This window comes from Trichosurus vulpecula, chromosome 7 (genome assembly GCF_011100635.1).
Source record: "Trichosurus vulpecula isolate mTriVul1 chromosome 7, mTriVul1.pri, whole genome shotgun sequence".
Lineage (NCBI taxonomy): Eukaryota > Metazoa > Chordata > Mammalia > Diprotodontia > Phalangeridae > Trichosurus > Trichosurus vulpecula.
This window is the reverse complement of record NC_050579.1, coordinates 81,265,858-81,404,881: the sequence shown is the minus strand read 5'-3', so window position 1 is coordinate 81,404,881 and position 139,024 is coordinate 81,265,858. Positions and strand designations below refer to the sequence as shown.

General features: G+C 45.4%; 10 protein-coding genes across 14 annotated transcripts; 2 read left to right on the top strand and 8 right to left on the bottom strand.

Annotated features, from left to right (window-relative positions):
• Positions 1-7,850: 7,850 nt before the first annotated feature.
• Positions 7,851-9,424, bottom strand: TSTD1 (thiosulfate sulfurtransferase like domain containing 1). The gene is made up of 4 exons (XM_036768506.1): positions 9,164-9,424; positions 8,953-9,081; positions 8,118-8,280; positions 7,851-8,014 (listed from the first exon to the last, which is right to left on the bottom strand). Exons 1-4 carry the CDS (start codon positions 9,258-9,260, stop codon positions 7,966-7,968), a joined length of 438 nt encoding a protein of 145 aa, XP_036624401.1. The 5' UTR covers positions 9,261-9,424; the 3' UTR covers positions 7,851-7,965.
• A 379-nt stretch (positions 9,425-9,803) lies between these two features.
• On the bottom strand, positions 9,804-16,995 carry USF1 (upstream transcription factor 1). Of its 2 annotated transcripts, none has more exons than XM_036769174.1 (11): positions 16,848-16,995; positions 14,069-14,161; positions 13,837-13,886; positions 13,607-13,719; positions 13,196-13,297; positions 12,752-12,947; positions 12,484-12,571; positions 12,272-12,330; positions 12,039-12,133; positions 11,652-11,780; positions 9,804-10,547 (listed from the first exon to the last, which is right to left on the bottom strand). In XM_036769174.1, the coding sequence occupies exons 2-11, from the start codon at positions 14,074-14,076 to the stop codon at positions 10,458-10,460; spliced, it is 930 nt and encodes a 309-aa protein (XP_036625069.1). In that variant the 5' UTR covers positions 14,077-14,161; positions 16,848-16,995; the 3' UTR covers positions 9,804-10,457. The 2 variants fall into 2 exon arrangements, with proteins under 2 accessions (XP_036625069.1, XP_036625070.1); XM_036769175.1 differs by having other exon boundaries at positions 13,638-13,719; positions 16,848-16,976.
• Positions 16,996-18,785: 1,790 nt separating this feature from the next.
• Positions 18,786-44,621, bottom strand: ARHGAP30 (Rho GTPase activating protein 30). Its single transcript, XM_036765736.1, has 12 exons — positions 44,349-44,621; positions 34,522-34,624; positions 33,871-34,015; positions 26,522-26,604; positions 26,243-26,350; positions 25,782-25,909; positions 24,779-24,950; positions 24,495-24,598; positions 24,338-24,415; positions 23,385-23,765; positions 21,563-21,837; positions 18,786-21,397 (listed from the first exon to the last, which is right to left on the bottom strand). Exons 1-12 carry the CDS (start codon positions 44,443-44,445, stop codon positions 19,646-19,648), a joined length of 3,426 nt encoding a protein of 1,141 aa, XP_036621631.1. The 5' UTR covers positions 44,446-44,621; the 3' UTR covers positions 18,786-19,645.
• Positions 44,622-47,034: 2,413 nt separating this feature from the next.
• NECTIN4 (nectin cell adhesion molecule 4) lies at positions 47,035-71,321 on the bottom strand. Its single transcript, XM_036768209.1, has 13 exons — positions 71,235-71,321; positions 66,027-66,237; positions 65,804-65,864; positions 63,787-63,796; positions 56,613-56,643; positions 53,809-54,168; positions 52,298-52,588; positions 51,718-51,838; positions 50,889-51,037; positions 50,103-50,259; positions 48,551-48,626; positions 47,715-47,789; positions 47,035-47,259 (listed from the first exon to the last, which is right to left on the bottom strand). The coding sequence occupies exons 1-13, from the start codon at positions 71,319-71,321 to the stop codon at positions 47,035-47,037; spliced, it is 1,854 nt and encodes a 617-aa protein (XP_036624104.1).
• A 23,892-nt stretch (positions 71,322-95,213) lies between these two features.
• LOC118858426 (40S ribosomal protein S21-like) lies at positions 95,214-95,526 on the bottom strand. The gene has a single exon (XM_036768931.1). The coding sequence runs from the start codon at positions 95,503-95,505 to the stop codon at positions 95,254-95,256; it is 252 nt and encodes an 83-aa protein (XP_036624826.1). The 5' UTR covers positions 95,506-95,526; the 3' UTR covers positions 95,214-95,253.
• Positions 95,527-102,751: 7,225 nt separating this feature from the next.
• LOC118857569 (zinc finger protein 420-like) lies at positions 102,752-103,744 on the bottom strand (the record flags this gene model as incomplete). The annotated part of the gene is made up of 2 exons (XM_036768208.1): positions 103,559-103,744; positions 102,752-103,378 (listed from the first exon to the last, which is right to left on the bottom strand). Coding segments are annotated over exons 1-2 (813 nt in total), but the record flags the coding sequence as incomplete, so codon positions are not given.
• Positions 103,745-105,685: 1,941 nt separating this feature from the next.
• Positions 105,686-107,472, top strand: KLHDC9 (kelch domain containing 9). Its single transcript, XM_036768647.1, has 4 exons — positions 105,686-106,194; positions 106,300-106,459; positions 106,796-106,994; positions 107,209-107,472. Exons 1-4 carry the CDS (start codon positions 105,686-105,688, stop codon positions 107,373-107,375), a joined length of 1,035 nt encoding a protein of 344 aa, XP_036624542.1. The 3' UTR covers positions 107,376-107,472.
• A 194-nt stretch (positions 107,473-107,666) lies between these two features.
• PFDN2 (prefoldin subunit 2) lies at positions 107,667-111,572 on the bottom strand. Its single transcript, XM_036768163.1, has 4 exons — positions 111,437-111,572; positions 108,508-108,596; positions 108,285-108,408; positions 107,667-107,964 (listed from the first exon to the last, which is right to left on the bottom strand). The coding sequence occupies exons 1-4, from the start codon at positions 111,518-111,520 to the stop codon at positions 107,788-107,790; spliced, it is 474 nt and encodes a 157-aa protein (XP_036624058.1). The 5' UTR covers positions 111,521-111,572; the 3' UTR covers positions 107,667-107,787.
• A 44-nt stretch (positions 111,573-111,616) lies between these two features.
• On the top strand, positions 111,617-114,548 carry NIT1 (nitrilase 1). Its single transcript, XM_036768162.1, has 7 exons — positions 111,617-111,764; positions 112,164-112,274; positions 112,653-112,907; positions 112,999-113,102; positions 113,429-113,562; positions 113,703-113,828; positions 114,014-114,548. Coding segments are annotated over exons 1-7 (999 nt in total). The 5' UTR covers positions 111,617-111,762; the 3' UTR covers positions 114,281-114,548.
• A 266-nt stretch (positions 114,549-114,814) lies between these two features.
• Positions 114,815-123,113, bottom strand: DEDD (death effector domain containing). 4 transcript variants are annotated; one of them, XM_036768920.1, is made up of 5 exons: positions 122,977-123,113; positions 117,351-117,739; positions 117,026-117,133; positions 116,519-116,665; positions 114,815-115,979 (listed from the first exon to the last, which is right to left on the bottom strand). In XM_036768920.1, the coding sequence occupies exons 2-5, from the start codon at positions 117,673-117,675 to the stop codon at positions 115,603-115,605; spliced, it is 957 nt and encodes a 318-aa protein (XP_036624815.1). In that variant the 5' UTR covers positions 117,676-117,739; positions 122,977-123,113; the 3' UTR covers positions 114,815-115,602. The 4 variants fall into 4 exon arrangements, with proteins under 4 accessions (XP_036624815.1, XP_036624817.1, XP_036624819.1 ...); XM_036768922.1 differs by lacking the exon at positions 122,977-123,113 and adding an exon at positions 122,661-122,741; XM_036768924.1 differs by lacking the exon at positions 122,977-123,113 and adding an exon at positions 122,552-122,570.
• Between the last annotated feature and the right edge of the window lie 15,911 nt (positions 123,114-139,024).

The following is a 139,024-nucleotide window of genomic DNA, read 5'->3' as shown; positions in this document are numbered from 1 at the left end:
CCTTGATCCTGTACTTCATTCCCCTCATAGCTGTGATTCTGAGTCTCTGGACTTCACTATGATTTAACTGCCTTCTTACCCTGGAACTTTTCTTAGTGCCTGGGGCCTTCTCATTCTGGAACTTCCTTCTGTCATGCAGACCTCTTTCTCTCTTTGATGAATTCCTTATAAGGACCTCCATTTGGGGTAGGGGCTCGAGCTGATTGTTCTTCAATCCCCTCCTGGCTGTGCTTTTTTGAACTTCACCAATTTAGCATCCCCAGATAATACCTTCTTCCCCCATCCCAACCCTGACTCTGGAGCTCTCTTAAGGGCAGGAACTGACTTTCTTTTTGTTAGTATTTGTGTCCCCAGCCCTTAGCACAAAGCCAGGCTCTTGGTAAATGCTTGTTGCCCCTAGGTACCTTCTTGATTCTCTCCTGTTTCTGACTACTGCTCTGTGTCCCTTTAATTAGCTCATTTTTCTAACACTCTAAATTTCATCCTAAATCCTCTTCTCTTCTATCTCTACTCTCTGCCTTGATATTATAGTCCATTCCCATAGATTGAGTTATTACCTCCAGGAAAATGATTCTTAGCTGTCTTCCCAAAGATGCCATACTGTCAACTTCCTACTAGATAATTCCACCTAACCTTTTCAGAAGCGCCTCAAATTCAACATGTCTAAAACTCAACCTACCTCTTTCCCGCAAATCTTCCCTTTCTTCGATTTCTGTTTTTGGCACCCTTGTTTTCCTATTCCCTACTCAAAAACTCATTTACCTTTTACTTTTCTCTCTCTTTTATCCCTACCATCTATTCAAGTGCTTTCAGTTCAACAATATATTTTGCATCTGGCTCTCTCTCTCTTACTTTTACTGCTCTGAGAATCGCAATAGCCTCTGCACTCTGTGCATCCATGAGCCTGATTCATTAGGGCCATTTTTATACTTTGACTCATTGGCCCCGCCTGGAAGTTGCTCCAGAAAAATCAGTTAGTAGTTAAACATTTATTAAATGCCTGCTATTGCCAGGCATTTAGTAAGTGCTGAGGATACACATACGCAAAGAAAGGGCAAAAAGACAGACCTCGCCTTCTAGGAGCTCACAATCTAATGAGGGAGACAATAAGCAAACAAGTAAATATGAACAAGCTATACATAGGATAAATAGGAAATAATTAAAGGAAGGAAGGCCCTGGAATTAAGAAGAGCTGGGAAGGGCTTTCTGTAGAAGGTGGAATTTTAGTTGGGACTTAAAGGGAAGGACTAACGACAACAACCACCACAAAACTTTCTCTGTTTGTTTTGCTATGATTTAGATAAAGGGGTTTCTTTGCTATTTTCTTTATGTTCATCCACCGGTGTAGGACTGGTATTAGGTGGGAAAGGGGCAAGCCTCGAACATAGACCTTTGTCAAATGACAGAGCGATCAAAAGATCGATGGAATCCAGCCATGTCCCCTAGATTAATAGTATTTAAGGTGGTTAAACTTGGTCCAAATTCCGCAGCTCAAGTCTGTACCTGTAGTACCCCTTAAACCACAGTTTGCCAAGATGCCTAGCACACTGGGTAGCAAGATCCATGTAGCCCCAGCAAACCCATGACCATGGCCAGGCAGGCTTGATGAAACACCTGCAGAGGGAGTCCAAGGGACTCGTGCCTCCCGTTCCTCCTGGAGGAATGGAGGTAGCCTTTCCTTTGATGCTGCTGTTGCATTGGCATGAGAGAGGCAGAGGACAGAGGCTCAAGTCATCAAGAGGACCCGGATCTGCATTGGGGGTGGGGATGGAAGCCTGCTTCCCAGTATCTCTCCTTCTACCCTACCCCCAGCCTCTTCTTCCCTGCCACCCACCCCCAGGTCGGGAAGGGGCTGGACCCCGGAGCCAACACAGTCTGCCACCTGCAGAGTCCCAGCCTCTTAACGCTGTCATTTCCCCACAACGAAAAACCTGTGCATCTGAGGCTCATGCTGGCCTTGAGGAGGGAGAAGGGCTCTGAGCAGGGCTGGAGCATTTGGGGTCAGCAGGCTCCCCCTTCTGTCCAGCTGTCTCCCTAGCAGTTCTCAGTGGAGAGATTCTCACTTCATGGGCTCTGACCCCTAGCTTCTGTTTTCAGACTGTAGAAAGCCACAACTTTGGATCATCTACAGCTTGGGAAACTCCTAGCATCAGGGTCCTGCCCCAGGGTCCAGGTCCATGAGCAGAGGGAAGCAAAGTCAGGACACAGACTGGTGGGCAGACACAACACTGAGATGGTTCTCATTGAAAAAAATGCATGGGAATTCAGTCCAATTTTCTGCGCTCCTTTGAAGCTGGAGATTCCTCTTCCTAGAGCCCACCATATCCCACTGGAGATATCCCCCATATACACTAGGTTGTCTTTAAGAGCTGCTCATCTGCATCCTGTTCTTGGTCTCTTGGGTATTCCCGGAAATTTGAGACTTAGTTGGGGAGGTAAATGTTCAAGAAACCCATTGAAGAATCAGCATCAGGTGGTCCTGTGCCCCTTCCATAAAGGAGTTAGTCATAGTTCCTTAACCCATAGCCACCCTCAACTTCCAGGGAGTTGGGGAAGTGGTGGCATCCTCTGCTGACCTCTCAGCTTTTCTGTCTTTGGAAAGACTGCCCTCCTTATAGCCCCATTATGGGGGGAAAACAGTGGAGGTATCCTGACCACAGGCCTATTGTTTCCTACCATGGTGAAAAAAGAAACAACAACATATAACCCAGTTTGGAGAGACTAGGTCTGTGGTTATAGAGGGTGAGTTGAAATAAAAGATGTATTTTTTCAAGGATGTAGAATGATTCCTCTTTACTCAAACTGCTGGGATGAGAGAAAGGTGATCTGGCCAGTTAGTCATTTTTGTATGCATTCTCACTTGGCTCAGCAGGCAATTAAAAGGCAGTAATCAGACTGCAGTCACAGAATACCTGTGCATGCTCTGAAGTAGAGATCCAGGGAATGCTCCACATCATGAGATACTACCAGAAGCAAGCTCAGTAAATATCCCCATGGGTCCCCTGTACAACATACTCTCAGGGTTGGGTCCTCAATGGCCACTGTCCCAATACATAAACATATACAGTTATTTACAGGTCTCTCTCATTTGAATGTGAGCATCTTGAAAGGAGGGACCATTTTTAAATTTTCTTTGAATCACTGTTGCGTAGCACAGTGCCTGGCATGTAGTAAGTATATAATAAATGCTTATTGACATATCTATGTACTGTTGTAACTCAGCTTTGGCACATACTCAGCTCACCAAAGACTGAAATGTCCATGTGGGAAATGGCAAGGATCTACTTCTAGGACAAAGACATCCTGCATTTCTCTACCATGTGGTTGGGAACAACCTCTTTCCCATTGGCTGTGTAGCCAGAAAAGATTATGTCTTTAAAACTATCTGACGGGGACAGTCTTGCTCTCTTTTTTCTGGCATTGTTTAAGGGGGGTGAAGGTGGGGTTCTCCTGAGATACCTTAGACACCATACACTGACCTGGGTGTTTGGAGAAGGGCTCTTTCCCACCTGTCTTTTCCTTTTAGACCCTGTTGGCCCTAAGAATTAAGCTTGAGATTTTGGTCTTTTTCATTAGTCTTTGAGTGTTAAGCACAAGTGGTGGAGTTCAGGTGACTTTGGAACCCAGGATTCTGAGTTGGATGTTGCTTTCAGCTGGAGAGATGAAATGTAACATACCTGGCCTTCAGAAAATGAGGACCATCGAAGTTACCATTACAATATCAATTAGTCACTCGGTAATCAATAAACAAGCATCTGTTAAGAGCCTACTTTGTACCAGGAACTGTGCTATGTGGGAAGGGGGCACTACACAAATGTGAGACAACCTCTACCCTCAGGGACCTTACATTCTATTGCTCACTACTTTTTGCGTACAGTCATTCAACCAGTTCTGAATCCACCTAACATCTAGTTTATGTCTCTATATATTGACCAAAAAGATGTCATATCTTTTCTTGCTTCCACCTTCCTCAACATTGTTTTTTCAAATTCTGAATTGGTTGATGAGGTCTCTGTCCATCCACATGCTCTTTAGATGGCTCCTTCTTTTCTACTTTCCTCCGATTGTTTGTTGAATTGGGATCTTACATGCCTTTTGGAGCCAGCTATAGAATCTTAGGGTGTGAGGTCCTGCTCTTTCCCTGAACTATGAAATCTGCTGTGCCTAAATCTAGGGTTCATGTTGGATTATGGTCCAGCTTTCCCTTCTTGTTCTAATATAAAATCAAGAACAGAATTGCAAAGAAAGCCAATGATACTGAAAAGTAGTTATCAAAATATTTTTAAAAAATACGTTAATTGACCGTAGGCTCCTCAGGGGCAGGGATTATATTTTTGTAACTGTATCACCAGTATTTAGCAAAGTGTTTTTCAGATAGTAAGGACAGGTAGGTAGCACAGTGGATAGAGTGCCAGGCCTGGAGTCAGGAAGACTCATCTTCATGGGTTCAAAACCTCTGACACTTACTAGCTGTGTGACCCCGGGCAAGTCACTTAACCCTCCTTGCCTCAGTTTCCTCATCTGTTAAAATAAGCCAGAGAAGGAAATGGCAAATTTCTCTAGTATCTTTGCCAAGAAAACTCCAAATGGAGTTATTGGACATGACTGAAAAACAACAAAGCATTTTAGTATATGCTGTTTTCATTCCTTTATTTATTCATACCTTATTATCAAATAAGATAATATTTGTAAAGCACTTAACACAGTACTGGCACATTGTAGACTTTAATCATTCCCTTCATACCTAGGTCAGACTGCTTCAATTGCATTAAGATCTTTAGGTCACCTACCATCCTTACTTAACGAATTTGTATGTACAGAGCTGAGATCAGGTGTTTTATTGCTGATATTTTTCTTGGATATATTAGCTCCTGTAAGTTATTTATCTTCTTCATTGATAGTCTTCTTCCTGGGTTGTACAATTATAACTCTGTGAAATTTAGCTTGGAGGAATTATGCAGGCAGTTTTATCCTACCCTCTCATTTTGAGTGTAAAGTCTTCTTGCTAAGATTCAAGATCCAGTTCACAATTATTTACTGAGCTACAAACATAATAGAGGATCTGGCGTGGTGGAGAGAAGGCTGGAGGTGTTCCAAGGAAGGGGAACAGTATGTGTGAAGGCACAATCGTAAAAGTGGGCATTGAATTGGGAAAGAAAGGAAATCTACGCCATTGGAACAGAGGGTTGATGTTGGGGAGTAGTGGGAGATGAGGTTGAATAAAGAAGTTGGAGCCAAATCATGAATTTGGCTTTATTCTGAATCATAGATTAAGGAATTTAGACTTGAGTGGTGTAATGCAAAGAGTACTGGACGTGGAGCCTGGGATCAAATCTGTGTCCACACACTTTCCACTAACTGTATGACCACATGCAAGTTGTTTACCTCCTATGAGCCTGAGTTTTCTCATCTGTAAAAAAAAAAAGGTTATTAATGCCTGTAGTATCTCCCTCACACCGTTATTGTGAAAGTCAGTTGGTATGTTTGCAAACATTAAAATGATGTATAAAATCAGCTATTATTTTAAACAGTAGACAATACAGAACTATACCTTTTTTCCCTGAGTAACAATAGTAGTTAACTCATAGGATTGTTCTTAGGATCAAATGAGATATTTATAAAAAGATTTTAGCACAGTGCCTGGTACGGGGTAGGCATTATATGCATGTTTATTCCCATCACCCCACTGTAGTGACAGGAAAGGGATGTTTCAGGAAAATTAGTGTGTCTGTGATCTCTGTGATGGACGAGAATGGGAAGATCTTGGAGACAGAAAAACCAGTTACAAAGCTGGTACAAAAAAAATCAGGTATAAATTGATATGGGCCTAATCTGGGAAGTATGAAGGAAGGAAATCTCAGGAAACTTTGGAACAAACAAGGATAGACAGAGAAGTGGAGAGCTGAAGTACATTATATTTGGAAAGCTCAGAGCTGATGTTTTTCATTCTTGTCCCAGGGGGGATGTTGTTTGTCCTTCGTTCTTGAAGGGGACCATGATATTAAGAAGGTGATACCATGACTTGCAGGTGAATTGGATGTAAGTGAGGGAGGGCTGTGCAAAGTCGCCAGCCTCACTTTCTCCTCCAGAGCCATCTGGATGCAGTGGCTAGGTATGGATCAGGACAACTGGAGATGGACATGACATAGAAAGGGGCCCAAACACTTACAGAACCGATTTAACATTTTCAACAGCCAAAGGGGTCTGTTTGCAAGACAGGGAAGAGTAACATTATCTTACAGTGGCAAGGATATAATTATAGCTAGGGAATATGAACATTTTGGCCCAATCACCTTGGTTCTGGGACGTTTTCCAACCATGCTCAAGATGCACAGGTAATTAAAAAGAAGGGGTTGCAAGTACTTGCAGGTCATGAATGAAGAAAGTAAGAAAACATGCTAGGATTTAAGCAAGAGACAGTATTAGGCATCAGGAAGAACATTACAGCAACGAAGAAATCAGAGAGAAACTCGTGGCATCTTCTCTGCAGGTATTTCAAGCCTAAAGAACCCTCTACTTAGGGCAGGCCAGGAGCTGTCTTACTTAAGGGTAGGGAGGAAGGTCTTAATGACCTCTAGATGAGCCAAACAATGATGTAGTATGTGGAAAGCGCGCTGGACACCGAGTTAGAAAACCTGGGTTCAAATTCTGGCTTAAGGTGGTGACTGTACAAGTCACTTACCCCAACCGTTTCCTCATCTGTAAAACGAGGGTGTGAGACCCGAAGGCCTCTGAGGTCCTTTTCAGTTCTCAATCTGGGCTCTTGTGATATGTAATTAGTCAGAGGCAAGAGAGTTATGTGACAAGCAAAATGACAACTCCACAGGGGTAGAATTTCCTTTTTCCTTAGTGTGAGAAAAATTCCAGAAGACAGTGAATTTAAAGGTGCACCAAGGTAAAAAGGAAGAGGTCCCAGAATAAAGGAGAGTCTGGTGTGGTGGAAGAAGCACCGGATTATATTATAGTCATGATACCTAGGTTCAGGTCCCAGACCCGCAGTTAATTACCTCTGTGACATTGGGCAAAGCACTCCTACTCTCCTGAGAAAGTCTGTTTCCTTACCCATAAAATGGGCATAAAAATACTTGCATATAACATCTTGTGTGTATAGATATATATATATATACACGTGTGCGCACGTATATTTTGTTGTTGTTCAGTTATTTCAGTTGTGCCCAACTATTTGTGATCCCATTTGGAGTTCTCTTGGCAAAGATACTGGAGTGGTTTGCCATTTCTTTCTCTACTTCATTTTACAGATGAGGAAACGGAGGCAAACAGGGTTAAGTGAGTTGCCCAGGGTCACACAGCTAATGTGATTAAGGCCAGATTTGAACTTGAAAAGAATCTTCCTGACTCCAGGCTCAGCACTCTATCCATTGTGCCACCTAGGTGCCATATATATATACACACACACACACACATCCATATATACATATGTATAAATATGTGGAGAGAATTGGGGGTGGGTGATACAGTGACTAGAGCACTGGGCTGGGAATCCCAAAATGGGATCATAAAAAGTCAGACACAACTGAAACAACAACTCTCTCTCTACACACACACACACACACACACGTATCCATACACAAACACATGTATTCTATCAATACTGCCATTGCTTCTTCAGCCAATGGAGAGGAATGTGAATTGGAGAGGCAGTGCCTAGGGAACAATCGTCATGCTTCTCAAGGAACTTTATGTGTATATATATGGTTTGGAGGGAATGAAGGAAGCAGGAAGAGGCAAACAGCCTCAGAACTGGACTGTGGAAAGAGTAATGTCTATTTTGTAATTAATACCAGGGATGGAACAAGGACCAAGGGTCAGTCTTAATAACAGACTAAACATTTGCAGGTTTTTCCATTAAATACTCTTTATTAGGTTACCTTGTGGGCACAGCACCGTACCCATATACAGAAAGGTTACTGAGGGAAGGAAGATATAGGTGTTCCTTCCTCTTAACTAACCCTCCTTTGCTTGCCATGCCCTATAGGCATCTTCATAATTAGCCCTGTGGAAAGAAAATGATATGAGAGGGGGAAGAGAGTGTGGAAACACACCAACTCAGCAGCAGCCCAATGCTCCTCACTTCTTCCCCTGTACCCTTTCCATACCCCAAATATTCAAGCTCCCTGGCAGTCTGCATGGCATGGCACTCATTGCTGCCAATCTGGCAGAAGAAGACTAGGTTCTCTTCTTCTGGTATTGGCTTCTCTGCAAAGTATGTAGCCTGGAAATCAGCTGGCTCCATCCGAAGGGCATTCTCCAGTTCTGACACTGGGAGAGAATGGAGAAGAAACAGCTGAGCAAGGAGGGGCTGGGTTCATTCCCCTGATGGCACTCCCTGGCCTCCAAAAAAAATTCCTGTTCTCGTTCTCTCCACACACACACCGATAGGCATCTATGTATATGCATACATGCATATACATATACATCCAGCCAGCCATCTATCATGAAAAGCAGGCTCCCACTCCAGACAGGCACAGCAAGCTGCCTTGCCACCCTGAGTTCCAAGATCACTGGCTCCTCAGGGAAAAGCAAACAGCGATGCATCTTTGCAGGCCCTTTCCCTTTTTTATTTACCCTGTGAACATGATTCTCCCACCCCAACCGGCCGAGAGGGCAGATTCCCCCTTTCCCCACCTCTGCTATGCTATTGTCCCTCAACTTCATTTCCCCTCCCCCCCCCCCAATCCGCAAGGCTGTTGCTGGCAGAGTCTCTCCCACCCGCAGCCACCCCCGCATTGCGCGGCTGTTGCGGATAGCATCCTGTACCCAGCCCTGCATCCCCGGCCGCTGCAGGCGCAGTCCCCCACCCTCCCCCGCATTGCACCGCTTCTGTGGGCACCATCGTCGGCCCCCTGCATCGCATCTCATCCCACTGCTGTTGCGGGAGCCGTTCCCTGCCCCGCCCCGCATGGCACAGCTCGGGTGTGGCCGCCTCTGTACCCGGGATGTTGAGCGCCCCGGGGATGGTCCCCATCGCGGACTCCTCCCGAGAGCGCACATCGATGAGCCGGACCCGGTCCCGGTCGGTGGCCAGGATGGAGCGGAGCTCCGGGAGCGACATGGCCGGGGCTGGAGCGAGGGAAGAAGGAAAGAGTGTCAGGAACAACCTCCTCGCCCCCGGCCATCCCCGGGCCCCCTCCCCTCACCTTACCTCGGCTCATGTTGCGGACCTCCATCGCGTAGTGGCCCCCCTCCGGGAGGGCGAAGGGCCCGGCCTCGATGCCCACACCATTACCGTTCGGCAGCATCTTCGCTTCGGACTGCTGCCGATGGAACCGGAAGAGCCCCCAGGATTCGCACTGCCCCGCTAAGCTCCGCCCCCGTCCCCATGGAAACAGGAGGCAAGGCGCTGCAGCCTTCTCACTGGGCAAGCTCCCAGCCCAGGGCGGGGATCATTGGCGCAGAGGAGTTACCCTGGGAGAGAGCCCCGGGGGCCTCTCCGCTGCCCCTCCCATTTTACACAGGACGGCACTGAGGCTGGGGTTAAGTGACCGGCTCAAGGCCTCACTGGAACGACAAGCAGGGTCCTTTGGCACCAGAGCAGGTCTTCTCCATCACCCCACCCTGCTGGCCCCCCCATGACACGTCTCCCAGTTCTCAAGTGCTTGGCCCAAGCAGCAAGCTTAACAGCTCCAGGAGGCACCTGCACTCATTCCCCATCAGGTGAAGGGTCCATAAGATGACCCCCCAATCCCATCAACCTCCTCCCCACTCTTTACCCTCTCTCTCCCACCCCATCACCCCACAGAACACAGAGACAACTGTAGCTCTGAACAATTTTATCTTTCTCTAAAAAAAAAAAAAAAAAAAAAACCAACAAGAAAAAAGGAGGGGAACCCCAAGAAGGGGGAGAGCCAAGAACAGCACCTCTGCCTGTTCCTGCCCCCATCCCAGAGATTTCTGAGCCCTAAATCTCTGCCCTAATTCCTTTTCCAGCTCTAACATTCAGTACCTCAGCTCCCCCACCCTTGCTAAAGCCCATCCCCTTAGGGGACTCAATTTCCAGAACCTTAGAGCTTCCAATTGTGCCTCCCCTATAGGTCAGAGAAGGGAGGCTCCAGTTCTCAAATGCAACCCAGAGAGAGTTACCACCTGTCCATCTCTCTAGCTACATGCTCAGTAGAGTCACATAACAGGCCATGAGTGTGTGGTATCCAGAGTAGAAATAGCACATGCATGTGCAAGACAAGCACAAGGGCCCGGGGAAAAGGGGGAGGAAAGGAAGGCTGTTTGCAGGGATGTGCCTGTCCTTTTGTGCCACACTCAAAGCTGAAGGCCAAGGGTATCACGGGGCCAGTTCCTTCAGGTGCTTCAGCAACTGTCACTGCCCCACTCCTCATGAAGGCAGTGGGAGGAGATACAGGTTAAGTCCGGTGCTCCTGGGCTGCCTGCAGTCCTAGGGAAGGGGCTCTGGCACCCAAGCCTGATGTAAAATTCCCCAGGGTTTAATTGGCATCGCTCTTGATGACAACCTCAACTCCATGATGTCGCAACTGAGCTCGTAGCAAGAGATTTTTATTCTTCAGATCCTCCACCTAGCCAGGAGAGAGAGAGGTTAAAGGGGAACTCCAGGTAGAATCAGGAAGCACTTTGCCTGTTCTTGGGAAAGAGGACCAGGCCTTCTGATTGGCAGACCAAACTGAAGGTGGGGAAAACCAAGTCCCCTCAAGCCCAACACAAGAGTGTCCTAAACACTCCAGTATCTGCCTCTGGGAATCCAGGTCAGATGATGTAAGGGCAAGCAAAGTGGGACTTTTTGTCGTTTTTTCTTTTGGAGAGCTTCTCAGCCCTAAGGCAATCAAGTGCCTTTGACTGAGTCTTGCCTTTGTTTGAATCAAGTCTTTGATGACCTGCTTAAGTCACAAGAAAGCCTAAGTCACATGAGTTTGAGTCACATGGCTGTGACACCCTCTGACCCTGAAGAAGTGTATATATACTCTGAGGTTAGCATTTTGCTGTGGAGGTATAAGACCAATAACAGCAGCACACAGGAGGGCAGCTAATACAGGTTCTTTGATTTGCTTTTCTAAGGAAAGCAACTTTAAGGGGTTTACAATCTCACTTTAATTAATCATTCACTTAGTTCAGGGGGAAAAGTCAGCACCCTAAACTTCAGATAAAACACAAAGAGAAATTATAAGCAGAAATTATGTAAACAGAGCAAATAACAAAAATCAGCAGACAGGGCTTCTGTCTGTCAATAGCAAAACATACATAGTTACCAGGGAGAAAGAGCACCACCAACATATGGGTTTTCAAAAGGGCGTGGGGGGGAGGGTCCTTAAGGGCTACCTAGCGTCTCTCTGGCCAAATCACATGAACACTCTTCCAATGAGCGAGCCCCCAAGCAAAACACTAAGCTCAGAGTATATACACACTTCTTCAGGGTCAGAAGGCAACACAACCATGTGACTCAAACTCACGTGACTTAGGCTTTCTTGTGACTCAAGCAGGTCATCAAAGACTCTTGATTCCAGCAAAGGCAAGACTTAATCAAAAACACTTAATTGCCTTAGGGCTGAGAAGCTCTCCAAAAGAAAAAACGGCAAAAAGTCCCACTTTGCTTGCCGTTATAGATGGGGACAAAGGAGAGGAAGAGGATATTATTCAGAGAGGACCTGTCACTGGGCATGTCTGACCTGCTGTCTAAGGACTTTGTTGTCCAGCTGCAGCTGATCCAGCCCCTGCAATTCCTCTGACAAACGATGGTTGCTCTGTCGAAGTTCCTGGATGTAATCACAGGCTTTGGACAGGATGCCACCTTTACTCTGCAGTAAACAAAGGATGGGTTTTACTATGCCTGGTTTCAAGGTGACTTAGTGCTGTCCTGTATGGTGAGAGCCACTCCCTACCTTGGAGTACAAGGGGGAGCACCTATACTAGATGCAAGAAAACAAGCTCCCCTCCTAACCCCATGCTTCAGGAGGAAAAGAGAGACACCTGTCAAAGTGGCCCTGGAACCCTACCACCTCTGTTACCACCACCAGGAGAAAGGCCCAGAACACCCGGCAGGGCCTTCCCCTAACCTGGCCAGACTTGGTGTTCTCCATGGAACAGTCTGGAATGATCTTTGACAGCTGCACAATCCAGTTATTGATTTTGTCTCTGCGGCGGCGCTCCACTGAAATTTGGAGAAGGCAGGATTATTTTAGGGAGCATCTGCAAGGTAAGGTTATCTACCCCCCTTCCCAACTCCCCCAGAACTGTAACCAACAGCCAAGTCCTAGCCTCACCCATCAGAGTCACCCACTCCAAGTACCTTCATTGTGCTGAGCTCTTCGTTTCTCATCTCGAGTTGTCCGAGGAGCTTCTGATTTCCTGAAAATAAATTGTGGGGTGACCACAGCAAGAGGAGAACAGTAACACACAGGATGGGAAAGACATTTTGGGGTGAGGGATTTACACATGGAAACTGGAGGGATGGGGATCAGGGTAACTCACAGAAAATGAAGAGAGGCAAGGGTCACTCACGGGGAGTAGGGGTGCGTCCTGGGAGCGATGGAGCGCTGGGTTCCCCCCTGTAGCACTTCCTGGGGTGACATCATCACAAAGAACTGACCTGGAAAAGAAACACAGAAAGGGGGTTATATAAGGTCAAGGGACACAAAGCCCTAGCAAGTTCTCTACCTACTAAGCAGGGATACCCAGCTGTGGCACCTCTCCTGTCTCCCACACCTTATAGCTCATGCTGGCACCCTCTCTTACTCACCCACCATTAGAATGATATTTCATTTCTCACCAGTTCCAGGAGGAGTAGCTTGTCCCAGTAGTGCCTCAGAGCCTTGAGTGGTGACAACAGTAGCTGTGCTCCCAGCACCAGCCCCCCCAGCCCCTTCCCCAACTGCTGTACTGGGGAAGTAGGTGTAGTGTGTTTCTGTGGCTGCCCCCTCTGTCTCCACTGCATCTTCGCTGGTGAAAGCCCCCTGGATGACTGCCTAGGAAGGGTTCAAAGAGCAGATTTCAATCATATCTCTCTCTGCCACAAAATTCTTACGGTTCCAACACCTCAGAGTTGTACACTCTAGGGAGGGGGTACCCTTGTTACCTAAGGACTAGCCCCGCCTCCCTGCTCCTCTTTGAATCTAAGGCCCCTTCCCCCAACTCCTATCCCACCTTACTGGTCAATCCCCATCTCACCTTTCTCAGAGCCAAGCCTGCTCCCCAAGCTCATATTCCTTCATACCTGGGTCATAGACTGGGCGGCAGGGTAGCCGCTGATGGCACCAGTGCCTTCAGTCTGGCCATCCAGCTGCCCCTCAGCCACCTGGATCACTCTGTACATCACCTGGGAGGAGGGGAAAAATGGAAAAAAAAGCCTAACTATTGTGAACCTCAGGGAGTCCCTGAAAGAGGCCAAGAGAGCGAGAGTCCTCAGAGAAACAAATGAGGAAGCTCCATCTCCTTTACCCCTTCTACACAAACTTGTCACAATGTCCCAGCTCAGGAAGTTTGGTTTTTCTCAAAGCAGAATTTCTTTTCAGTTCAGCACAGCAGCACTGTTTACCCACATAAGGTTTCCCCAACCCATATTTAACTGCCACCCTCAACCCAGACCCCATGGCATTTCTGTGGCTCCGTTGGGGCCCCCCCTTACCTGGCCCCCATTCTCAGTTCGGAAGACGTACTTGACGGGGTCAGGGAAGGTGGCAGCTGACTGGATGCTGGCGATGGCCACACTGGTTGGATCTTCACCAGTTGCCACTGCACCTGAGATATTGGAGTAGCAGGAGAAGGCTTCATAAACTCTCTGAGCCTTTCCTGCTACTCACGTCACACAAAGAATGATGACTGTTCCCATTTCTGATCCACTGACCCACCGCTTACCTTCCTGGATCTGCACAGTCCCCTCCTCTGTCTCAGCTGCTTTTTGCTGCCTATTGTGAGGGGAGCAAGATGGAAAAACATAGGGGAGAAGCAGTGAGCAGGAAGTTCAGGCCCTGGTACCTCCTGGCACTCACATTCAATGGCATTTTCAGCACAGCTGGGATTAAGATTCAGTGTAGACTCCAGGTTAGGCCTTACAGGGAGCTCCCCTCCTATCCCACCCTTAACTCACCCCTTCATCTCTCTGCCAGGGGGCACATCCGAAGGCTTGTTCTTTTGCTTAAAGTATTTGTACCTCCTGCCTCACAATGCTGCGTTGTAAATCCTGGGAGGGAAAGGGGAAAGGGAAAGGAGAGAACAAGACAACTTACCATGAAGTTATAGACCTGAGTAGGCCCTCTTTTGCGGGGGCCCAATGTCTACAAATAATCATGCGTTAAAAACCAAGCTATTCATCTGGCAGATATCATTTTCAATAAACCTCCCTTTCCTAACTCCAAGAGCTGAGGTAATAGGTGGGAAGGCCATTTTGTGCACAAAGTCATCCTCCTTCTGGCGGTAACACAAGTGGGTAGGCTTATCTGGAGAGATGGACACGAAAGTTTGTAAACAACTGTTTTCCTGGATTTATTCATATTATTTTGCTTTGCTAAGATAGAAGTTTCATGGGGCTCGATTACAGACAGGCACGGCCAGGCTGGCAAACCATCGCCATCAACATAAAGAAGTAATGACTTACTCTATTTGGTGCTGTTGTCTGAGGGTCTTTTAGAGGTCTGCGCTGATTTAGACTTTGGCTCTGCTTGGGAACCATAGCCTGCTTAGAGAAATCTTTTTCTCTAGGGTAGGGAAATTGAGTTGCAGCCGCAGAAAACAAAGACCAGGCGGAGTTTTCTTTCAGTTCTAACCCCTTTAGGCTAGAGTTTCCAGGATCAAACTATTTGAGAAAAAATCTCATGCCTGAGAATCAGCATGCTGAAATTTCCCTCTCCCCTTATTCACCAAGTCTTCTTCCTTGCCTGATGGGTTTGGCAATTATGATGTTGCTATAGTAATACCATAAAAAACGTTTTATTCAGAGAAGAATGAATTTCAGGACACCTTAGGGCTCAGGGTTCTGCTCTGCTCTTTAACAGAAAGGGACTGGGGTAAAAATATACCTATAGGCTATGCCAGGACCCTCAAATCCTTCTGGTTCCTAGCTTGGAAAGAGAAATAAAGGTCTAGCCAGAGACAGATGGCACCACCAAATCCAGGCATCTAACAGCCACTACTAGGAAGATTATGATTTATAAACTCAACCCCTTTCAACAAAACAAGGCCCCTACCCCAAAGAAGAGATATAAAAACACACCTCCCTCCCTTCTTGGCACAGGTAGGGGGCTGTGGGTGTGGAATACTATAGATAACATCATACTTTTTCTCCAATGTGTTGTCTAGTTTTGATGAATTGTTCCCCCCCTCCTTTTCATACTGTTTATAAGCGATAGCTTTCTGGGAGGAACAGAGGGGAGGGATCCACTGGGAAATGTAGGCCAGAGGACAGGTTCCAGAGCTGAGAAAGTGGTTAAAAAGGGGAACTAAGAAGTGAAAGTGAAACCTGAAAAGGAAGTAAGGGGAAAAGGGGAAGGGGGCTGGGGGGGAAGGAGGGAAGGGGAAGAAGGAAATAATGGGAAGGCAGGGAGCTCTTCCAACCAGAGGGAGAAAGTTTTCCCAAAGGCTTTCAAGTTCTCTCTCCAAAGCACACTGTCCTAACTTCTGGGGGGAAACACTAAGGGAAGGAAGAGCAGTGGAACATAGCAACAGCTCACCAAGTCTCCGCCACCCACACATACCAGGGCAACTGAGGGCACCGAGGAAGGTCAGGGCCCAGTTGGAAAGACATTAATTACTCCAGAGAAATAGTAATGGCTCGACACCAGGAAGGCTCTCTGACTGCATGTGGCACAGGTTGGGGGGGCTCCAGGGAGCTGTGGAATGTCCAGAAGGGAACTGGACTTGTCAACCTGTTCAGGCTTCATAAGAAAACCAGGAGTCCAGGAAAGGAAAGCAGACCACTAGGGTTACAACAGAATCGGGAGGCAACACTCCAGCCTGAAAATCTGACCCCTCTCTCTCCCTCCCTCCATTTCTCTCTCTCCCTCCCCGACCAACCACTAGTGTGAATGGCGTCCTCACTGCACGTCTACTCTCCACTGTGACTCTTCTTGACCAATCCCCTATTCACTCCCGTTCCCTCAACAATTTCGAAAGAGGCTGAGAGGCAGGAGAGGGTCAGAAGAGTGAGAAAGAAAGAGTGGAAGGGGAGGAAGGGGGCAAAGAGGAGAGGGAGGGGCAGAAAGAAGAAAGTGGGGCGAGGAAGAGAGGGGAGTAAAGGGAGACAGAGGAGCCCTTGGGATAAAAGGAGAGGAATAAGGAGAAGAGGGGGCTGCGCCGGCCACCCCCCCCCCCACACCAATAACGCCTGCCACCCCGACCAGAGGCTCCAGGCTGTCCTGCAGCCCCGGGGTACGCGTCCGAGGGGCGGCGCTGCCTAGGGAGACCTGGGGTCCCGAGTCCTCAGGTTTTGCAGGAGTTGGGAGGGGGCTGAGAGGTTGAGGGAGGAGGCAGCCCCAAACAGATGCTGCCCCCTGTTAGCCTGGGAAGGGTACGGGGGCGGGGAGGAGGAGTCGGGGGAGGGTTGGGGGGGGAAGGAATCTAGAAGGGGGCAAAAGAGGGAGGGGGGAGGGAGTGCTAGGAGGAGGGATCCGGGAGAAGGGGGTCTGGGAGCGAGGGAAGGAAGGGTTGGGGTAGGACCCAGCCGAAGCTGGGGGGTGGGCGAGGACCGGGAAGGGGCAGGATAAGACCAGGACGCGGCCCCTCCCCCACCTCCCAAAAAAACAAAGGCTCGCTCGCACCCTCTCCCTTCCGCAAACCTCCCCCGAGCGAAAGGAAACGAACGACCCAAAGCAGCTCCCCTGCCTCTGCTTCGTCGCCTGGCCCCCTGGTCCGTCCCCTCGCCCCGCACTCACCAGCCCGGGGCGCCCCGGTAGCCGCCGACTTCACTCGACCGAGTTCTCCCCCTTCGGCCCCAGGTCTCTCCATGGGCAGCTGCTCATGCGCATTCATCAGCCTTCTCCATGTCGGTGCGGGGCGGAAGTGTCCTTCCCAGATCCGCCCACTTCTCCAGGAGCGGCGGGGGGCATCGCCCACTTCCGGTTACCGCCATCTTGGTGAGGGGCGCCCTTCTTCCTAGGGGAGGCACAGAAGCGAAATCGAGCTGGCAGGACCCCTCTCGATTGGGGATGGGCTCGTTGCCGTCTGGCATCGAGGGGAGGCGACTGGCTCATAGTGTCATCTTGATTCCGGACAGCTGACCGCCTTGGCCGTCCACAATGGGTCGAAAGCTTGATAGAGACCATCTTAAGTCTGGGAGGGATGCTCGACTTGGCCTCCATCTTTGACGAGGGGCTCCGGGCGCCATCTTGGGTCTGGGCAGTCTTGTGAGAAGAATTTCCCGGAACGTGTCCCAGCGCTCGCCCATCACCTGTCAGGAGCCGGCTTTTGAGGCGCTGCCGAGAAGCAGTGACCTCAGCTTCTGGGGAGATTTGGATCTCCGGGCCCCGGGTCTCCCGAAAACCTATTCCTGGTTCCCCATGACCACACCCATCCGTGTTGGTGGTCCCCAAGGCCATAGCCCCAAGCGACCTAGGTGATGCTTGGCGCTCTGTGCCCCAAAACGGCTTTCATCGGTCCCCGCCCTACACCGGTGATTTTTTATTTTAAAATTACAACAGACCAGTGAGTCCATTACTGTAGGGCGGGGCTCCTGGTGCAGAAACCCCTTCCAGGTCAAGCCAGTGCCTGCCCTTCCACTCAGTCTTGGTCAGACTTGGTCTTAAGCTCAAGGGACTTCGATCTGGGTGACCCAACAGGCTAAGGAGGCCTTGAACCCGAGCATCCTTCTTCCTAGACCACGTAGCATTTCCCATAGCCCCTCCCCCACCAGCCCTTCAAGATGTCCTAGCATATGGTGCTGCTAGGTGGTACAGTGGATAGGGTGCTGTTCTTGAAGTCGGGGATACTCACCTCCTCCAGGTTCAAATATGGTCTGAGACACTCACTAGCTGTGTGACCCTGGGCAAGTCACTTTACCCTGTTTGCCTCAGTTTTCTCATCTGTAAAATGAGCTACAAATGGCTAGCTTCCCTTTTCTTTGCCAAGGAAACCCTGAAAAGTGGGATAGGACTGAAGACCAACAACAGTGTATGGTGGAGTATGATGGGCTCTCGGAAGAAGCTTTTCCAGCTTCAAAGGAATACAGTAATTTGGATTGAGTTCCCATCCTTTTTTAAATTTTTTAATTAAAACCATCTTAATGTCTATTTACCAAATACTCCTACAAGGGTTAATCATAAGAGTAAAAATCTGGTAACTACCATGATGCCCTGTCATTGGGAATTTGTGGTGTGTGAAAGCAATAGAATATCACTGCCCTGAAAAATGATAAATGTATGATATATAAAGAAATAGAGGAATATTTCTATGAAAGAGAATTGCTTTTGGGAGTCAGAAGACCTGGGTTGGATCCTGGCTCAGTTACTTATTTGTGTGACTTTGGGCAAGGTGCTGAAGTTTTCTGGGCATAAAGCTTCCTTATTTATAAAATGATGCTAGTCAAAATGACATGTGAGCCTAAGGGATATTGGGTGGAAAAAAAGGGAGCAAAAGAGCAAAATGAATATTGACCATAGTTACATGAATAATCGCAACAAAACTGAGATAAATATTCAGAAAATATTGTTCTGATGTGGACGGAGAGACGACTTGTTACTATTTTGTTAAAGTTAGGTATACATTCTTTTCCCAACAAACTAAATGGGAAGTTTAGTCTTCTGTACAATCATTTACATTACTTAAAAAAATTTTTTTGTGTATTTGAGCATTTATGTTTATTGCTGAATGTTACCTTTCACCCAAGGTCCTTAAAACAGGAATCATTCCAGTCCTACATCCATGAAAAAATACATCTTTTATTTCAAATCACCCCCTACAACCACAGACCTAGTCTCTCCAAGCTGGGTCATATGTTTTGTTTTTTTTTCTCCATGGTAGGAAACAATAGGCCTGTGGTCAGGATATCTCCACTCTTTTTCCCCTATAATGGGACTATAAGGAGGGTACTCTTTCCAAAGACAGAAAAGTTGAGAGGTCAGCAGAGGATGCCATCACTTCCCCAACTCCCTGGAAGTTGAGGGTGGCTATGGGTTAAGGAACTATGACTAACTCCTTTGTGGAAGGGGCACAGGACCACCTGATGCTGATTCTTCAATGGGTTTCTTGAACATTTACCTCCCCAACTAAGTCTCAAATTTCAGGGAATACCCAAGAGACCAAGAACAGGATGGAGATGAGCAGCTCTTAAAGACATCCTAGTGTATATGGGGGATATCTCTAGTGGGATATGGTGGGCTCTAGGAAGGGGAATCTCCAGCTTCAAAGGAGCACAGGAAATTGAACTGAATTCCCATGCATTTTTTTCAATGAGAACCATCTCAGTGTTGTATCTGCCCACCAGTCTGTGTCCTGACTTTGCTTCCGTCTGCTCATGGACCTGGACCCTGGGGCAGGACCCTGATGCTAGGAGTATCCCAAGGGCTAGTTGTGTCCTAAGCTTCAGATGATCCAAAGTTGTGGCTTTCTACAGTCTGAAAACAGAAGCTAGGGGTCAGAGCCCATGAAATGGGAATCTCTCCACTGAATAGAGAACTGCTAGGGAGACAGCTGGACAGAAGGGGGAGCCTGCTGACCCCAAATGCTCCAGCCCTACTCAGAACCCTTCCCCCTCCTCAAGGCCAGCATGAGCCTCAAATGCATAGGTTCTGCGTTGTGGGGAAATGACAGCGTTAAGAGGCTGGGATTCTGCAGGTGGCAGACTGTGTCGGCTCCGGGGTCCAGCCCCTTCCCGACCTGGGAGTGGAGGCCCCAGGCAACTGAGAGGCCGGGAAGGAGAGGCTGGGGGTAGGGAAGAAGGAGAGATACTGGGAAGGAGGCTTCCATCCCCACCCCCAATGCAGGTCTGGGTCCTTCTGATGACTTGAACCTCTGTCCTCTGCCTCTCTCGTGCTAATGCAACAGCAGCATCAAAGGAAAGGCTACCTCCATTCCTCCAGGAGGAACGGGAGGCACGGGTCCCTTGGACTCCCTCTGCAGGTGTTCCATCAAGCCTGCCTGGCCGTGGGCACGGGTTTGCCGGGGCTACATGGATCTTGCTACCCAGTGTGCTAGGCATCTTGGCAAACTGTGGTTTGGGGGGTACTACAGGTACAGATTTGACCTGCTGAACTTGGACCGAGGTGGAGGCCAGGCGCATACTCACACTGCCTGCTAGTTCAGGGTGCAGCACAGAGGAAGATGGGACACATGGGTAGAGGACACAGTTCTCCAGAGTAGTCTGCCCTTCAGGTTCCCTGTCTTCTGACTTAGGGGATTGTGGGACTACTCCTCCCCCAGGAGGGATGGCATCATGACCTTTGACATTACTTATTCTCCCAGGCACTACTTCTGGGTCCAGATCCTCTGACAGACTGTCCACTCCAACTTCCTGATCTGCCTCCCCATCCCCACATTCCCTGTTGCCACTGATACCTTCAGCATCCCACTCAATGCTTCCTCCATCTTCCCTACCCTCCTTCCTTTCTCCAGGTTCTTTGTTCCTGCATCCACTTTCCTCTCCAGCCTTAATCTCTCTGCTTTCATCAAGTTTATGGTTGTCTAGAGTTCTCCAGTTCCCTTCGGTGCCCTGGTGGCTCTGGCTCTTGTCTTCCCCCCTCCCTGTATCGTTTTCAACGTCCTTCTGGTCCTCCTCTCCCCCAGCCTCCTCTTTCCTGCCAGCTTCCTCTTGTCCCTCAGCATTCTCTCCATCAGCCTTCTGCTCTTCCCCTATCTTCTCATCCTCAACTTGTGTCTCTCCTCCAGTCTTGTCTTGGTCCTTTGTCTTCTCTCCTTTCCCTATATCTTCCTCATGCTCAACTTCTACCATTCCCCCAGGTTTCTCCTCACCCTCAGTCTTCTCTCCTTTAAACTCCCTTAAACTCTCCTCTCCCTTAAACTCCTCCTCACCCTCCACTTCCTCCCTGCTTTCAGCTTCCTTTTGCTCTTTGATCTTCACTTCTTCAGCCTCCTCTTTTTCATTTCTCTTAGCATCCCTTCCCTTTCCTCTATCTACTCTAGCCACAGGTTTTTGACTTCCTTCAGCCTCTTCATTAGTCTCGAAGACTCTCTCAGATTCCTTCACCTTATTCTCTCCAGCTTCCTTGTAAGTTCTTTCCCCTCCATGCTCTGAAAAGGTTTGACCTCCATCAACTTCATCTTCCTTTCTCCCTAGATCCTCCCCTCCTTGGGGTCCAGGAACCAATAGTGGGCTCAGGTCATCATAGGCACTGAGGAAGACATCCTCTCCAAAGTCTTCTTCCTGCTCAGGGGTCCCAGTGTCTGGGGAGCAACAGCTAGGAGCCAAGACAAACAGTGCCTCATCCAAGGACAAGTCATCCAGGGGTGGTTCCACAGAGAATTCTTCCACCTGTGAGCAAGAGTAGCCACTGCTCAGGGAAGTCTCTGCAATCAAGCCCCTAACGGCTTCCTCAGTGAATCTAATCCCCTGCCCCACCCCCACCCCAACGATCTGACCTTGTATCCTTTACCACCTCCCAGTTGTATCTCTCTTCTTCCATTGTCTCCTCCTTACCTGAGGTCCAGCACCCAGGAGCTCCTCCAGGTAACCAATATTAGGGTCATCCTCCCCAGGAGAGCAGGTTCCTTCTGCCAGGACTGCCTCCCTGGTTTCCCCACTGGCCCACTCTGGTTCTGAGCTACTTCCAGAATCTTCCAGGAAGGAGAAAGAGTCCTGCACCTCTTGGGACAGAGAGTCCTCCTGGGCTGGGGGCAAAGAGGGGCCTGGCTTAGGTGATTCAGGGTTGGGGACCAGAGGAGCTGGGGCTGGGCTTGTCTCCATCTTCTCATCTGTGGGGGAAGAAGCATTCACTTGTCACCGGAGGTACTGATACTCCTTCATCCTTACTTGTACTCTCTGTGCACTCTGGCATTCCCAATGCCAATTCTTAGCATTAATAATAACAGCTTACATTTATAGAATGGCTTATGATCTACAAAGCATTTTACAAATAATATCTGATTTTATCCTCTCAACAAGCCTTGGAAGTAGGTGCCATTATTATTCTAGTTTTATAGATGAGGAAACTGAGGCAGACAAAGGTTAAGTGACTTGCCCGGGATCATACAGCTAGTGTCTGTGTAAGAGTCAGAGGCAGAATTTGAACTCACATCTTCCTGACTCCAGATCCAGCTCTCTGTCTACTGTACCATGTAGCTAGCTCCCTTACTCCTGTCACTGATACATCCTCTACCAGTGATAATCCCTATCCATCACAAATACTTCTGACCCCAATGTGCCCCATCACAGATATACCTGACACTCTAGCCATCAACCCTCATGTCACTGATATGCCCATCATCAATAATTCCACCATCGCAACGCCGATGCTTCTGTCAACTCTACTTCCTATATCTGCCAGTCACAAACCCTCTTTCTTACTCTGGAATTTCCCAGAACTCTCTGCTCATCCTCTCTTCTTATTTGCAGTTCCAGGATTGTGGCAAATGGGGAAGAGAGGAGAGACAGAAAGGAGGGAAGGAGGGGAAGTGATTAACAGAAAGGGTTTTTTTGTGGTGGCAAAGAATTGGAAATCAAGGAGATGCCCATCAATTGAGAAATAGCTAAGCAAATTGTGATATATGAATGTAATGGAATACTATTGTGCTATAAGAGATGAGGAGCAGATGGACTTCATAGGAACCTGGAGAGTCTTATATGATCTGAAGATGAGTGAAGGGAGCAGAACCAGGAGAACATTGCACACAACCACAGAGACATTGCTTCTGTGATGACTAACTTTGATAGACTTGGCTCTTCTCAACAAGGCAAGATTCTATGAAAATTCCAAAAGACTCATGATGGAAAAGACTAGCCACATCTAGAGAAAGAATTATGGAATCTGAATGCAGATTGAAGTAAACTATTAGCTCTCTCTTTTATTTTATTTTTTGGTTTTGTTACATCTTTCTCATGGTTCATTTCACTGGTTATAATTCTTCTTTACAATTTGATTATTGGGAAAAGAAGTTTAATGTGAAGGTATATGTAGAACCTATATCAGATTATATGTGGTCTTGGAGCAGGGGGGGAGAAAAGGGAGGAGGAGAAACTTTGGAACTCAAAAACTTGTGGAACTGAGTATTGTAAACTAGAAAAAAATTGATTAATAAAAAATATTTTTTTAAAAAAGGAGATATTGAGGGGTCTCTCCTCCATAGATGTCAAAGGGGAATCAATGAGGCCTTTGGCTTGCCCTATTCCTACTTCTTTCCCATCCCTAAACTTGGAGAAATGACTTCTAAACTTTGCCAGCTTGAATCTAGTGTCTAATCTCTCAGCCCCTCCAACTCCAGTCCTCTCGACCTTTCCTTCTCCCAATCCTGGGGTTGCTCACCTCGGGGTCCAGAGCCAAGGCTAGGGCCAGAGATGGGCCGGGCTTGCAAGGCAGGACACTCAAGTCCTCGTGTGAGTCGCGCTACTGCCGTATTAGAGATGATGTTGGGGGGTACGCTGAGGATGGATGTGATGTGCAGAGGCAGATTGACGTTGTAGGGGTCAGAGATATGGACTCCGGCACAGCGCTCTGCCCGACTACAGCCTGCTGCCCGAGCTCCTGCTCGGCCTGTTCTAGGGGTGCCTGGCTCAGAGCTTGTCCCACTCTGTGGTTCCCCCTCTGCTTCCTTTTCTCCATCTGCTGCCATAGAGACATCTTCAAGACTCTCCAACTGAAGAGGGCTTGGCCGAGAACTACTGGGTTTCCCTAGTCCCTCTGGCTCTGTGGAAAAAGAAAAGAATGGTGTGGATAGACATGTCCTCGAGTTTCCCCCTCAGCACTGCCCTATCCAGTGGTACTTTCCTCCTTCCCTCCCCCAACCACACAAAGGAATTAATGCCATGAATATAGGGCACTGAAAGGTGTCACTGAAAGGTACTTTCTACATCCTGGGAGATTTGGGTCCAAGATGCTGTGCTAAAGCTACCTGAGCAGCAGCCTCGCCATTCTTCTCCCATTACCATGAGAAGGCGTGTGCGTGTGTGTGTGCATGTTTGCGCACGCACACCCACACACACAGAGTAACTAATCGCTCACCACACTGGTACCCAATCACAGATGCCCATGCATATTGTCTCTGACCTCTTCTTACCTTTAGCTTGACAACATACATTCTCCCTACCCTGCCCTCAAGTCAACGCACATATACATATATGCTCGCTGGCCTCTTCATATACTATGGCTATACACACACACACACATTCCCATAGACATATACCCATGCAGATGTACCTACAGGTGCTCTCCCACTGCACTCAAAGCACACATATGTAAACACAGTCACCCATACCCACCATCGTTAGCTCCTGCTGCAGCACTCAATGAATCCATGCTCTTGGCTGGCCGCAGTGACACTTTGTCAGATTTTTCCTCTGTAAAACAGGGCTGTGAGAAGGGACGCCGGCTCAGGAGGTAACCATAGAGTGCATCTCCCATCAAACAGATACTTACCCCTGTCCTCACCCACCCTGGGTGGCTTGCGCTTGGTGTCATGGCCAGAACGACCCAGATTGAAGATGGATTTCCATTTCCTGACCTTAAGAGACCCCTTCCTCCTTTGTGAAGAGGAGAGTAGAGGAAAAGGAAGAAAAAACAAAAGTCAAAAGCCAGAACTGGAAAAAAGAGTAGGGTTCTGGGATAAAGAGTTAAAGGCATGAAATCTTAGGAAATAAGGTCAAAACTAATTGGAAAAAAGAAAAACAGAAGGGGTAGCAGAGGTAGATGTGAAAGATTACTTGTGATCTCCAATCTCAATGATGGTATGATAGGGCCGGATCTGTGGGGGGCCATCCCCAGCTTGCAGAACACTGGGAAGGTGATAGGACAAGTGTCTGGACGTGGGCTCCTCAGGGCTGACCATTCCCCGTGATGTCGGCAGTATACGCCAGCCAGTCTCTGCCTCGCCACCTAAGGAAGAACAGAGATCAGCTTGAACAATATCTGTCCTTGAGAGCCACACATCTGCACCTCTCAGTCTGCTCAGGGTTGTGGGGGGGCACATACCCAGGGACCATTGGGTTCAAGATCCCAGGGCATTAGCCAGTGAGAATGAGAAGACAATGGGCCTAGGAGAACCTGATTCAAATTAGAAGCTGTATGATTATCAACAGGGAGGGGTGTGGGAGGTAGTATCACTGGGAGGTAAGGAGCAATGAATTGGAAGTCAGGAGATCCGGGTTTTAATTCTGACTCTGATACCAACTACGGGTATAACATTAGAAATGATATTTCCCACCAACCCTGACATACTGCGCTTTTCTCAGCAACCTAAGGGACAAGGACAACTCCAGGGGACTCACGATGGAGAATGCTATCTTCATCGAGACAAAGAACTGCGAAGTTTGAATACAGACTGAGGCACACTACATGCTCGCCTTTTCTGCTTCTCTTTTGTTTTTGTTTTTGGCTTTTTTTTTTTTGTTTTGTTTTATGGTTCTGTTTCTTCTTTCTCATGATTCATTCCATTGGTCAAAATTCTTCTCCACGACTTAACTAGTGCATAAATTAATTTAATGCGAAGTTATACATGACAGTTATATAAGACTTCATGCCGTCTTGGGGAGGGAGGGGGAAGGGAGGGGAGAAAAACTGGAACTCAAAACTATGTAGAACCGTGTGTGGTAAACTAAAAATAAATAAAGAAATTTATTTAAAAAAAAATGATATTTCCCTTATCTATTGAGACTGATGTACTGTCATCTCTAAGATTCATTCTTGTTCTATACTAGAGGAACTTACCTGCAAGAGCGGCACCCCCAAAGAGCTGGTCAACGTGCGTGAGGATGAACTCGACTACAATGGACTGTACTCTCACCTCCATGAAGGCAGCTGTCCCATTGAATCCAGAGGCTTCTATGTCCTTAGACCTGGAGGGAAGAAAGACAGGAGAGAGTCTGTACCCACTCCTCTTCACTCTTTCACTTACTAAATGCTTCTTTCCTTTCCCCACTTTCTCTCCTGTAGAAGTTGGCCCCGCCCCAAGAGAAGATAGCTACAATTTTTTGGTTGGCTGAGTCCTGTCACCCATATCTAAACCTGTATCTCCCAAACCTTCCTTCTCATCTCTACTACCTGATTTTACAAGTCTGCTTCCCACTCAACCCTGCCAACACACACACACATACCTTATTTTCTGGAAAGACTACACTGGTGTATAATCTAGCATCTACAGCTCCCAAACCTTCCTCACCCCAACTTACCTTAGAAGATTGGGGGCCCACACAATGGCCAGGTTTCTAGCATGCATATTGGTCTGAGCACTGAATGAGGCCATATGCACCAGGTGACGCATGAGGTATTCCAAGGTCCTGGAAACCAAAGAGTGAAATAAAGGAGCAGGAAGGGAATAGGGAATGCATCATGGAAATCCAGGTAGGCCCAGGATTTGTGAGTATGTCTTTTGTGTGGCATGCAGGATTGGGAGAGAGGTTCAGATTTCAGATCCCCCTCTAGGTTGTAGGAGGTGGGAGAACATATACCTATAGTGTGGGCCAGGCAGCTCCCCCAGGACGTCTCGGATCTTGATCAGGCGCTGAGGCTCTAACTGCACAGCTACCGCCTCCTGAGGAGGTTAAGAGAGGAGGGTGGCATCAAAGCCTGCAAGGAAACTCTATTCTTCTGCCCCCTCTGCCCCCTCTGCCCTCCCCCAGACTGAGTTTTTCAGGAACAGCCACCCTTGACCCCTGACCAACAATGCCAGCACTCTGCATATAGTAGCTCTATACTGAAATTTAAAAAACAATTCAACAGACATTTATCATGTGGCTATTATGAAATCCTAAAATGCAGCTTCTAGTCCCAGCTAGTATTACTGGTTGTGTAATCTTGGGTAACCTCTCTGGGTGACAGTTTCAACATCTAAACGATAGTTTTAACTCAATGACTTCATGGACTTTCTGTCCAGCTCTGAGATCTCATGAATGTGGGTACTTCTTCCAGTAACAGAGATTGCAGCCCCTCTAGTCTACATCCTGTGAGTCTTCCACAAGAAATCCCTCTAATATGGCGAAGGCCTTCTTCTAATCCTCTTCACGTTGCATGGATAGCAAGGGAAGATGTGGGCTGTCTACTGTTCATCCCTTCACTCTCACCGCAACACCAGCCCATTCTCTTTTCCATCTCTCTGACATCCTTTGGGAGCAGCGAGGTGGTGCAATGGATAGACTGCTGGGCCCAGAGACAGGAAAACTCCTCTTCCTGAGTTCAAATCCAAACCGAGACGCTTACTAGCTGTGTGACCCTGAGCAAGTCACTTCACCCTGTTTGCCTCAGTTTCTTCATCTGTAAAATGAGCTGGAGAAGAAAATGGCAAACCACTCCAGTATCTTTGCCAAGAAAACCCCAAAAGGGGTCATGAAGAATTAGACACAACTGAAAAACAACCAAACAACAATAACGTCATCCTTCATGCAGCATTGATTGCACAATTTTTGGTGCTGAGTTGCATTCTATTCATGCCCACCATATGCTTCTCTGTTGCCATTTGGATGACCTACAACTTTAATTTGTTTGTAGATGAAGCATTTTATAACTTATAATTATATAGTATCATTGGAATATGCACCTTTATTTCAGAGACAAGCTTAGAGTCATTAAAAGAACTCGGTAGATTACCTGGAAAGACTTATATGATCTGGTGCTGAGTGAGGGGGGCAAAACCAGGAGAACATTATACACGATTACAGACATAAGGTATCTCTGATGACTAACTTTGATAGACTTGGCTCTTCTCAGCAATGCAAGGTTCTAAGACAGCTCCAAAAGACTCATGATGGGAAAAGCTATGCACATCCAGAGAAAGAATTACGGAGTCTGAATGCAGATTGAGGCGAACTATTTGCTCTCTCTTTTTTCTTTTGGTTTGTTTTTGTTTCTGTTTTGTTTCTTCTTTCTCGTGGTTCAGTCCATTGGTTATAGTTCTTCTTTACAACTTGACTATTGTGAAAATATGTTTAGTGTGAAGGTATATGTAGAACCTATTGCATGCTGTCTTGGGTAGGGAAGGGGAAGGGAAAGGAGGGGGAGAAAACTTGAAAGTCAAAAATTTGGAGAACTGAACGTTGTAAACTAAAACTAAAAATAAATAAATTAATTAATTTTTAAAAAGAACTCTGTAGTTTCCCAGTCTACTTAGTCATTCTTCTCCATTCCAGATCTGGTCCCAACTCATTGTCGTATCTGTCTAAAATATGTGCACTGTTGGACCAACTCTTTAAGCTGTCCATCCGATTGTATATCATAGTCTGGACAATAGACATTCTCTATTCACTTGATTTTTCTAGTGTGTATAGTTAGGCTAACCTCTTTTGAGGGATTCTGAGTCTTACTTGGGAAGCTCTGCAACATTCCAGGGCTTTGTTTGATCAACAAAATGGCATCTGAAAATTTTATACTCAGCAGATGATCACAGCAGGATCTTGTTTTCTGTATATCTTCTAGTCAACTGTGTAACTGTAAAAATATAGTCTGCTGTGGATTATCATTTGAAAAAGCCTGTACTCAATGTAGGTATGGATTATTCCATAGAATAATAGAATTCTACTCCATAGAATGTTGCATTTAGAGTCTAGAAGGCCTCAGTCCAAATCCTGACTCAGACACTTCAAAGCTGTGCCATGCTGGCCAAATCATTTAAAGCTCTCTCAGCTTCAATTTCTTCATCTGTAAAATGGGATGATAACAGCACATACCTCCCAGGGTTGTTGTGAGGATCCAAATGAAATAACAGATGAAAAGTGCTTCGCAAATCTTAAAGCACTATATAAACACTAACTATTATTACTCTCATAATAAAAATTTTATAGAGATGGAAAAGTAGCCATACAGGTCAGTAATTGTTCATATTCTCCTAGTCACCTTATCTTGAAAACAATAAGTTATTGTCAGAATTTTTCCCTAGTGTTTAGAATCATCTCCTCCTCAAGGTATCTACCTTGAGAATTAAACCCCCAGCACCCACAAAATTGTATCCCCTCCAGCATAAACCTCCTCTTTCTGTTTTCTTTGGTGCCATTTTTACTTCCTCATAGAACATATTCTGGACTATGATGCTTGACTCCAAATGTTATGGCTCCATTGTAATTAATGGTGAAAAGAGTTTGTTACAAAAACATTTACAGAGCTTTTCCATTTTTTTATCTATTTGTTGTCTTTCTGCCAGTTTCATCCTTAAATGCTCTCAGGATGACTTTGTTTAGTTCAGTCTCTCACCAAACTTTTTTTAAACTAATTTTTTACCTCCACTTCTCTTCAATATTTTATGATGCAATATTACTCATAATGTCCCACTATTCTCCATAAGATCTTACAAATGAGTTCATCCTCTCAGGCAGCGTTTTCAGACAGGATCTCCATTTGATAAAGAGATGGAACATTTGCTGGCTCAGGCAATTTCTAGTTTCTTTTGGTCTCTTTCTAGTGATGACTGATTTACATCAGTTAACTTCCTTAGGAAATGATGACAGTCTGTCACAGTCTATTCTTTTATCAGTTTCCCAGCTTATTTAATTTCAACAGGTTGGGTTGGAGCTGCCACATTTGTCATATCTTCAGTTCATTTTTTTTCTTTCCTTTTGATATTGTTTCAATCTTTGCTGTAGCAAGTTGGTGACCTGACTATATGCCACATCAATAGCCAATTTTATCTTAGAATATAATCAGTTTCATTTTTGTGATATTATTTGAATTTTACCATGTTTAGTGCCTTCAAATTCTCTTCTCCAAATAAGTATTAACATCATAAAAATGTGATGCTTTTGTATAGCTTATAACTTTTGACCTCTCTTGTTTTTTACTCCTGAACTATGTTTTACAACATGGCTTTAGCTTTTATCCTCTATGGCCACTTTTGTACTGGTCATCAAATATTAGAGTACATGTTGATTTAATTTGAAGAGTTTTAAACAGTTTTTGTTGAATTTCTTTAATTCCTCACTCTCTCCAACAGATGATGACTAATAAGCTGCAATTATTTGCTTTGTGATCTTTTTAAAAATAAATAAATAAAATAAAACCAACAATGCATACTATAATGAGAGATAACTTAATATTCCATATAATAATGTTTCCTATTGACCTTTGATGTATAGCTAGAGTGAACTAGAGGACCTGATAAAACTAACTCTACCAGTTCCTTCAATTTTTCTCTTCAAGGGGAATCTGGAAGCCATTCTCCCATTTCTGTATAATTAAGAGCATTATGATCATGGATCACAGATTTAGAGTTGAGAGGTACCCTAGAGATTATCTAGTCCAACTTTCTCATTTTACAAACAAGGAACTGAGGCCCAGAGAGATGAAATAATTTGACCAAGACCATGCAGCTAGTAAGGGGTAGGAGTCAAGAATTGAGCTCAGGTTGTCTGATTCCATAGTCAGCATTCTTTTCCATTATACTAGGCTACCATGTATGATTCAGCTCCCCTTCAATCGTTGATATACTTCTGATCCATTCTTATTACATGTCCATTCATTGGTCAATGGAAAATGATCACATACTTGTAATACAAGCAATTAAATAAACATTTGTAAACAGTCTAGAAACTGTGTTAGTCTTAGCACCCTCTGTCCCCTTTTCTGCCAGCTACTTTGCCAATAGAGAAGTAGAAGGAGGCTATGCAAGGCTAAGGTCATTTGGTATTTTTCTCTGTTTCATGGATTCCCATAGCCAACTTGGTGATCACCAGTAGTCACCAGTAGTCAGCCTCTTCATGTTTGGCTTGACTAGTCCTCTGTAAATATTTATAAAGAGAACTGTGAAGTTTTTAACTTGGCAATAATACTGAAGATCGGTGATTTTATTGCTGGCAGATAAGCACACAACAGAATGGAATTCAAAACATTCTCCCTTAGGCTTCATCTAGCTTTTTGGATCCTAGCCCAGGATTCATTCAAGTGCCAACCAGGAACATTAAGGAGGAACGTCATCCCCAAGTCTCAGTCAGTCAGTCAACTAGCATTAATTAAGCACCTACTATGTACCAGGCACTGTACTAAGCAGTAGGAATATATATATATATACACACACACACACACATATATATATATATAGACACACATACACACATATAGAGAGAGACATACATACATATATACATACATACATATACGAAAGGAGAAAAAAAAAACAGCCTTTGCTCTCAAAGAGCTCACAGTCATTATACTGTAATGGGGAAGACAACATACAAACAACTATGTACAAGCAAGATACATACAGGATAAACTGAGGTTAGTCTCAGAAGGAAGACACTAACATTAAAGATTACTGGTATGGAAAGACATCTTGCAGAAGGCAGGACTTATGTTGAGACTTCAAGGAAGCCAAGGATGCTGGCAGGTGGAGATGAGGAAGGAGAGCTTTCCAGGCATGAGGAACAGTCAGAGAAAATGCCAGCACTCAGGAGACTGAGTGTCCTGTTTGAGGAACAGCAAGGAGGCCAGTGTCATTGAATCACAGAGTAGGTGGAGGTGAAAGAAGACTAGGAAGGTAGGAAGGGGTCCAGCTATGAAAGACTTTAAAGTCAAACAGATTGGATCCTGGAGGTGTGATAGGGAACCATTGGAGTTTATTGAATAGGATATAGTAGACTTGCATTTTAGGACAATCGCTTTGGGTGGAGTGGGGAGAGAGTTAAGGCGGGAGACCAATCAACAGGCTATTGCAATAGTTCAGGTGTAAGGTGGCGAGGGCTTGCACTAATGTGATTATAGTGTCAGAAGAGATGTTGGGAACTGACTGGACATGGGGTGGGATGAGAGTGAGGAGTCAAGGAAAACATCTTTCCCCAATTTCTTTTAATTCTAGTGCCTTTCCTTGATTGACTATTTCCTATTTATCCTTTATTTAGTTTCTACATAGTTGTTTGCACTGGACTGTGAGCTCCCAGAGGTCAGGGAATGTCTTTTGCCTTTCTTTGTATCCCTAGGGCTTTGCACGTTGCCTTGCACATACATAGCTTATTGATTGACTGACACCTAGTTTATGAGCCTGAGTAACTTGGAGTAGTTTTGAATAGTAGATCCAAGTAGACTTGGATGGTACCTTCAGTAATAATCACAAAGGTAAGCGGGAAGGTTTGGTAAGAAAGATAATGAGTTCCATTTCCGTTCTGATTATGTTAAAATTAACATGTCCATGAAAATCTAATCCAAGATGTGTGAAAGGAGGTTGGAGATTCCAGATTGGAGGGCAGCAGAGAGATTAGGGCAGGATAAGTAGATTTGAGAATCACCAGTGTAAAGATGGTAAGTAAATCCATGGGAGCTGATGAGATCATCAAATGAAATAGTTTATAAGGAGGAGAGCAGAGGGCCAAAAACAGAACCTTAGGGGACCCCAATGGTTAGCAGGTGAATTATAGACAAAGATCCAGCAAAGGAGACAGAAAAGAAATGGTTTGACAGGTAAAAGGAGAATCAGGAGAGAGAAGTGTCATGAAAACCTAGATAGAAAAGTGTATTAAAGAGAATAGAGTTAAAGTGTTAAAGACTGCAAAGGGATAAGGACTGAGAAAAGGCCATTGCATTACAATTAAGAGATCATTAGCAACTTTGGAGAGAGTAGTTTCAGTTGAATGATGAAATTGGAAGCCACACAAAATTCTGTTGGCTTTGTTAGGTTGCAATGGGTTGAGGAGACTCAGATTGACAATTAAGGATTCATCTGGAGGAAAAAAGCTTTTTCTAATCCCAAATTAGATAGCTGAGTGGGACCAGAGATCTATGGTGAAAAGAGCAGAGAAGCTGCCAGAAGGATAGACTTCGCATCTCCTTGAAAACTTCCACAGGTTTTTGCTGGCTGCCTGGCTGAGGGCTGCTATCACGCCCTGAGGCTAAAGAGGCCATCAGTGCTTTACCCCTATTAACTGGAGCACCCCAGAAATTGGTAGCAGAGTGAAACTAAGCAAAAGTTATAGCCAGAGACCAGTGGAAACAGTGGAGAGCAGAAATGCAATGCCCACAGACTTTAGCTGCCATCATCAGAAAACAATGGAGGCACTGCAGAGTCTGCCCAGCTAAGCACCTTTGCGTCCATATGTGTCACCATGCGTGTGTCCTCTATGCATGTCTCCTGGTCATATATATTATTTGTGTATGTGTACGCCCCCAAACGCGTGGGAGAGTGTATCTCTGTGGGAACGAGGGTATCTTTTCTTGTCACTTAATTTGCTATGCCATTTGATTAAATGTCTTTGCTTGGACCTAATGTGTCTTTTCTGGTTAACTTTATGAAGTAAATAAATGGGTGAGGGCTGTTATAAATTATGGTTTTGAGTGCATGCTGACTCATGCATACCCACTGTGTGCTTCAAACCTGGGGTAATGTTCTGGGACAGGCCTATAAAGTGTGTATGCCCTGGGTTCCATAAATATTTGTAGTCTGTTGCCGTGACCACTCTTACATACACACTCCCCCAAACCTACCTTCTCAGGATCATGCAAAGAAGGGAAGGGAGCATATGTGGAAAAGGAAAATATCAGAGGGAGTAGGGGAAGAGGGAGTGAAGGGAAAGTGTGTTTGGGGACAAGCAGAAAGAGGTGTACAACCTAGTCGTGTGTCTGGTGTTTGTTTTCCTTACGATACTCTTATGGGAAGGTATTACTCTAGGTTAATTCTGGAAATCTATCCATGGACTCCTCGTACTGCTCATTAAAAATCCCTCCTCCAGGGTCTCCAGGGCTCGGGCTGAGGGGAACCCTCTATCCCTGGTGTTGGATTTTGGAGGGAGACTCCTCGCAGGGAGGTGGCTTTAGAAAGCAGAGATGCTGACCCTAAGCCCTCAAAGCTCATCCTCCTGCTTCACCCCGGCCCCTCCCAGCCGCCACTCACAGCAAACTTGTCGTAGAGGCGGTAGGTAAGCAGGGGGTCCGGCAATTCTCGAAAGTAGGCTTTGCAGAGAGAGGAGACACAGTGAATGTCCTGCAGGTAGATGTCTTTCCGCAGATCCGGCCGACGCTCTGCTTCGAACTCCTGCCTGGAGACATGCGGGTGGTAAACAAGCAGAGTGGACAGAGATCCAGAGAGATCAGGGAATGCTGATGGGGGTGATCTGGGAGTTGACCGGATAATGAGAAAGGATGCAGGGGAGACAGTGTAGGTGTATGTCACAAACAAGTTGTCCCAAGTCCTGAACTGCAATTCTAACTCTGACACTCCGCTGTCAGACAGACCTTGACCAAATTACTTAAACTCTCTGAGTCTCACTGGATTATTTTGAAGATCTAATGAAACTGTACATGTGAAAATGCTTTATTATCAGGTGTAAGGAAGTAGTAGTAGTAGTAGTAGTAGCAGCAGCAGCAGCGGCAGCAGCAGCAATAGGTATTTTTTAGATTCTGTGTACTTGGCCTTAACATTTTCTGGGAAATTTCAGACCCTTTTCTTTGAGCCAATACCTTGATGTGCCCAGTACCTTGCTATGTCACTCCTCTCCCCAACCTTCTCTAACCTATAGTCCCGACCCCCTTCTGTTTGACTCACCGAAGCTTCTGAATGTTGGAAGAGACCCCTGAGAGGCGATAGATCCCATCCACCACTCCGTGCTCCTCCACAAATTCTGCACAGCTCCGTAGAACTTGGGGCACTGGAAACACAGGGAGGGTTAGAGCAATTGAGGTAAGTGGAACTGCAGGAGGGAAAAATGAGTCAGAGAAACAGGACTCAGGCAGATGAATAGAAGATATAGAAGGGATAACAGAGGTGGGGGTCCTGAAGATGGTCAGAGAAAAAGGATGTCAGAGAGAGTGGGAGGTTCAGAGGATGGGGATCCGGACATAGAGCTTCAGAGAAATGAGGGGTTAGGGAGAAAAGGGAGAATTGGAGGTATAGAAGTCAAAGTTATTATGGGATCAGAGAACTGGACACAGATCACAGGTTTAAGGAACAAAGAATAAGAAAGTTGGGACGTCAAGGAGACAGGCATCATAGATCTCGATCAAGGAGATGAGTCAGAGAAAACAGGGTTGGAGAGATGGGGTTCAGAGACAAAAGAGGCCAGAAAGGCAAGGATTAAGAGAGATGACACAATGTGGGGCTCAGAGGCTTTAGGAGAGTCAGGAAGAAGAGACAAGATAGAGGGGAGTCAGGGAGATGGGTTGTCAAGAGAGATGAGGGGTCAGGAAGACTGGAGAACCCCTATCAGAGAGATGTTAGATGAGGGATGCTGAAAGTTAGAAACAACAAACAAACAAACAATCAAATGTAAATTCCTTAGTGTTGAAAGTCTGCTCCAACATTCTACCCAGCGTGGCATACTCTTGAAACAGATAGCCAATAAATTGACATAAAGCTGCTATCTGACCCTTTCAGGTGAGGAGGAGCTTACTGTTTCAGATATGGTCATTCCATTCTTTTTTTTAAGAGCTCTAATTGCTGGAAAGTCTTAAATCTGCCAGCTGTAATTTTTACCTGGCTCTACCCTCAGGAACCACACAGAGGAAACTTAATGTATGTTCTATGATACCTCTTTTATATGGTAGCCCTTTCAGTACTTGAAATCAACAATCATGTGCCTTGCTTTCCTCACACCTCTCCAAGTCTGCTAGGATTTGGGCTAGAAAGTACCTTCAGGATCACCTGGTCCACCCTGCTTGCTTTACACACCAAGAAACCAAGGCTCACGAAGGTTTCCATACTTGTCCAAAGTCACACAGGTAGTAAGCAACAGGGACACCAGGTTTTCTGACTGTAATTTATTCTCTCTACTAGATTATACTGCTTCCCTATCCCTACGGGAGAGAGATGAAGGATCAAGGAGACGGAAGATCGGATAGAGAGAATCAGTTGCTTTCAATTCAACAAAAGAACAGAGGATCATTGAGGCATCTTTTTTTAATGCATAGAAGAGAACAGAAGGAAGGTCAGAAAGAAGCATAGATAAGCAGGACAGCTTTGAAAGCTATGAGTTGAATTTATTGTATATTTAAAAAGAAAAGCAAACTATGTCACAGATCTACAATTTCATGCCTAATTCCCTTTTTCTGGTCTATCATGTATATGAAAACACCCATTTTATTTGATGTTTGTTAAGTTCAGGATAAAAATAAATTTTAAAAGATAATTCAATTCGACAGGCATTTATTAAGCACCTACTATGTGCCAGGCATTTTGCTGAGTGCTGGAGAAACAGAGACAAAAGTGAAATAGTTCCTGCCCTAAAGAAGTTTACATTCTGCTAGAGGGAAACACGTACAAAGACAAATAAGCAGAAAATAAAAACATCTCAATAGGTCAGGGAAGGAGGACAGAGAGATTGATCTGGGGGCTCAGAGAAAAGGAAGATCAGGGAAACAGCGGATCAAGCAAGTGAAAAATCAGTCAGGGAGGTTCATCAAGGCGACGGAGTCAGAGACACGGCCTAAAGGGGTCCTAAGGTCACAGGATTCAGAGCTGGAAAAGACTTAGGGATCAATCTTCTCTTTGTATAGATGAGACAGCTAGGGTACGGAGAGGTTAGGTGCTTCCCGCGACCTCCGTCTCCACTAAACTTCAGTCACCTAGTGGGATGGCTACCCCTTCCAACTCACCATCATCCCAGGCTGCACCACCTCCATGATTTTGAACTGTGAAATTCTCCTCTCTGGTCACCATCTCCTATCCTTCTACATCTATCACCTCACTCCGACTTTGATCTCGAGTTACTCCATACTTCTGCCTGTCCTCTCAGGCCATCACTTTCCCCACTTCATAGTCTTTGCTTAGTCAGTTCAACAAGGCACCGTCCCACCCCTCTACCGCTCAGCCCTTGCCCTTTCCTCCCCTCATGCCCATATTGTCTTCCCCATTAGACTGTGAGCCTATGAGAACAAAGACTATTTTATTTCCTTTCTTCTTATCCCCAGCACTTAGCACGCTGTCTGGCATGTTGTTGTTGTTCAGTCGCTTTCAGCCTTGTCCTATTCTTCATGACCCCATTTGGAGTTTTCTTGGCAAAGATACTGGAGTGGTTTGCCATTTCCTTCTCTAGCTCATTTTACAAATGAGAAAACTGAGGCAAGCAGGGTTAAGTGACTTGCCCAAGGTCACACAACGAGTCAGTGTCTGAGGCTGGATTTGAACTCAGGCCCTATGCCCTATCCACTGTGCCACCCAGCCTGACATGTAGTAGGTGCTTAATAAATGCCTGTGGACTGAACAATTCTCCTAGCTGCTGAATGGTGCTGGAACAGGTCATGAAACTGAACCACTGGAATCCATTACAAATTTCATGCTGTTTAACCTCAACGGGGTCTTCATAGCTAAGTGGAAATCTGTCTATTCATTTTTATTTGACTATCATGTTCCCAACAAATAGCACCCCACAATTTCTCCTTTCCCCTTCAGCCCCCAACACCAGCCCTAGCAGATGACATTGTCTTCCACTTGACTATGAAAATTGAGGCCATTTTTCTGCCCTCATCTGCCCTATACCGTACTTCACAACCTATTCCAGCTTTGTTCATTCTCCTCCTTTACTCCAGCCTCAGACAATGGGGAGTCCCTTTATCTTCCAAGGCTGACTCCTCTATTTCTAGCCTTGATTCCATCTTCTCCCTATTCTCCTAGGTGGTCTGTACCATCTATTCCCTCTCACCCTCTCATTATCAGTCTCTCCCTATCTGCTGCTTCTTTTATTACTGCTTGTAAACAGGTTTAGTTCTCCCCCAATCTAAAAAACAAACAAACAAACAAACCCCTTCAACCTATCTGGTTTTTTGTAACATGTCCCTGATGACTTTCTTTCTATCTAGCTGCTCCTTCTCAGTCTCCTTTGCTGTATCTAAGCCAGGTCCCACCCCCTAACCTTGGGTGTGTCCCTAGGTCTGCTCTTGGTCCTCTTCTTTTGTATCTTCACTGTGTTGATCTCATAAGCTCCCAGGGATTCAATTAATATCTCTACACTAATGACTCTCAGATCTCTATATCCTGTCCCAGCCTTATTCTTGAGCCCTGGTCCTGAATCATCAGTTTCCTGTGGGGTATTTCCCACTGGGTGTCCTATAGATGCCTCAACTTTAACAAGTCTAAAATAGAGCTCATTAACTTTCCTATAAATCCCACCCCTCTTTCTAATCTCTCGATTTCTATCAAGAGCACCATCATCTTTTCATTCACCCTGGTTCCTAACACAAGGACCGTCTTTTCCTCTTCTCTCTCCCTCATTCCACTAATCCAAATTGACTAACTGTCAATTCTGGTCCATTCTGCTCATAGCCATCTCCTTCTCTTCACTAACATGGCTACTGACCTAGTTCAGAGCGTCCTCACCTCTCACCTAGATTATTGGAATAGCTCCTGATCGGGTTCCCTTGTCAAGCGCCAACCCCTTCCAAATCTTTCTTCCACTTAGCTACCAAAGGGACATTTCTGGAGAACAAGTCTGACCATGTCAAGACCTCTTCCCCTCTCCATGCTCCAGTGACTGACTCTTACCTCTAGGACAGGGGTCTGAACACTAAGGCCTAAGGGCCATATCCAGACCCTTTCCTGTTTTTGTACAGCCTGCAACCTTTGAATGGTTTTTACATTTGTAAATGCAATATTACAAATGCAAAAACCATTCTTAGCTTGCAGGCCATACAAAAACAGGTGGCAGGACATAGTTTGACGACTCCTACCTTAGAATAAAGTATAAGCCCCTCTGCCTGGCATTCAAAGCCCTTCACAATGGGGCTCTGTACTTTCTCTAACATGTTCTCTGTGACCTTAGGAAAGTAAATTAACTTCTCTGGGCCTCAGTTTCCTCATTTGTAAAATTTGTAAATTACTTCTGAGGTAACTTCCAGTTCTAGATCGATGATCTAGATGCCTTCAGGCTAACTACCTACCCTCAGACACTCCATGTTTCAGCCAAATTGGCCCACTTGCTGTTCTGTATGTAAAATATTCCATTTCTCATCTCTGTGCCTTCATATAGAATGAAATCTATGCCCAGGACACACTCCTTCCTTACCTTAAAAACCTCTTAATGTCCCTAACTCCCTTCAAAGCCCAGTTAAATGTCACCTCCAACATGAGGCCTTTCCTGATCCACCCAGCTGCTAGTACCATCCCCTAATTTACTTTGTGTCTACTTTGCATATATTTTATAATTACTTATATATGTACCATTGTTTCTCCTTCTAGAATAAAAGTTCCTTAAAGGAACTTTTGGTTTTTAGTTTTTTTAAGTTTTTTAGGTTTTTAGTTTTTAAAGTTCCTTTTTTTTTTTTTTAGTCTATGTATCTCCAGTGCTCAGCATGCAGTAGGTGATTAATAAATTTGTTAATTGATTATTTGATCCCCTCAGGCTAACATGCTTTATCTCCCCCATTTTACTGATAAAGTCCTAGGGAAGAGTTGTAAACCTCTGATAACTTTGCTTTCCCATCACCCAATTACACTTTTAAAATTTTGATTAATTTTTTCAATCAATAGCTATTTACGTTCTTTCCTTCACATACCTAATTACTCCTGTAACCTGGGGCTCAAGTCCGTTTGCATAACACTGTCTTTATTAGTGGAAAATGATTATTCAGTGCTCTGCTCCTGTTTAGGGGCAGATTTGGAAAGAGCTTGGGAGAACAGGGCACCTGCTTCTTTTGGTTTGCAGTTTCCAGTAAGAGTTCCTGAATTCACTCCTTGGGAAATTCCCTGAAGTCTCTAGTGAGGTAAGCTGGGGATGGAGGCATAACCAAAGTGCTGGTTCCTCTGTATGTTGGTTTCTTCCTGGAATCCTTCTCTCCCACCAGGGGCCCTTTCCCTGAAAGCTGGTGTGCTCTCTCTCTCAAAGCTGGAAGCCAGAAGAATCAGGAGCTCTCCTCTCTCAAGCTCTTACCAAATCCAGTCCTCACTCATTAGGCAAAGGAGCGTTCTTTCCACCCATAAGGGGAGGATTATGCAAAGGGACTTGATGCTTCAACCCCTTAAAATCTGGCTTCTGACATCACAATTCTATTACCCTTAAAGGTTACCAATGATCTTCTCATTGCTAAGTCCAACAGACTTTCACGGTGCTCATTCTCCTTGACTTTTGTGTAGCTTTTGGCCTTTTAACTACCCACTTCCTCAAGAACTCCCTCCTCCCTTAGTGTCTGTGCCACCTCTCTCTCAGCACAGTGCCTGGCATGTAGTAGGCCTTTCATATGTGCTGTTTCCTTCCTTTCTGACTGCTTCTTTTGAGTTTGCCGATTCATCATCATCCTCCCACCTTTTCCATCTATTTCACACCCCTTAAGTTGCTCCCCCTTTGCCCTCTTATTTTCTTTACACATATTGCTTCCCTAGCTTCAGTATCACTTTAAATGCATTTGGATTCAAATCATGGTTCTGTTGCTTATTACTGTGTGACCTTTGGAAATTTCCTTCACATCTCCAAGTCTTAGTTCCTCATTTTAAAAATGAAGCATTTTGGACTAAGGAATCTCTAAAAGTCCCTTCCAGCTCTGAATCGTGAGATATAACCATTTTCTACACTCTCTCACTTGGGGATCTCATTCACTCCAATAGGTTAAATTATCGCCTCTATGCAAATGACACCAAAGTCTCTATATAAAGCTTTAATTGTGTATCTCTTCCAATGCTTCATGTCAGTGCCTAATGGATGTCTCTAACTGGATGTCCAAAAGGCATCTCAAATTCAACACATTCAAGACAGAACTCATCATCTCTATCTTGAAGCTTATTTTCTCCTGTCCCTTTCCCTATTTCTAGGCCACCTTCCTCCTGGGCATGTAGGTTTGAATCTCAGGTTCGTCCTTTCATTCACTTCCCCCCTCCATGTAGGTTGACAAGTACTATTGATCCAACTACTACTTTATATCTGTCTTCTGTTCTCTATTCACGCAACCACTCCTCTAGTTCCTCCTCAACACTATTCTCTTCTAATAGCCTCCTAATTGATTTCTCTGCTTTCAAGTCTCTCCCTTCAAAAACCTTCAGGATAAAGTTTGGCATTTAAAGCCCTCCACGGTTTAGCCCCAGGCCTTCCTTCTAGCTTTATTTCAGGTTACTTCCCTTCATGGATTATAAATTCTAGCTAAAACGATCTATTAGCTGCTCCCTAAACTTGACATTCTATCAATCATCTCTGTGTATTCACACAAGCCATGCCCCCCATGCCTCCTGCCTCATCTCCACCTCTCAGAAGCCTTCTCGTTCATTAATGATCTATTGGGGTGCCATTTTCTCCATGATCCTATTTAATCCAGTTTTTTTTGTTGATTCCCCTTCCCTCCCCCCAATTAAAATGTTGTCTCCCTTCTAAAATATTCCCACAGAACTTTTTCTAGATCTCTCCTTTGCCCCTATTACTCCCTGCCTTTTGCCATACTTCTGAGCACATGTCGGATTCCTGCCTTTCCTACTCCCTGCCCCCTCCAAACCCCTTAGAATTTGAACATCAAGCAAGAAATATTTCACTGTTTTGTATTCCCATCACCTAGCACAGTCCCTTGTAGATAATATAGACTTAATAAATGTGTATTGGTTAGATTTGAAGCAACTTAACCAAGGTCACACAGAATTAGCCAAGAGATAGTGTAAGGATAGGGGAACAAAGAGACAGGAGATCAGAAATATCCTAGGTCAGCGAAATACAGTCAAGAAGATGAAGTTCAGATATAGTGATGAGGGATTAAAGAAAAGGGGAGCAAGGTTGGGGATCCCAGAGTGGGAGGACACAGACCTGAGACTCTGAAAGATTTATAGGTTAGAAAGAAAAGGCAGAGAGGAAAATAACAATTGCAAATAAAGATACCCATGTAAAAGAGTAAAGAGAAAAAGGTCAATTAAAGTGGGGAGGGGAAGGTCAGAGACAAAACTCAGGTACTTGACGTCCAGACCTTTTTCTATACCACCATCCCCTCTCCTGGGGCCAAGGAGTCCTCACCTAATTTTTTTTGGAGGGGGGAGTGGGGGAAGGGTAGGGCAGGAGAAGAAAAGAAAAAAAAAATCAGAAGGGCTGTACAAACTTAGCCTTGGTCACAGGATACTAGAATCCCAGAATCTCAGCTTTGAAAGAGACTTCAGAAACTATCTACTCCAACCCATATGCACCAGAACAGGAAATCCACTCAGCAACATAATTTATAAGTGGCCAGCTAATCTCTGCTCGAAGGCTGCCTGTAATGGAGAACTTAGTACCTCCCAACTCACGGCTGGCCCATTTTAGTTTTGGGTAACTCTGACTTCGAGGAAGCTTTCCCTCATTGGCTTCTCCACAACATCTAGTTCTTGCTAACACTTTAGCCTTCGAGGCCCAAGCAAAAAGTCTAATCCTTCTTCCATACCATAGGCCCTCAAACACACAAATCAACCGCTACTATAAGGCTGCTAAGTCTTCTCCAGGCTAAACAATTTCAGTTTTTTTCAACTGACAATAATAACGGCTGACATTTGTGTATCTCTTTAACGTTTGCAAAGCACTTGAGAGATTTTATCTCAGTCCTCACAAAGAAAAAATACCACAGGTTTTAAGATCTCATTTTACAGATGGGGAGACTGAGGCTTAAGTGACTCACCTATAGTCACACAGTTAGTGAGTCTAAGGGGCTGTTAGGAACTGGATTTGATCTTGGTTCTTCCTGACCCCAAGCCTTTCACTCTCTCTGCAACACCATTCAGATAGCATGATCCCCAGGCCCAGTTTTGTTCTGGTCACCCTTCCCTGAACACACTCCAGTTTCCAGAGTCTTGCTAAAACATGGTGCTCAGAATTTAACATAATACTTTGGATATGATCTGACCTGGCTGGTGGATAGGGTAACTGTTACCTCCCTCAGCTTGGACACTAGCCCTCTCCTGATAGACCCTACAATGGCATTCACTCTTTTGGCTGACGTTTAATATTGCTTACTTATACTGAGATTGCTGTCCACTAAGACCCCAGATCATTCACATGAATGTTGCCACTGTTGCCAACCGATCCGGAGTTCAGAGTCTTCCCTGGATCCTGCCCAGTGTCTACTTCCCTTCTTCACTCCACTGGAAGGGAACTCCAAACGTTCTGACTCAACAAACCAAGGGTTCACCCTGGTGAGTGGATAAATGAGTACCAGCATCAGAAAACAGAGGAGATGGGATTGCTGAGGAATGAGGCAACAGCAAAAACTGGAAAGCAGGCCTCTATTCTGGCACTTTTTCTACTCTTGGTCATAAATAATTAATATGTGAATTAAATCTTCTCTACAGGAATAAATCTGGAATCAGGTTGTTGGAGTGTGATCTCAAACCTATTAGGAGAGGGAGATCTAGCTAGAGCTTCAAAGGTTGGGGTGTACCCCCTCTTAATTTGAGTCTTTGGATGAAAGGCTTCCCTCTGGGGGAGAAGAAAAGGGGAACAAGGTGGTTTGGGAGCTCGAGGTAGGAGGGCTGAGGACCGGAAATGAGCTGGGAACTCCCCCCCACCACTACAACCACCGCCCCTTTGCTGGCAGTCGCAGGGGATCGAAGGGAAGAAGAGGAAATAACAGATTGGGGGGTTGCAGGGGGAAGAATACAACTGTGCCTCTTTCTGGGAGGTGCCCCAAGTTTCTTGGGCAGGGGACAAGTCAGCAAGGCAGCCAGGGTGCCTTAGGTCGGGTCCTACATGATGGGTTATCTGCTCGGTCTGATTTGAATCCCACCAAGAAGCTGAGATGGAGTTGAGGTGGGGGAGCAGTGTTTGTGGAATTCTTATTAGTCCTACCCATCCAGGCCTCCGAGGCCCATCGTCAATCTTTCTCTGCAGTACACCTCACTTTAAGCTGAGCCTTACCATAACCGGGCCCCTTCTTATCTTTCCTTTGGAGCCAATTTACACGTTGAGAACAAAGGGCCTGGAAAGGAGGGCTTTATCTCCCTGGTGCCTCAAGGTAAGCCCAGCATAGTCTTCAAAGAGGCTAACCCCACTGTCTCTATGGCTTCTTGGTCCAGCTCTATTACTAATCACCTTTCTCCAAGCCACCATAACTTTATCTCTTTTCAGCCATCCTGGAGTTCATCTCCTAAAGCCCATCCTTAATCTCTCCTGTCTTGGTGGCCCTCCTCTCCCTTCTCAGCTTCTCCCATTTCCCTCAACCAGCTCCTCACTTCCCTCAGCAACTTGTGTCCTCACACTCCCCTCCCTCAAGCCTCCCTTGTCCTCTCAGCCTCCTTGGACCCTTAATGTCCCAGACTGGAGAGTGACACAACGTGTGACTCAGTGAAGATCATTGGCCTCTTTGGGCTATCAGCTGCTTGTCTCAAGAGGACCCAGAACCTACTCCAGAATCCTTAGCCGTGATGAGCCCTGGGCATCCCTTTCTGGCCACTTCTACCTGGAGCTCCCCTCCTGCCATGCCCGCCATGCCCACCATGCCCAAAGCCCTTACCCTCCTGGCCTGAGTGCTGTAGATGCTCCAGAAGGTCACACCCAAACACCCGCTCCTTCGGTCCGCCTTTCTTCTTCCCCCTCTGCCGAGACTTCATGGCCGGAGCTGAGGGGTCCCAGCCTCCCCTCCCAATATGCTCACCTTACACCTCCCCCATGGGACCCCAAACCCAGTCCCAGCCACCCCTGTCCCACAAGCCCCACTTCAGCTGTTCCGGGGGTTGGCCCAGGCAGGGGGGCTGGGCCCTGGGCTGAGCTCCTCTTGCTTCTCAGGCCCCTGGCCTCACGGAAGTGGCTGTGGAGGAGGAAGCTGACAGGGCCCTAATGAGAAGTGTCGTCTCGTGGCTGGGCCTGGTGTTCACCCTTCTCGCCCCACTCAGCCCTTGGGTGGGGGTGGGGGTTGGGAAGCAGGAAGCTGTGCAGCTCCCCAAACCCGCTTCCTGTTAGAGCATCACTTGCAACCACAGGGTCTGGGGTGGGGCAGCTGGAGGTAGGGGGTGGGGCAGGGACTGATAATCATAGAATCAAAGCATGGTAGCACTGGAAAGCATCCTAGGGATCACCTAGTCCAGCCCCCTCATTTTACAAAAGAGGAAAATGACTTGCCTAAAGTCACAGAGCTAAGCAGTGGCACAAGCTGAGCCCCTGCCTCCCGCTCACTGGTAGACATTGGGAGAAGGAAGATTCGAGAGCCATGGGTTCTGGTGGTACCACTGACCAAGGGCTCTAAGGAGGGGAGAAGACACTCAGGTTAGCAGTGGAGGATGCCAGGCCTCTGCTTGGTCCCAGCACAGATGGACCCAATGATGGGGGAGTCTCTGGGCCCCACTGCCTCAGCTGAGAAACTCTTAGAAAAGACTAAAGTCTTTGGATGCTCCACTTCTACAAGCTGGTCATGCTTTCTTTCCCTGAGATGGGTGAGAGGTCTTGGAAGTGATGCTTTGGAACTAAGAGAAGGCCAGGGTAGCAAAGATCAAAGGAGTCATAGTCTCCGAGAGGAACAGCAAGGAAGAGGCAGGACCAGTGTGGGAGAGCTTTATTTATGAAGGGGAGTGGGGATAGGGAGGGCTGGGCTGTAAACTATTTACACTACTTCTAAGGTGCTATTTACACTATTTACAAATCAGACCTATGTTCTGCTGGGTCACTCCCTCAAACTCCAGTCTGTCCAAGAGGGCCAGGAAAGTGAGTAGGCATCTGCGTCTTTGTTCACACACACACAGACACACCATCTCCCCCAGTCCCCTGAGGTAGGGTGGGGAAACAAAACCCAGGGCATTTGGCACATTCCCCCAAACCAGGGTTTGTCATGCTTAATGAAGACCTTGGGTCTGCGCATCCATGACTGAAGATACTGTTTGAGTGTCAGGAGGGGCCCAAGAGAAGGGCTTGGGGATCCCCACCACCCTCTAGCCCTAGCTGCCTACGGAAACCTGGATGTTAGAGGTTCAGTGACAGAAATCCCCAGGAGAAGAGGCCGTTCCCGCCTAAACCACCCCCATTCATGCACACTGCAGCCCTCCTCTACCCTCCCCAGCCCTATGTTCCCTTGCCAGCATTGCAAATTACAACCCAGGAACCCTGGTTCCAGTGCTCCCCCGAGCTAGTACTTCGGTAGCTAGAGAAGCAGAGGAAGGTACAGAAAGGACTGAGTGGAGCAGCGTGGGGAGAGATGAGACCAAACCTTACACAATTATGTTTTTTCAGAGAAATGCTTTTTGCTTAGAAAAAGGATTCACTGCAACAATCCCTTAAATAGCAAGCTTCCCTAAAATATTTAACATGGAATTAAACTTACAAAAAGTCCTATTTACAAGCGAGGGAGGCAGTACGGTGCAGTGGGAAGAGCTTTTGTCCCTCGTTCAAGCCCCACTGCTGATGTTTACTGCCTCTGTGACACTGGGTGGATCGCTTAGCCGTCCTGGGCTTCTGTTTCCTTATCTGTGAAATGGGAAGGGAAGGTAGACGTCCCTCCGGCTCTAATTTAGTGTGATCCAGCATTTCAGAAATTTCATCCTGCCCCAGTCTCTCTGAGCCTGCCACAAGAGGGCAGGCTCTGCAAGCAGCCAGTGGGCACAGTACTGCCAACCACCCAAGCCAAACATGGTGCCCCTGTCCACAGCCAGCCGAGGGGAGCCCCGCTCCCACAGTCAGGAGAGAGTCCAGCTCCCTGATCTGGCTGTCCCTGCATTTCCCCAGCCGCTTGCCTGGGACTGTCCCCCGGGATCAACTCCCCTTGGTGCAGCCCCCACCTCTCCTCTGTTTCAATAATACTGCTCTAGGGTCTGAGGGTCTAGTCAATGTACAGGGGTAGTGATCAAAAAGGATCTCCAGCGCACACACGCACACACACACACACTTACCTGTACACTGATATACATATAAAGTCATCCAGAACACAATCATTCAAGTGTACTCAATCTTGTATTCATACACACATACACACACACACACATGCACTCACTAATGCACGCATGTACACATGCACAATGACTAGCACCAGGAGAGGCCATACCCAGAGGGGCACCTCTAAATAGAAGCTGGGGAAGGGGCCTGGGAATAGGCCCGAAGTCAATAGGGCCACAGGCCTTTGTTTCAAGGGTCCTGGGTGTAAGGACATGCAAATGTCTCCCAACATGGGTCCAAGGAGGGCCACTGGATAGTTGAGGCAGAGGCCTGGCGCAGGGTCAGACTAGGTGTCCCCGTCCATTGATGTAGATGCCATTGCCCGTGGGCTTGGCTCGAAGAGTCCCGTTCTCCTGAACAAAGTGGTTCATGGCCTGCTTGATCCCAGCATCTCGGTCTTCTTCCTCTTCTGGCCGGCCAGAGCCTGGTGACAGCAGCTCCGTCTGGGTCTCAATCTCCCTCACCGTGGTCAGAGTGGAGTAACTTCTGCCCTCAGGTTCTTCGCTCTGTTGGCACAGTGCCACAACTAGGTCATGTCAGGGGTCAATATTATGGTAGGGTTCAAAGTCAAGGGCAGGATATGGGGTCAGGGGTCAAGGGCCAGGAACATGGGGAGATCAGAGGGGCCAGGGAAAATGTGGGCTCAGAGGTCAGGTAAGTCTGTGGCATGAGATATGTTTAGATGGGGCAAAAGTAGGGGTTTAAGGCCATGGGGCGCCCCTTCCTCTATTTCCTTTCATTCAGTGTTGGTCATTTGGGAGTGGGAAGAGACAAGGGGGTTGAAGGTAGAATAGAAATATGGGTCTGGGTCACAGCCAAGGATGGGGCTGAATGGAGTGTAGTAGGGAGAGGTGTAGGGTACCTAAGCTGACCTGGAGGAGGGAACACAGTGAGAAGGGACGGGGCAGGGAAGAGGTGAGGAAGGGAGGTTAGAGGGATGCAGGTGGGGCCGGGGCCTCACCATCACAGAGCAGCTACTGTTGTCCTTGAGACTATCAGGGTGGCCCTCAGCTCGAAGCCCTACATTCTCCTCAGGCTGCAGGGCCCGGACAAGGGGGAGGGGTCAGAACAAGGGCTCCAGCCCCCTCCCTGAGCCCAACCTCTTCCCCTCATCCTCCTCCGTTTCAATCTTAGTCCTTCAGGTCTTTGCCCTTCTGGCCTCTTCCCCTCCACTGTCCTTCCCATCAGCCTCCTCCCTGACCTGATTTCCTTGCCCCAGTCACTTCTATCCTTCCCCTCCCACCTTCTCCCCCTGCTTCCCCCTTCCTCTTTCCATCAGGTGCTGGCTAAACAGAAGCCTCCTGTTGTAGTTAAAATGCCATCAGGGCCTTAGTACCTGAATAGGATTGGCTTTGGCTCTGGACTGGTCTCACCAGAGAGAGCTCAGTCCTTGGGTAACTATCCCCCTATCCCCAGGTCTTGACCAACTCTGAATCACCCAATCCACTAGAGATAGGGGTTGCATTCCCCAAGGGGGATAGGTCTGTTTCGTTGGTCTGCCCCCTCCAAGGAATTCCAAAGCCCTTGGATACTTAATATCCAAGTCACAGATGATAGAACCTCAGTCTTTCCTGGGACTGCTGCCAACAGAGACCAGCCAAACCTATGGAACCAGACCAGGTCTCCTAAGCTCTACTCCCTCCATCTTTATACCACGACCCCTCATAAGACAACACTTAGGCCAAGAGAGGAAGACCTTTCACCTACTGCTTATCACTCACCCACACAAAGGTAACCTGAGCATGCACACACATATCTAAACACATGTGCAGATGTACAAAGACACCCGCCACCCACCTGGTTCCGTGGCTCTGCATGGTGGGAGTGAAGTCTGCGGATGGAATTCTCCCGAGTCAAGGTCAGTTCCTCCTCACTGTCCAAGAAAGACACTATCCTTCATTAGGGACAGAACCCTAACCCAGGGTTGAAGAGGACCCCTGGCCTGTCTCAGTGGAGGGGGGAAGTCCTAGCCACTGTGGGTGTGACTTTCTCTCTGATATACAACATAAGTCTGTGTGTGACACTGCATGACTACAGTGTCTGGGGAGGCATGAGAGGCCCAACAGGGTGTGTTAAGTGTGTGAGCAGTCACTCATTGATTCATTCCACAAATACTTATTAAGTGCTTGCTATGTGGAAGGGAATCCCTAGGATTCTTGTCCTCATGCAGTTTGCAAAGTAGCAGGGGAGGTAAGGTAAGTGTTTGTCTTAAGTAGCTATCCTAGTGGTAGTAGAGTTAAGTGCCTAAGACAGGGACAAAGAAAATACTCTGAGATTTTAGAGGAGAGAAAGAAAACGTCCAACCAAGGGGACAAGAAGGTGGTGGGTGGAGAGGATTTCAATAGACAGAGATTGAGGTCAGTGGTTGAGGGTAACACAAGGAGGAAGGAACAGCATTCTAGGCAGAGGAAACTGCAGCAAGCCTGTGAGAAAGCCCAGTGGGGACCAGGTGCCTGCACATGCCAGCGTCTGTTGTTTCTGTTAATTGTGTGTGACTGTGCTCTTCAGACAGGGTCCCCTCCCTCTCAGGCCCCAAACTCTTGTTCACAGGGTTCCTTCAAATTTCCCCAAACCTTTTGCATACCTAGCTCTTCCTCTATACATTCTCCCAGCCCAGCTTTTGCTCCTCCAACTCCTTACCCTGGTATCCCCTCCCCCTCCTCCTCCCCTCCCCTCCCTCTCCCTTCCTCTCCTCTCCCCTCCCTTCCCCTCCTCTCCCCTTTTCCTCTCCTCTCCTCTCCTTTCCTCTCCTCTCCTCTCTTCTCTTGTCCTGTCTTCTCCTTTTCTGTTTTCTCACCCTCTTTTCTCCTCTACTTTCCCTTCTTCTTCTCTCCTCTCCTGTCCTCTCATCTCCCCTCCTTTTCTCTCTTCTGCTATCTTCTCCTCTCCTCTCCTGTCTTCTCCTCTACTCTCTTGTGTTCTCCCCTTGTCTCCTGTCTTCTCTTCTCCTCTCCTGTCTTCTCGTCTCCTTTTCTCTCCTCTCTCCTCTCCTGTCTTCTCCTCTCCTCTCCTGTCTTCTCCTCTCCTTTTCTCTCCTCTCCTGTCTTCTCCTCTCCTGTCCTGTCTTCTCGTCTCCTTTTCTCTCCTCTCCTATCTTCTCCTCTCCTCTCCTGTCTTCTCCCCTCCTTTTCTCTCCTCTCTCCTCTCCTGTCTTCTCCTCTCCTGTCCTGTCTTCTCCTCCCCTCTCTTGTCTTCTCCTCTCCTTTTCTCTCCTCTCTCCTCTCCTGTCTTCTCCTCTCCTGTCCTGTCTTCTCCTGTCCTCTCTCACTTGTTGCTGTTTGGCTTCTTTCCCTGACATTTCTTCTCCAATAACCAATCCCCTTTTCCCTCCTCCTCCTCCAGCACTCACTATTTCTGGGTCATCTGTTGGGCCTTGCGTCGGTGGTATCTGGACATGAGCACCACCACTGCCACCAGGAGGCAAAGCAGCAGGGCAGCAATCACTCCTACTGCCACCATGGAGGCAGAAACTACATCCACGTCGACTGGTGGGGCTTCATCCTCTGCTGAAGGCCAGAGAGGGGAACATAACAGGGTCAGAGGAGATCAGCCTCCCCTGCACCCCCCAGCCCAGTCACACCCCCACCTCCTGACCTCACACCTGACCTAGGCTCCTACCCCAATTTGGGGGGACAGGAGGGGCAGGTGAATGATGTCCCCACAATCTACATAGGATCCTTAGAATGTAAACTCCTTGAAAGTAGGTATGGTTTCATTGTTTTTGGGTTTTTTTGTAGGTAATCAGGGTTAAGTGACTTCCTCAGGGTCACACAGTTAGTGTCTGAGGCCAGATTTGAACTGAGGTCCTCCTGACTCCAGGGCTGGTTCTCTATCCACGTTTCATTTGGTTTTGAATCACCAGTGCCCAGCACAGTGCTGGAACATAGTAGGTACTTCATATAATGGAGTCCTGGCCAATGGATGTGCGTGTTCTGGGAATGGAGCTCCATTGGTCCAGCCCCCACTACATTAATAAGTGCTTGTGGATTGATTATGATTCTTGTTATTCCCCACTCTGCTTCCTCACCTGTCCCTTGTCTTCCATCCACCATAGCCCTTCCTCCCTATTCTGGCCTTCCCCATGTGCCTGACCCATAATTCTCCTCTGTGCTCTCCCTCTCAAGTCCTGACTCACCTGTGACAGCCACAGTGACTTGGCTGTCCCTCGAAGAGACCTCATTGCTGACGTGGCAGACGTAAGTGCCGCTGTGCTCAGCAGTCAGTGTGGGGAAGCCCAAGGTGCCTCCATCCACTCGCATCCCATTGGGCAGAGGCCTATCCAGCCTGAGAGGGCAGGGGAGGCTGATGGGTGCCGGCCAGACCAGGCCAAGGCTGCTCCTGCTGCTGCCTGACGTGCCCAGGCAGCTCCTGCCCTCCCCCCCACCATGGTGACGTCACCCGGAGCCGCCGGCCGTTCCCACGGTGCCCCTCCCTCCCCTGGGCAGGTCTGGGCACAGGCCTGGGCAGAGGCCCGTTCCCCCCCCTGCTGCCCAGCCTGACCTGGGCACCCCCACCCTGCAACAGGGGAGACCTACACACGTGCCATCCCACTTGCTCCCACACTCAACACAACAGGCCACACACATGTCAGTAAGCCCCACAAAGCAAAGCTCACACTCCCATGTGTTCAATTATACACGGAAAGTATGCATGCTCCAACATGTATGACGCTACATGGCAAGGTACCTGGCCATATCCTCAGCCCAAGGTCACTTTAACCCCTCATGGGCACATGTATTACATGCACATCCCTATGTGCACACGAACTGTTTCTCTAACACATCTGAGAACATTGCCTCCCCCTGAGACCCTGGAAAAGAGCCAGGAGAACCCTCCTACACCCTGACCTCTGAAATCCAACCTGACTCTGAAACTATGCGAAGGAGCCTCCTCCCCACCAGGCCTCTAACTCTCAGCTTCCATCTCTCCCCCACAGAAGACCCTAGCACAGGGACTCCACTCACCGAGTCCAGTTGTAGGAGGGTGGAGGCTGCCCCTCACTCAGACACTTGAGCATGACGCCTTCCCTACCCACATGCCATAGCTCAGGGTCTTCGTGGCCCCAGACCGAGGCCTCAGCAAGAACTGTGGAGCCAGAGAGTGGGAATGGGGAAGAACAGGGGAGAGACAGTGAGAAAATGATGACCCGAAAAGCACCAGCTCCTCCCCGACAAACCTCTCCAAAACTGGGTCACCCTTCAAGGCTCATCTTTGGCATGAAATTTATTTAGCCCACTCTGATTTCTGCCTTCTCTAGGTGTGTATGATATTTGCAGAGGCAACCACTTGGTATAGAACACATCCTGGGTCAGTTTGGTCTTTCCAACAGGATGGGAAACTCCCTGAGGACAGAGACTTGTCTCAAACTTCTTTTGGTTCTTGAACAGAGCCTACCATTGAGTTCAGGAAATGCTGACTGATTGGTAGATTCCAGACCCTGGTCCCTGCAACTTTACCTGGCTCAGGACCCCCTACACATACTCATTTTGTGCCCCTACTGCCCATTTCTGCGCCCCTCATCCCACTCAGTGTCCAGGGACTCACAGGCAACCCGGAGCGTGTGTGTGATCCTTTTGTCTTCTGGAAGGCCCGGGTGGGACACCACACAGGTAAGGGGCTGCCCATTCATAGTTCGGCTTGGCACTAGATGGAACTCTGAGGTGACTGAAGCTGATCTTGGGTGATTAGACAAGCGGTTGGTGACCACACCCTTGACCACCGTGTCCCAGGTCACTCTGGGCACAGGACTGCCCTCGGCTGTGCAGGAGGCTGCTAGTATGAGACCTTGGCCTTCTTCCAGGGTGGGACCCAGGTTCAGTGTGGGCAGAGGGGGCACTACAGGGAATGAGGGTAAGGGAGAGAACTCATCAGGGAAGAAACCTGGTCTTATTGCCAGTCATACACACACACACACACACACACACACACACACACACACCCAGAAAGACCACCTGCCTGCCTATACTCTCTTTGTCTCTGCCCTACCCTGCCCAGGAGACATGTGTCCTAGCCTCCCTTGGTGCAAGTCACTCCTGTCAGCAAAAATATTCCTAGCTTTCCCCTTTCCTGGGAAACACAGCCTGCTACCTGTTTCTCAGTCTTTCTCTATCTTCTCTTGTCTCTTTATCACCTTTCCCATCCGTGCCTTGTTCTCTGTCCCTCCCTTTGGATGCTGGACTACGTTTCTGATTGTTTTACTGGCCAGCAAGGTGACTTTCAGACAAATGTGGTTCTCCTACGTAGACACCTTCCTTCCTGAGCAATCTCAGGACTTTTATGATCTCGCTTACTCTTGAAACATCCCTATAAAGTAGGGAGGAGGCAGGGAATATAACACTTTACAGGGGAGGGGACTGATTGTGACCAGACAAGTCTGAATGAGAGATGTCCATTAGGATAATCCCCCTACCACCACTTCCTGTGTGAATGGTTGTTTAGGACTCATATTAATTTCATTCAGTGGTTGGATTGAAATTGTACCATTCCAACAAATGGGTTGTTTTGTAACTTCCACAATTTAATTTTTTAGTGGAAGTAATAATAACTCATATTTATGTCAATATCACCTCCATTTTACAGGTCCAAAAACTGAGAGTTGAGGTATTAAACTTTCTTATAGGCCATAGGATAGCTGAAAGAAAATTTTGACATTATCTAACCTAGTTAGCTCATTTGACAATTGAGGAAACCAAGATCCATAGAAAGGAAGTGATTTGCCTGCTATCACACAGGTGGTAAGGAACAAAGTTGGGCATTGTACCTGGGACATGTCCTCTGATTCCCAGTTCATTACTTTTCTTAGTACACTAGGCTATCTCTGTAGAAGAAGCATTGGACTTGGATTTGAGGTTCTAGTTATGGTTCTTCTTAGAGAAGTCACTGCATCTCTCTAAGATTCATTTTCTTTTTCAAATATGGGGACTGGACTTAATCTTCAAGGTTCCTTTGATCTCATGTTCTGCTTTTCTCTCTGTCTATGGCTCTTTGCCCAATCCCCAATTCCCCGACTGCCTGTCTTCCATCTCTCCTTTCCCCAGACCTCTGCACTCACTCACCAAGCACTCGAAGATGGAGCCCCGCCTGGAAACTGCCAGAAGGGAAAGTGCTGACTCGGCACTCATAGTCCCCTTCATCAGCCTGCACAGCATTCCGCAAAAGTATGGCACCATCGTTGGGATCCCGAGGTGGTGGCGGCCGCTCCACTCGTCCCTCGTAGGGAGGACTCACATGGAGACCATATGTATCATGTAGCAATGCCAGTTCTGCCGTCCCCTCTCCCCCTCCAACTCGGGCCCAAGCCACCTGTTTCACCTGCTCCTCGGGCTCTCCCCTGTAGAAACATGGCAGCTCTGCATCTTGACCCAGGACCACGGTAACCAGGGCTGACGTCTCCAGCTTACCAGCCAGGCACAAATCTGCAGGGAAATGCCAAAAAAGAGTCATGGTTAGCGATGCTACCAGCCAGCCGGGTAATTGCTATAATCCTAATAATGATCGGTATGCAGTCTCACGTGGATGAACAGAATCTTCATGGGCAATGCAAACATACCCTGTAAAAATAGTCACAATAATTTGCATCTGTAGGGTTGATACCAGGCAAAGTACTCTCACCTACTTGATCTCATCTGATCAGCAGGTCAGATCTTATAAGGGATATATGTTTTTAGAGAAGTAAAGGGATTTATCAGATGTCACATAGCTGGTTAATGACTGAGGTGACCCTGGAAGAAAGTGAATATAATACAAAGAATTGGAGTTAGACTCCAAAGACCCGGGTTCTCAAACCTAGCCTAGTAGTTATTTACTACCTGAATGACCACTGGTCAGCTATTCAGCTCCTGTAGATCTCATCTTGATTTGATATCAAGACGACCTGGGTTTGAATCCTACTCTCGTGCTTTTCAGTTTTATGACATTGGACAAACTACTTAAATTTTCTGCACCTCATAGAAGATGGGTAAACAGTTGGATGGGAGGGACTCAGTAATGGAAACTTCCTGGAGAAAGATGGATGAATACCGCATTCAGCTTTCTCAAGTCCTAAAGGGAAGATTATTCTTGTCTGGAGCCACAAAAGAAGCAGATTCTGAATGACAACATGGCCTAACAGAAAGCATTTGAGATTTGGGGTCCTAGGACCTGAGTTCTAATCTCCAGCTCTGCTGCTGACTTCCTTGTAACCTCCAGCAAGGCAGTTCACTTCTCTGGACCTCAGCTATCTCAAATCCGTAAAATGAGGGAGTTGGAATAGATTCCCTGCAAAGTACCTTCTAGCTCTAAAGCTCCAATTCTAGGAGGACCTGAATTTCAGATCTAGAAGAAGGTGAAGGACCATAATGTTTTAGAAATATAAGGGCTCTTAGAGATAATCTAATGTAGTTCATCTGGGAAACTGAGTCCTAGAGGTTCAATGATTTGTCCAAAGTATAGGATCAGGATCACAGATCTAGAGCTCAGAAACCATCTACTCTAATCTCCTAACTTTACAGTTAGGGAAACTAAGGCTCGCTAAGTGATTTACCCAAGGTCAAGAGGTGGGATTTGAACCCAGTCCTTTGACTCCGCAGACAGTGCTTGGGTCACACAAGTAGTACCTAGCTCAGCTGAGGTTTGAATCCAGATCAAAATCACAGAATGTCAGAGTTGGAAAGGACTTCAGAAATCACCCAGTCCTGTGGATTAGAAGAGAGAAACAGATGTTCTATGTTGGAAGGATGGCTTGGACAAAGTCACAGAGGCAGGAATGAACAAGGTGTCAGAGACAAGAAGGGTCCTGGTAGAAAACAGATATCAGTGAGGCTGTGGACGGATGAGCACAGAATCAGAGACAGAGAGATGAAGTCAAGCCAGGTGGGGATGGGAAGGAAAAGCAGGGAGCTATGGCACTATGGGGACGTACCCAACCCGCCTCAGATGACCTGGTCATTCCATTTTGGATTCCAAAGAGAGGCAGCAATGAATGGGTTCCAAGTCGTGCCCTCTGTCAAAGGCACTGTTCCAGATAGGTATTATGGAGCATAGAGTCATAGAATTACAGAGAAGTCGATTATCTAGTTCAACCCCTAATTTTCCAGGTGAGTATACTGAGGCCTAGAGATGTAGATGACATAGTCCTTGCCCTCAAGGCACTTGAAATCTTATTGAGAAGTAAAGACACATACACAAATGAAGTAATTAGTGAACAGTACACAGCACACAGATGTTAAGTCTTAGAGGGTCAATGAAAGGGGAAAATCATTCTGGGCTACAGTAATCAAGGAAGGCTTCATGACTTTTAGTTGGGGTGACTTGAATCTGGCTGAGTAAGCTAAAAGGAAAGCTTCATCTCAGGGTAGAAGAACAATGTGAGAGAGGGCCAGAGAAAGAATAGCCTATTTGTGGGACAATGAGACCAGCCCTACTAGAGTAGAAGGTGTGTGGTAGGCAGTAGTAGAAAATAGTTTGATAGAGAGGGTGGAGATAGATGCATGGAAGGCAGGGACTGAAACCAGACAAAAGCATTCACATGATACGGGGGTGAAAAAGGGACCCAGGGTAGGCTTTTGATCAGAGAAGAAATAAAATAATTTTGTTGTGTCCATCTCTTTATGAGCCCCTTTGGGGTTTTCTTGGCAAAGATACTGGCGTGGTTTTGCTATTTCTTTCTCCAGCTCATTTTACAGATGAGGAAACTGAGGCAAACAGGGTGAAGTGACTTGCCCAGGGTCACACAGCTGGTAAGTGTCTGAGGCCAGATCTAAATTCGGGAAGATGAGTCTTCCTGACTCCAGGCTCAGCACTCTGTCTGCTGTACCCCCTATAATGATAGCTACCATTTATTCTATTGTTTTCGACATTTGCAAAGCATTTTCATCACAACCAGCTGATGAGGTAAGTAATAATAGCAATAACTCACATTTATGTTGTACTTTAAGGTTTGCAAAATGTTTTTCTCACAACAACCCTGTGAGACTGGAAGCACTGGGTGTTATAATGGATGGAGTACTAGAGACTAGATCTGAGTTCAAATCCTACCTCAGAAGCCTACTAGCTGCATGACCCTGGGCAAGTCACTTAGCCTCTGCTTGCCTGTTTCCTTATCTGTAGAGTTGGGATAATGATAGTACCTAGGAGGTACTATCTGTACCTCCTAGGATCAAATGAGATACTATCTGAAAAGCTCTTTATAAACTTTAAAGCAATATATAAATGCTAGCTATCATTATTATGCCCACTAATAAATTGGGGAAACTGAGGCAAGTGGTTAAGTAAATTCCCGAAGGTACACAGCTTTTAAGTGCCTGAGGCAGGATTTGAACTTGGCTCTTTCGATGCTGTACACACGGCTCTTTCTACTACACCATACCACCTCTCCCGAAAAACACTGGATTCTAGAAAGATTCACTTAATGACAAGCATTATCTAAATTGGGTTGGAGAGGGGGAAGCCAGAGACAGCAATATCGACCAGGCAGCAATTAAGATGATCCAAGCATGTGGCTATGAGCACAAAGGTGATGGTGGTAATGGGAGTGGAAAGGAAGGGATAGATGTGAGCCATTTCATAGGGGAAAGAAATTGACAGAGACGATGATTGATTGAATACTGGGGATAAAGGAGAGGAAGGAGTCCAAAAACAACTTCCAAGTTCTCAGGGTTAAGGGGAAGAAGAGCCTAGGGCTTCTGATGAAGGATGATTTGAAAGAAAATTTGGGGGCACCAGGGAGCAGAGGAAAGAGCCTGTGGTAGAGAGAAGGGGGCAGGGGGGGAGAGAGAGAAAGAGAGATGTTAGAGAGAGAGAGAGAGAGAGAGAGAGAGAGAGAGAGAGAGAGATGTAGAGAGAGAGAGAGAGAGAGAGAGAGAGAGAGAGAGAGATGTTAGAGATTGGGGAAAGGAGGACTATTAGATTTTAAACAACTCCTTGTGTCTTTTTTTAAATCCCCAATAACTAGCAAATGATGCTTTGCATATAGAAAGCCTTCTAGAAATGTTTGTTAAAGACTTCATTTGAATAAGGAGAGAAGGGATAGATGGAGAAAGACAGATAAACCAAGGAAGAAATTGGGTTGAGAGAGGAGAGGAGTTGGTAATGGTAACACCAGGGGATGTGCTGTGGGACAGGCTGGAAGCCTAGCCATTCATTCTCCCTCCCTACTTTTCTTTACTCCCTCTCTACTTTACTCCTCCAGAAAGGGAGCTCTCCAGGATCCAGAGGAAAGGAGAGGGGGCAGTCACATGAAAGAGGAGGTCAGAATTGGCACCTGCACCTATCCCTTGAGAGGAATGGAGTGAAAGCAGCAGAGTTTCCCCTGGGGTGGACCCTGCTTAGATTGAGCCTGGATTAGAACCAGGGGGTCCTATGGCCCCATGTGGGAGGAGCAAAGGGAAGGAGGGTGCTGCTGAGAGCAGGGAGGGACAGAACAGGACGGGACAGACCTGCAGGGCCAGATGCCAGGGCCCTGAGCCGCCTGCACCTATGTTGGACCCACCCAGCTCACCTTGGGAGTCCAGCTAACCACCCTCCCCCCTCTGCTTCTTCCCACTCCCACCCAATTACCTCAGTCCCTCACTATGGGGGGGGGCAGACCTTAGGAGGGGGGATGACATAGACCCAGGGAGAGGGGAGCTACCTAAGCAACAGAGGTTTCTTCCCCCTCAGCTTTTCAGAAGACTGGGCTTCATGCAGACACAAAAAAACCTCGACCCTTCCCTCCACAGGGTGCCCTCAAACCAAGACCTAAATCCTTCTTATAACTTTACTGGTAGAGAGAGTCCCACACCAATGGACTTTGGGACTGGGGTTACACTCTGAAGAGAGGGAAACTACCCCCACCCCCAAAAAGCCAAAGACAAAGGTTCGAGCCCCACTGTGGAGGCTCAGAGGTGGAGACAGGTTTTAGCTGCCCCGAGGACGATGAGATTTATGCTGTATGTGAGACCCTACATCTCAGGGAGGATTCCCTGACTGTTCTCATTGGTCAAGGGAGAACGCTTCCTTCTTTATTACCCTCCCCCCACAAAAACCCCCTCATCTCCGCACCTTGTCTTGGCACAGTTTTGTTGGCTATGGGCTATGCCAGGATTTCTCCCCAAACTGACCCTTGAGCCCCACTCAGGACCCTTCTGTAAATCAAAGGTGCGTAGCTCCAAAATGAGGAGAAAAGCTAGGAGCCTGGGCTTCAGTGACCTCTGCCTGGGTTAGGAAACTTAGACCCCAACCTCTCACTCCTGAGTGCCACCAGCATCATGACTCAGGACACCAAACTTGGTAACCTGTTCTCTCCAGGGCTTCCCAACCCAGGCATTCCTTCATTCAACTGTTCCAGGAACAGTGAAAGACAAAACTGAAACAATCCCTGCCCCCCTCAAGGAGCTTACAGTCTATTGAGGGAAAAGTTGGACACAGATAATTAGCCACAACTTAAACAAAGTAATATGGAGGGGGGTGAGGGGGAAGGGAACTAACACCTTCAAGGGGCACAGGAAAGGTCTCTAGTAAAAGTGGTATTTGTGCTGGGCTTGGAAGGAAGGTCCAAATTCCAAGAAGTGAAGGTGAGGAGGGGATGAATTCGGAATTGGGGAGGGGGCCAGGATGGGGAAATTTACCTGTCAAAGGCAGGTAAATAACAAGATGGAATCTCAAGTGTAAGTAGTCCACTTTGGCTAGGACATAGCTACCTCCTGGCCCCCTCCCCTCTTAAGGAAGGTCTCCTGGCCTCTGCTTTATGGATTAGGACTCTGACCAGAGAGTCCCAGAATTCACCATACCAGTGCAGTACAAGCCAGGAGTCCTAGCTCCCAGTCTGAGGAGGGTGTGGTGTCTCCTCCATCTCCTCCTCCTCCTCCTCCTCCACCTCTCCCCAACCCAATGCACCGGCCAGCATCAGGGCAATGACATCATTACCCAGAGGGAGACAAGCAGCCAGTCTGAGAGGTCACCCTGAGGGCACAAGGGGAATGTCGGTGAAGGACACGCTGGGCACCGGCATCTCACTTCCTGTCTTTCTGTTCTGGGTTCAATAGACTCTGGCTGGTGGGTCCTCATTCCTACTCTCCCCTCTCCTGAATGGGGATCACCAGGTCGTCAGGACCGGAGCCACGGGTGACTCAGAGGCCTCTACTGAAGCTCAGCCACCACCACAGCAGCCACCTTGCGCAAGGGATAGAACAGGCCCAACTGGCCAAACGGGATCTCCGTCCCCCTCCCCCCCAGGGCTCAGCCTGGCCCCCAAGGGCCTCTTTGGGGCCCTGCCCTCCAAGCACCCCACCCACTTCTAGTCTGCACCCCCCCATATCCTCATCTCTGCTGTCTACCTTCAATCCCAGCTCTCTGACTTGTGAAAACCTTGAACAATGATCTCACAAAAGGAAATTGAGGCAGGGGAGAGAAAGAAGGGAACAGAGCAATGGTGGCCTACAGAACTAGGAATTTCTCTTTATACTCGACCTTTTTTTTTTAGTGGTATCCCCAGGCTGGGGTCCCTACACAGGCGCTCCTGCCCAAGCCGACCTACAAGAGTGTCTTAGTGAAGTCAGAGGAAGGGAAGGCTCTTTTCCAGTGTCTGTGGGCTCGTGGACATGTTCCCAAGAGTGTCTGAATTTGTGCTCATGGGCACTTCTGAGTGTGGCACCAGGCTTGCGGAACACACCACATGCATAGTAAATGTTTTGATTTTTTATTATTCCTTTGCTTCCGCCTGTCTCTGTCTTGGTCTCCTTGGTGTCTGTAAGTCACTGGCTTTGACTCTGAAGTCTGGTGCTAAAGTGAGCAGCCAGGGCACCTTTCCCACCCACTGGCTACTTAGTTCTCAATCCTTCTCCTCCCAGATAAACCCCAAGAAGGGGTTGCCCTAGGTGGAGTGGGGTGGGGAGCCTTTGAATCGGGTTACTTTTCCCTCTTAGTGCTAGGAATTTTCACTAGGATTTCCACACAACAGCAAAAGGACCTGGTAGGGGTCCCTAGCCTCTTTTCTGGTCCTCTCAGCCACTCTCTGGAGGTCTTCCAGCTTCTCCCTGTCTCACAAGTGGGCCCCTCAAGGGGGGATCATATCTGGGGCCTCAGCCCCTGACACCATCACTAGAAAAACCAGCTCCTGATCCAGTGAGTAAGGGGGAATCCTGCCTGGGATTAGGGGGAGGGGTCAACCCTATCCAAGGTCTCATACCCTTGTTTTAACTCTTCTCTCCCCTCAGTCGTTGGGTGCTAGCCTGTGCTAAGTGGAGTAGTGGAAAGAGGACTGGGCCTGGACTCAGGAAGCAGGAGCACACATTTATTAAGTACCTGCTATGTCAAGCGTGTTGTATCTTATTTGATCCCCACAACACTGGGAGGTAGGTGATATTATTCTGATGATCCTCAGTTTACAGTTGAAGACATTAAGACAGATAGGTTAAGAAACTTGCCCAGTCATGTTTCTAGTAAATAAGTGTCTGAGGAGGAATTTGAACTCGGGTCTTCCTGACTCCAGGTCCAATGTTCTATCCACTTCACAGTCTACTTGCCTAAGATGACCTGAGTTCTGGGCAGCTAAGTAGCGCAGTGGATGGAACACTGGACCTGAAGTCAGGATGACCTGAGTTCAAATCCGACCTCAGACAGTTGACACTTACTAGCTGTGTGACCCTGAGCAAGTCACTTAATCCCAAATGCCTCACAACAAAAACCCCCAAACAAATGAAAAAAAAAAAAAGCAAGACTAGAGCCTCAGACACTGTCTATGGGACCCTGGGCAGATGACTTAATCTCTGTCTGCCTCAGATTTCTCAACCTTAAAATGGGGATAGTAGTAGCATCTGCCTCCTAGGGTTGTTTGTGGAGATCAAATGGATAATAGTCTAAACTTAGCACAGTGCCTGGAATATAGTAAGAGCATAATAAATGCTTCCTTTCTTCCTTTCTTCCTCTGTTAATGTGAGTGTGCATGTGTAGGAAGCGTCAGTGACCTGGGGGAAGACGGTGCATGTGTAGGAAGTGTCAGTGACTTGAAGGAAGAGGGGGTATCGCTCAGTGAGGTCAAGAACGGACCCCAGTTAAGTCTCTTCTTGTCAGTTCTCCATCCCAGCCCCATAATATACCCTATATTACGTGGGGTCCTAGAGGCTGGAGGCTGAGTGAGGAAACCAGGAAAGTCCCATCTCCTGTTTTGCCTTCCCATACTCTCATCCAACTCCTATCCTCATTGCCCTAAGCCCCCCAGCTTAGTGAGAACCTCTCAGCCTGGGCATGAAGCCCACTGCCAGATTAATGATGAGGAGGGGGCCACTCTGAGCTTGTCTGCACAAAAGGAGCTGAGAACAATGGACTGGGGGGGGGGTGTTTGAAGGCAGCCTCAACTCTGGCCCAGACACAGCTCCCAGCTTAGATAAGTCCCCTAAACCCCCCGGAGCCAGAGTCTGAGCCTGGCTGAGTCACCCAAGCAGCCACACTGTGGGTGGGAGACCCAGGACTCCAAAGCTCCCAACCTCAACCATTTTCCTTCCCCACAACCACCAGTCACCTCCTCCCCTTCCCTCCCCCTTCTCACTATTCCCTGCAAAGCCAGCCCCACTAGCTGGCAGCCCTGCTCCATTTGGGGTTCAACCTCATCCCCCAGCTCGCAAGAACCAGCTCTATTCCAGGGAGGGGACTGGAGGGAGCAGCTTCTAGTTTGGAAGGGACGTTAGACATCACCTAAGCCCGGCCCTTCCCAGTGAAAGAGCATATGCTGCCCCCACCCCTATAGTCTCTACCACCCCACCCTGAGGGTGGATGACAGGCCAATTCTGGCCTTGGAATTCCAGCTTTAGACTCTGGGTAATGGATTCTAGAATCTGGGTTCCAGGTCTGGGTCTAGAGCCTCCTCTCAGCTTGGAACACTCTTTCCTCTCCCTGGGCTTCAATGGGAGTAAAAGACTCTTCTAGATCAGGATGCGTGGGTTCCGTACTCCACTCTGCACCTGCCTTTCAGAATCCTCAGCTCATAGGGGATAGGGGAGGAGCTCAGGCCTGTGCTTTGTGATATCCAGGACCCTGACCCAAAGAGGACCTTCAGATGTCTTGGAAAGCAAATGACTGGGATGGCCACATGAACCCTTGGTGCGCCTCTGTATTTCTTTTTAATAACATTTTACAAAGTGCTTTCCCCCTTAAAAGCCCTGGGGGGTAGTGGAACGATGATCACACTTGAGAGAATTTAGGTGACTTGGCTAAATGACTGGTTAATTGCTGAACCCAAATCTTCCTCTCCATTCCAGAGCTAATACTCTTCCCACTAAACTCTGCTTCTTGATGCTGCATACCCTCCCTTCCACTCCCCTCTTAAAAAAAAAAAAGTCTTCCTTGGAAGGAAGGGCTAGATTCTGCAGAGGCCGCTGGGGGTCCCAGAACTACCCACTGAGCCTCCCTTCTTGGGCAGGAGAATCAACTTCCCTTCTCTGTTCTCTGAGTTTTGGTAAATCCTATGGGAAAGAAACGGACACCCCCTCCCCTTATGTAAACAGAAGCAAAGAAACAGGGGCTGAGGGCCCCTCCCTTTCTAGGAAACTAGCTTCAGTCAGGGAAACTGAGCTTAAGCCTCGGGGTAGGCTGAGTCTCCCATAGCTTTGGCCTAAATCCAGGAATCCTATACCCCAAGTGCCCTGCTCTCCTCAGAATATATACATGCCTACTGTCAACTCTGGGATCAGGGGCCGGGATGCTGTTGGGGGAGAGAACCCTATGTGTCCATACACATACACACCCCCAGCCTCAGGGTGGAGAGAGGGTAGGCTGGGAGGAGACCTCACCCGGAAACTCATCCCATTAAGGAGAAACAAAGGGCTGTGGTGTTTAGTGGCGCCTCTCCTCCCTGGGCTTCTCTCTTGCCAGTAGGTGGGTGGGGCCAGGCCCCTGGGGCTCCATGCTCTAATGGCCCACAAGAGTGGGGAAGGGGGACCAGCCAAGCCAGGGAGAGGGGTACCAGCACAGAAGTCATACTTGAAACGGAAATGGGAAGAGCTCCCAGAGGAGCCCACCCAACCACCAAGGAAAGACCCATAGCCCTTCCCTGCGATAACCTAATCTCCCCCTTTGCTCACCTCCTCCAGACTGTCAGAAGAAAGCAAAGGATGAGAGAACCCATGAAATCATACAATGTTAGATCTGGTAGGGACCTTAAAGGCCGCATAGTCCAACCCCCTCATTTCACAGATGAAGTAACAAGGCCAAAGGGTGAGGTGACCTATCTAAGGTCATCCAAGCAGCAAGTCTCTGAGCTAGAAATAAAATTCAGATTTTTTTCTGATTTCTAGTCTGATTCACCTTTTATAAGGAGCCTCCTTTGGAGTCTGGCACTAGGTATATGACTCAGACATACTAGGGAAAACTGAGGCCTTTCCTGCAGGGAAAAAGTTGAGAATACAGGTTACAGCTTGACCCTACACACTAGTGGGGGGTCTATCTGCCCTCAGTCCAGACCTCTAACCAAATGGCTGTGGGAAGGTCCTATCTGTGGGTATCTAACTTAGAGGGGAGTTATGTTAAGTGACCCCTCATTCATCCTAACAACCTTCTCAGATGATCAGTAAGATAAACTGCAGGAGTTAAAGGCCTGCCCAACTCCCTTTTCTCTGGGCTGTTCTGGTTTGACTAGGCCCTACAGGAAAGAGTACGTCTAGATCCCCAGCCCCAAGGACTAGGCCCCACCCTCTGGGACCAAGCAAATTCAAAGCCTTGTCTTAGAGATGCAACTCAGAAGTGTCTTGGAGTGCAGAGGGACATTGGGAGCTGGTGTTCAATGCCCAGGAAGCTGAGGATGAACCTAGTATCTTCCTCCTGTGTGGCAGGACTGGTGTGAGGTCCAGACCCAATCTCCTCCCCCAGGCAGCTTTAGCTGGAACCCCACTGCCAACCTCCTCATGATCCCTAAGCCTGGGGAATATGCTACTCGAATCTAAGCAGTACCTGTACATACCGAGCCAAGGGTGGGATAGCAGATCTCATGGTGACTTTTGGGAGGCCCCTTCTATTGTACTGATTGGGAAGATCTTGGGTTCAAATTCCGGCTTTGACACTTAATACTGGTATGGTCTTGTGGGTATCACCACCTTATGCTGGGTCTGGTTTCCTCATCCACAAAAGGAGAGGGTTGGACTACAATCTTTAGGTCTCTTCCAGTTCTGATTTATGATCCTAGAATCCTATACCACTCTATCCCACACAACCCATTCCACCCCCTCCTCAGCCTCCCCCCCACCCCTACAACTGCACCTCCAACCTTAGAATTGTAGATAAAATCCCTAGTGGTTGCACCTTCAATAGTCAGGATTAAAGGGTCTTGGATGAGGAGGTGGGGTCAAAGAAGCCTTAGCCCCTATGGGTCCAACCCAGGAACACCACACCTTGCCCAAAAGGGGCCCCACCCAGTGCCCCCACCCACCCAAACCCCCACCACAACCACCTAGGCACCTGCTAGTCTGCCCAGAGGAGGGGAGGGGCTGAGGTGAAGGAGGCCGCTCTGCTGCTTATGGGCAGCCCCTGCCTGTGCATCCTTCTTCCCAGAGGTTCCTGACACCCACACCCCCAAGACAGCCTTGTCCCAGTTCCCCTGGGTCTAACAGAGAGGGGCAATCAGTTGTATTGACTCCCGGGATGCCAGGAACTCTACCCAACCTTGAATCAACCCCATTGGAAATCTCTAGCCCCAGCCCTGTGCCAGCCCTAACCTCAATGTGCAAAGGAAGCCTGGTGTTAGAACAAGGGAGTCTCTCAGGTTTGGCACTGCCCATCAACTATCCTACCTTCTCCACAAAACACTATTCTCCATGCCTGATCCCAAACCCACCCAATAGCTGGACCACAGGACACAGCTTTTAGCCTTTCTTAGTAATACTAGAATCAGTCAGTGGCTTGGCATAGGATCAAGGAAGACAGGGGAAGGGAAGGATGGTCTGGCTTTTCTGGGACAGTCACAGCAACAGTGAGGAACAGACTTGGAATCTTATGCCAGAACCAGGCTCAGAGTAAAGAACAGTGAGGGGGAGCTGGAGAGAAGGGGAGGAGGAGAGAGGGAATGAGGGAAGTGAAGCCTGAGAGAAATTCAGGTAGGTGTCTTACCTGTGAAGGAGCCGACAAGAAGTAGCACCAGCCATGGCTTCTGCTGCCACATCTTGGCTTCCTGGGACAGGGGTGTGTGTAGGAAGGCCTTGGGAGTCAGCTGGGTTCTCTCCTTCCCACCCCCCCGGGGTGGGGGCCAAGGGAAGAGATCTCCCCCACCCCACTCTCTCTGGTTCCGGAAAGAGAAAGTCAGCAGTTCCCAAAGGCAGCTGTCCAGCCCCACCTGAAAGCCCCCAGGTGCTGGTCTGTGTCCACTCGGTGGGCTGTTTAAGGAGCTGAGGTGATAGCCAGGGGATCCCCTGCCCCAGCCCCTCTCCACCCTCCCCCGTCCCCAGCAGTTCCCCCCCAGAAGCTGTGACTAGGAGCTCGGAGCTCCCCCAGAGCCTCTTCCCACGCCGTGGCTGGCTGGCGGACAGCAGCAGAAACTTGGGAACCTGCTCAGCAGGTCAGAACAGGTGCGTCTTAGAGGGGCCGGGCCTGGCACAGGAACCACTGAAGCCACCGCCCCCACCACCAGGCTGGCTAATGGGAGCTAGTGGTATAGGGAGCCAATCTGGGGTGGGGTTGGTGGTGGGGAACGACTGGGATGCCTTTCCTGAGCCCTGTGTGTGGTGGGGAAGTATGGGGGTGCTCAGCAGTGTGGGCCCCAAGGAGAGGGAGGGGGACAGAGTCAGGGTGCCCAGAGGCAGGGCTGGGATGGGTGGAGAGAACACGAGCTCACTGTGGAACTCGATTGCCACACACCGAAGGCCAGGGACCTGCTGCTTCTGGAGACATCCCCAGGCTCTCTGGGCTCCCCATCTCTCTTAGGGGTGGGAATCTCAAACTTCATAGGTGCAGTACTTGTTGGGGAACCATTTGACTCATCGGATTTAGAGCTGGAATGGATTGTAGAGATTATCTAGTCCAACCCCCTCATTTTAAAGAGTCCCATAAGGGTGGTGACTTGCCCAAGGTCACACATACTGACAGAGTCAGGATTCAAAATCACATCTTCTGACTCCAAATCCATTGCTCCTTCTACCACTCCAGGCTGAGCCAAGCCTGATTTAGGGAAGGGTGACAGGTTAAAGAGAATGACCGTTGAATGAGAGGATTTAAAGCTGAAAAGGACCATAGAGATGAGCATCATGTAGTGGAAAGGGTACTGGACTTGGAGAAATGGGTTCAAATCCCAGCTCTAAATCTTACTTACCAGCTAGATGACCACCAACAAGTCATTTAAGATGGGACCAGGGTTCAAATCCAGATCTACCACTACCTCTGTAAACTTGGACAAGTGACTCTCCTCTCTTTGACTCTCTTCAGTTTCTTCACCTGTAAAATTAAAGGGCTGGTCTAGATGACCTCCAAAGTCACTTCCACCTCTAAATCAAGGGGCCTCTCTCAGTATCAGTTTCTTTATTTATAAAATGGGTGTGATAATACTTTCAACTGAACAGAGCTGTCCTGAAGAAAGTGTCGTAGAGCCTGAGTTACATAAGAGGAAACAGGTCAGAAAGGGTAAGTGATTGGGCCAAAGATGCACAATTCACCAATAGCATCCCAGGCTGAAGGGAAGGGCCAAGTCCAGCTGGCCAGGAGGCCCTGGAGAACCAATGTCCTTCATTCCTATCCCTCAGCCACCATTCCTCCTTCCCCAGCGTCCAGGCACAGGAGGAATACTGAGGTTCAAGGATCCCCTCTAGACTGAGCAATTGCAACCCAAGGAATTCAGCCCCCCTTCCTCACCCAGCCTCAGTGGTTCCACCTGTAACATGACCCTGAACCATTTGGAAAATCCATTAAAGGGAAGGGGCTCCACACCACCCTCCTACACTCCTTATCCACATAGAGGAACTAGTACTTGGCCTTCCCCCACAGAATGGTATACTCTCTCTCTGTCTCTGTCTCTGTTTCTGTCTCTGTCTCTGTCTCTCTCTCTCTGTCTCTGTCTCTGTTTGTTTTTCTTTGTCTTTCTGTCTGTCCCTCTCTCTGTCTCTCTCTCTCTGTCTCTGTCTGTCTCTGTCTCTGTTTCTCTGTCTCTTTGTCTGTCTCTGTGTCTCTGTCTGTCTCTGTCTCTCTCCGTTTCTCTCTTTCTCTCTCTCTCTGGTCACTCTGTAAATAATCTTCAAACTTGGTGAGGTCAGACTTCAAGTTTGGTAGCCTGATGAGTGAACGCTAAAGGAGGAGAGAGAGGGAAGAAATTCCTATAGAAAGACACACTAGGAGAGGTGCAGAGACAGAAAAGACAGACACAAAGGGAGAATGAAATAGAGTGTTTAAAAAGAAAAATTTTGGACTCTGCTGTCTAGGAGAGAAAGGAAGAAGGTCACATAGGTGAGTCAGTGAGGAAGTCCATTGAGGGGTCAGTGAGGAGGGAAGGGGTCAGCACAAGGGAGGGCTAATGAGGATAGAGGGTAAATGATGGAGGATCATTGAAGAAGAGTGATCATCGAGGATCGGCGAAGAAGAAAGGTTATTCAGGAAGACTCAGTGATAGGGAAGGGTCAAGGAGGAGGGAAAGTCAGTGAAGGGGGAGGCAAGGGTCATGAAGGGGGTCAGAAAAGGAGAGTCAGTGAGGCACGTGTCAGTCAGGGGAGGTTAATGAGGGAGGGTACCTAGGGCTCAGTTCTAGTAGTTGCACCACTCCCTAGGGTACTGACTATGCCCCAGACCTCGAGATGCTTGCTCCCCTTTCTCCTACTCAATAGTCAGGACTCCTGAGTTTTCATCTCCCCAATCCGAGACTAGCTAGATGGCCTTCCTTTGTTCCTCAGTTTCCATATCTGGTATATAAATCTTTCCCTAGAATTTTAATCACTCTCATCCTTATCCCTCCATTTGCCTCATCAAAACTCCAGCCTAGAATAACCTTAAGGGACCAGAAAGAAGTAGCTTCTGAGGGAACTATGTTTATCTCAGTTGTCCCACCCTTCAACCACCATATCAACCCCACTCAATGAATGCTTTGAGATCCCTAATCAAGGACACCCATGGAAAACCTCTAGCTTTTTGGGAGGTCAAATAAATGTCTGACGTCTGTGTCTCTCCCTTTGTCTTCCTTTGACATTCAGGTTATAGAGCTGGGAGTGGACCTTTGACATGGTCTAGCCAAAAGATTTTGAGGACTTCTGAGAACATCATTTATAACCCTACAATGACACCCTCAGCCAGAGACTTGGGGACCTTACCATAACATCTGCCTACATTGGGTCCCTTTTTAAAAAGTGGTTTTTTTCATTTATTAAGGAAGTAAACCTTAAACACAGACCTAACCCTTCTAAGTTGAGGGGTGGTAATCTGTGTTTTCGGGGGGGAATTGTCAGAGAATTCCAGCAGCTCTTTGACCAACATCCTCACCCTAACTCAATCCCAGTCCTGCTAGAATTGACAGCTGTCATAATCTCTTCCTCTATCATCCCCTTTAGTTTGAACCTGTGATATCCCCAATTTTTTTCTTCTTCAAGGTTAACTCTGTTGTTCCTTGTGTAAAAAGGGTCCAGGTATCGGAGGAATAGAGGGAGTGGACACAGTGCATGACTCTGTACCTGTCCCCTAGGGATGAACCTTCAGCCCAAGAGGCCCAAACTTCATTGGGTGGGTCCAAAAAGTGACAGGGTTGGGGAAGGAGATATTGTCTCTCAAAGTCCAGCCTGGGCAAGGGTCCCGGCAGGAGGAAAATTTCAGGTGGTTGGTGAAGATTTGAAAATTCGAAGGTTTTCTTGGTTTGGGACATTCAGGGTGAGGAAAAGAGGGCTAGTGGGCCATGAGAGGCTTTAGTAAGATCCCATTTAAAAGATTTAGCAAGAGGATGGGGAGGCAAGGAAAAGTTCAGGATGGAAAGTTGGAGTCTGGGAGACCAGATTTGGGAGAATGAGCAAGGAGAGACCTAAGGATAATGCAGAAGAAGCCACTTATTTCTCAGGCTTCCCCCTTCTCAAGCTCTTCTGCACTGATCAGGGAGCAGCTGCAAGGCTGAACTGGGCTGGGTGCCAGGACTCCCAGTTTCTCTCCACCTCCGCCTTGGCTGAGCCCCTTCCCCTCTACAGGTCTCAGATCTCAGCTGTGCCACAGGGAGAAGACCCGCCCCGATGATGCTTTGAGATCCAAAGCTACCTGGGGTGGGGCTGGGCCAGGGGGCAGTGGGAGGGGGGGGCAACTTCTGTAATGATTATAATTATCACACAGTGGATCCTATCTCACCGTGGAGCTTCCTCTCTTCCCACGGATATTCCCCTCCCCCTCCCTGAAGCATCACAGGTAAACTGAGGCATTGGGGAAGAATGGATGGTCAGATGAACAAGCAAAAGCTTGTTATATCCATCTCCTGCCATTTTCTCCCCTTCCACCATAGAAACCCCAGGCAGGCAGATAGTCAGTCAACCAGCATTTCTTAAGTATGTACTATATGCTAGGCACTGTGCCAGGTAGAAACCCCACTTCCTTTCTACCCCTCAGTATCCCTGGATCACCCAGAAAAGCCATGCCAGCTCAAAGCCCCTCTCACTTCAGCTCCTTAAGGGAAAGGCTGGGCAGTCACTATGAAGTTAAGTGTGTGTGTTGGGGGGGGGCATCCCTAAGAGGTACAGGGTCCAGGAAAAATGTCCCTATCATTTACCTTTTAACAAGCGACTTCTGGCTACAATGAACATCAGGGGTAGCTTTTTTTTTTTTTTTTGGCGAGGCAATCAGGGTTAAGTGACTTGCCCAGGGTCACACAGCTAGTAACTGTCAAGTGTCTGAGATGGGATCTGAACTCAGGTCCTCCTGACTCCAGGGCTGGTGCTCTATCCGCTGTGCCACCTAGCTGCCCCAAGGAGTAGCTTTGAAGGGGGGAAGGAGGAGAGGGCCTGCTGCCCAGGAGGGTGATAGAAAAAGGGGGACCCTGTTGCTAGGCATCCAGCTGTTGTCTTTTGGGAGCACTGTAGGGAAGGTGCAGATTTTTTTTAATGTGTATATGAATAAGCCCAAGTTATTTTTCATACCAGCTCACAGGAGCAATTCTTCCCATTTCTCCCCTTCTCCCTCATATTTCCCTGATAGTTTTTCTTTAATTGTAGTCCGTCTCCCCTCTCTTTCTCTCTCCTCATTCCTCTCTCTGCAACCATTTCAGCCAAATCCTGCCTTCATGCAGCAGAAAGATCAGATTTCTGGACAGAAGGCCTGGATTTAGATCCTTACTCTGCTATCTGGTAGCTGTGTGACCTTGGACAAGTTGCTTGCCCTGTCTCTGCCTCAGTGTCTCCTACAAAATGAGGGCATTAGACTACATAACATCTAAGGTTTTTTCGAGCTCTAACTGAATCCTGTGCTCTAGAGGCCCTACACCTTGGGGAGAGATTGTCCCTATTCTCTGAACTCTCCTTACACCCTGCTGAGGGGATGGCTGAAGGGGTGACATTGGGCGGAGGCTGACCTCGTCAGGAGTCAGGAACCTTATTCATCTGACCTGTCCCGTGGGCAGGAATCTTTTGCTTCTCACTGTATCCTTCCGGCATCCTTCCCTGTCTCGCATGTTCTTCCCGTCCACACCCATGGAACTCTCCTTTCTCCATATCCTCAGCAACAGGGACAGAACATTGGAAGGTATCCTGTGACCCCTGTTCTGGGCAGTTTTGTGTGTGTTTTTCTCCGGATGCATGCATATCTGTGAATGTGCATGTTCTATGTGAGCCCCAGTGAGTTGCTGTATACACATATATATGTCAGTTTTATGTGTGCCTCTGTATTTGAGTGTTCATATCGATATGGGGGCACGTTATGTGTGAGTCTGAACTTTCACATGTGTTTGCATCTGTCTCTGTCCCCAAGACAGGCTCTTTTCCTTGGCCAAACCGGTTGGAGTGGGTTGTACTGAAATTTCTGTTTGTGTCAATGAGACTAAGGCATGAGTCAGGGAAGGATGAGGATGGGTGGGGTGCTGTGAGGGGGAGGAGTGAGAGTGGGGGTCATCACGTACAAAGGGAGGAGGGTGTTGTTGGGGTGGTAGGTCAGTGTGGGTTGGGTTGGGTTGGGGCTGGAGGTGGGAAGGGGACTGACCGGGGAGGTTGGGGTAGTAGTGGGATGGATTAGGAGTGGGAGTGGGACCAAGAACTGACTGGTGAGTAATATCCTGTTTGTCTGCAGCCAGGTCCTCCTTAATGAAGGAGGTTAGGGGGTCACAAGTTCTGGGAATGATTGGGGGCAGATAGGAAGCCTGAAGGTAGAAGGCGCTGGGGGGTGGGATGGCAGAATGGCCAGGATCCCAATGGGTAAAGGAATTAGGATATAGCTGCCTAATTGCCTCAGTTTCCCCATAGTGAAGATAAGCTGGTGCTGGAGGGGGTATAGTATGATTGGCAAGGGGAGGCCCCCCCCCCCCCCCGGCATGGAATTAATTGGTGTGAGTTGGACTTTGCAAGAAGACCCTGGGAGACTCTGTCTTCCTCCCCTCCAACTAGGATTGTGTTGAATGTATTCTTTTTGGTTCCTAAAGAAGAGAGGGTATTGTAGTTCTCTATAGAAGGGAAGGTGGTAACTCCAGGCCCTCTTCCCTCATTAACCTTACAGCTCTCCAAATTTTGGCTACCCCCAAACACCTTGTCACCCTAACCCAGGGCATAATGCCCTATTTTCCTCCATCTAAACTCTGCCAACAGGTACTTCACCACTCTCTTCAGTACCCCAGCCCACGCCATAAAATTTAGCCCCCATATCCTAAAGGTTCCTCATTCCCTGCTTTTAGGAATGCCCTGGGGTTAAAGGCTGAAAGCCTAGAGCATATCTCTCTAAGTTTTGCTAGGAGCAGTCCGTTGGCAGACCACTCTCTTTTTAAAAAATTAAGCTATATTTAATTTGTTGTTCAGTTGTGTCCAACTCCCCATGACCCCATTTGGGGTTATCTTGGCAAAGATAACTGGAGTGGTTTGCCATTTCCTTCTCCTGCTCATTTTACAGATGAGGAAACTGAGGCAGGCAGGATGAAGTGACTTGCCCAAGGTTACATAGCTAGTAATCGTCTGAGCCAAATTTGAACTCAGGTGTTCCTGACTTCAGGCCTGGTACTCTATTCGCTGTGCTACCTAGTTGCCTTTTTTTGATGGTTGCCTAGATTGGATTTTTATTACGTGTTCTTGGCCACAGGGTCATTTTTTTCCCAGGCAATTCCAAGTAGCCTAATAATATAATATAATATATAATATACAATTATATACAATGTAAATGCCTCTTTTACCATAGTAATTGCAGCATCATTAAAAAATACATCACATGCAAACATTGGAAGCTTGAAAAAATGGAGAGAAATCTTTATTTGTAGAATTAGGAGATGTTCACGCTGGAAGGGACCCAAGAAGACATATGATCTGATTTCCCTCTTTTACAGACAAATGAAGTGACTCAACTCCTTCTCTAAATCCTGGGATGGGGCTGAATCCCAGGCATCTTGGTCCCCTGCCCAGCCCTCACCTTGTGAGGCGTTCCTGATTGGTCTAGTGCAGAGGTCAGGAAGTGGTGGATCTGCAGTGGGGTCCTTCTGAGAGATCAGAGTCACGCTAGGCATTGCAGGGACAGGACCACCAACTTCAATGCAAAGGGTGAGGGCCAGCCAGGGGCAGGCTCTGGAGCTGTGGGGAGAAAGAAGAGATCAGACTTAGGAAGGGGCCCCTCCCTTAGCCCACCCTGCCAAACCACTGGACGGAGCCAGACAGAAGGGCTTTGGGAAGCTACCTCCAGGAGGGGAAAAGCAACAAAGGGCCATAGGGGTGGAGACTTCTGTTTTCCAGGGGTTGTCTTTAGCCAACTCTCCTCTCCAGGAGCCTGGCCTGCATCAATCTCCACATGAATACGGAGGGCATAGTTTCCTTGAGGACTGAGCACTTCCATCTGACTTCAGCATTCCAGTCACTATCCAACTGAGCTGTCCCAAGAGAAAGGTCCCTGAGTTCTCACACTCTAGGGTCTTCCTAGTACCTGTGCAATGATGGTGGCAAGACACCTTTCAGAGGTAGATATGGACCTGCAGGTAGAGAGAGAGACTATGAAACCTGGGGGTAAAGGAGACTGGAAGAAGGGAAGGGACCAAAGGATAGGGAAAGGGAGGGGGACTGGAGGAAGATGAAGGGAGAAGAACATGGAGGAGAGGGATGGATGTCAACCACGAAACAGGATGGCAGAGGGAGAGGGAGAGATTGAGGCAGAGGAGGGCTTTGGGGTGATGCATCCTAAGGGAAATTTCTCTAGAATTCACCCCGCATCCCTGCAAAGTATTCCCTACCCCTATACTCTCTTATCACCCTCCTTCCTGTCCCTCACCTCCAGTCTGCGTTCCCCAGGGCCCTTAAGCTCACTCTAGACCTGCATTTCCACTTTATGATCCCATCAATGGTGCTCACTGCTTAACATGCAGGTGTCTTTGTCTTGATCAGAGGGTTGGATGTGGTGCAGAACCAATGGGGCACCATGCCCAAGGCTCAGTGCTGCAGGCCCTCACTCTGCCCAACCCTGAAAGGCCTGCTGCACCAGATCTGCACCTCCTCTAGGTTCTCTTTGCACCAGGACCAGTTCGGTATCTCTATCCCACTGTGCCTAGAGCCAAGGGCCTTGCCCAGCTCCCTGCCCTCCCCCACCCCAACCAGGGCATGGCAGGGTACCCAGGTTTCCCTCTTGAATCAATAACTACTTCCAACAGACTGGGGAATAATGGCAGTTGAGGGGCTGAAGATGGAGGAGGAGAGACCAGAACTATTAAAAAACATGGAGCTGTGAGGGGAAGAGGCAATCATAACCCTTCCAGCTTTCTTCTCCCTGGAGTCTGCTCCTTTTACCCAGTTCACCCCTTATCCTTTCTCTTCTTTTTTTCAGTGCCCCTTCTCTACTCTGGCCCTCTAGGAAGAGTTTCTCAATCAAAGGATCCTATAACATGGATAGGAAAAATCATAACTTTCCCCCCCCACCAACCTCTCACTCAAATTTATCATTCCCTTCAATTATGAACATAGGCAATAACACATTATTCTGGTAGGGGGTCCCTAGACTTCACTGGACTACCAAGGGGATTTATGACACAATAAAGGTCAAGAATTCCTGTTCTAGGGACCTGTCCCTCACCCTGATATCTACCCTGGACCCCTTCTGGTCTTCAGTTTCTCCTCTGGAATCTAAGAAAGGAATGAGAATAACAAAAGCCAGGGGTGAGGAAGCAGGTGTCAGAAAATAATCTCTCACTGTGATGACCCATGTGGCTCAGGGCAGCCAACCCATGAGCTGTAGGAGTTGGGGTTAGTTGGTGAAGGGTAATTATGGTGAGTGTAGCAAAGAATAGCCACCGTTGCCTCCCTTGTCCTGCCTTCAGTTCTAGTCTCCTGGGTTCCCAGTATTCTCCAGATCCCTGGGGAATCCACCCCAGGAGCAGTATGGCTCAAAACCATCTTGTCCCCCAAAAGGACCCCAGATCTCAAGGCTGCCTCTGACGGCAACCTCCTTCTAATCTTAGAGGCACCCCCAAAACTGAACCCAAAGTTCTGGGGTGTAGGCCAAGCATACAGTAAGGCCTGTTGCATAATGGGGAAAGTTCCACAGAGCTTCAAAATTACATACAGAAAGAGAAAGACTTTCAAAGAGAAAGACTGAGAGACAGAGACATCAAGACCCTGAAGATCAATGGTGACAGAGACAAAAACAAAGGAAAAAACAGGGAGATGAAGAAGGAGAGATAGAGGGAGATGTGACAATCAGAAACACTCAGACATATACTACAACTAAGAAAATTCCATCATGCCTTCGACCTGGTGTGCCTCGGGGCCTTCTCCTTTAAAAATTATTATTATAGTAGTAATAGTATTTTGCCATTTCTTTTCTCTTTACCTCTGGCTCACTTCCCACTTTCCACTGCCCACCTTGCAAAAAGGATCATTCCTGAGACTTTCTAGCTCTTCCATCCTGAGCCCCCGGCTCCTCAGCCCTTCTCCAGTGTCCTCGCATCACCTTCCCCCAATCTCTCCATCCTTCTCTAGCTCCCTGCCCCATCTCCCTTCCCTCATCTCACCTACTAATTTGGAAGGGCCCCTCTCCCCCGCTCCCAAGGACTGTATGTCTGGCCTCTTCTGGTCTGTTTTTGTTGTTCTCTCTGTCTCTCATCCCTCTGTTCCTCCATGTCTCTGGTTTGGCTGAGCTAGGAACTTGGAACTGGGAGCTGGCATCTGAGATCAAGAGACTGGAAGCTGGGAGCAGAGCCAGAAAGGCAGAAGGCCATGGGAGGGAGACAGAAGGAGCAGAGGGCAACGGAGAGGAGGTAAAAGGGATTAGAAACTGGGAAGCTCTGGGGACAGGAATGGGTTACCAGAAGGAGGAGCTACAAAGAGTGGGAACAGTGGTGTTCCCAAGGGTGGAAGCTGGAACTCCTGGGTCCTGAGCTTCTTAAGCCAAGACCTCAGGGTGTTGGCCAGAGTCTAAGGATCAGATACTTTAGTTTCCTCTACCACCCCCTTGATTATATTTCTCATCTTCAAAGTTCACTCCCAGATCTAACATCTCTCCTTCACAATGAAGTTGCAGTTAAAGACCACCCTTGGGCACAATATATTTGCTGTGAAAAATCTAACAGAGACCTAGATTTGGTGCTGTTTTGTCTTCTTTCCCTGGCTTCTGTTCTGAACCCCTGGTCATTAATCAAGGACCTCATCTCTTCTTGCTTGGATTATCGGAATAGACTCCTAACTGGTCTCCTTTCTTACAGTTATCTCCATCCAACTACCAGAATAATTTTCCTTAGACTCAGATTTCACCATATCACTTGCCTGCTTAGAAAAGGAGAAACCGGGAGTGTGCCCTGAAGCAGAGATGACCTACCTGGCTGGTGGTTGGAGTGTGAAGGCCTCAGATATGCATCACCCTTCTGTAATCAGCTGGGCCCTGGGATTTTACCAAACCCTGCCTTGACCGTCAGACGGATCCAGAGACACCTCTTCTTGGCCATCTGGCATGCTTCTCCTCTCTCAGCCCACCCCTGTTTTCCAGGGGTGGCTCAGGGATTGACCATAAATCAATGTTAGCTTTATTACTGTAAAGAAGAATGATGCCTTGCATAGAATAGGTTTTATGTGTGTGTGTGTGTATATATTTCCTATGGTCCTGGTCTAGACCAACCTAGAGAAGCAGAAATTCCAGGTAGTCCTTATTCCCCTCCACTCTATAGTCTCTGGACTAGGGCAACAATAAATGGAAGCTGAATATTCTCTGGAAGAGGCCAGGATACCTGAGATCATTCTGATCACTGTCATGCAGAGCCAGCAAAAATGGACATTTCCACGGTCATTAGGTTAAACTATAACAGGTTCCCCAGCCCTGGACTATAGCCTTAGAGGGGTTGCAGCCAGATAATTAATTTGGGGTTTAAGCTCCATGAAAGGGGAGTGAAATGAAGACTCCAACACTCTACTGGGGGCTAAGATGAAAGAGGACTAGTCAGGCAGTCAATAAACATTAAGCACCTACTATGTGCCAGCTATTGTAATAAGCCCTGAGGATACAAAGAAAGGCAAAAGATTACTCCTTCTCTCAAGGAGTTGATAATCTAATGCAGGAAACAACAGACAAAGCAAGACATAAACAGGATTAATTGGAGATAATAAAGGGAAGACATTAGCATTAAGGGGGACCAGGAAAGTCTTCCTGTATAAGGTGGAATTTTAGCTGGGACTTGAAGGAAGCCAGAGATGCCAGGAGGAGGAGGTAAGGACGGAGAGCATTCTAGGCATGGGAGATGGGGAATGAGAATGTCCTGAGTCAGTTAATGGAATGAGTGTCCTGTTCCAGGAATAGCAAGGAGGTCGGTGTCACTGGCTGGCAGAGTGCTGAGTAAATGACAGGGTGTAAGGTATAAGAAGACTGGAAGGGGGAGGGGCAGGTTATGAAGGGCTTTGAATGCTACAGGATCTTATATTCAGTCCTGGAGGTAATAGGGAGTCATGGTAATTCATTGAGTGGGGAATAGGGTGCAGTGACATAGACATCCCTCTGTTCTACTCTCCACCTTCTCTATGTCACTGAGCCAGGCACTGTTGAGTCAAAGTTCGATGAGGCCAAGGCTAGGAAGTAGGAGAGGTTGAAAGACTCCAAGGGTGAAGAGTTGTCCTCCTTCCAGGGGAGACAGAAAACGAAGAAGAAGAAAGATAGAAAAAGAAAGAAAGAGAGAAAAAGAAAGAGAGAGAAAGAAAGAAAGAAATGAAAAGAAAAATCTGGCGAACAGCCAGAGAAGACAGCTTCCGTAGATACCTAAGGAAACTGATCGAGATAGGCAGATGGTCCAATGGGGTTTCTGTAAAAGAACCCACCCCCAGCTGGCTCCTCCCCATAGATCCTGAGAGAGCAACAGATGTACACCCAGCTGTTGGGAGGCTAGCCAGATAGAGAGCAGCTGGAGGGGGTGGGGAAAGGGAGGAGGCTTGTTTCAGGTTATGGGCAACAACCGGAGAAAGGAAGTGAGTGATCTTCACCAGGATCTGATGAAATTGAGGCCCAGAGCAGAAGGGAACAGAGTTAACTGTCAGACATGGGAAGAACAGAAGCCTGGCTAAGCAAGAAACATCCTCCTGGGGCTCAGCCTTCGGCTGAGAGTAGGAGAAGGAGAGCGACTCCTGGTAACAAACCCAGCCCGTTTGTTGGTTTGGGGTCCAAATCACTTAGTTCCACACTCAGCGCCATCTTTGACTCCAGCCCCTTCCCAGAGTTTGATAGGAGGAGGTTAGAGGAGGTGGGAGAGGCTAGGGACAGTACAAAGCAGAGTTGCTGGAGTCCCAGCTGCTCCAGCCCAATGCCTTGTGTCAGAAGTGAGGTCCTTCCACCCTCTAGTGGACATCATGAAGACAGCATCATCACCTAATCAGGGGTTCAAAGCCATGACCTAGAGCTACAGAATTTTGGAAGGGAGAGGGATGTTAGAGATTTATCTCATCTAACGATCCCCAAAGTGTGTTCTGTGGAAGCATGATATCCTACATCTGTGAATAACTGTCCTCCGAGAAAATTTTTATGTAAGTAATCTTTCCCCTCCGATTCAATTCAACAAATATTTAGCACCTTATGAATAGTAAGCTAGGTGTCAGGAAAGCTTTAAAGTTTAGATAAGACACTGTCCCTGCCCTCATGGAGTTTACAATCTAAAAGAATTGATGTAAATTCACCAAGCAACCTGCTCATTACTGATTCAGTCTCACAGGTACCTTTAAGAGTGTGCCTAGTATAGCTAACAAACATCTGGATACTGGAAAAGTACATTTTTTTATGGTAAATTAATAGCTACTATCCCAAGCTGCTGCCCAGAAGAACGGCCCATCTTTTTAATGCAAGTTGTGTGTGTGTGTGTGTGTGTGTTGCCCATATAGGTTATGTGTATGTCCACATAGGTTTGTCTAAATGTGGATCTCAGAAAGTCACAAATAGATATTTCTAGTGTCTCTTGTGGAGCAGATAGGTGTCAGAGCGGATAGAGAGCTGGGTCTAGGATCAGGAAGACTCATCTTCCCGAGTTCAAAACTGTTCTCAGGTACTTCAGTAATTATGTGACCCCGGGCAAGTCACTTAACTCTGTTTGCCTCAGTTTCCTCATCTGTAAAATGAGTTGGAGAAGGAAATGGCAAACCACTCCAGGATCTTTGTCCCAAAAAACCCTCAATGGGGTCACAAAGAGTTGGACCCTACTGAAAAAATAACTGAGCAATGATAAACAACTAGAGTCTCATCCCCTCCTCTCCTAGGGAGACTTTAATTCCTACCTGGAGGGGAGCAGGAGGCTGGAATAATCTCAGAGTGATTATCTGAATAGTTTTGTCTATCTGTCCCCCTAAGTAAGTATCCCTAGGCGACAGGAGATGACTGTTTTGTTTTTTTTTTTTTGCTTTGGACAGGTAACTCCACTTCACTGTCACTTAACTGGAAAGAGTGCCCCTAAGCTATATGTAAAGGTTCAGTTGCGTCCAATTCTTCATGACCCCCTTTGGGGTTTTCCTGCAAAGATACTAAAGTGATTTGCCATTTCCTTCGTCAGCTCATTTTATAGATGAGGAAACTGAAGCAAACAGAGTTAAGTGACTTGCCCAGGATAACACAGCTAGTGTTTGAGACCAGATTTGAACTCAGGAAGATGAGTCTTTCTGATTCCAGGCCCAGCACTCTATCCACTGTGCCACCTAGCTGCCCCGACTATCATATCATTTATCCAAGCTGATAACAAACAGAAATCAAATCAGAGAAGTCAGACAAATTAGAAAACACCAAATAATGCACAAAGTGAATGACCTCTCAGATTGAGATCCACCAAGAGAGAGGTCTCACACAAAGGGAAATTCTCCACAGTCTCTGGTATAATGAACTGGAGGTCAGAATCAAGTTCCAAGAGCCAGCATCTTCCCAAAGTCTTCCTTTTCCTCCAGGAACCTCTCCCTAAAGAGAGCCCGGAGTCATCAGTGTCCTCTCTCAAAGCCAGAAGCCAGAAGAACTCTCCTCTCCCAAACTTTCACCAACTGTACCCATCATGAAGGCACAGAAAGTAGAGTAGTGATTCTCTTCACCAATAAGGGCAGTCTTATACAAATGCTAAGGCTTGAACGCTGAGAAACATGAGACAACTATGGTTACAAACCTTGGAATCATACCACAATCTCTGAAGAATAAAAGTTATAGGTGACCCCAAAGATCAATGGTGGGAGGAGACATCAAAATTGGTACATCTAGTCCGTTGCATTTCCAAAGAGGACATCCAAATACATGATGAGATACTCAAAGTACTCAAATGGATCTTTAATGTAGGAAGTCCCTTCGATGATGAAAGTCACAACATATCCACACCTGTCCATCTTTTATGACTTATCCGTGCTCTCCCCAAAATTGGTCACAATGGGTCACTCACGGTGCTAGGGCACTTTCTTACTTTCTCTTGACATTGTAATGATACCAATAGAACGCTCAATTCTTCAAAGACTTCGTCTTCATCCTCTGCAACAGATGTTGAAACAGCAAGTATTTTCATATCACTACCCTACTCAATAAACTCTAGTGGCTTCTTTTTGCCTCAAGGAGCAAATTCAAAAGGCTCTGTTTGGCATTCAAAGCCCCTCATCACCTAGATCCCTTCTACCTTTCCAGTCTTCCTATACCTCATTCCCCAACATATACTCTTCAATCCAGTGACGCTGGCCTCCTGGCTGTTCTGCAAGCAATACACTCCATCTCTCAGCTTTCCTGATTTCCTTTAAGTTCTAACTAAAATCCCACCTTTTGCAGGAAGCTTTCCCCAACTCCTCACAATTCTAGTGCCTTCCCTCTATTATTTTTTATTTATCCCATACATAGCTTGCTTTGTACATATTTGTTTGCATGTTTTCTCCCCCATTAAATCATAAGCTTCTTGAGGGCAGAGACAGTCTTTTGCCTCTTTTCATGTCCCCAGAACTTAGCACAGTAGCTGGCACATAATAGGCACTTAATAAATGTTTATTGATTAACTGGTATTAACTGCTGGTTGATCAGGAGCACCTATGAATGATCTGAATATCACCTCTCCCTTCCACTAGATGAGATTATAGGGCTTAGACATTTGTCAAAAAGAAGAATACCTCTCATATGCCCTACCCCTGCCTAACCCTAACTCTTACTGGGATAACACACCAAACTCCTCTGATTCGTATCTAGTGATTGGGGCTACCTCCTGATAACTGTTTACTGAAAGTCAAGGGGATGGACTCTCATCTAAGGAATAACCCCTGACCAAGGCTTCTAAGAGTGAGTTGTGGAAAGATTTGGCTTCTTTTGGACCTGCTCTCTCCTTTGGAAGAGGCAGTTTGGTATAATGGAAAGACTACTGAACTTAGTCATAAGACCGGAATTAAAATCCTAGCTCTGGGCAAGTCATTAAGCTCTTTTGACCTCAGTTTCTTCATCTGTAAAATGAGGAAGAATTGAGCTAAACAACCACTAAAATCTCTTCCAATTCAAGTTCTATGACCCTATTACCCTTTGGATTTCTAGCAAGGGAGGATGGAGAAGGAATACCCCCAGTCCCCTGAAGTAATAATGATATGTTACAGAAACTCATGGTAGTTCAAGACTTGCTTGCTCAGGCAGGCCTGAGATTGGAAGTTCTTGGGCCTTGGAGTTCTGGAATGCCTTCCTTTTACCTGTTTCCCATTCTGGGAACAATTCAAGTGACTAGCTTTGGTAAGAATTTTCTGGGTCCTTGCTAGCAACTGAATGAATGAGTCTGTATAAGTTACAAATAGACAGGCATACTGCATTTATTTATCCATTCAAGAGTGTGTCACACCCCATCAGTAGGTAAAGGACATATGTCTCTCACATTTTCGTAGATATAGTCTCTCCTCCTGAGCTACATGACCCAGAGTTTGGGTAAGATCAGGCAGTATCATGTAGGCAGACTTACAAAGCAGTTTTAGGTAAGATAAGATAGGTCATGGGAGATGGTATATTTTAACCAAAAGGGAAAAAAATGCTTAAATTATTACAAAGGAAAAAAAATGTTCTTTAGTGTAGCCATTTATACTAAGCCAATGGATATAGTATCTTCTTTGAAAGTTAGTTAATCAACATTTGTTAAGTCCCTACCACATGCTTTATTAGATAGGGTAAAGGGGAAGGATATGAGTTCCTGGAACTGTTCAAAATCCTATGAGTTTGGGTTTGTTTTTTTTTGTTTTTTTTTTTGTAACTGTAAAGTGATTGGGGGAAGGGAGGTACTGAAGGAGACATTCAGTACGTTTATATAATAACAGCAAATGTAGCACAAAATAAAGTCAGTTATGTTTTTCCAAAAATCCACTTTTGACATAGCAATTCTGAGAAATGTACTATTCCATCCTCATAAATTACTTTGTGCATTGAGAGTACCTGAGTTCAGGGTTTGGGCTTTCAGAGATCAGAAGGAGAAGATTTCTGTAAAAGCATGTTTTTAGGAGAAGAGCACTGCCATGATTGAGGATTCTACACTTCAAGGATTGAAGCCCTGCAACAGTTGCCTGGGAGATCTGGACTTTGCCAGTCCTCTATGGTAAATGTTGTCAGTTGCTTGGATAATCGAGGTATAAAAGGGTGACTCGATCATTACCTTGTTTGGAGCTAATCTGGCTTCCAAAAAGTTAAATCTGTTTCACTTTTTATTCAGCTGAACATGCTTAAGGCTCTAAAGAGAATCAGTTGCTGACTTTTCTGTTCAGAGTTTTGTTTTGAGGCAGCATTTGTTCATTTGAATATGATAAGCTGGAACCCATGGAGAATACAATTTGCTTTCAAGATTTTCATATTAAGAATAAACAAGTACTGGAAATTTTTAAAATTAACATCAGTTTTGTGATTCTGGTATAAGTGTAACTTACCTGATTTATAGACAGAGATGAGAATTTACTTACTAACTATACACTAAGGTGGCGTCATTTGTAGAGAGGACCTAGCAGCTGAACCAATAAAAGTTAGGAACAGATTTAAGAACTACGTGAAAGAGAGATCCTAACTGTGCACTCTCACATTTTTCTTTTCTTGCAATGAGCCTGGAACACTCCCTATTGCCACCTGTTGCTGAGAGGAATAAGAAGGGTAAAGAGAATCTATTCTGCTTTCTTTGATGGTTTGTTGACCAAGAGAGATGATATTTCTCTGCATTTCCCTCTGTTGTTGCTGAGAGATAGAATCCTACAAAGGGGCAGAGGTGGAGAGACTTTGCCAACTTTAGAACAAACATTGTTGCTTTTTCTTCAAAGAGCATAACATTACCTCAGCTGAAGACATCATCTAAGTCTAAAACAGGAAGAGATAGATACTAGAGTTGCTGTAAAGAAATAAGTCCAGCTGAGCAAAGGTACAATTTGGGAGCAGAGAATCAGAGAAGCCATCCTGTGGATTATATAGTATGGGTGAGATATCATCCCCCTTGAGGTATTAGTCAAGCATATCATGAATCAGCTCAGTTTAGCAACGGAAGCAATATAGAAGCTATGTTCATCAAGGAAGTTTTATGACTGTTTCTGAGACAGAAAAAGGGCACCAAAGTCTACATTTTCAAAGTTATAAGTTGTCCTGATCACATTACTACCCTGGGATATTAAGTGCTTACCTAATCTCCCCATAGATACTGTGTGCATTGGTGGAAGCATGTAATTGAGGTTTATGGGTAGAATGTTGTGCAAATACTATGTGTTTGCTTTGCATTTTTAATAAATTTAGTTAATGTTAACTGAGCGTTAGCGGCTGATTTATTCATGGGACTCGCGAGCTATAGTATTAATGGGAATAAGTCACCCATGAGGATTACCTCTAGGATATAAAAGTTAGGATAATAACCACATAGCTGTTCTTTTGGGGAGCCACTTTAACCTGCCAAAGTGGCTGCAGGTTGGGTCAGCAATTCAGCCCTGTCCCAGGGAAAGAAAAGACCTAGAGACTAATTAAATAGTAGCACAAAAGGTCTTTACCTTCCAGAGGGATTATAATAAGTATAAAAGACTATCTGAATGTTTTATGCTTCCTATATTTTGCCATGCCTTTTTAAAATGTATGTTATATATTTTCTGAAGTGAAAGAAATCTAAACAAACAAAAAACTGCACTACACCTGTTATTCATACAGTATATCAAATACCTTTGTTACTCACGTGTGGGGAGATCCTAGACATGATCCATACCAAAGCTTTGTTTTAGAGATTTTCTGGAATTTTATTCCAGGTCCTCCAGGATGAATTCAGGTCTTCAGGAGTCAGGGTCAACTTTGAGGACCCCTAAACAACAAGGCATATTGGTCTTCTTATCAAAAACAACTTACGAGCACATCAGTAGAAGATGACAAAACATCCCGTTGAAACAATGGTTTTGTTGCCTTTGCCTCCATGACTAAACCAGGATTGTCAACAATTTTATTTGCCTCCCCAGGGAGAATTGTGAGCTGTCTTTCCCATTTATTTTAACCTCCGTCTGTCTTGTTTTATTTTGTTAAAAGGTTGACCCTGAGGTTACTTCAGAACCAGAGCCTCTAAATAACACCCCCAAAAGATTATGACTTCTTTTTCTGGGACTAGACATAAAGTCTAGGTTAACATAAAAAATCCTATTTTGCATTTGATATAACCACCCCTGAAAATTTCTTATTAAATGCAGCCAGATATGACTAAAGCTATCCTGCCAATCTTAGCATAGAACTAACATATGATCAGTAATATACATTGAAGTAATGTAATATTGTTGGAAATTACATCACCCTGTATTAGTCTGGCTAGGTTTGCCAATTAATTCCAAATTGTACAACGCCCAAAATTCTGACTACACTGAATAAATGAAAAGCCAATGAACCAATGAATTTGTATTTCCTACCCTAGATACAAGATACTATATGGACAAATAAGGACATTGTCCAAGTATGTTCCCCTGACCTCCCTGACCCCTGGACATTGCCATCTGTCCCAGAACTGGGAAAGGAGCCCCTTAGATTTTTGCAATTGTTTGCAGTGAGAATGTGCTTCTGGCAAGACTAACCTATAAAAGTGGAGGAATCAAATGACAGTTCAGTTCAGATATCGCTGGTTATGAAGTTATTTCACTTATCCTGGCCTGAACACCCTGAGAATGTTAAGATTGATACACTTCAGTTCCACAAATAGTATGTCCAATTTTTGGTCATTGATCGAGTCTAATACTTTTATAAGCTCATCTTGCCGGGACCATAGGACTTTCCAGATTGCATCTCCAGAAATGAAAAATCCAGAAATGAAAAGTCCAATGGCTGTGACCTTGATTGACGAATATTTAATTTACCCTATCTTGCTTAGTCTCAGGTCTACAGCTCCACTTCCTGGCCATCTGCATTTCTACCTTTGAGAACAGTAATCAATTTAACACTACCATCCTTGGTAAGCACGTATTAATCAATTTTCTAATGTGCTTTACAAATATTATCTCATTTGAACTCAGAAATTCTGGGAGATAGGTACTGATAGTACAACCATTTTACAGTTGAGGAAATTGAGACAGATAGAGATTAAACCTGTCCATGGTTACCCAGCTAGTAAGTCTCCAGGTCCAGTGCTCTAGCCATTGCTCCATCCAGCTGCCTCTAGAACTCCCAACACCATTTGTCCTGACTTCCCGATCCATAACATTCCTAACTGGCCATTGTTTCCCTATATGTGTAGTCTTTCCTTATTAGAATATAAGCTTTTTGAGCACAAGGACTGTCTTCCTTGTATGGAAGCACCTAGGTGCCACAGTGAGTAGAGGGTTTGGTCTAGGGTCAAGAAGACCTGACTTCAAATCCAAAATCAGACAATTACTAGCTGGGTTACCCCTGGACAAGTCTGTTTGTCTCAGTTTCCCTAACTATAAAATGGGGAAAATAATGGCACCTATGTGCCTGGCACATAGTAGGTGCTATATATATATATATATATATATATATATATATATATATATGTATATATATAAACACTTATTCCCTTTCATTCTCCTTGCCTTCCCCTTTGTATTTGAATCTCTAGCCTTTAGCAAAATGCTTGGCACATAGTAAGCACTTAATGAATGCTTTTTCATTCATTTATTCATTCAAGAAATCACAAAAGAAAATTTCTCATCTGTATTAGAACCAGATAGCAAAGTGAAAATAAAAGGAATCCACAAACCATTTCCTAAAAGAAACCTCAAGCAGAAGACACTCAGGAATGGCATAACCAAAACTAGAGTTTCCAAGTCAACAGGGGGAAAAATATTTCAAGCATCCAGAAAGAAAGAGTTCAAGTACCAAGGAATCACAGTTAGGATCACACAAGGTAATTCCATAATTAATAAAGAACAGAAAATCTTGAGATATAATATTCCAAAAGGCAAAAAAAAAGCTTACAACTGAGAACAATACATTGAAAAACCAATTATAATCCAACCGGGGGAGAACAGATCTTTAACAGAAATCTTCTTGATCAAATCATGAGAGTAGGTAGAATATTTCCCCTCCTTTTTAAATAATATTTTATTTTTTCCCAATTACATATCAAGACAATTTTTAGCATTCATTTTTACAAGATTTTTGAGTTCCAAATTTTTCTCCCTCCCTCCTTCCCTCCCCTCCCCTCTTCCAAAAAATGGTAGGCAATTTTATATAGGTTGTACATGTGCTATTATGTAAATATATTTCCATATTAGTCATAGCTGTAAAAGAAGAAACAGATCAAAAGGAAAAAAAACACAAAAAAGAAAAAAAATTAGTGAAAAAAGTATATTTCAACCTGCATTCAGAGTCTATCAGTTCTTTATCTGGATATGGATAGCATTTTCCTTTTTGAGTCCTCTGTACTTGTCTTGGATCATTATCTTGCTGAGAAGAACTGAGTCACTCATAGTTGATCATCATACCATGTTGCTGATATTGTATATGTTTTCCTGGTTCTGCTCATTTTACTTTGCATCAGTTCGTACAAGTCTTTCCATGTTTTTCTGAAATCTGCCTGTTCATCATTTCTTATTGCACAACAGTGTTCCATTATATTCATATACCACAGCTTGTTCAGCCATTCCCCAGTTGATGGGCATCCCCTCAATTTCCAGTATTTTGCCACCATGCAAAGGGCTGCTATAAATATTTTTGCACGTATAGGTCCTTTTCCCTTTATTAATGGTCTCTTTGAGATACAGACCTAGTATGCACAGTTTGGTTGCATTGGGTAGAATCTTTGAAAGGAGACTAGAGAAAGCTAGAAAGGTAAATACATCTGAGCAACCGGAAGGCACCAAATGAAGAAGTACTTACATTCTAATAGGAGAAAAATGTCCCTTTAGAATACTTGTTGTTGTTCATCCTTCTTCTCAAAGAGGACCAATGACATCAGAAGGATGAGTTGACTTGCAAGTGAATTGGATTTAAGTGAGGCAGGGCTGTGCAAAGTCATCAACCTCACTCTCTCTTCCCCAGAGTCATTCAGAGTCCAGTGGCAAGACATAGGCCAGGACAGCTGGTGATGGCCCCCAATGCTAGGAGACCGTGGTCTTTTTTCCTTTAGAACCCTACTTCAAGGTTCCCAGAGGCAGTATGCCTTTGTGAAGGTACTTAAGAAGCTCCCCCTGGACACAGTGTAGCTTCTTTTGCTGGGTTCCTTGTGGAGCCATGATTGTACTTCCAATCTTGCCTTGGCTTCCAGTGCAGACACTGCTGTCACTTAATATGAGAATGCCTCTAGAACACTGATGAGAAAGTGGGAAATCCAAAACTCTATACCTTTTTAAACCTTGAAAAGATCCTCCTCCAGTCAAGCATAGGTGGAAAGGTGACCTACGTTGAGGCCAAAGCCATGTCCTCTCCTTCCCTACTCCAAATGGTTCCTCTTCAGGCATTTCATTGGAGTCACCCAATCAAAATTCTGGTAACTGTTATCTACTGACCACCATAACACTTTCCTTTCTTTACTTCCTCAATGAATTCAAGCCCCTGGCTCACTGTCTGTCTAATCCAATTCTTATTCTCCTACAAAGGAACTTCAGCATACTTATAGGCATTCTCTCAAATCCCCTAATTTTCCAGTACCTCAATTTACTTATTTCCCATGACCTTCACTCATAGCTTTTGGTAAAAGAATAATTCTGTAAGGGGAAGGATTGTCCATAGGACTTTCCCTCCCTAAGGTCATATGGTGCCCAAGAAAGAGGCCTGGATCTTTGACCTTTTGGTCACTCTCCTAGATGCTGAGAGTAGAGTCTCTGACTTTGGGATTTGCAAAGGTCAGAAGAGACAGAAAAAAAAATCCAGCCCACTTATTAAGTTGTTCATAAGCATGCCTCTTTTTAGTGAGGCCCAGAACTGCTTTTATCCCTGGAAGAACTAAAGCATGTTGTCTAGTAATTTCTCTGTCTAGGTTCTTGTGATCTTATAGGTGCGATGAGCAGCAACAACACAAAGGTTTCCTCCCCCCCTCACTACATAGCCACCCTCCAAGTTACAGGAGAGTCTGGTGCTCTCTCCAAGGTCAGACACTCCATTCAGTATTTCTTTGTATGTAAGCAGTTGCTATGGAGATTCTTTTGGTTCTAACATTAAAGTTTTGGGGGTGATGAAGGGTTAATGAAATATTAAAGCCTTCCCTGTACATTTACAGGCCTACGTGAATACTGTTAGTACTTTCAGATTATTTGAACCCCGATAGTATTTAAAGCCTCCAAACTGCTTCTGCTCTATGCTAAAAATCCCCCTTTTCCTGTGTCAGCAACTTCAAAGACCAGGAGTATCCCTCTCGTCTGTGGTGACACAAAGTCTGGCAGCCAGAGCTGTGGGCTAGAGACATTTGCATCTCTAGGTCAATTGCCTTGTTTACCTAAGAACTTGCTTTTTTTGATATGGAGATCATAAATTGCTGCTGAATTGTTACTTAAACCTACACTCTCTATCTCGTTCAAGTTAATCAGAAGTTTGCTTCTGATTCCATGATCATGTACAAGTTAGCTTTAAAGGGAATAAGTCTATATGAATTTTATTTCACCTAGTCTGTTTGCCTCCTTTAACCAAACTTACAGGTTGACAGTTATGGTGCCGTGACCTGCAGATGGAAATGATGGAATGGGACAAAGAACTGCAGCCCAACCTTGCCAACGCTTCAGGAGCCACAGGATTCATTTTTCCTGGAATTTTGGCCTTGACAAGGTCGGGGTAAGCTGTCCCTATTCCCAGCTTCCAAAAAGGACTCCCACAAGTTTGGTTGAAGTCCGAAATTCCCTTTAAGCTAGCTCTGGGGGCAGGGATCAAATCTGCGGTAAAAATGCAGGTCTGTGGTAAAACGCACATAGATCCCCTGGAAATAAGGATCGATCTAGGAAAGTTAGCTATGGGTCAATCAGGGGTAGTGTCAGTTAACTAGAGATAGCCCCAGGTTATGTTGGCCGCAATCGGGCTCTTTTGGACCAGTCAAAGTTACTTTATCTTAAAACCAAATTAAGTTTAAAGGCCAACAAAGAATCTACCCAGGGATGGGAATGTTTTTCACCTTGGGTTTGCTGAGACAGCTGAGTGAGACCCTTAAGGCTCACAAAGCTTCTTCAGCATCTCCCCCTACCCTTTTCCTTAAGGGCTCTGTTTTTGCCTTCTGCCCTATTCCTGCCTCCTTTCCCTTAAGGGCTCTGATTCAGGGGGCGATGAATGCACTTTGTCCTTACTCCCTCACCTTCCCGTAAAGGCTCTGATTCAGGGGAGGATAAAATGCACCTTATCCTAGTCCTCGCCTTTCCCTTACCTGCCCTAGTCCTCTTCCTTCTCCCCTTTCCGCACCCCTCCCCTTCCCAAGGGCTTTGTTTTTGAGGACAGCTACACTCTGGGTGTAGGTTATGGAGAGTCAGAAACATCAGGGATGCCAAGGCTTCCCCCAAAGACCATAGAGGTGCTAATAGCCAATTCATAAAAGCCTCTAATTGTTATACCAGAAGCGAGTGAGACACGCCACAGAGTATAAGTTTTGAACGGAGAAGTTTATTAGCCGGCGGTCATTAGGGGAAATTATCCCAAATCAAATGACCACGTTTTAAGTGAGAGGGTAGTTTATATAGACAATACAGGATTCAGTGCTTAATTATCTCTTGAAGTTTACATATGTTATTTTGCAGACTCAGCAAGCCTGTGTTATTTCACTTTTTATGACCATGATACAATAAGAGGAACCTCCTAAATAGATTGTAAATACAACATATCAGATAGCTGACAAAGTGTCAATTGGAATTACAACCCAGGATCTCTGTCTCCAACTTTTGCCATAACTCTTGAAGCTAGGAAGGCTCAAGATATGGTAAAAGTCATATAATTCAAGATAATGTCTAGGGCCAAGGCTTCCATCCTGGTAATTAGCTTACATTCCTTGGAAATGTCTTAGGGGCCCAAGACACTCGCCAAACGGCAGGAACTCAGTCTGTTTTTTTCTTATGCAGACTGAGGTTTGCAGTTAGTGGCTGGGGGCAGGGTTTTTCTAGCAATAGCTGGCTACTCAGGTATCACATAATTCTCTCTCTGTTGTTAAATTCTGAGCTCAGTCTGTATTTGTTCTGTTAAATTGTCAATGTCTGTCAGTATGCGAGTGTGTTGGCAACCAAAAATGGGCTCCTTAGCACTTAGTCAACAAGTGCCCTTGACTAGTTTGGCTTTTTCCCCTGAACTAAATGCTGTTTGTATGTTGGACTGGAGTAAGCTTGTCGGCCCCTTCACCTTGCTTCCCTTGCTTCAGCTGATGGAAAGAACCTGTGCTTTCCCGGTCAACCCCTTCACCTTGCTTAAGTTGATGGAAAGAACCTGTGCTTTCCTGGTCAACCCCTTCACCTTGCTTAAGCTGATGGAAAGAACCTGTGCTTTCCTGGTCAACCCCTTCACCTTGCTTAAGCTGATCGAAAGAACCTGTGCTTTCCCCAGCGTACCTTACCCCCCCCCCCCCCCCCTGCAGAAGCCTGATGGTTAAAAACAGCTTCCGTTGGAGCCAGAGGCTGCTATAGCCACAGCCACAGCCGAAGCAGGAGCTGCCAGTGGCAGAGCTGACCTACGGGAGGAAGCTGAACAAGGACTTGAGGCCAGTGGGTAATCTTTTTACCGTAGAGGGGGAAGCATGATTTTGCTTTACGCAATCATGCTTCTCTGTAGCCTCCTGGTTACTCTTTCGAGGCGTACTTATTGGGCCTGGAAGCTTTTGATCAATATATCAAAATGGGGTTGCTGGTTCATGGGTTGGTTACTGTGGAGCCTAAATATATGTTTTGATTCTTCTGCCTTCTACTTTGAGAGTTTCTTGTATCCGGTGGTTCCGAACCTTTCAGACATGTATATGATCCTCTTCGAGATTATAAACTCTGCCCTCCTAATACAGCGTGTGAATGTGTGTGCTGTGAAATTAGTCTATTACCTTGTAAAATTTGAAACTCAAGCAGCCAGAGATTTCTAAGACTGCCGCTAGGGAAACAAAGACTCTTTTCCTTGTAATTTCTGGTCTGGCCAACACGGAATTACTACGGAAATAGAGCTAAAACTGTTTAGCAGATTCTGAGATTAGTCAGTAAAAAGTTAGGAAACTGATTAGTTGGAATTTTGGGAGAGAGAACTCCTGAGACTATAAATCAATCCAGGAACTCTCACTCGTGCTAAAACACCCCCCTTCTAATCCTGATCACTCATTCCCCACTCCTTCCCCAGAGTTAAGAGGGTGTCTCAGTGTGGGAATTTTTAAACAGCCACAAGGGTTCTTGTTAATCTCTCAACCGAGGTCAGATTAAGAGAATGCTGGAAAATTTAAATCACCCTTCCCCATCTGGCAAAAGGAGGGGAGGCTCAGCAATTCACATACTGGCAATAGCTCTGACAGTCCTGTGCCCCTGGGCACTTTGTAGCTGATCCTTTCTGGCAAAGCTCAAAAATGTCACGCAGGTCCTATACATTTCACCCACTCTGTCCTCAGCAGCTGCAAACCACCCTAGGCTCAGTAAATTCTGCAGTTGTGGGGGAAGGGTGAGGTAGATAGTTGGGGACTGTGGTTAGCATTTCCTAAGCTCTGCCTCTAAGAATTGTCACCACTGGGATACCAGCCTCTGCTTTAGGTAAACTTCATACTTCTCTGCTCCGGTTGCAAAACTGTATTTTATCTCTGTTTGACCCATTTCCTGATTTGTAAAGGGAAAATAATAATGATGGTTGTTACAGGATCAAAATGATATAATGATTGTAAAATACTTAACATAACATCTGGTATATGTTGGACATAACATTATTATTACCTCTCTCTAAATTAATGTAATTGTTAACTTTTGAAGTGGTTTTTGAATACCGAAAGTAATAAGTTGAATAATTTCTATATGTGATAATCTGGAAATGCAACTGATGTCATCTGAAGTTTATTGTTTCTGTATTTCTAAAATTATATTGCATTTCTAAAATTCTCTTAGAATGTGAAATTATAGAACACCATTATGTGATAGAAATGACATCATAGCAACTTTAATCTGATTTTGATATATGTGAATTGAGTTCTTTTAAAGGATGTGATGAAAATTTGATGATTTTTTAAACTGTCATATTTGGTTTAGAAATGCATTTTGCTTAAACTGATAATAGCTAGTTCCAAATTTTACATACATGTCTAGGACATTATCACATTTCTATAGTCTAAATATTAATAGGTTAAGAAGCCGATAGCTTAAGAAATTATAAACTTCCAAGTTTTGTCTTTATTTAAAGGGAAGTTCAGTTAAAATTGTTTTTGCTATAATTCAAGTATTTATACAAAGGCCTTGTTGGGTCCTCTTGTAGTATCTGTCAATTCAGGATACATTGTAAACTGTTTAAAAAATGTGATTTTATAGATAATAATCTCTTCTTTTACAGTGATAAGAGTATTGGGCCTGAGAAATTAAAATGTTACCACTGGAGATTATGAATCCAGATTTGATTTGTTCATCCAACTAAGTCATGATCTCCTGATCGGTAATTAATTAGTTCTGTTTCAAGTTTTAAATACATGATAATTGCTTATGGTGTGCTTATATTTCTAAATTTCCTTGTATTGTGTAATTTGGTTAATGTTGCATTACTTATGTTAGGAAAATAATTCCTCTTATAATCTAGATGTTGTTAGACTAAGAATTGTACTTAATTAAGAAATTGAAGTTGTTAACTGAACCAAGGACCTTTGGCACTATCTAGCCATGAATTCTTATCAATCTTGTGTAAAGTTTTCTGTGTATAGAAATTCCTATGGAAAAAGTTTTTAAAGTCCTGGTAAACTTTGTTATTTTGATAAGGCTAATTTAATTGGGCATGTAATTTATAGAAACCAGGCGTCCTCCCCATTACAACCCCTTTTTAACTAAGGAAAGGTTTTTGCTTTTAGGAAGAGGAGAGAGACACATATCATTTTAAAACTTTCCAAATAATTTTCTTCAGAAAAGTCTAGTGAGTATTCCTCTTAACATCAGGATAAATTTTAAACTGTTTTTAAAGAAGGGGAAAATACTTTTAGAAGGGATGTTTTGAAGAAAAAAAAACTCTTGTGTAATTTTAGAAGGCCTGCTCAGAATTTTACATATGCCTAAGCATATGTAAGAGATTCAATGCCTGAAGTGTCTCTTTCCTCCAGGATGCATGTAACTGGGGAAGAATAAAAAAGGTTGAGAAACAACAATATGTATCTATTCAGTAGTAAGATCAAAGTCAAGAACCTCTTTTGTTTAAGGCAGATAAGCAGGTTTGGGGATAAATGGGGGTCATCAAGCCCTTCCTGTCCCCTTCATAGTTGTTATGTTGAGAGAGTCTGAGAAAGTATTTTAAAAGACAGAAAAGTTGTGAAACTCGATTTGAATTAATGTTCAATCAAATTTGGGATGGCCCTATCTGAAGGACAACAACAGATATTTATTTGCTATTTAAGATTTTATGGGACTACAATTTAATATCGTTTTAAGCTCTGATTACAGGGATGGGTGTCATAAAGCCAATAGTAATTTCTAAAGGGATGTCTGTGCCTCGGAAAAAGTTTTGAAGACGACCTTGGGCACGGCCTAGGTAGGATCTTCTTGACTCTGTTTCCCAATTCTGCTATTTCCTTTCTGAAAAGCAAAAGTCCCCACCTATTGCTCCTAAGCCCTGCTTTCAGCATAGCAACTGTATGATTGGCTATCCGATGTAACTCATGCCTGGAATCAAAAAGAGTGAAGGAATTTCTCTCGTTCTTTTAGGATATATGACGTTGTCCCTCTTTTCTTTCAGAGCAAATTTATATTATCAAGAAGTTTTATAAGCACAATGCTCAATCTATTAGGTAATAAATGGATATTGGAACATCTCTGAGTCACTATAATGGAATGCAAGAATGAATAGCTTACATTTTAACCTATGTTCATGGACAAATAAAAATAATAAATATAGAGATGACATCCTCCAAAGGGAGGAAATGATTAGACGAAATGATTAGACAAAGTAATAAGACAAAGATATGTGATAGGTGTCTAATTCAATAGGAAGGCAAAATTTTGAGAAAAGTAACAGGATCAGATGATTCCTCTAAGAAATTATATACAGATGTATATGATTGGTTTCCAAAAATTTATTATGCTTTGGTAAATAGATCTTAAATTTGGATTTTTTGCACAAAGATTGTATAAGATGGTGGTAAAAGTAAAATTATTTCTCCTTTATTAAAGTATTTATCTGGTAATTTTAAAAATAGATGAGTTCGGTTATGGTTGGACCTTCACATTTTAAAAGATTCTTATACCAAGAATAAGATTTAGGTGACATATATATAAACTGAAATTCTCTGAAGTTTCAAAAATGGAAAACCAAATTTAAATGATTGTACTAAGTTATATTGAGTAAGAATTATCTGGGAATAATGAAATGATTGGGTAAATTGGTACTCTAGTATAGTCATATGAAATATAATATTTCTAAATATTTTTTTGTTTTTCTGATTTATTAAGACATTTTTCACAAGGTTTCTTCAATTAGAAGTTCTTTGAAACAATACCATCATTTTTTGACAGTCGGAGAATAGAGTCATCAGATTCCCCCATTCTACGAATTGCTCCACAAATTGCATAGGTTTTAAACTGGCCATTGAATCTGCCTGTAACCTTGTCAACCTCAGCCACGTTCATCTGGATGGATGCGTGGTCCTTGGCCCCGATGATCCTGTTGCTCGCAGAGCATTTCCGCGGCACGTACAGATCCACGAACTCTCCGGCGTCGTTCTGCATGTCGGAGGCTGTGGTACCGAGTGCAAAAGCGAAAGCGGTGGAAGAGGAAAAGCATTTCTAAATATTAATGGGAATAATTTGGACAAAGGAAAAAGAAGTCTGTGAAATAAAGATACAAATGTAAGGTTGAATCGTTATCCCATAGACTAAGGCTGGGATTTAAAGTTACCTTGTATCTATGTGGAATAAGGTCCTTAAATGTTTCAAAGTGATGTAAGAACAATTAGGTATTAATACAAATTGCGCAACTAATTGTTGGAATTAAATCAGAAACATTTTGCCTATCATATTTATATGGTCCAATTTCTGAGATACATGCAAGCTATTTAAAGCTAGCCTTAAGGATGTTCTTTAAGCAATGTGAGATTATAGTCATATCTTAAACTGATTATTGGAACTTGCTATTCAAAGACTTAATGGGACTGTTAACTGTTTTTCTGAGTCTAACTCCAGGAGAGTTGACCCAAGACACCAGCAGCCCTGTGGAGGGGGCAGGCATGAACTTCAGGTATGATTTTATGGTAAAGTTGAGAGGGCAACTGTTCAGCATGTGCTGAGGTGGGAACCTCTTGACCTGATGGCCTTAACTAAAACCTGGCAGACTAAGACTGGCTCAATGCAGCTTGCAGTTTGACACAATTTCTGCCTGGAGTTGACAGGAAACTAGGGAAATGTAGTCCCCTTACTCTAAGTCCCTAATCTCTTAGTGGTAAATTTCTATAATCAGAAGGTTTTGTAAGTACAGTAACAAATCTATTAAAATAATTGATTATGGAACATCTTAGGTTGCTATGGGACTGAAACTAGTGTTCCTGTATAAATTAGGGTCCTTTAATTCTTGGCAATGGCATGAATACAATTGGGTCAAGGACTTGTAAGAATATTATTTTGTTAATATCATGCCCGTCTAAAGCTTTGTTACAATTAATAATGTTAAAAGAAGTATGGATTGTGGTTTATTTTGTAAATGCCATCAAAGAAACATGGCATGACTAAAAGGTTAAGATTTTTATATGTACTGTGTTAAAAATTGGTTATTTAATGTATTTATGTATGTACTGGAGCCTGTTGTTAATTTCATAGTGAAATCTTATCCTCATGGTGGGAAAATTAATAATGGGTTAATGTAAAGTATAAGAAACTGGGTTCTGATGTGAATTTCATAAACATGACAAATAGTCAAAGTTCCAATTTTGAATTTGTAAAAATGATCAGGGTATTAGGATTAGAAATGATAACTTAAAACTGTGCTACGGTTGTTTTTGTAGGAGAATTGAAAGAAAGCTGTGTTAAACCTGAAAATTTGGTTGAAGGAAACAACAGAGCTAGGTGATCAAAAAATCCATGTTGTTTATTATTTTCCCTTAAAGCATAGCAGAGCTAGCTTACTTGTACATACAAGGAGTCAGAGTATAAACTCTGGCTGCCTGAACAAAGCAATGAGAACTTATGTATGTTATTTTAGCAGAGCTAGGAAGCCTGTATGACCTCATTTTTATGACCCCCAGGTATGTTTAACCATGATACAAGAAGAGGATTTTCCTTAATGGAATAGAGTTGTAAAGGATATTGACAAGTCAGTTGAAACTACAGCCCAGCGTCTCTGTGTCTCATTACATTCCATAACATAGTATATACCTGTAGAATATTAAGCAAGGTAATCTCTCTTGGGGTTAGGGTAATGTCCTTAATGATCTGGCCTTGTTGACAGAGGTAAGGGTATTGACTGAGCAAACTTTTAGAGAGAACAAAGAAGCCCAGGTCCTGGATCTTCATCCAGTTACTCATTAAATCAGGCTCTGGGTCTACTTGAAATCAGAAATGATATAAAATAGTATAATATTTTCCACAGCTGGTTCCTACAAGAAGAAATGAAAAAGAAAACGCTGAAATGCTGTGCTGGAGAGAGGGCTGGAACAAATGCCAAGGATCAGAGGACTTCACTGATGATGCCCCCTGCCAGACAGCTGTATGGGAAGAAACCCTTGCATCTTAAAGGGACAATTGCATTATTGTTTTCTCCTGTTATTAAGGGTCTGACTAGGGCTGACTTTGGCCCACAAATGTTCTACTGCCTAAGTTAACAAAATAATACTGTCCATGGTTGTTTTTTCCTCTGCCTGAGGGGCCCACTCCAGACACAGAGCTTAACTCGTCTCCCTGGTCAACAAAGGAGAAATTTTTAGAACTTCCTTTCCCATTCTCTGAAGGACAGTCATTACCTCTCTTGGTCTAAAAGGTGTTGCCTAAGCTCACCTTTGACCAAAAGGAGGAAATGTCAGTACTTTCAGATTATTTGAACCCCAATAATATGTAAAGCCTCCAAACTACTTCTGCTCTTTGCTAAAAATTCCCCTTTTCCTGTGTCAGCAACTTCAAAGACCAGGAGTTATCTCTTTTGTCTGTGGTGACAAAGTCTGGCAGCTAGAGCTGTGGGCTAGGGACATTTGCATCTCTAAGTGACCCTACCTTGTCAATTGCGTTGTTTACCTAAGAACTTGCTTTCCTTTGATATGGAAATCATAAACTGCTGCTGAATTGTTACTTAAACTTTCTCTCTCTCGTTCAAGTTAATCAGAAGCCCATGATCATGTACAAGTTAGCTTTAAAGGGAATAAATCTATACGAATTTTATTTCACCTAGTCTGTTTGCCCTCTTTAGCCAAATTTACAGGTTGACAATACATATGTTGCTCTTTCTCCTTGGAACAGGGGCTGAGTTCCCAGGACTAAAATCACCTTGCACTGGTTCCCAGGACTGAAAGTTCAACCTGCCCTTGGCTGATTCCTCTTCCTGGAAGTGTTGACTGCCCTTCTAGAAACAAACGGAATCCATCCTGTGTCCTTTTGAATGCAGACATTTTGCCATATCAATCATGGATGCTTTGCTCCTGTGGACACTGGCCCAGTCAAGAGCTACAGCACATCCAGTGTGATTAGTTACTCTGAAACACGTAAGGCTCTGGTGACAAGCCGATTAATTGGCCCAATGCCTTTTTTGTCTACAACTGGATATAACCTGGAGAAATCCCCCTACTCTTCGGAGCTCACCTGTGGGGAAGCCGCTCTGCCCAGGACGTTTTCCCAATAGGGCCTCTGAACCCAGATTCCCCAGCTGTATGACTCAGATGTAGTTGTTCCCCCATTTGGTGATGTATGTAAATAAGTCTATTATTCTGCTAGGTTTTATATTTATATGTATATTCCTATATTTCTTTAATCCTGCTTTATACTGTCCTTGTGTGGAGCATAAATGTTATACTGATTCCAATCTGGTGTGAGCGTGTTCATTAAACTGCAATCTGATCCTGAAAATAGTTAAAGCAGCTGCATGTATCTAACAATACAGGTGACTTTGTAAAATACTATTAATAAAAAGAAACAAAAATTGAATCAGAACATAAACTGTTTAGTCCAGAGTGGACAAATAGGGGGTTGAGTCAAGACAGGAGTGAAAACAGAGTGGACAAATAGATACTTGTTTACTTACACGAGAGACAATGTATTGTGCCTTGTTTGCCAAGAAGTAATAGCCACTCCAAAAGAATACAATCTTTGTTTCCATTTAGAATCAAAATATTCTGACTTAAGCAAATTGGATACCAATGAATAACAAATTGCTGAAAAAATCTCAGTGGGGAACAAGAGTTCTTCAAGAAAGTAGACTCAGAAAATGAGGTGGCTAGTAAGGTTAGCTTTCATATTTCTAAAGAAACTGCTGCTGCTGGGAAGTCTTTTATTGAAGGTGACTTCATAAAGAAGTATTTGCCAATTGCAGTTTCTGGATTATGCTTAGCAAAGTAATTTTTTTTAACATTAATGCGATTTCATGATTAATAAAAATCTCAAGTACAAGATGTAATTGATATTAACTGAAACTTTCCTTTTTAAAAAAATATGGTTTATTTGCAAAATAGTTTAATCACTAATTGTACCATTACTTGGAAAGTGAGCCCCTAAAAACCTACCTGCTGCCCAAATAAGTTTAGCCTATTTTGGCCCCTACCTACTGCCAAATTGTGCAGGTCTGCTTTAGAGTTATAACATTACTTCTCTTCTATAGTTAGATATTACAAGATGATCTCTCTAATAAAATAGGTAAAGCCCAGGAGGCTTCCATTGTTAAATTCAAGATCATACTCTCCTAAGCCCTTATGCCTTTACTACCCTTCATAAACAGCTTCTGACTTTACCAGAGTCTGAGACCTTCAATCCCAGCCCCAATACTTTGTATCTTCTACTAGACAAATGTTGTTGTTGTTTGGTCATTTTCAGCCTTGTCCAACTCTCCCTGACCCTTTTTGGGTTTTGTTGGCAAAAACACTGGAGTGGTTTGTCATTTCCTTCTTTTCTAGCTCATGAGAGATGAGGAAACTGAGGCAGAGTTAAGTGATTTGCCCAGGAACACACAGCTACTAAGTGTCTGAGGTGAGATTTGGACTCAGTAAGATGAGTCTTCCTGACTCCAGCCCCTGCATTTTATCTAGTAAGCCACCCAGCTGCCCTCTAGTCAAATGAGCCCTTGTCTAAAAGAACAGAACTCTTGAGGAACACCATTTTCTCCAGTTATCTGATGACTCTGCTATGAGAGAGGTACATGCAACTGGATGTCAGTGGTTGTTAAGCCAGGAATAGGGGTCCTGGAAACTGCTCCCATGGGGCCAAGTTGTTGGTAGTATGGCTGATATGTGAGAGAGCCTTAAGGAACAAGAACACACAATTTTTATTTTATACTGATTCCTGGGCATGGTTTTAGCCAAGTAGTATTGGACCCAGAGAAAACAATACTAGACAGTTAAAGCCTCTCCTCTTTTGCATCAGAACCGGTGGAGAAATTTTGTTTATGCTCTCTTTTTCTTTATATGTTAAAATTATTTTTTTAACATTTTTCCAAGTTTTGAGTTCTATATTCTATCCTGCCCTCTTTCCTGAGATGGTAAGCAATCTGATATAGATTATATATGTGCAATCAGGTAAAAGATTTCCATATTAGTAATTTTGTACAAGAAGACTCGATTAAAAGATGCCTTCCTGACTGTTCCTAATTGCTATAGTGAGTAAGGATACAGAGAATCATTTTTTTATTTGAGTTTCATTAGGAATTTTATGTATATGTATATATATATGTATATTTATGTATATGTATATTTAACCTTGTCACTGATAAAGTTGTTTTTATTGCAATTTATGAGGAAAATTCATGAGTACCTTGTTGCATTCTAAACTCCGGTCTGAGTCACTGGACTGTACTAAAATAGGCTTGGCCCAGAAAGGACCTATATAGCAAAACTTTTATAGCAAAACTTTCTTTTGTAGCAAAGAACTGGAAACCAAATGAGTATTCACCAGTTGGGACTGGCTAAACAAAGTGTAGCATATGAATGTACTGGAATAATATTGTGCCATAAGATATAAAGGGACAGACTCAGGACAACCTAGGTAGCCTGTATGATGAATTGATACAGAGCAAAATGAGCAGAACCAGAAGGACAATTCATGACACTGTGTGTTGTAAAGGAAAACAACCCTTATCAGTGCAATAACCAATCACAACTTTAGAAGACCAATGATGAAACCCATTTCCTTAGGTTCAGAATGAGTCACACATTTTCAGATGTTCCCAATGTGTGAATTTGTTTTGCTTCATCACATTTATTTGTTATAATCAAACAAATTTATTTGCTGGGTAGTAATAGAAGGGTAGTGATGGTGATGCAAAAAGAAAAAAAAAAAAGGAAAGCAAGAAAAGAGCTTTCATGAAATATTTAAAAATACACAGAAGAAAACAGGGAAGTTTGGAAGGGGATACAGACAAGCAGGACTGTGATGAACCTACCGTGTTAAATTTAATATATACGTCAAAAACCCAAGCAGTTATGTGAGAGATTAATTATTTCATATACAAGTCTCTTTCTCTGTTTTTTTGTATATGGAAACATTCATTTTGGCTGATGTTTCTAAATTCATAACAAAAACAAAGTTAAAAATTAAAAACCAGAGCTCTGAGTGGTGACACGACAAACTGTAACTTCATCGTACTGATGATAAAACATGATTGCTGTCTCTTGGCAGAGATGTAGTGGACTTTTAAGTGCAGAATGATTCATTCATTTTTCTTTTTCACGTAAATGAGAAGTTTCTTGATTGTCAGATGGAATAGCCTGCAAGTAGGCTGATACATACATGTAGGATGCCTGTAGGAGAACACAAAATCCCCCCAAATTGCCCCAGTTTTTATACCCTCGATCAAACACCTCAGATTTCTTCCCTTCACCAAACACTGTTCCCCAGTTCCCATAATATTATGCAAGTCCATTTCCTTTTCCTAAAGTTACTCTGTTTTTGAGAACATCCAGATGTCTGCTTTCTTTTAGTCTAGTTTATGAGCCTATTTCCTCCTTTTTTGGTTTTGCAACTTAGTGGTATGGCATGAATTATTTGCCCTTATTTTACCATTCTGTTCAACCATACACAAAATTTAACCTTCATCAGCACATTCATAAGGTCTCCTCCTAGTGTGAATTCTCTGATAAGAGGATGAGAGAGAATCTCTGGCTGAAGGCCTTTCTCATATTGAGTCCATAAATGCCTTCTACCCAGAATTTTCTGCTAAGAAGCTCTGTGCTCCATTTTAATGCCTTTCCTCAATGATGTCAGTGATAAGATCTATATCTTATATGAATTCTCTGGTATGAAAGGAGGGCTGATTTTTGCCTGAAGGTTTCACCACATTGATTTGCATTCTCTCCAGTGTGGATTCTTTAATGTTTAGCCAATACTTCATGGAGCTATCTCTGAATGCCTTTTCCAATTGATTACGTTCATAAGGTTTCTCTCCAGTGTCAATTCACTTATGTAAAGCAAGACTGGTCCTCTGTAGGAAAGATTTTCACCCTGATTATTCAAAAGGTTTCTCCCCAGTGTGGATTCTCTGATGTTCATCAAGATGAATCTTCTGTGATTTCTTTTCCACACTGATTACATTTATAAGGTTTTTCTCCAGTGTGGATTCTCTGTACAGTAAGAACACACCTGAATCTGAAAGTGTTTCTGTACCTGATTACACTTATGAGGTCTTTCTAGTGTGCAGTATCTGATGTTTAGCAAGAATGGAGCTACCTCTGAAAGCCTTTCCACACGGATGACATTAATAAGTCTTCTCTCCAGTGTGGATTCTTTGATGTACACTAAGATTGTACTTCTGTGTAAAAGTCTTTCCACATAGATTACATTTATAAGGTTTCTCTCCAGTGTGGATTTTCTGATGTTCAGCAAGACTGGCCCTCTGTAGGAAAGATTTTCCACAGTGATTACATTGATAAGGTTTTTCTCCAGTGTGAATTCTTTTATGAAAAGCAAGACTAGAGCTACCTCTGAAAGCCTTTCCACACTGATTACATACATAAGGTTTCTCTCCAGTGTGGATTCTCTGATGTTTAGCAAGATAGGAGCTGTCTCTGAAAGCCTTTCCACACTGATTACATTTATAAGGTTTCTCTCCAGTGTGGATTCTCTGATGTTCAGTAAGACCCGTCCTCTGCCTGAAAGCCTTTCCACATCGATTACATTCATAAGGTTTCTCTCCAGTGTGGATTCTCTGATGTTCAGTAAGATAAGTCCTCCGTGTAAAAGCCTTTCCACACTGATTACATTCATAAGGTTTCTCTCCAGTATGGATTCTCTGATGTTCAGTAAGATGAGTCCTTCGTGTAAAAGCCTTTCCACACTGATTACATTCATAAGGTTTCTCTCCAGTATGTATTCTCTGATGTTCAGTAAGAAGAGTCCTCCGTGTAAAAGACTTTCCACACTGATTACATTCATAAGGTTTCCCTTCAATGTGGGTTCTCTTATGTACGGTAAGACTTCCCTTCTGTGTAAAACCCTTTCCACATTGATTACATTCATAAGGTTTCTCTCCAGTGTGGATTCTCTGATGTATAGCAGTAGTCTCTTTCATTTCATGTCTGGTCTCTCCTTCTGGACAGCAGCTCCTCAGGCCTTCTTGTTCCAGTAGCCATGGTGCTTCCCTTTGCTCAAAATAAGAGATCACAACATCTTCTCTGGGAACAGGAAGTCCCAGGGAGAGCAGGTTCCAGGCATTCTCCAGCATGACTTCCTTGTATAACTCCTTCTGAGATTGGTCCAAGAGGCCCCATTCTTCCTGGGTGAAGTCCACAGCCACATCCTTGAATGTCACTGTCTCCTGGGCTGGGGCTCGACTACTCCCAGGGGCCATTCCTTCTGAATCCAGGCTCCCTGGGGACTGCATGCACAGAGCTGGCTTCTGGAAGACAGAACTATCTCAGGTCCCAGGGAAGGCAGGTGATCTCAGGTCCCAGGGAAGGTAAAAAGATCTCAGCTGGAATATTGACATGTAATCTTGCTAATCCATGGGGGATTCACGCTCAGAACCTTTTACAGGCAGGCCACATCTGTGCCCCCCAGGGATATTCTTTCCTTTGTGGAATAGGTTGGCCAGGTGGCAAAAATTCTGGGACCTGCATACACAGAGCCAGCTTCCAGAAGGCAGAGCGATTTCAGGTCCAAAGAAAAGCAGAGCAGATCTTAGGTCCAAAGGAAAGCAGAGCGATCTCAGGTCCAGGGAAAGGCAGAGACATCTCAGCTGTAGGGAAAGTAGAGAGGTCTCAGCTTCAGGGAAGGCAGAGACAACTCAAGTCAAAGGGGAAAAGGAGAGATTTTGAGCTCCAGGGAAGGCAGAGCAGTCTCAGTTCAAAGACTTCCTGCTTCCCACCCATTCATTTTCAATATGGGCAATTTGTTGGTTTGTTTTGCTTAAGTGTACTTATTTGTTACAAAGGTAGAATTCTATTGGGGGTAATGGGGAAATTATTTGGAAATGACAGTGGTGTTATAATAAAAGCATAACAATAAAACGTTTTTAAATGTAGAAAGGCCTAGAAGACTCCCAGCATTTTGGGAGAATTCTTTTCTGTGGAGGAAATATAAGAAAACATGGCCAAGAACTAAACAGAAAGAGAAGAAATGGATAAATTGTGAGCTGTATCAACGGATAAGAGGTCTACTTAAATACTGAAGCATCATATAAACATATTAGCCTTCTGGATTTTTCTTTTTTGGAGGGAGGAAGGCAGGGCAATTGAGGTTAAGTGACTTGCCCAGGGTCACACAGCTAGTAAGTGTCAAGTGTCTGAGACCACATTTCAACTCGGGTCCTCCTGACTCCAGGGCCAGTGCTCTACTCACTGCACCCACCTAGCTGCCCCAGCCTTCTGGATTTTTAAGAGAATATATAATAGAAATATTTATTATATATAACAATTTCTTGGTATTTTGCTTCAAAATACTTGGAGGGGGGGGGTCCTTGCTTCCAGATACTCAAACTAACATTTTTTTAGTTGTCAGTATTTCAAGCTAAAGAGTGTCACCTATCTATCTGAGAAACACCTATCTATTCCAATACTCTCATTTTATCCGAAAGGAATGAATAAATGAGTGAATGAATGCCATGTACAATGCACTGTGCTAAGCTGGAGGCATAGGAATGGAGGAATCTCCCTGAGTTGGGGTGATTTATTAGGAGGCTAGTGGCAGAGCTAGGATTTGAAACTAGGTCTCCAAATCTCCAGTACTTATCACATCCCTAAGACCTGGGTACAGCCTAGGACCTCAGAAGTCATAAAGAAAGAATCGCAGTTCCCAGCTGCCTGGCAGGGAGACACTGTTCCAGTCCCCTACCTATCCACCTCGACCTGATTCATGGCACTGGTAGAGCACAGCGGGGTTCCTCGCTCCTTCTTTCCACCCCACTCGACCTTACCTACCCGGGCCCTGAAGCTCCCAATTAGTCCTCGTTGGGGCACTCCCTACCGCCCCCCCAGTTGCCATAGTTACCGACACCTTACTGGACACCTGGTCGCTACAGTGGTAACAGAGCTTGTATGTGCATCCCGTCGCTATGGTAACCAAGCCTTTCCGGCCACGCAGTTGCCAACAGCCGTCGTTACCAGGGCAACACTGGGAAAGGCGGGGCTTCGAGGTGGGGGAGAACTCGCCTCAGGGTGGGGGGGGAGGGGTTGGGTAAGGTTTAGGGCGGGGCTCCCGCGAGCCTGGAGGCGGGCGGAGGGCGTACTAGGCGGGTGAGAGGCGAGGAGGGGCAGAAGCACCTCCTGGCCCTGGGACCGCCCCCTCCCCCTCCATGGCTGCGGCCCGGCGCCCTGCTTGGGTCTGGCGGTCTGTGGCGCGTGACCCGCTTCTGGCGCGGGCGTTCCACTCGTGCACTGTACTGCGGGATCGGTTCTATGTTGTTGGGGGCCTGTCGTGTGGGGGCGCGCGAGAGCCCCTAGGGGACGCGGTGACCTTTGACCCCGCAGCGGGCCAGGCCCAGCGGGTTGGCGGTCCCGGGGGGCCCAGGCGCAGCCATCATGACGCGGTGTCCGTGGGCGGTCGCTGGCTCTGCGTGGTGGGTGGCTGGGACGGGTCCCGGCGCGTGGCGGCCGTGGCGGCCCTGGATGCGGAGCGCGGGGCCTGGGAGGCGTGGTCCGCAGCCCGGGACAGCTCTGCCCCGGCCGGGCTCAGCAGCCACACCTGCACCCGCCTGTCGGACCGCGAGCTGCGCGTGGCCGGCCGCGAGGGCGGCACCCGCACCCAGCGCCGCTACGGGAGCGTCTACACCCTGCGCGTGGACCCCCCCGCGCGCACCTACAGGTAGGGAGCCCCCGCGGGAAGCCGCCCACGGGCACGCGCGGGCAGGCCGAGCCCCTTTGGTTCCCTCCCCGGCCCGGGCCCGGCCTGAGCTATCCATCCCCGCAGCTACCGCGAAGAGGGCAGCCACACGGCCTCACGCTCCGGCCACTGCGCCGCGCTGCTCCGCACCGGCGGCCCGCACCCCGGCCACCAGCTCCTACTCTTCGGAGGCTGCAACTCCCCCGAGCCCGAAGTGGCGGGGCGCTGGGGACCGGGGCAGATCCAGGTGAGTGATCCGGGAGAGGGCTTCCCAAGCACTTGGGGGTCAGGGAACCCTTTGGCAGGCCGGCTGAAGCCTGTGAACCCTGCCTCCCAAGACTGGTTCCAAACATGCAGAATAACGTGCGATTACAAAGGAAACCAGTTATGCTGAAATAAGGGGTAATTTTTATCCTCATCCACGATCAACAGACCACCCGAATGTATGCAGGGGATCCCTCAGGGGTCTGCAAAGCCGCTGAGAGATGAGGGACTTGCCTGTCAGAGATGGCTTCCAGGCCAGCTCTTACCTACGATACAATGTATCTCCCATCCCTTCCCATTTCTCTGGCACCCCACCCAGGAAGAGCCGGTTGTTGCCTCTCGGCTGACAGAACAGCTCTCTCAGCTAGTGAGCAGTGAGCAGGGGTCCCTGGAGGGGCCCCGGGGACTTCGGCACCATTCCTGCTCCGTGGTGGGGCCCTTTGCTGTGCTGTTTGGTGGAGAAACTCTGACCAGAGCTCGGGACACAGTCTGCAATGACCTCTACATCTATGATAGTCGTGAGAGCTTCCTCATAGTTGGGAGAAATTGGGATGGGGGGGTGGGGAGTACAAAGAGAGGATGGTTAAGAGTCAGGTTGGGGAAATTAGCACGTTTAAGTCAACCAACAGTGGATTACCAAATACAGGAAATGGCCAAGGGGAAGGGAGTGGACAGATCTTAATAAGGTAATTTTTCCAAATCTATATTCTAAAGTGTTTCCCCCCATCACAGGCAAATCGACCCAGCGATGGTTCCACTTTCCATGTGCAGATCGAAGCATGAAACGGGTAGGCCATCGAACCTGCCTCTGGAATGACCAGCTCTATCTAGTTGGAGGCTTTGGTGAGGATGGCAGGACAGCTAGTCCAGATGTTTATACACTGGAACTATCTTTCTGAGCCAGGGAAATTGCTTCTGCAGTTCATCCAAACACACAAAGCATTATTCTAGCAGACCTATGCAGTTGCTCATTAAATGCCAATCTAGAAGTCAGACAATGAATCTCTCCATCTTTTCTGGGGGTGTGGTGGGGTGGGGAAAGAACATTGAAAGTCCTAATGATGACATTCTGAGTTTTTAGCCTATCATAAGAGCCACTAGCTATCTGTATAATTCAACTGAATGAGTCTTGACTTGGTCCCTCTTCTCAGTTTTTATCAATAACACAGGAGAAAGCCTCAGAACAGAACTGGGCATTGAGACCAAACCATTTATTTAACAAAAATATTACAAGAGCAGCAACAAAGAAAAATAATAATACAGGGTATGTTTAAGAGGCATGGGAGAAAAATGTGACAGAGGTCTTGATTTTTAGGAGACCAGCACACCAGCTGAACTGGCCTTGGCCCCAGACCCCTCCCCATTGTCCTTGGCTGCTGGCTTCTCATCCTCACCCATTAGCCGAATATTATGTTTCTCCCTGAAGTCATTCAACTCCCTTCCCTTTGCTTGAAGCTGCTGGGTCAGTGTCTCAATGATCTTTTGAATCTGGTAGGTAAGAATTAGTGTTAAATTAGAATACTGATACTCTTCCTACCTGGTAATATGCTGTTCATAAGGGAAGTAAAAGAGAAATGTCACCTCATTGGCCACCTCTAACCAAGATTAGGAGGCCCAACTGATGAGTTCGGAAAAAGAAATAAGACCATTGTTGCCCTGCTCCCTCCCACAGCCCAGCCTGGTGGCAAAGCCCATAAAAAGAATGGGCCTAACACAAAAGACACTGACACTAGCTTGGACCAGATGTCCTTCCTACTCAGTGATCTCACTTTAAGTGCCTAGCCTCCTCCCCTCCTTTCCCTTCTTACCTGCTCCTTGTTACCCTCCAAGGCAGGTAGCACCTCTTTGACAGTTCGCTCCACCAGAACCCCCCCAACCATTCGATAGCACTTCCGGGTTGGGTCCACTTCTCTCAGCGTATCTATCACTAGGCTAGGGTCGGAAGGAGAAGGGTCTGAGGGTACAGCCCCAACACAGCATAGATTCCCCCTCACCCCAACTCTTCCTTATTTCTTCCCCCAGACCTCTCACCTGTGCTCATTCAACTCCATTTCCAGCTCAGCTGCTTTGGATGCCAGGCCTCTCTGTTCCTGCCGAAGGCGGTTGAAGCCAGCAACCACCTAGAGGAGAAGACAGCTGAAGTGAGGGAGAAAACCCTATGGAGATGGCAAGAGAGCAGGCTCCTTAGGTGGTAGTCTACATGCTGAGAAAAGCGTACAAATCAGGGGTCCCAATTTGGCCTTGTTTATCCCTGTCTGAAGTGGTCTTCCCTTGAGGGAAGACAAAATACAGGCTAATGGCCAGGACGAGTATTTAACCTGGTACATGTTAGGAGAGCAAGTACAGATAGTCTCCCCACATGTAGCTGTTCCCTGGGCTTGTGGTCTCTGTGCCTACTACCTAGGGCTTAGAGTATAAACCAGAAGAGAAAAATTAGCCCAAACCTGACCTAATAATGTTAATTCAGTGCCAAATCTTCTACTCTTCCTTACAGTCTTTCTTAGCAAGACCCCCTTCCTTCTCTGTTCTCACATCCCGATAATGGAACATAGTTACCATCTTAGCCCTATAATTCCTTACTTCTGGTGCTTCACTCATGCATGCAACAGTATCAGTATTTGCTTTGTCTCATTTAAAATCCTCCGGTGGCTTGTGCTGCTCAATAAAATGACCTAGTTGGTCACTCTACTTCCAGTCTCTCAACATTCCAATTCATCCTTTACACAGCTGCCACAAAGATTTTCTAAAGCTCAAATGTGGCACCCTCCTACCCTCATTCAATGAACTCCGATGCTTCCATATAAATATGCCTCCTTTTAGCCCTTCATAATCTAGCCCCATCCAACCTTTCCAGCCTTACTGTACATCGTTTCCCTCCATATACTCTATGATCCAGCCAAAATGGCCTTCTTGGTTGTCATCACACATCATACTGTTTCCTATCTCCACGTCTTTGCACGGGCTGTCTCCCATGCCTGGAACACACACTCCTCACTCCTCACTTTTGCAATCCATAGTTTACTTCAAGGTTAAACTAGAGCATCACCTACTGCGTAAGAGCCTTTCCTGATGCCCCTAATTCCTAGTACCTTCCCTCCTTCAGGTTTCTTATAACAACATATACAGGTGTATGCTGCCAACTTGTTAGAATGTAAGTCTGAATTGTTAGAATTTTGTTGAATCTCTACCATCTAGCACAGTGCCTGACACATAGTAGATGCTTGACAAATACTGACTGATCGATCAGCTTGGACTCCAGCAACATCCAAGAGACTCCTGTGTGAACACAAATGATGGAACCTACTTAGAAGACTCACCTGAAAAGATAATATTTTCTGAACACACGCTCAAAATGCATTACTTTGTGAAATAAAATCAATCCCCGAACCCTGAGGTTAAAACAACTAAATGGAGTTAGATATTTAAAAAACAAAATTACTCTTGTTAGCTAGAGACCAGAGATGATTCTAGGTTAAAGGTGAATTTTTAATCAGATGTCACACCAAAGTGAATCCATTTAAATTTGTTAGAGAATTTCAGCCATTCCTGATACTTATTAGCAGCTACCCAAAATCTTAGCTGCAAATTTTTTAAGAAACAAAATAACCCAACACTAATTCTCATGGGAATGCTAAGCTCTGCTCCCAGGCTTTCCCGATCCAAATGCGTATATATAACTCTCTATTTCCCTCTCCCTTACACCGTACGGTTCTCGTGTTTTCTGGCATGGCCAAAGATGACCAGATACAAATGAGTATATACGTAAAACATGTATACATACAGGGGAAATGGAAGTTAATCTCAGAAGGGGTGGGGGGCGGTGAGGCAGGGAAAGGCTAGCAGAAGGTGGGATTTAAGCTGAGTCTTGAAGGAAGCCTGGAAAGTTAGGAAGTAGAGATGATGAGGTGGAGCATCCCAAGTGAGGGGCAGGAGACAGACTGCCATGTGTAAGAAGCCAACAAGAGGGCTCATGTCCCAGAAACCTAGACTATATGGAGTAAAGTGTAACAAGAACAGAAAAGCAGGAGGGGGCCAAGTTTCACAGGGCTTTAAAATCCAAAGACAAGTTTATATTTGATACTAAAGGAAGCCAATGGACTTTACTGAGTAGAGAATTTGACTGACATGGTCATACTAGTGTTTAAGAAGATTTGCTTGTAAACTTTTTTTAAAAAGGAAAAGAATAAAGATTCTCTTAAAGTGCAGGTCACAAATTATTACAATGAGTGTTCTAAGACGCTTGTGATCAAGTAAGGTACAATTCCTCAATCACTAAATAGCAGATGTTTTGAACACAATTCTCTCCACCCCTTGGGCGTTTGGGTGTAGCCCCGGCTATCTCACAGGTAATCCCTTAAGACACTTCCCGGCACCACTACAGGAGGGTGGACCTCAGAGCTCCAGCTAACGCTAAGCTCTGCCTGAGCACCAACTGTCCAAGCCCCCAGCGCGGACGCTGCGAAATCTCCCCCAACAAGCTAAAGGCCAGGTTTGGGGCATCTGTCCGCGCCCTCCAAGACCACGGAACTTCCCCAGACTTGTGGATTTCAGGCCTCAGATGGCTCTTTCACAGGGAAGGGCCTGGTCCTCTCCAGGCAGCCTTGGGTCCTTTCCCAGAGTCACTGGGAACTGGGGAGACACCGGGGATCGGCCTCTTCAGGGCTCCTAGCCACAGATGGGGCTGGGGGCTGCTGTCCCACGCTCCCGTCACGAGGGGCTCCTTCGCCGAGCCCACCTTCCTGTCAAAACTCACCTTGAACACAGACACCCCCCACCCCGTTTCCCAGCGCGCCCCCTGCACGCACGCCAGCCCTCTGCCTCCGCAGCCCGGGCTCCAGTCTTGCCCCAGTCAGTGGCCCGGAGGGCACGGGCTGCGGCGCAGTGCACAGCACGTGCTATGGGCCCCGCCCCCACGGCCCCTAACGGGAGCCGGGGTGGCCATGCGGGAGGCTAAGCTCACCTGCTCCGCCGACACCGCCCCCTTGCCTGAGCTGCCGGCGCCGCTGCCGCTACTCTTGTTAGCCCGGTTGCTGCTCTCCGCCATCTTTACCCGCCCGCTAGGTGTAGGGTCCTAGAAGCCCAATGCTCGCCTCCTTGTGCGTCACATCCGGACGACTCAATCCCAGCCTCCTCCGGATCCTGGTGCCTCGAGTGCCATCTTGGTTAGGGGCACTTCCGTTGGGGGGGCTGACACTTCCGCGTGCCCTATGGCCTCAAAGCTTCAAGACCTTTGGGCGGGAGGCGAGAGACGGAGCTGCGGACAGCCCTCCCCAAGGCTCCGGCTCCATGTAGGATCCCACTCTGGGGCTTCCTCTGCTTGTACCAGAAGGCCCCTCCCCGGGAGGGACGTGGGAGGAGGGGAAGGTCGAGCTGGGGCAGGGGCAGCGCGTGTCCGGGCCAGGGGCCGGTGTCCGAGTGCAGACGTGGAACGCGGCGGGGATGGTTTTCTTGCCCTTAGGGATTCCCGGCGTCTGGAGCGAGAGGAGACTAGTCGTAGGTCAGTAAGTGACCTGCGCCCTCCGAAGAGAAGGCCGAAAGCGGGCGGCGGCGAGCCGTGTCCCGCCCACGCCGGGGCTTAGCAGGGGCAGGGCAGCCTGCGGAGGGGCCGGAGGTCGGGGCAGCTCGCAGTCCCAGCATTCTAGAGCAGGAGAGGGGCGAGAGTGGCCTTGAACCCTTATCTTCCCTAGGCTGAGCCCCAGCCTCTGGCTGCGAAGAACGTTCCCGTTCCTGCTGCGCTCTGCATCGAGGCTTCCTGCTCTCTCCCAAGGCGGTGACCTAGCGGGCACCGGGCACGGCAGGTAAAGCCCACTCCTAGCTTCTAATCGCCGTGGGGGCCGGGGCAAGGGAAGGTATATCAAGAATAGCGGCTAGTCTCTTTATCTGCATATATAGCTTTTCATAGTTTACAAAGCACGTAATTAACCAAGAGCCCCACACACTCTACCATCAGCCGAGGCCCCGAAAGGATGAGTGACTTGCTTAAGGTCACTTAAGGATACTGTCAGAACAAGAACTGGAACTCTCGTTGAGCCCTAGTCCAATGTGTCTGCTGGTTTTCCCGCTGAGTCAGAGACCAAAGTCAAGGGGTCAGGATTGTGTATACAGAAGACGCCTAATTCTCTTCCGAGCTCTCATTTTCTCCCTTTGTGGATGTCCGAATCTTCTGTTCTTCACAGGTCTGGGACCATGGCTGTCCCTTCTTCTGCACGAGGTTTGCCCCTGGTAGCAGTGTGCCAGGTGACATCAACACCAGATAAGGAACAGACCTTTGCAGCCTGTTCGGGTTTGATTCAGGAGGCTGCCAAGTTGGGTGCCTGCCTGGCCTTCCTGCCCGAGGCCTTCGACTTCATTGCTCGTGACCCAGCAGAGACCCTTCGGCTGTCTGAGCCATTGGGGGGGGATCTTGTAAATCGGTATGCCCAACTTGCCAGGTATGGAAGGCAGCAAAGAAGGAAAACTGAGGGTTAGTAGGCTCAGCTGGCTGGGTTCCGAGAAGGGTGGTCTCTGTTGCTTTCTCCACAGGGAATGTGGACTCTGGCTATCTCTGGGTGGTTTTCACGAACGTGGCCAAGACTGGGAGCAGACTCAGCGCATCTATAATTGTCATGTGCTCCTGGACAGCAAGGGTAAGTCCCTAACTCCCTCTCTCTTAGCCCTCTCCTGCTCTTTTGAGTTGCATTCCTAGAATCTTGTTTTCAGCCTCCAACTTCACTCCCTCCACTTTCCTTGCCCAGAGACCTTGGAGACAATTTACTGAGCCCTCTAGGCCGTTCACCAGTGAATTTCCTCTGCTCCTTCTCTCGGCCCCCACCTCCCCCCACCTCCCCCCACCCCCCACACTCGGTGGACATAACATCTGTGCCTCTGGTTCCTAACCACAAGTAGTTCTCTCTCTGGGGGCAACAGAGGGAATATGAAATCATCAGCAGAGTATTCCTCTTCTACTCCCAAGGGTCTATTGTGGCCACATATAGGAAGACACACCTCTGTGATGTGAAGCTTCCAGGACAGGGATCCATGTGTGAGAGCACCTCTACTGTACCTGGGCCCACTCTTGGGTCACCTGTCAGTACACCGGCTGGCAAGGTTGGCAGGGAGGGAAGGGAGGAGGTTAAAGTGGGGAAAAGGAATGGGAATATGTTGGAGGGGGCAAAATGACAGTGAAATGGTATGAAGAGTAGCCAGTACAGCAGAGAAGCTAAATATTCTACTTCTCTTCATCTCAGGTAGGCCTGGCCATCTGCTATGACCTGCGTTTTCCAGAGCTTTCCCTTGCACTGGCCCAGGATGGGGCTGAAATTCTCACCTACCCTTCAGCCTTTGGCTCAGTCACAGGACCAGCCCACTGGGAGGTGAGGACCTACCAATATCCTACATATCCAAGTAGAAAGAAATGCTGTATTTCTTTACTGGTTCCCCATGACTGTCTCTCGGAACTGAGTGGGGGAATACTTGCTTCCAAATGTCACTGCTCTTCTTCCTACTTCTCCCCTCCTTATGATGAAATTGATTTCATCCACCTTCATTCTCTCCCCAGGTGCTGCTCCGGGCTCGGGCCATCGAGACACAGTGTTATGTAGTTGCAGCAGCACAGTGGGGACAGCACCACGAAAAAAGAGGGAGTTATGGACACAGCATGGTGGTGGACCCCTGGGGAGTTGTAGTAGCACGCTGTTCTGAGGGGCCAGGCCTCTGCCTTGCCCATATTGACCTGGCCTACTTGCGCCAAGTACGAGAGCAAATGCCTGTGGCCCAGCACCGAAGGCCTGACCTGTATGGCAACTTGGGTCGCCCAGATCCTTGACACCTGCTGACTGAACTGGGGTCCTATTCTGGGCCAGTGAGGATGATCTGTGGCTTGGAGGCAGGACCCCAAGCCACTGAAGAGCCTCTACTCCCTTTCCTTCGTGGAATACAGGTTCAACCTGTTGTAAATCCCAAAAATATGCTTTTTTGGGCTCAGATTTTAGTTATACATAGATGGGCTCTTAAATCACAATTTTATGAAAACTAAAGCTACACTGAGGTCTAAGCAGTACTGACATTGAAAAAAATACAGTCATGAAGTCCAAGTCTCGACATCTCCTTTGCGGGTAGGGGAAACAGTGTAGCATCAAACATACTGGACAGTAGTAACAAGCAGGGCCCATTTGTTAACTCCTCAAAACGAGCGCCTAAGTTAGTTTTTGTCCCAGCCCAATCCTTAAGATTAAGAGGGAACTGGGGCTATTCAAGCACTGAAGGTCAGGAAGAGAAAGGCTGTACTGAGATCCACAAGGCTCAAGAGGACATCCCAGCTCCAAGTCCACCCCAAGCCAGACGACAAAAGAGATGGGAATGGGCTGCAGGATACATTTATTTTCACTTGAACATGGAAGGAAAAAATGCCACACACCCCTTTCTTAGGGAGTGTGTGCTCCCAGCAACCCTTCCCCCCATCCTGCACACACACACACACAGGCACTTGTGCACAGGCAAGGGGTTCTTGGGCTGCCCCAGTCCTCCCTTCTCACTGCTTCCTAGAAAAGGAGCTAACAGAGGGTAAATGAAGGACCCAGACTAGGAAAAGAGCTCCTAATCTCTGTCCCTGGGAGATGGGGGGGAGAGGGAGGGAAGCACCAGGGGCCAGGAGTGAGCAAGTGAGGAGGCCATACCTTTACGTGTGTTGTTCAACTTGTTACTTACAATCTCAGCAGGGTGGAGGGCATGTGGTAATAAATCCCCACGATACAACCCTGACTCTTACCTCTCCAGCAAGCTCCCACACCACAGCCCTTTGGTTTCCTCAGACAAAACAAAACAAAACAAGCCCTCGTGAAGCCTGAGGGCGATTGAGAGAGCCGCCTATTGACCCCCCAAACAACTTCAGCAGCGGTTCCACAGAGCACTGAGACAAGACTGCTTCTTCCTTCCTTGCCCAGGCTGGACTCCCAGGCTTGTGGAAGTCTGGGTGGGGGAGGGGATGGGGAGACACACCACTTCCACTTTTTTGTCTTTTCCTTTAAAAAAGAAGGGGAGGGGGAGCGAAGGTGACAGGAGGGGTGTGGAGAAAACCCCAAACAGTGTGTGAACTCCAGAGATGGGCGCCGAGCTGAGGCCCCAGATTTGTGAAAGGTGAGAGGAGGGTCAGGGCAGTGCCTGCAACATCAAGTTCCTCAGGAGTTTCTGTCGGCCCAGCTCATAGTCCTCCTCATCCACATTCACCAGCAGCTTGATAGCCTCATGGCCCACAGCCTGTTTAAGTGAGTCTGTGATGAAGACACCTTTGAGCGCCTCCAGGAGGGAGCCATTGATGTAGTCGCGCCAAAAGGCATCGAGGTAGGTGAGCTCAGAGAACTTGATGTCACAGATGATGGAACCCAGGTCCCGAGATTTGAGGATGGTATTGGCCTGGTTGAAACGCTCAAACTGGCGTTCAAGTGGGTCCTGCTTATTTGAGAAGACGTTGCCCTGCAGAGCTGTCTCATGCTGGCAGTACTCAGCCCTCACCCGAAGCCTGATGTCTACAGGAAAGAAAAGGTTAGTGCTTAGGCCGTACCGTTAGAAGAGTGATGGGTGGAAGACCAAGGCACTACAGTAAGGTAGTAGTTACCCTTCTCCAGGGCAGAGTTCCCCCATGGCTTTTCTACACATATCCCATCTTGGGAATTCCCTTATATACCTCTGAATTTGTTTGAGCCCATGCTTGGGCCAAGAGGAAAAGGCAGTGAAGAGAAAGAGTTCTTAGTAACGAGGCATAGTAAGATCGTATCACTGCCAAATCAAACTTCATTTGGGGATGTGAGGGTGAACTTTTTCCATATGAAACAGACAGCCTCATTGCACAAATTACTTTAACTCTTTTCTCCACCTTGGACAGGAAGAGACTTAGCAGGGAGAGCCTACTTCAGAATCATTCTAAAAGGACAACAAGACAAAAGGGCAGTGTTTCAATCCCTTTCAATGCCCCCATCCAACAGGAAAAAAAAGTATGGTCTGCCTGTTGGAGAGTAACTTCACTCCCACCAGCTCCCTGACAGGGCTGTACCATAGCCTCCCTTACCGCAGGTCTGTTTCTCCTTGGGGTCTGGTGTCACGGACTTCCGGCGCTTCCGCTGACTTACAAGTGTTGCTCTCCCTCGAGTTGGCCGTTTGATGCACATCTGTTGGCCAGCATTGGGGCAGCACACCACAGGATAGTGGGGAGGCACTAGCGGGAAAAGGGGAATAAATGAAATAGAGACCCATAATCATCTATTCCACTCTCAATTTACGGGATTGCAAATAAGTTGATTGTTGTTTAACTCTTTCTTTGGGAAGGAGGGGAAGAGGCAGAATTAGTGGAAAGTGACAGTGAAGGGAAGAAAAGAACAGTCATCAAATGTTTTAAAAACAATCCACACAGCCTACAAGAACAGCAGAGAGTACACTTAGGGGCATCCCCTTAGCTTTGTGTAGGGCCAGAAGAGGGAAGAGTCAATATCCTTTCACCTGGTTTTGGAAGTTAGGCATAGAATAAGACTAGAATCCTCTTACTTAGAGGAGCTAAAGGACATCTACATCTTTTCACCTGATTTAGGGGTTTGGGGAGGTCCCGGCTCTGGGTTACTGTGGGCTCTGGGGGTCACGTAACGGACTGACGTTTCCTCCAGGTATTTGTCTACAAGGTCTGGGCACACTGTGTGTGGGGAGAGAAGAAAAGTAAGTCATTCAGGGAAAGATGGGAGACATACACCCATACCCATCTAATCCTGTACTAGGGGCTTTAGATGCCACTCTCATCCAGATGCTTTATAGGGCAAGACTCACACCCGGGACCGCAGTACCACTCCTCCCCAGTCCCTCATGAACTTCATTCACCTCCCCATGTTCCCAGTCCCCAATAATCCCCTCACCAGCCCGCCTCCTCTTGAGTGTGACATAGGGCAGCAGGTCATGTCGAGTGATGATGCGTAGCAGCTGCAGCACCTGTCGAAAGTTACTTTCATCACATCGGCCCTGGCGCTCCAGCGCTAACAAGAAATCTCGTCCACTTCGAATGAGGCCACGCTCATGGTCGTCAATTACATCAACGAAAAGGAAGGAGAGGACACGCACATCTCGGTGCGTCAGGTGGGTGCCCACGATGTCAAACATGCGGTGCAGGCTGTACAGCCCATGCTCCTGCTCTCCCCGCTCCTCAGGCCATACTTGGCTGGCCCGCCGCTTTAGCCCTGCCATGCTGGGGGCTCAGGTGCACACTGCTCTCCAGAGCCCCTGTTCACTTGCCACGATCCCCACTGTGCTGTAAGAACAAGGGGAACATCAATGAATTGGAGTTCGGTGCCCATCCTTACCAGGAAAAGTCCTTTCAGCTTTGAAATCCATTTAGGGATAGGCAATAGTTTACCTTCCCCAAGCTGGCATTTTCTGCCCATTTTTAGCATTGTGTTCTTAGAAGAGATGCTGTCAAGTATCACCTTAATCATTCCCCCACCCACATCCCAGACGATTTTTCCATCTCCCAATTCATTTCCTACCACAGAGATGCCCCTTCTCATACTAGTTCAGCCCACCATGAAGAAGTTAAGAAAAATCTGGGTTCTAGCTGTAGCACCTAAGATATTCCCAGCCACTGCACCAGATGTAATGAGTCACAGAATTTTAGTTATGGAAGAAACCATAAAAGTCATCATATCTAATCTCATTTTAGAGATGAGGAAAATGAAGCTTGGAGAAGTGAACTGAATTGTGGAAGTTCGCTCAGGTAACAGTTCACCACAGAATCTGAGCTCAAGCACAACCTATACTCAATTGTTATTGATGACAGCATGAGCACCCTGCACCTCTCTTAGACATCCTTTCTCCTGGCTGAAACCCCATTTGTCCTAGGGTCAGTTAGTCAACAAACATTGCAAAGCTATAGAGATAGGCCAAAGATAGTTTCTGCTTTTAAGGGGAAAGACAACAGGGTAATAACCATATACAAACAAGATATATACAGGATAAATTGGAGATAACCAACAAATGGACTAGCATTAAGGGGGCTTGAGAAAGACTTCTTGTAGGTCGGATTTTAGCTGGGACTTGAAGTGAGAAGGCAGGGATGAGGAAGGAGAGAATTCCAGGCATGAGAGACAGCTAGTGAAAATAATCCAAGTTGGGAGACTGAGTGTAGGTCTAGAGGTCAAAGAATTGACTGTGTTTTCTCTAGGCTTGGTTACATCACGAACCCTTGACCTACATCATAGTTTTGCGAGGAGTACGCACAAAGGTGGCTAGGATACCAGTCACAATCACTGCCTGTGAGATTACAGGGACAAGAGATTCACTTATAAGGTAAAACTGCTTTACTTGCCTTTTTCTGAGAGAAAGATGTCTCAGCAGGAGGGACATCAGGTGGCAAAACCTAGTGTCAGAAGGCCAAGAAGACCTAGTCTCTCTGTCTCTAGCCACCTTACAATATAAAAAAGACAGATAAATGGATGGACTAGAAAGTAAAGGAAATTTCAAAAAATTTATCCAGGCAGGTCTAAACCAAGCAATCTTGAAGAATAGCACAGGAAGTTCCCAAGTTTTCAAACTTCCTCTAGTAAAGTTCCTTTTGTGAGTTCATGATCCAGGAGACCACAATAAACCAAGCAACACACTTGAAATTCATGTCCCAACTCATAACTCAGGTTTCTGAGTATCAAACCAACCCTTTCACTAATACCCTGCTCATGATCTGGACGCAGCACCATTAATAGCTTTATCTGTTGTAGCAAAGCCCAGAAATAGCCTCCTCACTAAAACAACAGACCACTCTACTTATTTTTTACATTAACAAATTTAAGTCCTAAGACTGGTAAAGGAATTAACGAATAAGGCAGTCTTCTACCAGAGGTGCTTTACTAAGGGGTTTCAGGGGAAAGACCATGATTAGGATACCGGTTAGCAGGACTTGGCTTGATCTTTACTATTGTTTCAGGGAGTCTAGAAAGTAAGAGGGGCATAGTGGAACTGGTCTCTTAGAAAAGAGAAGGATAAGAACCAGTAGTGAGAGAATTTGGTACTCCACTAGGACCTTTGAGAGGAATGTGGCCCATACCAAGATTTGAGAGCTTAAATGCCCCAACTGCCAAACATGCCAAGGGCCTGGGGAACCCCTGAAACAAACAGCCACAGGGAATCAAAGTCATAGAGCTGGTCATAGGGATGGAAGGTCATTTAGTCTGAGCTCCTTTTACAGATACGCAAATAAGCCTAGAGAAGTCTTACCCAGTCATACATAGGAAATAGCAGGCCTAGGAATCAAACTTAGGTACCATAACTTCAAGTTCATCATTTTTTTCTCTGTGGCCTCCACAGTGGAGCTATCTATCTATAAGCCAGATCTTTTTCACCTTGATTTCACACCTCCAACTGTCCCCAAGACAGGGACATCAAGAACAGTTTCTTGCTTCTAGCTGGTCAGAAAGCACAGCCATTTAAGGGTAGTCCACCTTACTCTCTACGCCCAGCTGTTAGTTGTGAGGGTCAGAGGATAGGCAGCTAGACAGGCAAATTCCTTACTTCCAATCAATCAGAATAGGCTTCCCCCAAGTGTCCCCAATTCACATAATGGCCTGCTTGAATCCTGAATTTTTCCATAAGACGGCAAATACAACACCGTCTCCCTTCTGCAACTCCCCCACCTCTCTGCCAAGAAGTACTGCAGCCACAGGAGAGTAACAATCTGGGAGAAGTCTAAGATAGGTCTGAATTCTCCAGACCTAAGGCATTTTGATGCTAATTTCCCCAAAATCCAGGACATAACTCAACCATACTAAGCCCTAGGTCAAAAGATCATACAGATTTAGACTTGAAAGAGACCTTAGAAGTCACTTTACAGGAGGAAACTGAGGCCTAGAGAGGTTAACTGGCCTTATGATAAGGATCATATGGCCATTCAGCCAACAGCAAGTGTCAGTCTCACTACAATCTAGCCAGATAAGATTGAAGAGGCTTAGTGTGAACCCTGTTCTGGGATCACAGATCAAGCCTCCTCATATTCATTTCAATCTTTATTCTAGTCTTCACTGCAGACTGGGATAGTGTGATTTCATTCTTCGTTTACTCCAGGAAGCAGAACTGGGTGGGGGTTACAAGGTTCCCAAAAATATGTCCATTGGGTTATGGTGGAAGACCAGAGAGCCTGACTTAAATCACACTTGAAATAGGCCACCACTTCTTTCACAATACGGATTCCAGGAGTTGGCCCAACTTCATCGCTAGCAGAATTTGTCCCCTTTTCAACCTCCATGCCACTCAGATGCCTGTATCAGTGAGGTGAAAGAAACAATAAATGAGACTCGGACCCTAGTTATGTAAAAAGGAAAGAATGCTCCATTCCAAAGAGAAAGTCAAAGGGATCTGTGGGTCTTAGTATATGACAAACTGTCAAATGGCAGAAGGTGAATAATCCAGTAGTTTCCAAGACCCAAAATCTTCCTCTCACCCCAAGGCTGGGCTGGTGCCAATAAGAATCTCTGTGCTACCTAGAGTGGATCAAGGAGATTGACCCATCAGATACTTTGGGTTGGCGTAGAGTGAACATTGTGCCTCCTATCTAATGAATTGACAACAACCTTAGAGTTGCCTGGACTGAGAATGATTTAGGATTGGTTCAAACATATCTTCAGTTACCTAGATCTGATACACCAATCAGGAAGTAAAGTACCATTTACCCCAACATCTGAAGCATTGGGTTCACCCCAAACAAGTTTCTCATTAAGACTAAAAAACCACTATTCCCTTGTTCCTTTTTCCCTGAATGGGAGCAAAAATCAGTGACAGTGTTAGACCACCTATGCAAGAAGTTTTTCTTCCCCACTCTCCCTAGCAATTATGTTCAAATACAGCAGCAAAACACAAAACATTAGTCTATTCTCAATTTCTAACACATAGAAACCCAGAAACAGTCACAACCACACATGCTGTCCCAGAGACCACAGAAAGGAACCTAAGGACTTTTTCATTGAAATACTCAAACCCTAAAATTAGAGACGAATGAAAGGCAAGGTTAATCTGACCTGCCAAATGCCTTCAGGCATCCCAACGGTGATTACCCCTCAACAAAACCTAACCCCAAGAATCCCGTCTCCTCCCTGACAGATACATGGCAGAGGTTACAAGTTCAATGACTGCTGGGGAAACTGAACATAGTGAATAATGTAAGGATGACACTTCATCTACCCCCAGATTTTCATGCTTCCCCAGTCCCTGTTTATGTTGTGAAATACGGAAAGACTAATGTTGACAGTTTCCCATTACACCCCGCCCCCCAGGAATATGGTGGATTAAGTGGCTACATACAGCCAAAGCTGAAGATCCAGCCGTTTCGTATGTCTCTAACAAGGAGTAAGAGAACCAACCCCTCGTTAGAGATATAGGACATGATATCTCTTGTTAGAACCTCTGCCCCTTACATGACACGCACAAGTGTTCTCTTAGGGCTGCGATACTCAAATGCCAAAATGTCACTAGGCTCTCGGGAGTCCGCATTTTCTAGATGGGAAATGACTACTCCCTCCCTGACACAGCATCGTCACTAAAGGGGGAGATGGAGCCCTGTGGTCCTAGACAATGACTGTCCAGTTTTGTTTTCGGGGTTTTTTCCCCCTGGTCTCCCCCTTCCTGCAACCACCTCCTTTCCATAAAAAAAAAAAAAAAAACCAAAAAACTCCAACCCGGCAATGACAGTTTCCTTGCTCCGCTCTTTTTTTTTGTTTTCTGACTTAAAAAATACAAAAGTACTCTTCCGCCTCCGCGTCCCACCTCCCCATTCGCCCCCCACCCCACGAGGAAAAATAAGCCCAAGAACATTAAAGTGGGGAGCTCCCGAGAAAGTCCAAGAGTTGTTCACCTCGTCCCCCGGTGCTCAGCAATCCCCCAACAGCCTCGGGCACGTACCGGGGGGTACCTGAGCCGCCCACCCCCTCCAGGCCGGAGGTGGCCGACGCTGCCCAACTCTTCCCTGCCCCGTCGGGCGAGCCCCGGCTCTCGAGCTTCCTGGGATCTCCCCGCAGTCGCGCGTTTCCCCCGCACCCCCCCGCCCCTGCCCCGGGCCTCTCCCCCCTCCCCCTCTCCAGCTCACACTTTTCCTCCAGCCTCGCCCTTTCCCCATCCGACGCCGGCAGAAGTCAACTCCCTCCCCCACGACCAACTCTGCCCTCGCCCCCCCCACCCCCCACCCCTTCCCCGACCTGGCTCCTCACACTCCTCAGCCTCTGCCCCGCATGCCCCTTCGGCCTCCCCTCGCGTTTATTTCGGCTCAGCTCCTCCCCTTCCCCTTCGCCTTCTCCCCTGCCTCTTTCCCGGTCTCCGCCCCGCCCCGGACCCACGGTTGCCCCCTCCCGTCCCCTCGCCTCACCTCACCTCACGGCGTCCTGACCCGTCTCCGCCCCTCCCCTCCCCTCGGCTCCCCCGGGTTGGGCCCGTAGTCGCCACCTCCCCTTCCCCACCCCCAGGGCCCACCGCCTCCCAGCCCCGCCTCTCTCCGTTCCCCCTCCCGGGCCTCACTCTCGGCTCAGACTCGGCGCCGCCATGTTGGGTCCATCAGCTCCGCTCTCCCGGGCCCCGTCTCGCGGAGCAGCATCCGGGACCTCGCCGCTGCCACCGCCGCCGCCGCCGCCGGGGGCGTGAGGAAGGGGGAGGGCACGGAGACGGGCGGGGGTGGCTTCATCCGGGAAACCGCGGCCTGTAACCTGGGCGGTTGCTACGACTTCGGCACCATTAAGAAGAATTGGGATGGGCAGCCATGTTGAATGAGGGCGGCCTGGCAGTGACGGGTGCCCATGAGGCCCTGGCGTCAGAGTAAGTAAAAAGACTAGAGGCCGGTAGCCATTTTTGGTAGGGGCAGGTCGGGAATGTTGGGCGTTCCTGGTGGCTTTGGCTTCGAGACCATAGAAGGGAATGGGGAAGGGCAGCCATGTTGAGTGAGGAAAAACAGGTAGCTTCTGTGCCCGGCTCGTGCTGGCTTCAACGCTCTTGGAGAGAATAGGAAAAGGCAGCCATTGCAGATAAGGGCGGAACTGGCGCGAGAGGCTGCCGGGCCGGGATAAGGGGAAAGACTAGGCTTCGAAGACTAGCAAGAACAGGGCAGGGGGCTTCTCCTCCGTGAGTTGTGTTCAGGACCCCAAATATGGACACCCGGTCCGATAAAGACCATAAACTCCTGTCTCCCTCGATTGTTTAAAATACAACTGTTTAGAGTTAAAACCACATACACTCTCGCTCTCTCTCTCGTCTGTCTCTCCCTCTTCGGAGGCGGTGCTATGCCTGGAATCAGGAGGACCTGAGTTCACATTCAACCTCAGACACTGAGATGCATTGTGACCTTGGGTAAGTCACTTAACCTGTTTTCCTCTGTTTCTTCAAATGTTGTTGGGCCTTTTTTTTTTGTTGAAGAGTAATGACTCTCAGGTGAAATGGATATGAATGAGGCAGAGTCGCACAAAGTCGTCAGCCTCACCCTTCCGGAGTTATGGAAGTCCAGTGGCAAGACCAAGCTCTGAGAGCTCCCCCTGCTTCAGCTGTCTTCTTGGCCCTTGAAACCAGTTGTTCTCATCTGCCCATTTCTCCCGGGAAGTCTTCATGCTTGGGGTAGACAGCCTCCTAGCCCACCAAAGGGTTTGAGATGCCTTGGTTACCCTCAACCTGGGTTAGCCCTGTTGGTCCAAGATGGTTTTACTGGGAGTGGGGGTGGGGGGGCAGCTCAGAGTGCTGCAGCTTCTTGGAGCCAGCCACAGAGCTGGGTGACAAGAGGATGAGCAGCCCTGAAGAAGGCTGGTTCTCTTTGATCACCCCTACACTCCAGAGGGAAGCACCACCAGTGCCTACACACACACACACACACACACACACACACACACACACACACACACACTCTCTCTCTCTCTCTCTCTCTCTCTCTCTCTCTCTCTCTCTCTCACACACACACACACACACACACACTCACACACTCTTGTTATCATGTTAGAATATCTGAATAGAACAGCATGAACATAGCCATAGAAGCTCAACATAGGGCACGCGATGTTGGAAGGCTTGGAGTTACAGCACAGACTGTTATAAAACACAGAAGAAATAGGAGAAAGTTGCATCAGCTTCTCCTGGTTTGCCAACAGTTAGAGAATAGATAGTGGCAGTGATTGAACTGGAGTGTCCTTTAGTTGTGTGGATCCATGCGGGCAATCATGCATTTTCCCTTAGCAGAGCAGCTGGCAGACAAAAGAAAGCTTCCCCATGACTGTATTTGAAGCAATTGAAGAAACTACATCCTTTAAAATGAAGTTCACTTATATAATGTTGAATTTTCTGGAGAGGCAGCCAGTGCAGATAATAATGGGGCAGGGAAATATCCTGATATTTCGGAGAAAATGATCAAAGGATGTGGTTTCACTGATCAACAACTTTTTAACATGTATGAAAGTCTTATTCTGGAAAAGAATGTCTTTCAGAACTTACATTTCTAAGAAAGAAAAAAAAACTCAATGTGGGCTTTTTGTGGCAGAGAACTAGCACTTTTATTAGGAAGTAATTCAGAGAGGAATTTTAAATTAAAACCAATTCTTATGTATCCAGGCAGTGAGGTGGCACAGTGGATAGAGTGCTGGGCTTGGAATCAGGAAGACTCAACTTCCTGTGTTTAAATCTGGCCTCAGAATCTTACTAGCTGTGTAACCCTGGGCAAGTCACTTAACCCTGTTTGCCTCAGTTTCCTCACTTGTATAATGAGCTGGAGAAGGAATCTTTGCCAAGAAAACTCTAAATGGGGTCACAAAGAGTCGGATGTGACTGAAATGACTGAACAACAAACTTATTGATCAGTTTTGAAAGCCTTGCTCTCTCAAAGTCTATAATCATTGACCATTTCCCATTGTTGGTCAAATAAGAATGCGTAGATGACTAAAGCTGTTTTCAAAGACTAGTTTTCAAGTTATTTTAGCTCAGCTGTTGAAAATTATTGCAAGAACAGCAATATCATGTTTAAAGCATTACTGATTTTAGATACTATCCTAGGTCATCCGACTACACTTGGTTCATTGTGTGTGAATTCAAGCATGTAAATTCACTGAGATGTAGATATGTATGAAGATTTAAAGAAAGAGAAAACAGTTCAATTTATAATGCTGATGTTTTAAGTGACAACAATATCTTCGTCACACAATATAGGCTTATCTTTAGGTACAGTATTCAGTAATTTTTAAAAAGCTTTGCTTGCTATAATTTATTGCTTTATAATAAATCAGAAATATGTTATTCTTTTTTGCTGTTAAACAGATAACCTGAAAAAGAAATATATTTATCTTGTTCTTTGCTGTATATTAATAAACAGATTAAAGAAAACTTCCATAAAATTTTTTCATTGCATATTTCCACAGTTGGAATCAATCACCATATTTTAAACATAATTATAACTTCACATAGTGTAAATTTGAAAAAAAAAATGGGACCACTTTGTAGGAATTTGTTATTTGAACTAATTGGGACCTAGCTGTGATCTTTTTGGGTGTAGGGATTATTTCCCTTTTTTGGTTTTGTATATGTATCTTGTATTCCTTTCCCTAGCGATTTAATTGGTTTAAGGAAACTCCCTCTACCATTGTAGTTCTGGCAGCTGCTGGGGCTGTTGATTTGTTAATTACATTTCTTTGTTACCTGGGAGAGTTCATTTTGGCATAGGGGAGGTGGAAAGGAAGGAGGGGTTCATTGAGAAATGACAGACACAGAAAAAGAAAGCATCAATATAACATTTATTTAAAAAGGAGAACCTGTGACAAGCAGGAGGCCAATTTAATTCAGTAACATTTAAGTGCCTACTTTGTGCTGGGCACTGTACTAAGCACGGGGAATACAAATTAAGAAAAAGAAGGTTGCTCACTTTTAATCTAATGGGAGAAGACTACACACAAAAAGAAGCTGAAAGGGAAGAGGCACCACCAGGCACCACCATCATGCCTGGGGGCATGATGTTCCCCAGAGTAGCTGTTGATGGAAAATGGAGTTACCTGCAAAGTTCTGAAAGTTCTGAGCCTTTCATAAAGGAAGGCTTTGAGAGTTTATTACTCCATCCTCCAGTCCTCCAATCAGGGGAGAGAGACTGAGGGAGTTGAGGTGTTGAGTACCGCACACCCCCCCCCCCAAAAAAAAACAAACTGCTGCCTGGTGATGAGATTTCAGGTGATCATCTGCTTGTCCTGGGGGAGGCAGGATATTCCCTAGAGCTGCTGATAGAAAAGTCACCTTAGTTCAAGTTACTCCTCTCTAACTGTGTGAGTTTGGGTCAGTCCTTTTATCCCTCTATGCATGGTTTCCTAATCTATAACAACTAGAGAATTAGACTGGATTTTTCAAGTTCTTTCCAGCTCTGAAATCCTGTAATTTTTTTGAGGTAGAGGAACTATGCAACATTGTATTTGTTGAGCTTCTATCCCCTCTGTTCGGAGTGGTTAATAACATCTAATCTCAGTAAAGTAATAAAGTATGGTGGTGATATTGATGACCAAATAAACAGTTTGGCCCCATCTGGAGAGGTAGAGGCTGAGTTGAACCACATGAGCTGAGTTGGTTTTGACAAGTAGGTATGTAAATATGCCTTATCCATGTACAACCACAACAGTGGGGTGGCTAGGTGGTGCAGTGGATGGTGCACTGGATCTGGGGTCAAATGTGGCCTCTGACACTAGCCATGTGACCCAGGGAAAGTCACTTAACCCTGTTTGCCTCAGTAACCTCATCTATAAAATGAGTTGGAGAAGGAAATGGCAAACTGTTGTAGTATCTTTGCTAAGAAAACCCCAAATGGAGGCATGAGTTGGACAGGCCTGAAAACACCCGAGCAACAACAAACCTCAACAGTCTTCCCTCAATATACAGATCTTATATCCAAGTCATGGGAAGAAAATTCATTCTCCCCTTTGTGCACTGGAGTTGGTTGACACCTTGCAAGCTCAGAGATAACCCCCATTTCAATTCCCACTGCATATTTGAATATTTCCATCTCTCTTACTCCTCAAAACCTATATTGAAGGTTATGCTGCAGTTTTCAGACAAAGAAATCAAAGCTATCTATAGTTATATGAAAAAATGTTCTAAATCACTACTGATTAGAGAAATAAAAATTAAAACAATTTTGAGGTACCACCTCGCACCTATCAAAGTGGCTAATATGACCAAAAAGGAAAATGATAAATATTGGAGGGGATGTGGGAGAACTGGGACACTAATGCATTGTTGGTGGACTTGTGAACTGATCTAACCATTCTGGAGAACAATTTGGAACTATGCCCAAAGGGTTATAAAACTATGCATGCCCTTTGATCCAGCAATACTCCTGCTAGGTCTATATCTCAAAGGCATTAAGGGGGGAGGAAGAAGGGGGAAAGGACCTGTTTGTAGAAAAATATTTATAGCAGCTCTTTTTGTGGTGGCTAGGAATTGGAAATCCAGAAGATGCCCATCAGTTGGGGAATGGCTAAACGAGCTATGGTATATGATTGTGATGGAATATCATTGTGCTATAAGAAATGACAAGCAAGCAGGATGATTTCAGAAAGACCTGGAGGGACTTACATGAACTGATGCAAAGTGAAGAGAGCAGAACCAAGAGAAAATTATACACAGTAACAACAATATTGTACAATGCAGAACTGTGAATGATTTAGCTATTTTCAGCAGCACAATGATCTGATTCAATCCCAAAAGACTAATGATGAAGCATACTATCCTCCTCCAGAGAAAAAACTGAAACTATCTGAATACAGATTGAAGCATACTATTTTTCATTTTCTTTTTCTTTTTCAATTAGAGTCTTCTTGTACAAAACAACTAATATGGAAATGTTTTACATGATTGTACATTTAAATTAGATTACATACTATCTCAGGGAAGGGGGAGAGGAGCAAGGGAGGGATAGAATTTGGAACTCAAAACTTAAAAAAAAAAACTTTTAAAATTGTTTTAACATGTGTCAACCTGTCAGAATTTGTTCTAAGAAAGACAAACAAAATTAGGCTGTATGTGCTTGCTTATTCCTTTCAAAGCGGGCAGACTGCATTCTAGGCAGCTCAATTAAAATGAGCTCACTTTGGGGTCAGGCTGTACAGATTATGTACCCATAGAGTGAGGAAGTGTCTCCGCCCCCTTCCCCCTGACTCAGGATGCCTATATCAGCCAAAATTAGAGTTTCCATGGAACAAGAGAGTGCCCCAAGGGTGTCTTGTTTCTGTCAGCCATAAACAAGGAAATGTCACAAGAAGACAGTATCCTAACAGGATAGTGTCCATAACACAACAAGATAAGAGAAGTGCCATTAATCAAGATGGTGTCCAGTTCAAGGTGCCTGGTCCATATGCCATGGCCCATAAGTAGAAGAATGCTCCCAGTCAGCTTAATTTGTGGGTTCACTCAGAGCATTCCAAAGGGGCTCAAGCAGGGTGCCACACATGTAATTGGGGAAAAAAATTTTTAAAAAAGAAAGTTAGGCTGACTTAATGAGCCCATTGTTTCCAGCCGTGCTTGTCAATCAATCAGTGTTGAGGAAGGCTCTGTTGGGGTAGATGTCACCCAGTCTGCAGCCTTTGTTTTACTTGCTATACAACACATAGCAGGTGGTCGCCCTACTTGCTAGCCAAAGTTTAGAAGCCCATTCCTCTTATCTCATTTCTTTATGTTGCTACCTTGGTGTATTTTTAAAAATAAACTCCTTTTCTCTCTTTCCTGAATTTTGCGTCATGAATCAGGGTGAAAGTCAGAACAAAGAATTTTCCTTTTAACACCTAATACAAGATTCGTGTAATAAGAATTATCATATTAAAAGGAAGAAAAAAAACCAAAGAACATGTAAGGGAGTACCCATCTATTGTGAAATGGCAAACTGTGGTATATGAATGTAATAGAATATTATGTCATAAGAAATGGTGGAAGAGATCATTACAGAGTATGAATGGATGCAGAGTGGAGTATAAACAGAATGAGAACAATTTATACAGGGATATAGAACACTTTAAAAAAAACTTTGATATTTTTTATTTCATTAAATATTTTCCAATAATATTTTTTAAAAATTTTAACATTAAAACAAAAATTTAGTTCCAAATTCTCTCCCTCTTGAGAAGACAAGCAATATGATAACTATTATACATGTGAAGTCATGCAAAGCAGTTCCATATTAGCCATGGTATAAAAGACAACACACACACATACATACAAAACACCAAGAAAAATTTAAAAAGTGAAAAAACTATGCTTCAATCTGCACTCTGATTTCATCAATTCTCTCTCTACAGGTGGACAGCATTTTTCATCATGGGTCCTTTGAGATTGCCTTGGATCATTGTCTTGATCAGAGTAGCCAGGTCTTTCAGCTGACCATTATTAAAATGTTGCTTTTTGTACATTAAAATGTGTACAATGTTCTCCTGGTTTTGTTCACTTCGCTTTGCATCAGTTCATATAAGTCTTCCCAGGTTTTTCTGAAACCATCCTTCTTATAGCCCAGTATTCCATCACAATCATATACCACAACGTGTTCAGCCATTCCCCAACCTATGGGCATGCTATCAATTTCCAAGTCTTTGCTACCACAAAAAAGAGCTGCTATAAATGTTTTTGATCTCTTTGGGATACCCTTTGATCCAGCAGTATCACTGCTAGGTCTATATCCCAAAGGCATTAAAAAAGAGGGTGAGGGGGGAAGGACCTGTTTGTACAAAAATATTTATAGCAGCTCTTTTTGTGGTGGTTAAGAATTGGAAATCCAGATGATGCCCATCAGTTGAGGAATGGCTAAACAAGCTATGGTATAATATTGTGCTATAAGAAATGACAAGCAGGTTGATTTCAGAAAAACTTGGAGAGACTTACATGAAGTGGTGGTATTGGTAGGTCAAAGGGTATGCACAGTTTTCTTAGCCCTGTGGGCATAGTTCCAAATTGTTCTCCAGAATGGTTGGATCAGTTCACAACTCCACCAACAATGCATTAGTGTCTCAATTTTTCCACATCCCTTCCAGCATTTGTCATTTTCCTTTTTTTAATTGTAGCCAAACTGATAGGTATAAGGTAGTATCTCAGAGTTGTTTTAATTTGCATGTCTCTAATAATGATTTAGAACATTTTTTTATGTGGTGATTGATAGCTTTGATTTCTTCTGAAAACTGCCTGTTCATATCTTTTGATCATTTATCAACTGGGGAATAGCTTGTATTTTTTTTTTATAAATTTGGCTCAGTTCCCCATATATTTGAGAAATAAGGACTTTTATCAGAGAAACCTGTACATTTTTCTTAGTTTCCTGCTCTTCTAATTTTGGCTGCATTAGTTTTGTTTGTTTAAAATATTTTTAATTTTATGTAATCAAAATTATTCATTGTGCCTCCCATGATCCTCTCTATCTCTTGTTTGGTTATAAACTCTTCCTTTATCCATAGATGTGACAAGCAAATTTTTCCCTGCCCCCCCTAATTTACTTAGGATATCACCCTTTATGTCTAAGTCATGTATTCATTTTGACTGTATGTTGTGTGAGATATTGGTCTATATCTAGTTTCTGCCAAAATGCTTTCCAGTTTTCAATTTTTGTCAATTGGTGTGTTCTTGCCCCCCAAACTTGGATCTTTGGGTTTATCAAACACTATGGTCATTTACTGCTATGTATTATATACCTAATCTAGTCCACTGATTCACCACTGACATACAACATTATAAAGAAAAACAACTTTGAAAGAGTAAGATCAATGCAGTGGCCAATCATGTCTCCAGAGCGTGTGGGATGAAACTTGTTACTCAGCTCCTAACAGAGAGGTGATAGACCCAAGATGCAGAAAGAAACATACATTTTTGGGTATGGCCATTGTATGGATTTGCTTTGCTTTTGACTATACTTATTTGTTATAAGAACTGATTTTCCCCCACTCAGTTTTTAGTTGAGAGAGAGAACGTTGGTAGAGGATAATAGCAATACCTCTTAAAAAGAGGGTGATTGAAACATTTTTCATAATGCATAGAAAGGAACAGAAGGAAGCACAGACTCGCAGGATGCTTTTGAAAGTAACATGGAATTATGAATTTTTTTTTAAGCAAGTGGTACGAAATGGAAACTCAGTTTCATATAAAAACCTCTTTTTTGTGCTCTGTTGTATATGTAGAAATATTCTTTTTGGTGAGTTTGAAAGAAAGATATAATTAAAAAAAAAAGAATTATTGCCAAGGAATGCCCCACTGGTGACCAGACTGTTGAACATAGCTCATTGTAGTAACAGAATCATAGATCACTACACTAGGGGAGGGGGGGAATGGAAAACTTAAGAATCTTGAGAATTTGACCTCAGGAGGCCTTGTTTCCGCTCCCTGGGCTGCACTGGGCCTAGAATTCTGACTTTTCTGACAAGTCTCCAAATTCCAGCAATTTTGTTAGCTTGCTATATGTAAATCAGACTGAAGAATTCCCTCACAGTTGCAATCTGAGTAAAGATCTTTTTGAGGGGAAGAAGAAGGGCAGCATTTTTTTAGCCTAGCATAGGGCCCTAAGCTCATCTCTTTCCTTACATACCTACTTGACAAATAGGAACTTGTCTATGAGGCACATTATGAAATAAGGTAGATATGGAAATGGAGTCAGACCCAGGAAACTCTATCTGCAGGGAAGGTACCAGTTTATACCTAATACAATAATGGTTTCCAAATTTTTCAAGTATGAGAATGCCTTTTTAATATGAAAAAAATTTCATAATATCCTTTCCCACTCCAGGTGCTAGTTAGTCGTATTCATTTACTGAGAAAATACATGATAACAAAAAGCTAGGAAGTTAGGATCTCTTTAAAGTGATCTCTCTGAACCCCTCCCCACTCCCCCCTTCCATGTTAGTTAGCTGTACTTTGCATCCAGTCAGGAACTAAGAGCAATGGGTGAGCCACTCTATCCATCATATTGAATCCTTCAAACTTTTGGAGCTAATTTCAGTGCCATCCTTGCAGATCTGATGAGAACAGAATGGGAACTTCACCTCTAACTTGTTCTTGGACCGTGCTGTGCTTTCCATTTCCCATCCACTCCACTCCTCTGAGCTCAGATATTTCACCTTCTAAGGAATTAAATCGTTATCTGACTACCAAATGTTTGATTCGCTGGCTGGCTAGGCCTAAGTAATGAAATCACCTCTTTTGACTTTGCTTAATCAGATTTTCATTCTTTGTAACCATCAGCTGGAGTCAAAAAATAGGGTTTAACCTGTTCTTTTGCTGGAGAGTCACTTGTCACCCCAATCTTGGTGTTTTCACTTGTTATTTTGGGTTCTTACTGATTATGATAGTGCTTTTTTCAAATGCTACCTTTTTTCTAGGTACCCGCTCTGTGAAATGGGAATAAAAAATAACACCCTTAACCTGCATGTTGTCTTTTGAGGTTCCCCTTAGGATTTGTTTGTCTAATGCACCATATCCCTCATAAGCTCTATTTGTAGTAATTTGTTAGTTTCTAACCAATATCAATGTGCAAGCCAAATATTAGTATTTATAGTAGGGTACCTTTCTGAAGTTAGCTTATTACATTTAACCCCCACCTGTGAAGTTGTAGTGTTTATGAATCTGCAAGATAGTATGCATTAAAGGTGACTTTTAAAAATGAAAAAAAAAATAAAGTGAGTTTGCAATAACAGCCATTGTAATAAGTATGCTTTGGACTCAGTCTTCCAGGTCAAGGCTTGCTACATCTTCTTACAGTTCTAGGGGTACACTTGGATTGGGGTGCTGCTTCTCTAATGCTATTAGCTTGTCCCTGATGGTTTTGTTTCCCTCACTGATAGCTTCCAGTGACTAGTATTCCAGTTCCATTTAGAATCAATTAGCTTTTAGATAAGGATATTTACTCTGAAGACATAGCAAGAACAAACATACAGTCATTTCTCCCCAACACTCTAGGGGCATGCCCTCCCCTATCCCAACTTGGACTCTCAGGAGAGCGGTCTCCTCCTTACTGCAGATCCTACATAGCATTGGTCTCATCAAGTTCCCATTCAAAGGTACCAGATGAGTCCTTGTCTTGGCTCCCACTGGACTGGGTCCTGAAGGTCATCTTGTCCTTTGGGGCTTTGATACTGAGCTGGCTGCAAAACCTGGCACGGTTCCCAGCTCTCAAATTCCTGGATTCTTAATGTCTTGCTCTCCTTAAGTCAGAACCTTCAGATTAATCTTTGCCCTTAGAGGGAGAGGCTTCTCCCTGTACAGCATTGTTACCCCACTTGCATGCAGGGAAATGTGCATTAGTCACACATGCTAATATGCCTAATGGGTTTGAAAAATTGGTCATTACTTTTTTAAAAAATTCCCCCATTTGGAAAATTGGCAGGCATGGGTTTTGAACCCGTTGTTCATGTCCCCAATCCAGAAAAGACCTCTGAGGTCCCAGTGAGGCATAAGCATTGTCCTTTTACCTGCTTCCTCAACACCAGGAAGGAATTTCAAAACAATCAGCATCCATCATATACAGTCCAAAAGTACAGATATTTCCATATCTACCTTATCTCATAATGCGCCTCATAGACAAGTTCCTACTTGTCAAGTAGGTAAGTAAGGAAAGAGATGAGCTTAGGGCCCTATGCTAGGCTAAAAAAATGCTGCCCTTCTTCTTCCCCTCAAAAAGATTTTTACTCAGATCGCAACTGTGAGGGAATTCTTCAGTCTGATTTACATATAGCAAGTCCAAAATCACAATTGTCTCCAAACAGAGTTATGGAGATTCAAAAACTATTTCACAAAGTTTACCAATTTACTACTTCTCTAGTATTCAACAAGTACCTGGCTTGGTACTCAAAATGCCATTCCCCAACACAAAGGCAACAAGGAAGAGAAAATCGGCTCTAGGTCTCAGAAGAAAACCTGGTCCCTACAGAACTTCCCAGACCATGTGGGGTTCTCCCCAAAGGGATTAAGGACCTGAGATCAACTAGACGTTAGCCCCTTACTCTCAGGAGAAACTAACTGTTCTGGCTGGGATACTCTCCGTAAAATTCCCAGGACATCTTCCTGGAAATCCTCCACTATTCCCTCAGTGCATAAGGTCATCTTTAGTAGTTCTGGCTAATTTACTCTAGGTCCCTATCCCAAAAGCAACCCAAAATTTCCACCAGGGAATCCTTGCCACTATAAACGCAATCTTGCTGGAATTCTATAGTCACCCAATAACAGGACAAGTAGACTCATTTAGGAAAATAGTACACGAAGTCAAATAAGCCCCAAAGACAAGTGAGGCTTGTAAGAAAAGGAATCAGTCTCTCAGGGTTGATTACTTTGGAGTTTTTATATACAAAGGCAAATCTAACCTTACAGACTTGCAGGGCATATGGATCTCATAATAAGGCAAGCAATCTAGGTCAGTTCAAATGCAAAAAGAAAATATGAACATTTTTCAACTAGGCACCAGAATTTTAATGATGCATACATCATTGCCCCCTCATTGGTCCAGAGGTGTGCTCAGGAATTGGATTTCTCTTATCTAATGCTATCAGCTCAAGCCCCCACCAGTAGTGTCCCCTCACTGTGAATTACCAGCGCCTACTGCTTCAGTTCCATTTAACCATTTATCATCAATTAGCTTTAAGAAAGGGCTATTTATATGCTGAAGATATAGCATTTCCCCCCAGTCCCTCAAAGTTACCCAATAGAAATGTGATGGGAAGATGTAGCCAGCTTGGCTTTCAAATAGTGAGCCAGAACAGTGCACATGGGACCTTGACTGGGATACAAGTGACCCCTTTCCAATTTGCAGGGATCAGTGGAAAGATTCTCCACATTTTTGCGTGTGTGAATACCCTAGGGTCTTAAAGAAACTTGCAAAAAAATTCTTTTCTTTGTTTTTTGCTACAGTTGTACAATTATTTTTCCAGTGTGTCTTTCCCATTCGAGTCAATTCCTTTTGAAATTATGAAAAAAATTTTTAATTATTTATTTTTAGTTTTCAACATTCATTTCCACAACTTTGGAGTTTTAAATTTTCTCCCCTTCCCTCCACTCCCCCCTTACCAAGACAGCGTGCAGTCTGATATAGTGAAATTATTTTTACAAGATTCAGTAATATAGTAATAGTAGTTAAACATTCAACAAATGAATGAATGAAAAAACCTATTACACTAGTTCTGATATAGTTTGATGTTCGCAAAGATGTTTTATGTATATTATCTTACTTGATCCTATCATTATCCCCATTTTAAAGATGACGAAAATGAGGCTGAGAGAGATTGCTCAGGGTCACGCAGCTATTAAGTGTCTGAGTCAGGATTCAAACTCAGTTCTTTCTGACTCCCGGTCTGGTACACCTAGCAATCTTTATTTTAGTCATCACATTTAAAAACAGTAATATTCATGTGAGATATTTAGTCTAAAGAAAATTGGCCTTTTAATTTTTAATTTATTTTTATTGATATATTTTGTTTTTATATAACCTACATTTCCTCTGTTTGCCTTCCCTGTCCCTCCAAGAGAGGTTCTCCCTTATAACAAAGTTTTTTAAAAAGAAGAAGAAAAAGATCAAAACAGATCAGTCCATTTAACAACATGTTGTTAATTATTATACTCAGTAACGCAATGTTTTACTGGAGTTAAAGATAAAAATGATAATGCTATAACATTAATGAATATCTGTTCAAATTTTTAAAATAAAATTCTGTCAAACAGAATGCAGTAATGTATACAAGAAATCATCCATTATGGTCAAGTTGGATTTATACCAAGGATGATTCAATATTAAGAAAATAATCAATGTTATCAATAATATTAAAAACAAAATCATCCCAAACCACATGATTATCTCAATACATGCAGTATTTGACAAAGTACAACACTCATTTATGATAAAAACCCTACAAAGTACAGGCAGAGAATGACTTTTTTTAAAAGGTCATAAAAAGTATTTAAAACCAAAAGCAAGCATCATATGCAATGGGGATACCCTAGAACTTTTTCCAATAATTTAGGAGTAAAGCAAGAATGCCTACTTTCCCCACTGGTATAGTTCTATAAATGCTAGCAATAGCAGTAAGACAAGAGAAAGAAATTAAAGACATAAAGAATGGTAAAAAGGAGATAAAACTATCCCTATTTGCAGAAGATATGATGATTTAGTTGGAAAATCCTAAGGAATCAGAAAAGATACAATAGCTTCAGAAAAGTTGCAGGTTATAAAAAACCCTCAAAAGCCAAATACATGTCAATAATAGAATGAGGATTCCAATTCCACACACCTACAAGTTCTAGAGTATGATCTACCAAAACACAAAGAAGACTCACATAAGTTCAATTATAAATTGCTACTTAAAAAAAATAGCAGGATATTCAGTGTTCAAGCAAAGTTAATTTAAACTTTTAATGCTATCCCAATAGAATTATCAAAGGAATGCTTTATAGAAGCATTGACAAAATAACAACAAAATTCATTTAAAAAACAAAAGATCTAGAATATCATAGGAAATTATGAAAAGAGGTAGGAACAAAAGAAGAATAGCCTTACAGACCATAAACTGTCTGGCCTCAGACACTTGACACACTTACTAGCTGTGTGACCTTGGGCAAGTCCCTTAACCCCAATTGCCCTGCCCTCCTCCCTCCCCACCCCCCAAAAATCTGGTATTAATTTAAAAAGATAAAACAGTGGAACAAACTAGACAAGGGAGAATCAGAAGTAATAGAACTTGATAACCCAGCATTTGATAAACTTGAAAGCATAAATTACTTAGGAAAGGAAAGAACTCCCTATTTGATTGAAAAAAACTACTAAGGAAATTGAAAAATTAGGCTTAGATCAGCACCATATTCTACAACATATTCTAAATGGATGAGTGTCCTTAAAGATCCTGCTATTAAAAAAAATTAGAAGAGAAGCAGATCATATAATCCTAATAGCTATGAGTAGGGGTAACCAAAGATCAGAAATAATTACAAAAGATAAAGTAGGTGACTGATTACATGAAACTGAACAGTTTCTGCATAGACAAAATTAATGCACTTAGGATAAGACTAGAAGTCAGATGGGAAAAATTTCTCTGATAAGGGTTTGGTATTCAAGATACATAAACAATAGGTCAGTCTAAGACCAAAAACTATTCCTCAATAGATGTGGTCACAGGATATGAATAAACAGTTCTTAAATGAAGAATTGCAAACTATTGTTGTTTGTCCTTCATTTCACCGTGGGGTGAAGTCTTTATTCACGGATCTACTGGATATAAGTGAGGCAAAATTGCACAGAGTTGTCAGCCTCACTCTCTGTTTCAGAGTTATTGAAGTCCAGTGGCAAGGCAAAAGTCAAGATGACTGCAATGGCCTAGGATGCAGTGGATAACCTTGGCATCTTTGATCTCTTACCAAGCTGTAAGCACTCCTAAGAACCTGCCTCAGCCACCTTCATGGCCGTTGGAACAAATTGTTCTCATCTAGCTATTCTGCTGTGGGATGTCCTCATGGCCCATTGGAGGCCAGTCAGTTATCCTCAACCTGGTTGAGCCCCTCTACTGAGATGATTTACTGAGGTGTGGCCACTACTTATGCTACAGCTTCTTGGAGTCACAGGTTAGAATTCAGTTCCAGGTAGACACCAGTGGTGGATAAGCAGCACTGAAAAGGGCTCGGTAAGACATGCTAGTTCTCCTTGAATATCCCAGACACCCCTGCAAATTACTAACAGCCATACAAAAGAATTTTCCAAATGACTAACAATAAAAGAAATGCACATCAAAACAATCCTGAGGTTTTTATCTCATATTCTGCAACTTGGCAAAAATGACAAAATATAGGAATAGTCAACGGGTTAGAAGGGTTGTAGGAAGATAGGCACACTGGTGCATTGTTGGTAGGGCTGTGAATCAGCACATTTTGGAAATTAGTTTGGAATTATATAAAGTGACTAAATATCCATGTCCTTTGACCCAGAGAGTCTATAACTAGATTAAGAAGAAAATTGCAATATACCAAAATATTTATAGCAGCACTTTTTGTGATAATCAAGAATTTGAAACACAGCAGATGCCCATTGATTGAATAATGACTAAATAAAATATGGTACATGAATGTAATGGAATATTACTATAAAAAATGATGAATGTGATAAATACAGAGAAGTATGGAAAGATCTATATGAACTGATGCAGAGTGAAGTAAGCAGAGCCAAGGAAATAATATACACAATGATTACAACAATGTAAATGAAAAAAACAACAAAACAAAAATCAAAAGTGAAAGTTATAAATTATAAAGAACAGGCTCAAAAAGTATGAGAAGACACTCTATCTCACCCCTCTGCAGAGGAGGGAGGCCCACAAGTGTTGCACATTGCAAATATTTTCAGACTTTTTTAATGTGTTGGTCTGTTGTGCTGATTTTTTACTCTTTGTCTTTAAAGATACTATTCATTACATAGGATGGCTTTTTGGGCAGGGGAAGGAGCTGGATACTGTGGAAAATGATGGTGGTATAAAAAAAAAAGAAAATCTTAAAAATTATAATACTTGGTGCACATATGGATTCAACATATGCTTGACTTTTGAAAAATGTGGTCAGCCCTTCAGAGTTGCATTCT

What these genes read in the sequence shown, in the direction of transcription:
- KLHDC9 (XM_036768647.1), top strand. Translation starts at nt 105,686, where the DNA reads ATGGCTGCGGCCCGGCGCCCTGCTTGGGTCTGGCGGTCTGTGGCGCGT. An exon ending in GGGGACCGGGGCAGATCCAG is followed by an intron (nt 106,460 to 106,795) that starts GTGAGTGATCCG and finishes CACCCCACCCAG; the next exon opens with GAAGAGCCGGTTGTTGCCTC. An exon ending in CCTCTACATCTATGATAGTC is followed by an intron (nt 106,995 to 107,208) that starts GTGAGAGCTTCC and finishes CCCCCATCACAG; the next exon opens with GCAAATCGACCCAGCGATGG.
- LOC118858426 (XM_036768931.1), bottom strand. Translation starts at nt 95,505, where the DNA reads ATGCAGAACGACGCCGGAGAGTTCGTGGATCTGTACGTGCCGCGGAAA.
- NECTIN4 (XM_036768209.1), bottom strand. Translation starts at nt 71,321, where the DNA reads ATGGGTGTGGACGGGAAGAACATGCGAGACAGGGAAGGATGCCGGAAG. An exon ending in GCTCCATCTTCGAGTGCTTG is followed by an intron (nt 52,589 to 53,808) that starts GTGAGTGAGTGC and finishes CATTCCCTGTAG; the next exon opens with TGCCCCCTCTGCCCACACTG. An exon ending in ACAGTAGCTGCTCTGTGATG is followed by an intron (nt 47,260 to 47,714) that starts GTGAGGCCCCGG and finishes CTGTGCCAACAG; the next exon opens with AGCGAAGAACCTGAGGGCAG.
- ARHGAP30 (XM_036765736.1), bottom strand. Translation starts at nt 44,445, where the DNA reads ATGAAGTCTCGGCAGAGGGGGAAGAAGAAAGGCGGACCGAAGGAGCGG. An exon ending in ACAGCACTCAGGCCAGGAGG is followed by an intron (nt 34,625 to 44,348) that starts GTAAGGGCTTTG and finishes CTGTGTTTCCAG; the next exon opens with TGCCCCAAGTTCTACGGAGC. An exon ending in ATTGAGATTGGAGATCACAA is followed by an intron (nt 24,599 to 24,778) that starts GTAATCTTTCAC and finishes CTCTTCACAAAG; the next exon opens with GAGGAAGGGGTCTCTTAAGG.
- DEDD (XM_036768920.1), bottom strand. Translation starts at nt 117,675, where the DNA reads ATGGCAGGGCTAAAGCGGCGGGCCAGCCAAGTATGGCCTGAGGAGCGG. An exon ending in ACTCAAGAGGAGGCGGGCTG is followed by an intron (nt 117,134 to 117,350) that starts GTGAGGGGATTA and finishes CCCCACACACAG; the next exon opens with TGTGCCCAGACCTTGTAGAC. An exon ending in CAAGGAGAAACAGACCTGCG is followed by an intron (nt 115,980 to 116,518) that starts GTAAGGGAGGCT and finishes TCTTTCCTGTAG; the next exon opens with ACATCAGGCTTCGGGTGAGG.
- USF1 (XM_036769174.1), bottom strand. An exon ending in GAACTGAGAATGGGGGCCAG is followed by an intron (nt 13,298 to 13,606) that starts GTAAGGGGGGGC and finishes CCCTCCTCCCAG; the next exon opens with GTGATGTACAGAGTGATCCA. An exon ending in AGCTACTCCTCCTGGAACTG is followed by an intron (nt 12,572 to 12,751) that starts GTGAGAAATGAA and finishes TTTCTTTTCCAG; the next exon opens with GTCAGTTCTTTGTGATGATG.
- NIT1 (XM_036768162.1), top strand. An exon ending in TGTGCTCCTGGACAGCAAGG is followed by an intron (nt 113,103 to 113,428) that starts GTAAGTCCCTAA and finishes TCTACTCCCAAG; the next exon opens with GGTCTATTGTGGCCACATAT. An exon ending in CAGGACCAGCCCACTGGGAG is followed by an intron (nt 113,829 to 114,013) that starts GTGAGGACCTAC and finishes TTCTCTCCCCAG; the next exon opens with GTGCTGCTCCGGGCTCGGGC.
- TSTD1 (XM_036768506.1), bottom strand. Translation starts at nt 9,260, where the DNA reads ATGCTGCCGAACGGTAATGGTGTGGGCATCGAGGCCGGGCCCTTCGCC. An exon ending in GGTCCGCAACATGAGCCGAG is followed by an intron (nt 9,082 to 9,163) that starts GTAAGGTGAGGG and finishes CCCTCGCTCCAG; the next exon opens with CCCCGGCCATGTCGCTCCCG. An exon ending in AGGGAGCTTGAATATTTGGG is followed by an intron (nt 8,015 to 8,117) that starts GTATGGAAAGGG and finishes TTCTTTCCACAG; the next exon opens with GGCTAATTATGAAGATGCCT.
- PFDN2 (XM_036768163.1), bottom strand. Translation starts at nt 111,520, where the DNA reads ATGGCGGAGAGCAGCAACCGGGCTAACAAGAGTAGCGGCAGCGGCGCC. An exon ending in GGGCGGTGTCGGCGGAGCAG is followed by an intron (nt 108,597 to 111,436) that starts GTGAGCTTAGCC and finishes CTTCTCCTCTAG; the next exon opens with GTGGTTGCTGGCTTCAACCG. An exon ending in ATGGAGTTGAATGAGCACAG is followed by an intron (nt 108,409 to 108,507) that starts GTGAGAGGTCTG and finishes TTCCGACCCTAG; the next exon opens with CCTAGTGATAGATACGCTGA.